Here is a 106,382-nt window from a genome sequence, read left to right as displayed (position 1 = left end):
TTTTGCTGCTCGCAATAAATAGGGGGGGAGATTCATTGTCCCACTGGAGTGTCCTTCACCACAGAAAGGACAGGGTTGGGTTGTGAAACAGGTTTTCTGAAAACGAGGGGGGAATATATGTCTTTTTCTGATTTCATGCAGTTCGTGAATTTACGGAATGAGGACTTTGCCAGGCAGCTACATACCCTACCAGGGCGCGAAATCATTGAAGATTGATTTTTTTTTTCAGGGGTTGGGGCGCAAGAAGATTGTGGTCTACACAGACATACACAAACTATACATATATATTATGTATGTGCATGAAACTTTTCAAATTTTCTACCAAGCAACTGACAAGAAAGAGCCTATATGATTAATATTTATAATGTTATTAAATATAAAAGTAAATTACTAAACATGTAAAAATACATTAGTATTTAATACATATAAGGGAATTTATTTGATATTTTTTATGTATCAGATATTTATAACTGCCTTCTCGATTGCGCCGTGAATACGTTTTCGCCTTGCAATCAAGGAGTCCCGGGTTCGATACCTGGTGGAGGCACATAGTGGTTCGGATCCCACTTTAAACTATCGTTTGATTGACTTGTTATTGATTTTTAGTTTTGGTTATTATGTATAGGTTTTCTACCTACCTATGGGTGATCGCGGCGATAGGGTTGAAATAAAACATTATCTCTTATGCCTTTAGAATCGGTTTGGATGGAAGAGGGAAGGGTGCGTGGTATTCGCATTAACACAAGGTTAGTCGAGCAACTGTGCAGAATAAGGTTGACTAACAATGGCAGTGACCCTAAAGTATCCAAAGTAAACATATATTGCTTAAATATGTCTGCATTATACAGTGACTCAACTACAGGGGGGACAGGGGCTAATGCGAGCAATTACCCCTTCGATTTCAAATGTTATGCAAATAAAAATTCATTTTGTAAAATTTTCTTGCTTGTTTCGCTCGCATTATCTGCTATTCTTGTTTTCATCAAGTTCAGAAGGGCGGCGGGAGCCAGCCATTGGGCACGAATGATCTAAAAAAAGTTGTGAAAGAGAGAATGCCATGGCGTCCAGGGAAATTAATTGCGCACTAATAAATCAATATTGTTTTCAATTGCACAAATTGGATCTAAAAATTTTTGAGGTATCTATCTGCATTTTTCCGGACCTTCTCATCGGACTAAAATGTATGATATAAAGTAATCCCCTCACATTAGCCTTCTAATACTAATAGTAACTAATGTATTCAACAATGTGCTCATTTCTGTTTTGGGGGTTGAACTGGACCTCTGGATTTCCAGTGTTAACCCAGCATCACAAGTTCAATTGAAATCTAGTAGAAGGAAATATGGCGGAACTCCAGCCTTGAAAGACGAGTAATAGGGCGGTGATGGGACTTCATTCACTGAAAATTCGTCACTCAATGAAAGTCGATCGGAAAGACTGAATTCCGAAAAGGATTTCAATTTTAATAATAGTGGACATTATTAATAATAATTTCAACAATAGCATTTCTTTTCGATATATTTCATGAAACAAGACCTTTTTATATTAATAATAGATCATCAGTGCGGGAGTTGTAGGTGTGGAGAAGGAGTGCAGAGGGGTGCTTTTCCCCCAGTTATGTACATTTCCATTAACCATCCCCTCCTGCTAGGATAATTTGCATAAGCATCCCCCACTTCTTCATTGTCTCCATGCTGATCTACACAAAGACCCTCCTCGACAAAGAGGCATCCTGGATGGCGCAGTGGTAGCGTCGTCGCCTTGTAATCAAGGGATCCCAGGTTCGATACCCGGTGGAGGCACAAGTGGTTCGGATCCCACTTTAAACTGTAGGTCCACTCCCGATTAGCCTTACTGTGCATAAAGTGGACTTAAAACACCAAATCAATCCAATACTCCTCGACCAAGCATACCAGCTATAGGAGTATCCACTTCGAGCACTGTAGATCATAAAATAAAAACACACTGGAAAGAAGGAAATGTCCACAGAATTTCAATATGGAAGAAAAATGAACTTCACAAAATGCCCCCAAATAATGGTAACATTTAACCCATACGCTGTGAACCCTTAGGGCAAAGGGATAATTCGACTCCACATCAAACTGAGTTTTGGGACCACTTTGAAGTAACATGGAACAGGTGTAAACTATTTTAGAGTTTTTTTCAGCTCTTATTTGAATATAAAAAGGCTTAGAGCCATCTTGAAAATATTTTATGTGAAGTTACATTCAAATACCACACGTAAAATTAAAATTAGTGATAAAAGTTCATGATTTATCAAATTTAATTCTTTATATTGTGCAGCAACAAAGCAACGACTGGTTGAGTAACTGGATCTTTCTATACTGGATTCATGCAAGAAATAATAAGTTATGTCAGCGTTTCGTTAAAAAACGCAAGAAAAGTTTTTTAGTGCCTAAAAACCTATTTTGCTTGTTAGAACCTATTTTAGGTTCCACTGTTACCTGTGAAATACAAAGTGGTCTGATCTGTGTGGTCTTGCTCACTTTGGTGTCACTTCCATGCTTTGTGGCATTCACGCCTTGCAAACTAACATTTCAGCATTGAAGTTTGCACCACTCACTATATTTTTGTTGTAAGATTTTCAGAATATAAGATGATCCTCACAGACAAAATTGCGGAGTTTTACTGTGGATAACATGAAAACAGATTAGTGCCTAACTATACGGCGATGAGTGGATTTTAATAGCAAATTTCCAATGTTGAGTTCATAACCGTAGGGTTAGGCAACACACATAACGTTATGCAAGATAGTGCATATTTCAGGATATATGTGTCCCATTTTCATTGCCGGTGACTATACCTAATCAGCAGTATTCAGAAATGTTGAACTATTTTAAGTTTTTTTTAACCTACTTCAGGATTTTTCGAGTCTAACTTAAGATTTTTAGGACCTATTTCAGGATTTTTAGAACCTATTTTAGGGTTTTTCGAACCTATTTTAGGATTTTTTGAGCCTAACTTAAGATTTTTAGGACCTATTTCAGGATTTTTAGGATCTAAAAATCCGAGGTCTAGTTATGAGATATGGGATTTTTCCTATAGATGTCCAGCTGCGAGCAAGGAAGTTAATTCTGCATTTCGGAGGGGACACATATGTTAAGTTAGCCGGGCCCCTCTGGCCGAACCAGAACGCCCCTGCTTATTATCGAAGATGTCGTATCATATGTTACTGGAAACCAGATTTCTGTCTTGTAAATTAAATTATTTCATAAGCGACACTTCCTGTTGAATTTCTAGCTATATAAAATTTCAGAAGCAGAGAGAGAGAAAGAATATTGCGGGGCTGGTTCTACACCTCGCCACACCCTGCATTGCCAGGCGGCCACTACGCCACTATCTCTAATTATCATGATCAATTGAGCTTTCGTGGCTCCCTTCAGTAGCTGTTATGTCAATCTTCGCAGGTTTCAGATTCAAATCTTCTGTGGAAAAATAGCGACGCATTGGCTTCGAGGAGGAGGGGGGGGGGTAACCTTGAGTTAGGACTCACTCACTGTCGTAATGTTCCCAAGTTTACGACCGCAACCATTACCCCGATGCCCAAACTGCTCGCGGATCTGATTCAGGTTTGGCCCGCTTTTGAAGGCCCTACAGGCATTTTCTTCCCCCAACTCTCGTGTTTACAATCCCGCCAGAGCCAGTTTCTCTGTGACGCAGGCCCGTAGCCAGGAATTTTTAGTAGGGGCCCGAAGTCAATCCTAGAGGGGGCAAATTTTTAATATATTGTGTTGCATTGGAAGATGCCTCCCTCCCCCTGCTCCAAAAGTGATAAGTAACAGGAAAGGGATGATATCTTGAAACTCCAACGAACAAAAAAAGTTCGAGCAACATCAAATAACAGTATTTCGATAATGACCTTTCCGGACTACCAAAGAATACAAAGATAAAGTTTAACATAAATAGGCTAATCGGGACTGTATCTACGTTATATTTACAGGTCAATAATGTTAATAGACGATTAATATGTACCAACAGCTTTGGGCTTCTCTGCAGAACTGATTAAGGAAGACGTTTATAAATCGTGCTTCATAATGTTTTCCTCTAGTTTCCAGTATACAAGATTTTTATGCACAAAGGAATCTAACGAGAATCCAAGAACATCATTGTGTTGTGTTAGGCAAGAAAAATAAAATTAATTATATAATAATGGTTACATATTATCTACACTTTGATGAATTGTGTAAACACTTAAAATTTTTTATGCCTACTTGCTAAAACATTAAAATGGGTCCCTTACTCCACCATGGATTCTATTTGCTTCAAATGAAAGACTCTTGCATCACTTCAGACAATCTTTGCCTACGTTAACCATTTTGCAAAATATTGTGTTGACACCTGACAAACAAATAGGAATCCCTTGATTGATCAGCGACTTCTTGGATTACACTGTCATCATTAATATTTCATGTTTTATCAAGTTTTATCGAGGTAAATGCTGTATCCTCTTTACATTTTGAAAAATACCTTCCTTAATGACTATGATACGAAACCGAAAGATATAAGGGGCCTCCTTCGCTTTACCCCATTTCCGCGGCACGAAGTCTCTGAGCAGCTTATCGTCACCACTTTTTCAGCAGAAGAGTACAAACCCCAAATATCAGGGATTTTTATTCTGATACTAATTTTTACCAGTCACACAATGGCTTAAGATATATGAATAAAATTACGAGAATATAGCAGAATAGTTGACATAATTATTTGTCAAAAAATTAGGTTGTGCCTGAGGTAGGTTTAACAGACAACTTCTGCTACAGACACAATTTATTATTATAAATATAAGAAAATAAATAGAATGTAATTTGAGAGATTTTCAATTGTATTTATTTCACTGCAGCTTTTTTCTACTTGTCATTTTCTTGAACTTATATTCATAAGGTGCCGCCTGATAACATTGACAACTTTCACAGTGTGTGCAGGACATCAAGGCAAGCAACTTTTCTCAGTCACTATTTGCGCCTCTAATTCATCTTTCGATGTTACAAGCAATCAAAATAGGCATCTTCTGTCCTTAATGGATGCAATCCCATTGTAAGCTTCGTAGTTGCAAATGTCATTTATTTTTACTGCCGTTTAAAATTCTGAGAGCAATATATAACATGCTATTGAAACAATATCATGCAAACAGTCAGGATTAAAACTTAACTTTTCCTTTATAAAATGGATATCATAACACACACCTATGTTGCTTACCATATTTGATGCGTTTGCATAGAGAAATGATTCATAAGATTTTAAATTGATATTTACACTCCATAAGATGCTTAGTGTAACCCTATCGAACTACAAATTTTATCGCTATCTAACCGAAATAATAATTGTGAAACACTATCACATTTTCATCGTGTTTGATAATAATTTGAGCCAGTAAGCTGTCCTACATTCACTAGCCGACCTACATGGTGGGATGGTTACATAACACACTGCGAAGCCAGGGGTTCCAGGTTCGAGCCTGGGCATGAGTCTTCTTTGTGAGCAGAGGCGAAACCACAATTTTTTATTTGGAGAGGGGGGTCAAGTACCAGGACAAACGTGCCAATAATAATAATAGTAGTATAGTGGTGGTAATGTAGTAATAATAGTAGCATTACAAGACGTTATTATCGTCGTAAATCATGCAAAAGGGGATAGAAGTCGGTGCTAAAGCATTTGTGTTTGAACAAATTATTTGAAATATTTTTCCAACACGTTCAATTTCATATTAGCTAATAATGGAAAACAAGCACACAAACCGTATTTTTCAAGGACAGAATAATGACGAACATTATTATTTTGTACATATGACAAGTATAACTCTCATGTATACAATATATATTTTAAACATATGTAACATAGAGCGACATAAAATAAGAAAACACATATGCAACATGTTAACGCTAAATTGTGTACGTATTCAAAGTTTCTTTAATATATATATATATATAATTTAAATACATTACATGGTCAATTCATCCGGCAAATTGTCTCTCAAATGTGAACGCTCCATTTCCTCAAAAGAATTGTTCATGCATTTAAGCAGCAACAGTCTGAAGTATATATCTGGCCTTACCTCTCTCTCGGGTAATTTAGAATGCGTTACAGAAAATAATCATATTGGGATCGAAGCGAGCAGGAAAATCTTTAGTATCAAATATTTGCAAACTGAAAACAATATTTATTTAATAGGGCGCAACAAATTTCACGGGGAACATGGCATTCTCCTTAACCTTTTTTTTTTTATTTAGATCGTTTTGGCTCCCAGGGCTGACTTGTGCCGCCCCCTAGCTATAGCTCTGAACGTGGGACTATAAGAATAGCAGATATTGATCTTGCGAGCGAAGCGAGCAAGAAAATTTTACGAAATGTACTTTTATTTGTAAAAAAAATTGAAATCGAGGGAGCAATTGCCCCTCTTTGTCCCCTGCAAGTGCCCTTAGCCGTCTGGAGGAAAATAGCAAGAAACACTTGAAAACTAATTCCAACTTGAGTATCCATTTTGTTCTACTATTCTTAGATTCTGCTAGTCATGTTTCTTTACTTCAATGTTTGCCCCCTCCCAGATTGGACTTTCGTTCAAGATTGGGGGGGGGGACAATGCCCCTACCCCCTGTGGTTGCAGCACTGTTTGTGAGTGTCTCTTCATCAATTTCACGTCACTCCCTCTCTCTATCACATGAATCGCTATTACCAAAAGGTAGACTTGGGAAACAAAAAAATATGCTGTTCTAACTTCTTAGCAACATATCCAAGAAAAACATCGAAATACATTAGGCACTTTTAATACAAGACTACTCAAAATATCGCAACTGTTCTACATACTGAAAATTGATCAATCATTTCCCGAAGTTTGAATCTGGAAGAGATTTTATTCCCCAAATCCTGATCCGACATTATACGGAATCCCACACACCTTCATAAATCACAAAACCAATAAATGTCTTTGTTATGTTGCTAGAGTAATACAGGATCAAATTGTAAAGATAAGTGAGAATTCCAGGTAGATATGTATTCTGTATTTTTTACAGGGAGGCCAGTTGCCCCTCCAATCCCTATAGCTACAGGCCTGCTGTGACGTCACCTACGTAGGTGAAACTTCTTCCGAGGGTCGCCATTTCAGCAACGAAAACATGTTGATTTGAAGAAGGGGGGCGTATGTCAGGCTCACACAAAGCATTTGTGGGTGGGGGGGGGGGCAGATTCGAAAGTGTTGAATGCTCAATTGATCGAATTAGGTTATTTACGTCGTTTTCTGCCACTTTGGCTAATCACGGCGATGAGGATGAGTGATGATATGATGAAATTCATATGAGAACATTCACAATGAGCATCCATGGCCAGGCCGGGCATCGAAATACACGTAGAACGAAACAATTTAATAATGATTGACTACTATAAATGTGGAGCTGAAAAAAAGGAAGGGGTGGGCTGACATCTGATTGGTGTCGTTCTGTCCGAGTCACTAAATAGCTATCCAGGTTCTTTACTCTGGTAGTGAGAAATTGGAATTTCAATAATATTACATCCTTTGTAATGTTATAACTAGGGCTAGGATTTTGATGCAAATGCATATTTTTTTTGGTAAGGCAGAAACATTGCATAAGTAGATAGGAACGTATTTTACACGTAAGTGAATAAATGGGAACGCCATTGTTTGGGCATTTTTTTGCAATTCTTTGAACCTTTTTGAAGTAAATGTAATTTTTTAGACTTTTTAAACCGTTTGTCATTTTTCGGCCTTTTTTAAAGTCATTTTATGAATTTTCTACATTTTGGTGAAAGAAGGGACATTTTACATGCAAATGTAACCCTTTGAAGGAGAGAGATTCCCGACTCGCGTCTCATTGTCTTCAGCGCAGTTCTGAATGACTATGTTTGAAGAAACAAAGAAATTCTGTGCAGGATTGTTGAAACAAGGTGTTGTATAACAATTCAGCTCAAACAATGTGATTTCCCCTATATCAGTAAATATATTGTCGCCAGACGGATTATTGTAAATAAACAAAGGGTACAAAGTTTTGTGCTCTGTATCGGATATTTTGTCAGGGAGCAATTTGCACTCTATGGAATTGAAAGTGACTTAACAGGAAGTGATATTGTTCATTTCAAGTAAGCTACTCTTGTGTAGGTGGAAGTCGAGAAAAAAATTTCCGTGTACAATGCTCTCTTGTCCAAAAACCGACAATCATGCGTTGTGTACTGCAACTCAGTACTTAAAGTGTAAAAGATGACAAAAAGTGAACTTTCTTACTTGTACTACCACCATACGCAATGAGCATGTAATAGATACTGTAACGTTGATTTGTAATTTGAATTTCTCTTGGTAGTTTATAAATTTGTTTTAAAAATCTTTCAGAATTTTTAGGTCATTTTTCTAAGTTTATAGGGCATTTTCTTGCATGTATTAGGTCATAAATGCATTTACAATGTACTTAAACCTGAGTTGAAGAAATAAAGATGAATAAGAAATAATAGAAAAATTGGTATTTTAGGCAATATTATATAATATGGGCAGGCCCGTACCCAGGGGAGGGGCCACGGTGGGCATGCCCCTCCTCGAACTATGAAATATTTAAATGTGAACTTACAATAAGCTAGGAAATAACATCGACGATTTTTCAAATTTGTAAAATTCCAATTTTCTTCTTGCAAAAATGAATGTGTTTGTTGTGTAGAGAGGCAGACATCAGAAGTTTGCAGTCTGTAATATTGTGTATTTTTAGTTCTATTTTACAATCATTGATGCAAGGGGGGATTCTCTTCGAGATTCAGACTTCGGGAAATGATTTCGCAATTTTCAATATCTGGAACAGTTGTGGCATTTTGAGTAGTGTTGTATTAAAGTTCCCTAATGTGTTTTTCTTTGATGTGTTGGTATGAACTTCGAACTGCTTAAATTTTTGATTCCCAAGTCTACCTTTTGGTAATATTGATTCATATCATATGAATCATATGGTAGAGAGAGGGAGTGGATATTTAATTTTTGTTACTTAGCTTTGCTTTTGTGCAACTTCTAGCTAATCGCAAAAATGAGTGATGACGTGAAATTGATAAGGAGACACTCACAAACAGTGCCACAACTACAGGGGTGAAGGGGGCATTGTCAAATCCTCCCTCCCGACCTTGGATTGAGTTCATTCTAGGCGAAGCAAACATTGAGGAAGAAAGAAAAACAAGGACAAATGGATACTCAAGATGGAATTAGTTTTCACTTGTTCCATGCATTTATCTTTCAGACGGCCGAGGGCACTTGCAGGAGGGCACAGAGTGGAAATTGCCCCCTGGATTTCAAATATTATACAAATAAGAATACATTTCGTAAAATTTTCTTGATCGCTTCGCTCGCAATATCTTCGCACTTATAGTACAAATTCAGAGCCATACCATGGGGCGGCGGGAGTTGGCCTTGGGAGCCAAATGATCTATGTGGGGGAAAAAAATGTTAAAGAGAATGCCATGGAGCCCCGTAAAATTATTTGCACCCTTTTAATTAAATTTCTCTCTATGAAACTTCATATGAAATATTAATGATGCCACTGTAATCCAAGAAGTAACTGATCAATCAAGGGATTCCAATTTGTTTGTTGGGTGTCAAGCACATGTATTTCAACAATAAAATAACAAAATTCACACAACATTTTGCAAAATGATTAACGTAACCAGGAGGCAAACATTGTCTGTTGTGATGCAAGAGTCTGCCCTTTGAAGGAAATAGAAACCGTGGTGGTCTAAGGGACCCATGTTTTAGCAAGTAGAAAAAAAAATTACAAAGTTTTACATAATTTATCATCAAAGCGTAGATAATATGTAACCATTATTATTTAATTAATTCGATTTTTCTTGCAAAACACAACACAATGGTGTTGTTGGTTTCTCGTTAGATTCCTTTGTGAGTAAAAATCTTGCATAATGGAAACTAGTGGGAAACATTATGAAGCACGATTTATAAAGGACTCCGTTAATCAGCTCTGCAGAGAGGCCCATAGCTGGTGTTTTTCTGGCTTTGATTCTCGGGATGGGTTATCTAAGGTTGGTACTTTTCCGGCCTTGTGCCTCCAAGGTTCACCCACGCTTATATCAATGGGTACCCGAGAGTAAATCAACGTGGTAAAGGCTGCCCGAGCGTAGTGATCACATCACCTCCAAAATGGTCGAGATCGAGAATGTGTGGGCCCCACCCTTGCATATGCCATCATGGCACGGTCATAGGAGCCGACTCCATGCGGCTTGGAGGGGCTCGAGCCCCCCCAATGTTAATGTACTCTGAATTGTGCAACATGAACTTAACTTAAAATACACATTTGAAATGTTTTAGACCGTCAAATTTGGGGGCTGAGACCGCTAAACCATCAACTTTGGCGGGGGGGGGGGGGGGGGGCTATGAACGGAGACAGCAAAACACATGACTTATTACTATATACTAAGTATATAATTATGAGTATTGATAATATTTTTACTAAAAAGAGTTTCAAAATAACGAGGTGATATGACAATTATACTAGTAGGTTTCTTGTTTAGTAAATTCCAAACAATTTGAGGTCGTAAACACGACTTTCAGGCAATATTGATATGTACGATATTTAGTTATCCTCGAAATCTAGTCCAAAGAATAAGGGGAAAATAATTCTAAAGTCCTTGAGTTTATTTAACACTCGCTTGCAGTAAAGTACGCAAGAAAAGCTTATGAAAAGTCTGTATTGCGAAAGCGGGAACGGCTATGATCAAAGGCATTATTGCTAAAGCACGGCGTGCTGTGTGTTTATTTATTATTGCAAAATTAAATTTAAAAAGTAAAATATTGTAGCAAGAACAAAAAAGTAAAACTATTTGCCTGCGATTTGTGTTAGCATTTATGTAAATAGTTAAATAAAACTGTTAAATATTGTAAATATTCGCTATTTTTATGGGTACGTCAACACTAAGGTTCTTTGCACCCGTCACATGTCCTTTCTTTACAAGTCTGTTGCGGACATTAAAACACACCCATGCCCTCGCCGGGACTCGAATCCGACACCTCCGGATCAAAGCGAGTTGAGCCGACCACCCAACACGCTCGGCTACCGAGGCCGGCATAAAACTGTTATGTTGGCCTCTTAATGTAAATACATAGCCTACTTTTAAATAAAAATGTTAATTGTTATCTAAACAAGAAATGAGCAGACACACGTTTTTCATGTTACATGTCATTTGCATGAGGAATAACTGCTTAGCTGCTTAAATCTGCTACACGAAGACGTAATTTTTATTTTTAAAAAAGGGAGGGAGTAAGTCATTCATTCATTTATTTCAGTGATCAGAGCCACCCCAATAATTTTGACAAGTCGGCGCCCCTGGGCACGGTGTTATATGCACGGGAAAATTTACATTACCTTTACCTATGGAACCGCGGTGGCTCAGTCGGTAACGCGTCTGACTACCATGCTCAAGGTCCCGGGTTCGATCCCCGGCCAATCCGGGAACTTTTCTAAGGATGGAAGCGGCCCCGGCGCCCACCCAGCGTCGAATAACATGGGTACCTGGGGGAAACCCTGGGGGGTAAAGGCGGTCAGGGGCGTGATGCTGATCACATCACCCCACTCACGACCGAATCAAGAAAGTGTGGGGCGTTACCCCCACACCCCCTATACGCCTTTATGGCGTGGTGCTATGCACAGGGGAACACTTTACCTTTTTACCTATGGAACTCACCAGAATACATGTTTCTAAATTCCACTGAGTATTTTTGCGTTCAAAAGTAAATTTTTAAAAATTGCAACGCATTAATCACTTCTAGGCTATTCAGAAAGCACTTCATCAACATTATTTACTGATGTAGATGTAGATGTAGATTCAGTACCACTTGAGAGTTCACAAGGGGATACGAAATCAATACCGGGAAGAACGTTCGCAATAACGACGACTCAATGCGACGAGGCAAGGAATTTTCACAATTCTGGCAAGAGTCACCGCGTGACTTTTTTTGGGGGGCGGGGAGCGGGAATGCAATGACGTCACAGAATTTTCAGACCGCGAGGGTTGACAAAATCCCATTCATTCTCTTTGCAAAAGGGGATGAGGCCTTGCTCGAAAAAGGTTTTATATCCCTGCAAAAGGGGACCTTCAGGCAGTGGGCAGAGAACACAACGTAACTTGACTGCGGGACAGAAGGGATGCCTTCTTGCGAGGCATAGAGGACCAGTCGTCCTTGAGCGAGGGAAGGTTCGGGGAGAGACGGATCCATTGACCATAGTTTGATGTCGTGCGTCAACGATTTCTTTAAAAACAACCCGCAAACTCCGTGCTGTGACATCCTGCGTGATGTAGGCTTTGTCTTGGTTGGGACCAGAGGCGCAAACACGAATTTTTGTCTGGGGGGGAGGCAAGTACCAGGATAATCGTACCAATAATAATAATAATGTTAATAATAATGTTATTGTAACATTATTATTATTATTATTGTTATTATTGATTTACTTTATTTTACTTCTCTTCTTGTGCCGATCACCACTACTAGTTAGCAGTCTTAAAAATATTCCCGAATCAAACGATAGTATTATATATATTGTAATATTGGGCAATGTTTGTTAGAAGTTTTAATTTAAATTTTAGATTAACTGAATACTTAAGAAGAAATGATGCCTCTCGCTCGAGCGCGTTCGTCTTCCGAATTTTTCCCGTTTACTTCTGAACAGGGACGGCGACAGGGGTGGGCACGGGTGGGCAAGCGTCCACCCAAAAATTCCTGTGCCCACCCGATTGCCCACCCAATCAAATTCAATAAGTACCTACATATACTTGATATGAATGATTCGTTAAATAAGTGTATTCTGGTGTTCATAACATGTATATTTTACTTGTGAATATTATCTATGCTAGAAATGTTAACATATTATCAACCCATAAAAAGCCAATTTTGTCATTAGAAAGTGAAAGCAATTACTAGAGATATTGAAACAAAAACTGTGATCAAATGAATACTTCCATGTTTAAAAGCAGTTAGTAGGCTTAGGAGGCTCAAAATTATTATGCTGGGTATGATCAAGATTAGATCAGAATTTAGGGTGAACTTAAGGGCTGCAGCTCCGGGCCTCCACATACGTATATAAATCCCGGCCTGGGTATGGTTAAAATAATCTCCAAATAAACAAATAAAAACATCATCTTAGCGTTACTTCCTCCGGTAACACAATACATTATTTCAACTTTTTAATTATTATTATTATTATTATTATTAGAATAATTTAATCAAGAAGACTTAATTGGCCATGTGACACGAATGGTAGAGGAAAGAAGAGTTTATAGGATTCTTGTTGGGAAACCTGATGGTAAGAGACCATTAGGAAGGCCAAGACGAAGATGGAGGAATAACGTTGAGATGGACTTAAAAGAAATCGGCAAGGATGGGAAAGATTGGATTGATCTTGCTCCGAATAGGGGCAGATGGAAGGCTTGTGTTGCTGCAGCCACAAACCTTCGGGTTTAAGTATGCTAGAGAGTATAATATAGTTTTAATTAGCTCTGCATTGAAATTTCAGAAGTGTCCTTTTTATTTCATTACAATTTTTATATATCTGTTGTCTTCCAATATCAATATGGTATGCGAAATATCAACTTTATATATATTTATTCTACTAATAAGAAGGAATCACAATAATCACTACAATACTGAAGTGAATAAATTTTAATAAACAAGTTATGTATGGAAAAAGCTACAGAATTATTCAATTACTAATGAGTGGCTTATCCTATTTAGAAATCCTCGTCCCACACATAAATTTTGCCACATTAAACAGAATCTGTAGATACAGTTGAAGTAAAGAAAGAAAGTTATGTCACGAAGTATCCAGAAGACGATTTTGTTAGTTTTCGTTTTAAGCCTACTTTTATGCTCAGATAGGCTAATCGGGACTAAACCTACAGTTTAACGTGTAGTCTGAACCTGTGTGTATTGTGCTTCCAGCAGAGGAGGGGGAAGTCGAACACAGGACCTCTTCATTATAATGCGACAGCGTTATGCCATTGGGGAAGAATATACAGAAAGAACTCGCACCAAACGTGGCATTTTATCACCACAGAAGATGCGTCCATTTTAAGAGGGTGATTGCCTGAGACAAATATTTGAGACTTTCGGAAAACAACGTCATTGTTCACGGAATTAGCTGCCTTGATCCACTAATGAAACGCTGTGCAATTGAAACTACCACCTCAACTTTCTAAGAGCTATGGACTAATGAAATTCCATTTTTTGAAGAGTAAGTTCTGGTTGATTTGTTTTATTTAAAGCCATTTTTCTGTTAATTTTGATAATGGCGACGATAAGGTTCAATTGTAATTAGATGAAAGTAACGAAGGGGCGAAAACAAACACATACTGATACTCAAAATACAAATCCTCATAAATTATTACTTTGACAGTGGTTCCAAGCGCCAGGGACTCGTTGCCCTGAAAGAATAAAGTTTCCAGGGTATGCTGCCCAGGCTAGAGGTTGAAATTCTAGTGTGTTCGAAATGGTCACACCATACAACCCAAGCCATCTATGAAAAATAGATGAATTATTTCTGGCACGGTGATCAACTTCGATGAATTCCCTGTGTCCTAAATCATTTTGTTACCTCAAAAAATATGTTCATGTGACCATACGTGTATTGCTTCTCCCGCATTAGTAACATGACAGTTCAGAAAACGAATAGCAACTTAGGTAATAATCTATTCAATTCTGAACAGATTTTTCAATCTTACTTGTTTATTACTTATGAGTGATATTTTGTCAAAATAACCTTTCATTAGCCTAGGAATACTTCCATGGACAATGAACAAAGAATTTGTTCTCCGTGTGTGTTTTAAATCATTCCTAATAAGACGTTAATTTAATCCAAACATTCAGTGGCGGCGATTAGGAGGACCGGGAAGTGGGGGATGCAGTTCCCCCGCCACATTTTGCCACTTTTTGCCCCCGCACTATGGTCTCTTTATGCTAAGCCTTTTCTACCAAGAATAAGTATATTGTCCTTGCCCGTCAAATGTTGGCACCCAATCGCCGCTACTACAAACATTCAGATAGATTTCTCAGTTGTACAAACCTTGTAAGCTAAGAAAAGTGACCCCCAAGGAGTAAGAAACTCGTTCAGTCAAAAACTCATACGATGAAAATATTATGCTCAGGAACATGCATTTACATTACGAGAAACTTCACGACGGTCTACCATCGCACTTTCTGTCATAGTCGCCGAATACATAAAATTAAGTATGTGCCTTGTATTTGCAACACAAGCTTAAACCTAATTCACATTTATTTCACTGTATTAACATGCATGAAAGAATGTGATTAGAATGTTTGGTTGGGGTATGGCTGCGCATGTGTAAACACTTCCTTGAAATAATTGTGTCCATCCGAGACAAAACGAAAGGAAATGGAACAAGATGCGAGAATAGATTAGAAAAGATAAAGAGGAAAACAATAAAAGGAAAGGGAAAAGAAGTAAGAGGGAATTCGCGAGTTGTAGAGAGAGGGAGATACATACGTCTTACATACACATATATACTATATATGGTTTTACATTTATACTGCCCACCCTAATTTATCAATAAGGAGCTTCTGCCCACCCGGTCGAAAATTTCTGGCGCCGCCCCTGATATACACTAATGAAATCTGTCCGAAAATCTTACTAATTCAAACATTAATAGAATTTTAAAGAAAACGTGTACATTACCCAGGGCGAAGTTCGAACCTGGAATCTTCGGCTGTGAGATTTTAAGTCGATAACTCAAATCATTTGGCCACAGAGGCTGTCCATTAAGTGTAGAAAATATAGGTACGTGTATCAGTTTATAGTTAATCACTCCGGATAAATTCAAAGATGGTACCATAATGGAGGCTCTTCCTCCCAGTTTCATATTTTTATTCCTCCATCTCGTCTTTCTTAATCTAATGATATAAAGAGCAATATATTTAAGTTTATTACACTTATATTCACCTCACCGTTTGATCAACTTTGATGGGAAAAAGTTTCAAGATAAAGTAAATTGAAAGAAAGCATACGAGGTCTTTATGGAAAACACAGTCCTATAATTCACATAAACTGACTGTATTTATTATTTTCGTTGCTTTTATAACTCTTAGTTTAATCGCGACGATGAGGATGATGAAGCGTATACAATACGATTTCTCTCTCCGTGTAAACAATAATTATAATTATAACCCATGGTGCAAAGGTCCAAGCAGGTCAAGATACTGCCGGCATCACTCCCACATGCCTCAGCAGAGGGAGATCATGCAATAGTGGCGCAACTACAGGGGGGCATTGCCCCCCACCCCAACCTTGGACGGAAATGAGTTCTGGGGGGGAAACATTGACGGCCAAGTGCATCTGCAAGGGGCAATTACCGCCCACAACTTCAAATTTTATGTAAATAAAAATGCTTTTCGTAAAATTTTCTTCCTCGCTTCGCTTGCAGTACCTGCTTTTCTTACTATTATCAAGTCCCGAAACATAGCTGGGGATGGCGAAAGTCGGCCTTGGGCACCGAACGATCTAAATGAAAAGAGATGAATTGTGGTTTTAAGTCCACTTTATGCACAGAAAGGCTAATAGGGACTGGACATACAGTTTAAAGTGGGATCCGAAGCACTGTCATGTGCCTCCGCCGGGTATCGAGCCCGGGACTCCATCAAAAGGTGACGACGTTACCACTACGCCATCGGGGAGGCTAAAAAGTTGTAAAAGAGAGAATTAGTTGGCGCCCCGCGAAATTATTTGCGCCCTATTAAATTAAAAAAAAAATGGATCTAAAAATATTCTTGCTCGCAGGTTGTTTTCTGTAATGCATTGTAAATTACCAGAGAGAGAGTAACACTTTTATTAATTGATTTTGTTTTAAATGTATGAGCAATTGTTGAGGAAAAGGAGCGTGCACAATTTATGTAATTTTTGCTGTTGGTTTATTGTGAGATGGATGAATTTATTGTGTAATGTATTTAAATAATATATTATATTGTATATAATATGCATTAAAGAAACTTTGAATACGTACACAATTTAGTGTCCACGTCGCTCCATGTTGCATATGTGCGAAACATATATCGTGCATGAGTTATACATGTTAATGTAAAAGGGAATTATATTTGGAATGCATTTATCAAGCATTACTATCTTTCACAAATAGTTTGAGTACTTGTTTTCCATTATTAATGTGAAATTGAACGTGTTGAAAAATAATTTTAAATATTAAAACAAATACTTTAGCACCAACTTCTACCCCTTTTTGCATAATTTACGACGGTAATAACGTCTTTGATACTACTACTACTACCGCTACTACTACTACTACCAATAATAATAATAATAATAATGTTGGTCCCGGGTTCGAATCCCGGCTTGAGTGTCAATTCATCAATTTCATCATATCATTCATCCCCATCTTCGCAAATAAGTCAAAAGTGGCACAAGAAGCAAAGTAAAATAAAGAAAATCAATAATAATAACATTATTATTATTGGTACGTTTATTATGGTACTTGCCCCACCCCCCCCCCCAGACAAAAATTTAAAAAAATCGTGGTTCCGCCTCTGTCATGCTACCAGTTACGGGATGACGTGTGATTAGCACGACGAACTCTCAGTTGTTGTTATTGGTTTCCACGACCTGATTACGCTAATCGTTCGTAGCTCCCCAATTTGCTCACGATGGTGAGTGGCCTCCGGCCTCATACCCTGGCCAAAATTTTCGGGAGAAAAGTTGTTACTAAGTAGAAATATTTTCCAAGTATAATAAGTAAGAATTTGATATGGTTCTACTAGAAAGTTTGTATTACTAGGAAGCTAGCAAAAAGTCTATCACTGTTTTGCAATTGCAAGCCGAACGATACTGATTTTATATGACCAGGGGTCAACCTAGAATTTTACAGAAGTGTAAGGGTAAATTTAGAGCCGAAATAATCATAAATTTGACTTCAGTGAAAAATTTTAGGTGAGAGTTGAGAAATTTTGTAGTCGTTAGGGGTGCGTGGATAAATTTCTGTATAGGACGTCATTACTTTCACAGGTAAGGTAAAGCAAAGTTCCCCGTGCATATAGCACCGTGCCATAACACACATTTAGGGGATGTGAGGTAGGGCCCCACACATTCTCGGTCTCGGTCATGTGATCAACACCACGATCCGGCCGCCTTTATCCCAAGGGTTGCCTCCAGATACACATTGATTAGAGGCTAGGTGAGCCTCAGAGCCGCTTTATGAGGGGACAAGGCCCACCTCCAGAATCGAAACTGTGTCTCCCACGTGGCAGTCAGACGCCCTACCGAGTAGACTACCGAAGCCGTATTCTTTATTTTTATTTCATTTTGTCTTTATTTATTTTATTTTTGGTGATCTGGTGTCCCTTGCTATCACTTCGCTTAAGAATGATTTAATACACAAGGATTCTCTGTTTATTTTTAATACACCAAATCGCCGACCTACATGACGCTGTGGTTAGCACTGTGCGCAACAATGCCAGGGATGCAAGGTTCGAAGCCAGGGCTTTGCATGGTTGTTCTTTGTGAGTGTCGGTTCATCAGAACATCAATCATCCTCATCTTCACGATTAGCTAAAAGTGGCAGAAAAGCAAATAAAATAAACCAATTCAATCAAACCACAAAATCGAAATTAAATATTTGTTTTTACCCGGACATGCAAACAATTTTCATTGTGAACTCAGCCGGCTCCCGTGGCGGAGTGGTTAGCACATTGCGCTCCAACGCCAGGGGTCTCGGGTTCCCGGCCTGAGCATGGATGTTTGAGAGTGTCCATTCATCAATTTCATCATATAATCACTCATCCCCGTCTTCGCAAATTAGCCAAAAAGTGAACAAAAGTTGAAGTAAAAATAAAGCTAATAAAAAATATTGTGAAATTTTACGTAAATAAAAATACTTTTCGTAAAATTTTCTTCCTCGCTTCGCTAGCAGTACCTGATTTTCTTAGTATTATCAAGTTCCGAACCGTAGCTGGGGGTGGCGAGAGTCGGCCTTGGGCGACGAACGATCTAAATGAAAAGAGATGAATTGTGGTTTTTCCATTAATTCCGAAGAAGAGCACCCTGCCGAGATTTCTTCTTTGGAACCTTTGCATATGGTATTCTGCGCCTTTTCTCTCTTCGATCTTCCATTTCTTGAAGGTTTACTCTTCCAACGAAGGTTTGGCACTTGTTACAAATAACACAAACTCCCGTTGCTTGGTAAAACACATTGAAAGGAGGTTCATGCATTCCGTGGTCAAAAGCAGGCGGGCCATTAGCAGCACCCCTCCCTTCCTTCGAGGTCCTGCCGAAATGAGGGGGAAAAACTCCAACCGCCGGGAAAGACCCCGTTCCGTGTAAAGGGTCGATTTTGACTTCGCCTGTTTATGGCATTTGGAATGAACATTGACAAATTTAATGTAAATAAAACCAAATATCAAACCATTTGTGATAATGAAAATTTGAATGAATAGATTATGAAATAAACCTTTGAAAAGTGTCCCATAAAAATTTGAAGGTCGTAAGTCCAATAGTTACGGAGAAGTGGAATTGATTACTTCTTTCAGAAGCAGGGGCGGCGCCAGAAATTTTCGACCGGGTGGGCAGAAGCTCCTTATTGATAAATTAGGGTGGGCAGTATAAATGTAAAACCATATATAGTATATATGTGTATGTAAGACGTATGTATCTCCCTCTCTCTACAACTCGCGAATTCCCTCTTACTTCTTTTCCCTTTCCTTTTATTGTTTTCCTCTTTATCTTTTCTAATCTATTCTCGCATCTTGTTCCATTTCCTTTCGTTTTGTCTCGGATGGACACAATTATTTCAAGGAAGTGTTTACACATGCGCAGCCATACCCCAACCAAACATTCTAATCACATTCTTTCATGCATGTTAATACAGTGAAATAAATGTGAATTAGGTTTAAGCTTGTGTTGCAAATACAAGGCACATACTTAATTTTATGTATTCGGCGACTATGACAGAAAGTGCGATGGTAGACCGTCGTGAAGTTTCTCGTAATGTAAATGCATGTTCCTGAGCATAATATTTTCATCGTATGAGTTTTTGACTGAACGAGTTTCTTACTCCTTGGGGGTCACTTTTCTTAGCTTACAAGGTTTGTACAACTGAGAAATCTATCTGAATGTTTGTAGTAGCGGCGATTGGGTGCCAACATTTGACGGGCAAGGACAATATACTTATTCTTGGTAGAAAAGGCTTAGCATAAAGAGACCATAGTGCGGGGGCAAAAAGTGGCAAAATGTGGCGGGGGAACTGCATCCCCCACTTCCCGGTCCTCCTAATCGCCGCCACTGAATGTTTGGATTAAATTAACGTCTTATTAGGAATGATTTAAAACACACACGGAGAACAAATTCTTTGTTCATTGTCCATGGAAGTATTCCTAGGCTAATGAAAGGTTATTTTGACAAAATATCACTCATAAGTAATAAACAAGTAAGATTGAAAAATCTGTTCAGAATTGAATAGATTATTACCTAAGTTGCTATTCGTTTTCTGAACTGTCATGTTACTAATGCGGGAGAAGCAATACACGTATGGTCACATGAACATATTTTTTGAGGTAACAAAATGATTTAGGACACAGGGAATTCATCGAAGTTGATCACCGTGCCAGAAATAATTCATCTATTTTTCATAGATGGCTTGGGTTGTATGGTGTGACCATTTCGAACACACTAGAATTTCAACCTCTAGCCTGGGCAGCATACCCTGGAAACTTTATTCTTTCAGGGCAACGAGTCCCTGGCGCTTGGAACCACTGTCAAAGTAATAATTTATGAGGATTTGTATTTTGAGTATCAGTATGTGTTTGTTTTCGCCCCTTCGTTACTTTCATCTAATTACAATTGAACCTTATCGTCGCCATTATCAAAATTAACAGAAAAATGGCTTTAAATAAAACAAATCAACCAGAACTTACTCTTCAAAAAATGGAATTTCATTAGTCCATAGCTCTTAGAAAGTTGAGGTGGTAGTTTCAATTGCACAGCGTTTCATTAGTGGATCAAGGCAGCTAATTCCGTGAACAATGACGTTGTTTTCCGAAAGTCTCAAATATTTGTCTCAGGCAATCACCCTCTTAAAATGGACGCATCTTCTGTGGTGATAAAATGCCACGTTTGGTGCGAGTTCTTTCTGTATATTCTTCCCCAATGGCATAACGCTGTCGCATTATAATGAAGAGGTCCTGTGTTCGACTTCCCCCTCCTCTGCTGGAAGCACAATACACACAGGTTCAGACTACACGTTAAACTGTAGGTTTAGTCCCGATTAGCCTATCTGAGCATAAAAGTAGGCTTAAAACGAAAACTAACAAAATCGTCTTCTGGATACTTCGTGACATAACTTTCTTTCTTTACTTCAACTGTATCTACAGATTCTGTTTAATGTGGCAAAATTTATGTGTGGGACGAGGATTTCTAAATAGGATAAGCCACTCATTAGTAATTGAATAATTCTGTAGCTTTTTCCATACATAACTTGTTTATTAAAATTTATTCACTTCAGTATTGTAGTGATTATTGTGATTCCTTCTTATTAGTAGAATAAATATATATAAAGTTGATATTTCGCATACCATATTGATATTGGAAGACAACAGATATATAAAAATTGTAATGAAATAAAAAGGACACTTCTGAAATTTCAATGCAGAGCTAATTAAAACTATATTATACTCTCTAGCATACTTAAACCCGAAGGTTTGTGGCTGCAGCAACACAAGCCTTCCATCTGCCCCTATTCGGAGCAAGATCAATCCAATCTTTCCCATCCTTGCCGATTTCTTTTAAGTCCATCTCAACGTTATTCCTCCATCTTCGTCTTGGCCTTCCTAATGGTCTCTTACCATCAGGTTTCCCAACAAGAATCCTATAAACTCTTCTTTCCTCTACCATTCGTGTCACATGGCCAATTAAGTCTTCTTGATTAAATTATTCTAATAATAATAATAATAATAATAATTAAAAAGTTGAAATAATGTATTGTGTTACCGGAGGAAGTAACGCTAAGATGATGTTTTTATTTGTTTATTTGGAGATTATTTTAACCATACCCAGGCCGGGATTTATATACGTATGTGGAGGCCCGGAGCTGCAGCCCTTAAGTTCACCCTAAATTCTGATCTAATCTTGATCATACCCAGCATAATAATTTTGAGCCTCCTAAGCCTACTAACTGCTTTTAAACATGGAAGTATTCATTTGATCACAGTTTTTGTTTCAATATCTCTAGTAATTGCTTTCACTTTCTAATGACAAAATTGGCTTTTTATGGGTTGATAATATGTTAACATTTCTAGCATAGATAATATTCACAAGTAAAATATACATGTTATGAACACCAGAATACACTTATTTAACGAATCATTCATATCAAGTATATGTAGGTACTTATTGAATTTGATTGGGTGGGCAATCGGGTGGGCACAGGAATTTTTGGGTGGGCGCTTGCCCACCCGTGCCCACCCCTGTCGCCGTCCCTGGTGTATATCCCACGACTTATATTGATCGCTGATCATATAAATTAGAAACTATCTGTTGAAAATATAAATTACAAATTTGCGCTGTCTGGGTGTCGTTCAATTTGTCTTTCAAACGTGGATTCGTATAAATTGTACGCAATTGAGGCTTTTCAAATCTCATTTCACAGTGGATGTTTTTTTTTATGTGGAAGCAATTCTGTGAAGACGGGACTAAATATAATCTAAAAACTAATTTCTGACATAAGCACAGAAATAAGCATAATATTTCTAATGACGCCTTCTTTGACGAGATCCCAAGAGAAGAAATGGAGGACCTCTTCAACCTGGACATTAACGATAGGTTAATTATCATCTCTTAAACATGTAATTCAATTTCTGTAACAGTGCATTAATTATTATAATAGGCCCGAACCCGAAGTGACATTGGAACATGCTCTTCACAGGAATATTAGAAAATGGAATCCAAGAAGTTAAATGAAGATAGAAGTGTTTTAGTGTTCCAATGTAAAAACCTGCAATTTTGTGACTGTCTTCGTTTGGATATCACTTTAATTCATTCCTGAATTAACAAACTTACGGACAGAAAACGGCAGCAAAAGTTTCACTAGAATAACTTACAAAAAAGAAGCTCAGTTGTAATAAAATAAGCCAACTATTTTTTTCAGCGAGTTTGCAGATTCAAAATAAAATACCAGGCTGTCCCAGAAGACCTGCACCATACTAGAACGAAAACGAAAAACAGAATATCAGAAACAAAGACAGACTTTATTCAGCAAAGTACAGGCCTCCATGTTCAATTACCTTCACCCACCTCTTCAACAACAGTTCAATCTGATGGCGATACCAGGTGGCAGGTTTAGAATTGAAAAACTCACGACAGGCAGAATTTACCTCATCATATGAACTGAAGCGCCGACCACACAGGAAATGAGAGAGAGCGAAACAAACCGTAATCCGATGGTGCAACTTCCAGACTATAGGCGGGATGAGGTAACAACTCAAATCCGTCAAGCTCAGCTAGTGTGTTGGTCACTCTTCGAGACCGGTGACTGGGAGCAATGTCATTTTGCAGCAGTAACCTCTTCCTCCTCGTTAATGCCGGGTATTTCCCGTCCAGAATGGCATACACTCGGCGTAATTGTTCAGAATACATTTCACCTGTTACAGCATGATCTTCTGGAACAAACTCATAATGGACAATCCCTTCAATATTCCACCACACACTCAGCATGAGCTTTTTCCCAAATCTGTCCGGTTTCACATGGGCGATGGCCTCCTGTCTTCTTTTCACCCACTGTTTACGTGTATCGGGGTTTTCAGAAAAACCCACTTCTCGTCTCCTGTCACAATTCTCCTCCAAAAACGAAGATCATGCGGGTTTTGTAGTAATGTCTGGCAAATTGCAACTCTGCGCTGGGCCTGCACCTCTGTCAGCTCGTGTGGACTTTGTCGAGACTGTTTATTGGTGTAATCCATGTCATGCAAGCGAAGTTTTACTGTCGATTTGGATGCCCCAACCACTCTGGCTAACACGTGTGCTGGATTGTGGTGTAGCATGCACAGCATCCTGCAGAGACTCGTTAATGTCCATCGGAGGTCACCCCGTGCGGGCCTTGTCCGCGAGACGTAGATCACCCGAAGCGATTTTTTTAAACCAACGGGAAGCTGTCCATCGATTCACCACTTCTTCGTTCTCCACACGACAAATTTCCTCCGCTGCCGCTTTTGCTGTTAAACATTTTTTCCATAAAATAACTAGCACTGCACGAAGTGCAATTTGGTCCTCACTCATCGTGCGCACTTTAATTTCAAAGGAACACTCGCTACACATGCTGCGCGTGCCTTCACTTGATCCCGCGAACCTGTCCCCTATGCCTGCCAACAGCCTTTCACCGGTGGCGCCACCTACCCTCGCAAACTTCATCTCTTGGGGCTCAGTGTGCTGATGGTGCAGGACTTCTGGGACAGCCTGGTATTAGTGTTGAACTAGTGTTTATTGACTAAATTATATATTTTACGCATGTACATATTTGTTGTGTGTATATGATAGGACAGGGTTTCGCCGATAAGCTGTCATTCTTCTGCTGGCTTCCTGCTTAATTGACTTCTATTGTGAGTACAGTTTTAATTAAAATTATTGATTTGATTTGCTTTCTTTTACTTCGCTTTTTGTGCCATTTTTGTCTAATTTGCGAGGATGGTGATGAGGAATGATATGATGAAATTGATAAATGGACACTCACAAACATCCATGCCCAGGCCGAAATTCGAGCCCAGGACCCCTGTCGTCGTAGCGCGATGTGCTAAGCACTCCGCCGTTTTAATTACACAATTAAAATCAATCAATTTAATAATACAATAATCAATTTTATACGGAATAATATTATATATTTTTTATCAGAAAGGGGTTTGTCAATAATAATGAACAGAAATTAATTTAATGATGATGGCTTGAGGAATTTATATGCTATAATATTGCATTGGTCGGTAACTAATTTAAATTTATATTTGTCAGTCTTTATGATTATACCACACTTTCCAATTGTTAGTATAAACTATAAAATAAATTGAAAAGTATTTACGAATAAGTTTGTTGGGATTGGGCATCGTCCTATAAAATAAAAAAATACTAGGCCGAGGTCTCGAAAAGGTTGAGAACCTACCATCTGCTCTGTGTTCCTATGGATACAAGCAAGTGGAGAATAGAAGCTGCTTCGAATTTTGTCAGGCTGCCCCTGCCCATGGCTATGGTAAAAGGCCGAGGCTATTTATTCTGGATGAGGCAGTTCACTCCCCCCTCCCCTCTCTCCCAATCCCTCCCATCGGGCGAAACACTAGAAACCTGCCCGCTCAGTCCCGTCGATTCCCGAAACCTGTTTTGTTTACCCTCGCTGAAAATGAGGAAGAAAACGAAATCGGAAAGTGAGAAGCCGACCATTTAGTGAGGCAATTGTACGCTGTTACCAAACTCAATATAATTAAAATCAAGTATGAAATCATTATTGCTACAGAGAATTTGAGTGAATAGATTATGAAATAAACCTTTAAAAAGTGTCCCATAAAATTATGAAGGTCGTAAGTCCAATAGTTACGGAGGAGTGGAATTGATTACTTCTTTTACAAATAAACGGGGAAAACTCGTCTTTCTAGGAAAGGGAGGGGGAGACGGTCGCGCTCGGGCGAGGGGCATAATTTCCTCTTAAAATACTATTTTTATATTTATAAAGTTACTGGACAAATGACAGTTATACAAAATTTTATTGCTTGAGACCTCAATTCGAGATGTTGGAATGAGCTCTAATTTATATGACTGAAAATGTAAGAACATAACCATCAACAAAATTTTCAATATGCAGTTATTCTCACAAAATACTTTAAAAATGAGTATTTCACAAAATAATCGTTTATTTTTTAAAAATAGATTTATTGATTTAGTGTGAAAGTTTATACTATTTGGAGCACTTCTGAGAAAACCAGACATTCATAGGCGTCACCGTTCCCGAGAAATATCAAACCAAAATAAATCTAATACGGTGGACTCTTTTGAACATGGGAGGCATCGGCACGCACATAGCGATTGGCTCCTCGACTGAAAATTCCTTAAATGGCATAACAATTATACTACCAAGTCTCTTGCTTTTATCAAAAAGTGTAACAATTCGTCAATCATTAGGGACTTAGCCGCTGGACAGTGATCAAGATGGTGGGTACGAGTCCTCTATTTGGAGACACATCTTATGGCGATTCTTTGATTAAATACATTAAAACTTATATCAGTTTAACACTTATAAATTGGGCTATAATTTTTATTCCAAATAATTTTCTGTCGCATAATTTATTTGATAGTTACAATCGAGAAAATTCTAAAAGTACAGGAAGACTTGTCTCTATTTTACAGGGGAAGATAAGACTTGTCTTTATTTTAAAAGATGATTTCTTACATAACGTGAAAACCACTTACATTCGTATCATTGCCTATCCTTCCAATTTTCATTTATTTCGAATTGAAATAAATGAATATCCCGCATCTATCACCACGTGGGATCGTACTACGGGTAATGTAGCTCATTCATCATTCATCACCCCAACTATTGGCATACTCGCTGTTCATGGCAAACCTGATGGTAAGGTGCAAGTGGTACTGACTAACCACATACGTGTGGCTAGGGTTAGCAGATCGCTGTAAGGGAAATGTAGGACATGCTGTCCCAAAATGTAGGTAGGACACAAAACATTCTCAATAAATAATAGATATTTCTATAGAACACTTTAGAAAGTAGTTGAAAAGTAACACTTTTCAGTTTAAAAAAATGAATTCTTAATTAATTTTTAAATGCAAAATTTCAAAACTTGCAATCATACTAATCAATGCACCTCTCACTACATGATTTAAGCGGTACTTCTCAGAGGAGACAATCTTTATCAAAATTTCAGGTTTAGCCAAACTATATTTATGTTAGAGTGGACAGTCAAACTCTTTGAAATTATAGGGACCAGTACCAAACAAACATTTTACAGACTTCATGAAAAAATAATTTCTCTCGTGAGTCTGTTGTGCTGATGGTAATGAAAGTACTCTCTCAACATTTGAATTATGACCTGTAATGGCAAACAAATATTCAGCAGTTACCGTAATTGAAAATGGTTCGAGAAGTTTCATCTTGAGTAGTGTCCAGGGTGTCTACCAAAATAACACATTCAGAATTCTTGACTTTTTGTGGACTTTTCTATACCTTTTTCCGTTTTTATTATTGTTTATTTATTCGACCCCTACTTAGGTAAAGTTGAAAATTAGTAATTAAGAAAATAAATATTTATTTAATTGAAAACCCTACTAAAGAGCCTGAACTGTGTTTGGCAGATAAGCGAGGCTTTGGCGTCTACTCACAGCCAGTATAAACTTATGTGGGGCTTGTGTCGGTTGTCCCTATATGTTTGTGACTGTCCCTTCATCCATCTTATCTTACCACCATTCATCCTCATCTTCGCGATTAGCCAAAGGGACAGAAAAAAGTGAAATAAAATAAAATAAATCAACCAATCAGTCATTATGATAGCAAAAATTCTTGACCACAAGAATAATTTATTGCCTTTTTATTGACTTCTTGACCTACTTGTTAATATATTTACTTTTTCTTGACTACCATGACTTTCTTGACTGGCAGACACCATGAATAATTTTGTTATCTATACCCCTGCTTTACAATCAAATTGTATTGAATATTGAATCAGAATGGGCAAGACCTTGTTCCATCAGTATAAACCCTAAGGCAAGAAATTCTGCTCAGGCATTGAACAGTGACGTTATCAGAAAGTGGTCCCAAAACTTTGTTCATTAAGTGCTTCCGTTTTCCTGTTTGTTTAATAGCAGGACAAACTTTTTTTTGGGGGGGGGGGGAAAGGGCAATGACTCATGGCCGCGTTCACCAACGCCGATTATTTCGAAGTTCAGATGAACGAGATCAATTTAAATCCACTATAAATGAACTTGGTTTAAGGATTTGCATTGCACCAACGAAAAACGACGTTCAGGAGATTCCGTTCAACTGATCCGAGATTAATTTGTAAGGCTATACCTGATTGGTTGGCTAACACAAATTACAACCAAGAACCCCATAGAATAATGTGATGTGGTAAAGTATCAACATGTAGGAGAAGTAGATAATTCGGGCTGCAAACTTCTCTGAATTTGAGAGATGTACTAATCAACCTTGTCAATATGTACAAGGATGTAGTGGAGTGTAAAGAAATAATGATATTAAAAAAGAACTGATGGCACAACACAAAAGGAGGAGAAAGCATGGAACCTTCTTCTACGGGACTTTAATGCCTTACGAAATACATTCGATTTTGAGAGAACAGTGTACGCTGAACCTCGACCGCAATAAAGATATATTATTATTATTATTTCTATTATTACTGTACTGTGGTAACTATTTGAATTTTTCATTTCTTAATTCTTATATATTTATATTGTCGTGTCGTGTAAATAGCCAGTAACATGTATTTTCGTAAATTTATACAATCATATTTCCAACACCATGTAGCAATATCGTAAACATTGCTGTGTTCTAATATACCTTGTACGTAATATATGACATTTATATATGTTTTGTGTTCTGGGATAGAAAGTACAGTATTTATAAACATTACAACTTTGCACCACAGAACCACAAATTATTATTATTATTTTGGCAGTTTTTAGTTTACATAGTTCTCGAATTATCAGCATTGTACGTACATCCAACATCTGTAGCGTTTGCACGCCCTCGATGTCCTTTCCGCTCTTTTTATATTAAAAAACAACTGCCTGCAGTCGAAGCGTCAGTATCGTGAACCAGGATCACACACCAAAACGGTCGCGAATGGCCGATCAGAAGATAAACAAGTGTTGAATCGTCTTCGTGCAATGGAATTTTCCAGTGATCCTTTCCCGATCCGAGTTTAAAATTTGATCTTCGTTCGTGCACACGGACATCAATGACTGAAGCAAAATAAATTTCACTATTGAGTTTGGAAGCGTAGTCCATAGACTTGTAACTTGCATGATTTCTTTCTGTTACCTATTTTCCTAATTAATATTTTGTGACGCTCAAAATGTAGGACTTTTATGATATTTTTCAAATTCCTCCCGGACGCCGGACATAAGGCTAAAATGTAGGACATGTCCGGGAAAAACCGGACGTCTGGTAACCCTACGTGTGGCAAGACACACCACTTGAGTTTTAAACCCCCAAAGACTGGATGAACATGGCTTATTGGAAAGGGTATACTTGTCTCTGTACTACAGCTGAAAATATGCGATGAGAGGTTACGCTCGAGACTATACAAAGAGTCTGACTTGCGACTCGTCTCGACACGGTCTTCCCAAGGCGTCCTCTTATCTCTCTTCGTAATCCTCGTACTCGCTCCTCGATTGACTGACTTAGAACTGACCACTGACCTCTCTCCTTCCAGACATTTATTCCAATCGAATTTACTCAGTAATGCCGACTCAGTTATCTGTAGACTCTTCCTTGATTGCGATCGTTTACACCTGTTTGCAACGATGGCGATCAAGGAAGCTCGGCAATGTCTGACAAGACATTCATTCCTTAGATGGTTCTAGCAATTTCCTGATTGGAAAGGTGATGGCTAAATGTCTGGGATTTTAGAGTTTGTTGTACGTTACATTTAAAAGATTCTACAGATCGTTACGATGCCCCTCTCCGGAAAATAATTCCTTTGAATTCGTCTTTATATGTGATCCAATCTTATAGGGGTATCGTTCATTACCAAAACATAAAATCCTACAGATCGTTACGCATTATTGAACAACGAAACATTACCTTTTCTTCAGTCTATCTAATGAGGATCAAAAGTTTAATAGAAAAATAACTGCTTAGATATAAGCCAGTAACTAAGAGTCTGTGAATCTGATGCTTGAGGGGAAGCACAGGGGAGAAGGACGTGAACTTTTGAGATTTTTTTCTTCTAGTAGAGGTCTAGCAACTGACCAAAATACATCTTTTACGGAATCATTCCCAACATTCGTCGTGTTCAACTTTTTTTTTTTTTTTGGGGGGGGCTAACACAGAAGTTTTCACAACACTCCCACATCTCGTCCCCATGAACGCGGCTAAAATATGAAAACAGTAACGTATATATTAGCAATAACAGCACAAAATAAAGGCAATTATCAAGAGGAATATCATCTGTCCCTGAACAGTACGTATGTATATCCTCTAGCGCGACACAAATGAAAAGTCTCATTATAGCTCAGTTCATTGCTGACGCAGGACAAATTTCAAATTCATTTTTCTCTCTTATATAAAAAAAACCTCGATGAAACTTTATTAGTATGAAGAGGAAGGATGGTAGTTAAAAATATTCAAAAATGAGGTAAATCGATACGGGGATGTTTTGAGCTGTTCAAACTTGAAATTTGAACATTTGAACAGTGTGTTCAAATTTTACAAAGTTTCAACATTTTATCATCTCATAATATGCAACCGTTTTTCCCCTTTACAACGAGCTCAAGAACGCTTTTGTATCTTCGTTCGTTCCCGAGATATACTTAATTGAAAAGAGCATGTTGCTCAAAAATGACATTTTGAACAACCCTCATATTATTCGTAATAATCATATTTCAGCAAAATCCTTTCACAGGTTTTGGAGCAAAGCAAAGCTGTGTCCGAAATATCATCAACATCGTGACTATGAGGGTCAACTCCTGCCTGATTTGACATGGAATGAATGACCCGACTCATATTTATATATTATATATATATATATATATATATATATATATATATATATATATATATATATATATATATATATATATAATGTCATTAAATGTCTCAAATTATTTTATAAAATATACAATACATTATATCGACTGTCTTTCATTCAAAATGTATAATTGCAAATAGATGAACAATGATGTGCATAAGGGAGGATCGATAAAAAATAAGATATATTAAGATGATAATAGTTTCATGTATAAAATTCACATATAAATGCTATTACGTGTTTTATTAATATATCTATGTACTTCGTGGTTGCTAACGAAAGACGATGAGAAATGGAGAGAAACATGCCTCGTTTGGTGCACCACTGGAAAAAAGTGCCTCGTTTGTGTCACCCCCGGAATTCGTTAAAGCTAACGTATCGTAAAATACGAGGCGGTTAAAAAACCATGACAACCAATAAGTTTTTACAAAATTGAATTTTAATGAACATCACTTGTTAGAATACACCTTGGCAAACATTTTGGTTACAAAGCACTGTTTTAAAAACAGAGATGAGGATTTCTGTGTTCTGGGGATTGCTGGGTTTAGTGTCCTTAGAGGTGAGGCTCTTTGTTGTCCGTTCTTTTTGTATGTTCTCGATATTATTCCAGTCATGTATATTCGAATCTCAAACTAATTGTTTATATTTGTTGTTAAAAAAAAAACTCTTCCCCCGTTGGAAGAATTTTGTGGGGGGGGGGGGGAATTTCAAGACAAGATCGTTGGTGGGAGGAATTCCCCCCGGGATTCCGCACCCTGGTTTGGAACATTTATATTACATATTATGCTGTTCATTAAATCACATTTTTGTAATCTGTAATTTTAAGGCAGTATATTGTTTGAAATAAAATATTACAAACCATTTCAAAGGTAGAATTACAAGTATTGTCAACTGACCCCGAACATATCGTCAATTCACTCCACATACAGGTTGAATTGACAATTGTCACTCTTCAAAAAAAAAAAAAAAAAAAAAAAAAACATAAAATAAAAAAGCAATAATTTTACAATTTTTTTGTAGCATGGTGAATTAAAAATTTGTAGTGGTTGAGGAAAATACAAATATTGCTCGTAGGATTTCATCAATAGTATATCTTAATTTTTAAAAGCTGCAAAAATGTAAACATAAAAACATGGTCAAGTACGATTTGATGTTGCTCTTAAAGTAGGGTGATCATAATATTTTGACACAAAGGTCACATTACTCCCTCCTGAAAAATTGGTTAGGCCTAATTAGCTATAAAATTATTGTCATTAACGTATTCTTATTATTATTTATAGTAACCGCTGTAGCTCAGTCGGTGGTCGGCCTCCGTGGAGGAGTGGTTAGCATAGTGGTCCCGGGTTCGAATCCCGGCTAGGACTTGGATGTTTGTGTTGTCCGTAAATTTAGAAAACCGAGAATATAGAGAAAAACTGATATGTACGAATGTTGAGAAAATGTGTGTGAATGACGGGGGATACCACCGAATAGGGGTATTTCTTTATTTTATATATAAAAAAGTCGGTATGGCGTCTGACTACCATGCGAGAGGCCCGGGTTCGATCCCGGCTGAGAGAACCGGGACTTTTTCCACCTGTTTATGCGGCTCCGGCGATCGCCCAGTGTTGTATAAAGTGGATACCTGGAGGAAAGTCTGGGAGGAAAATGCGGCCAGGGGCGTGGTGCTGATCACATCACTCCAAGCTTCGGCCGAGATACGCCTTCATGGCGTGGTGGAAAGCACAGGGGAGCACTTTACCTTTTTTATTATTTATTATAGTATGGATCACATAAATGATACATCATGAACAATATCTATGTAAAATATGATCTCTCGTTGTCAAGAGCTATTAATTTTTATAATCTCGGTATGACTACTATGCCAGAAGTATTTTGCAGAAGGACCAATCTTCTTGAGAACAACTTTATTCTTTACTAACCGTTAATAAAGCTCCCCGAAAAAGTTGCATCACATATTAATATCTAACACAAAACGAGGGATTTGACATTTGAATTTCCGCCAAGACACAGAAAGTCATTCTTTTTAAGAAACTCTCAAATTTAGACTTGGTTTTCAAGCTAATTCCTAGACTTTTAAAAAACGGGACAAATAGTGTTTCTTGTATAATATCGACGGGACAACTGGGACACGCCTATGAAACGGGACTCTCCCGGTCAAAACGAGACGAATGGTCACCCTATCTTAAAGAAACGATTTTATTTCGAGCAAAGTGAAACAGAAATTATTTGAATTTCACGTTATTCAGTTCTTTTTCATTTCTTGTGCGGCGAGGTCGAGTAAAGATTGTTGCAGTCAAGAAATGATTGTTGCGCCGGTGCATGGAATTCGCCGCCCCCAGTTTGTACTTCAGTTATGAGTTATTATTTTTTTCTTTTTGCTCAGGCCAATCGGGACTAGACCTACAGTTTAAAGTGGGATCCGAACCACTTGTAGCTCCACCGGGTATCGAATCCGGAATCCCTTGATTACAAGGCGACGACGCTACCACTGCGCCATCGGGGAGGCCCACACACTGTACTCGTTATTTCAAAAGTGGTAATGGAAATTTCCACAAGCGAAGTTGAAATATTTTTTAAAAAAAAGTTTTTTGAGAACTGAATTTGAAAATTCAGGCGCCAGTTGAAAATGCCTACATTTTACATTCCCAATTTCGCCTTCAAATAAACACTCAAAGAATCTGTTAATTGCATAGGAAAGGCAACCTTACTTTCGAGTAAAAGAATCCGAAAAACTTTGCGGTGGCGTAAACGCATCACCCATCCCTTCTCTTCACCCCACCCCTAACAGCGGTGCTTGGAAGGGAACCAGCGAAAAAGAAAGCCCTTGCCATTGGTAACAGCCTTGCTGGGATACAAGAGATCTGACCAATAAGGACGTTTGAAACCCACGTGACTGTCACCGAAAGAGCTCTCCCCCCAATTTGTGCTGGAAACAGCAAAAGAAGACGGCCGCGCCATCTACTGGCCACCGATGGAAATGCAATTTCAAAGCGCAGCGAGGTTTAAATGTAGCTTCCACTTCTATTCCCTAACTTTTCTATGGCGTAAATTAAATATTAAACATTAATAAAAACTTTTCATTAGCTTTATTTAAGCAAAGCAAGATTCAAGAACTGAAACAGAATGTCTGTGAAGCGGTGCTTGGACATTGACAAATCACAACCTCTGGAGTGGAATGCATAAATAAACAAACACAAATGGACCACTATTATTTTCAACCATTTTTCTCTTACAAGGAATACAAAATCAAAATACACATACACTATAATGGAAAGCTTCGTCGACGCTATGTTTCTTCTTATTTTGGTAATATTTATGCATCCCACTCTACCTTTCAGCTTTCTTAACTGCCTGATTGATAGGGATTCCCGAATACCAACTGGGATAATATTCGGCACTGCATAATATCATAGAAAATTTCTATGATAATATGCACTTCCATGAACTTCATAAGAAGGGGCAAAGAAACTTTCGATACACACACCCAAAAAGTCAACTTTCCGTCGATTTCTAAAGTTTGGCAACACTGGAATCTGTCTTAAGATGACAGATAGCAGATTGTCCCGCAGTGTGTGTTGTCTTCGGAAGTTTGTCAAAAAGTAAAAGAGTATTTTGTGAGCTTTTTATTAATTGTAGGTAAGTTCTGGTGATAAAAGCTTTTCTATGCATCATGTTGGTTATTAGAGAGTATTTTACATGCCATACATTAGAAGCAATCAAAAATGAGAGCAAAATGCTCTTAATATCGACCAAATAATAACTTATTTTCGTATTCTGACGCATGACCAAATGAAAGAGATATTATGTACCTTAGATGGATGTGTATTCTCGTTGACATTAATATTTTATTGACTTAATTAGTCGGCAGAAGACATTTGCAGGAAAATGTCTGATCAATCACAGTGAGTAACCTTAAAATTAGGAATTGTGCCAAATTGAGTCACGAGAACATTAGGTTAAGTACATCCAATTTAATTAAGCTGAATAATATGAAATGCTGTCGAAATTAAACAACCGGAAATACGACGAAAGACTAGTTGAGAAAATAATTTGATTGAAGATCAATATGTGTAACTATGCATGTTTTATTATGAAATTATGTGACCATTACCCCTTTCTTACCTCCATGGCCATCACGTACGTCACTCGCAGAACAGTACAAGAGAAAGCTAATTAAAATTTTACGATGGATTTGTTTTTGTTGTTACGGTTGTTTTTATTTTTAAACTGATTCTCGCTAACTTTCCAGTTACTTATGTAGGTGACAAATTCTGTCCGAGATCATTGAAAATATAAGTGTATTCAGAGTGTATTATGTTCTGAAAGCGACTGAAGTGCATCATATCACTTGAGAAGTTTAATGACATGGATTAAGTATCAGTGCCAGTCTGCACTTGTCAGCTACAGAAACAGGCTGTGCATTTGATGAGAATGGATGACATGTTTGCTGCAATATTGGGTAAACTTTCCATAGTGGGGCTACGTAGGTATTTTTGGGTAGAGTGGGGTGGAAACACTGTATGCCGACTACGGTAGTGAAACTGTGACCGCCATTTAGCGTGTTACCGAAGGGAAAAAGAAACTAACAAAACTTACTTCATACGTCGAAAATATAGATTATTTCTGTGAAAAAAGTGAAATGCCACCTTCAGCAATGTTTCTCAATGCAGAATACGTATGGTAAGTAGGAATATGGAAAGTGACATAAATAGAGAGTTTCAGGCATTTTCCGGATGTGGAAAGTTTACCCAATATTGTTGTATGCACATTCAGAAATGAGAAACAATAGCTGTTTCTCTTCTTAAATGCACAACCCTGAGGTTGGTTTGTTCCAAGTTTTATGCTGTCTGTCTCAAAATATATTTCACACTACTCCCAGTTATATCCTCTGTTCACAACTTATTTTCCTTCTAGAATCCTTTTTCCGTTTCCCATTGGTTCATTTGATCAACATTTTATGATAGTGCCACATTTTGAAGACTTTCAGCCCTTCATTTTCAGCTTCAGCTCGTTATTGCATCTTTTTCCATTCATTTTTGACCCTCGAAGATAGCAGAATTCTTCCACTGTTTCAATCTTATTATGCCCTATTATTATGTTTCTCCTGTAAAATTCTTCACAATTGTCCACTTGAACACATTCATCACCCACCGGCCCCCATGGCAGTGTGGTTAGCACATCATGCTATGATGCCAGGGGTTCCGGGTTCGAATCCCGGCCCAGGCATGGATGTTTGTGAGAGTTCATGTCATCACTCATCCCCATCTTCGCAAATTTGCCAGAAGTGGCACAAAAGCAAAGTAAAATAAAGCGAATCAATCAAACATCCATCACCCAATCCTGATAAAAGTTTTTACAAACCTTGCTGTGGTATTGTTAAAGTTAGTGTCCACATTTCCATCCATAAACGATGTTCTTCGTCAGGAGAGCATGAAAGCAAGACTTTGTTTGTTATCACATTGGTATAAATAGGATAAATTTCGGTGTACACATAAACCTTTTTTCTCCTATTAAGATTCAGCAGCCAAATGCTTCCATATGTAACCTGGAGAGAGAAGATACTTTCTCTTTCTTTACTAAATGTAACCCAGTTTTATTTGATTTGGTAGGTGTGCAAAATAGTGTCTATTTGCACTTAACAATTGAATTATTTTGATGTATTACTGTAGAAAAACAGGTATTTTTTCTCAATACAGGGTCATATATTTTCAATTTCTTGCATCCTACATGAAAGAATTTTTCTCAAGTGATCTCATAGTTTAAACCTTTTTTTTTTCTCTTTCTTTCCAGAAGTGTACCTCTTCCAAGTATAATGGTGAAGTGGAGCCAGTGAAGTTCAGACCATGCCTTTATTTGCATTTATGGAAACTTCTGGCAGTCATCTTTGGTAGTGTCCGAGTTGTGATTTAACAGAATGTCTGAGTCATATGGTAAGGCTTCATTTGCTTTAATTTTCAGACTAGCCTCAATCTTTCTTCCAGGCTTGAAAGGTTATAGAAATTATTAATAAATCATTTTCTGAAGGTGGTATTCTTTGCTCTTAAGAACAATTTGGTATTGAGAAGTATGGGGTGTAATTTAATCTGGCCAATACATTTCTGGAATTCCAGTGTGTGAGCAAATCTGCAAAAATTCCAATATATTAAATATCCTGCAAATTAGCCAAAATGCATAAATTTTATTATTTTTGCAACAGTATTGAGCGGGGAAATATATTTTGTAATTAAATGATTATCTCGCCTAAAATTATGATCATTTTAAAGCAAAACTCTGGTAGACGGCTATGATGTATTTCTTCTAACCTGTGGCATAACAGCCTGCGAAAGCCAGGAACCAATTTTATCTTACATAAAACATCTAAATCTGTCGATTAGTAAAAAAAAGAATTGACTTAATTCTGAATGGGCCCATATGAAAGCAGCTACCAGTTTTGTGAGGTGGCGACTGCATGACAACTGTACTAATCCATCTGAGCTGCCAGCTGACTAATAAGGACCATGAATATTAGTGAATAATTGCAATTTTTTTTAAAAAAACTTTAGGTTGGACATTGCTTAAAAATTTACATTATTGAATGATGATAATCTAATCTTGATTGTATAACATTCACAACCTTTATTAAATCCACTAAATTAATTTGACTAGTAATATTGTAAAATAACATTGTAAGTATTTCTGATTTATTGTTAATAAGTAATGTATAATATGTTGTTCCCTTGCAGATTTTCTTTTCAAATTCCTTGTGATCGGAAGTGCGGGTACTGGAAAATCTTGTCTATTACATCAGTTCATTGAGAACAAATGTAAGTTGTCAACAATGTATTTAATTTTTTAAGTTATATCGGATTGGTTAGTAAAATGTTCAAAATTTTAATTGAGTCCATTGCTCAATTGAATTACTTTGTAAAGGATTAGCCTCTGTACTGAACACATTCCTACAATACTTAATGATTTTTATTTTTGGCATTTGGTGTAGACATGAAACAAGCGTTGCCAAGCTTTGAATCTTGTGAAAATGTTTCCTCGCCAGCAAATCAATCGGAGACTCCAAAATTACAGGGGACATGTGTTGTAGAAACACTGTTACTAAGCTGGTTAAATTGCTATAATCGGTAAAGTTATTGTTTCAAGATCAAGTAGAATGTAATATTTACAAAATATTTTTTGTTACAGTCAAAGAAGAAAGCAGTCATACAATCGGCGTTGAATTTGGTTCAAAGATTGTGAATGTTGGAGGGAAATGTGTGAAACTACAAATATGGGACACAGCAGGACAGGAAAGGTTCAGGTAAGTTCCTAAATCCTTTCATAAGGCTTCGAATCCAAGCTGTAAATGCTTGTCAATGAAGATATACAAATGAACATAGCTAGGCCTTGCTTTTGTTCATATTTCTGATTTCCATGTGGTACCATAGTTACTGGTGATAAACTAGTGGTTCATTCAAGGCCCATTTAGTCCTGTAGCCCTGCTACGCTCTACCAGGGAGACCCAACTTGTTGTTTCAGTAGCACAGACAATTGGTACTATGTGTTCATATCAGTACATTTTTTGGTGTTGCGTCATGAAAATTATTGATAAAAAAACAATTTCAAAGAATTTTTCCTGTTTAGAAAAATAATTTCATAAAATGTAATGTCCTGTAATACCTGGAAGAAAAAAATATAGATTGCCACTGCATATTAGTCAGTCTTGTTTGCGTCAAAACAACTGCCTTGTGTCAGGAACAATCAGTTGCTAATCATGTTCTCGGGAGACAATGAGTTCCTGACTTAATGATCTGTAGCACCTAAGCTGCCCCTCCTTTCAGTCTTTTATATTTTCAGAGCAAAAATAATAAAATCTTATGGGCCAAAATATATAATTTTAGCAAAAACTTTCTCATAAGGGGCATAGCCAGATTTTCATTGCTCTTTTCTTTCCTTCAAAATAAAGGACTGTATTCTCAAAAATTTACTGTACAAAAGTAGGACATGTGAATTTTCCCCATGTCTATGTTTTGGACACAAACTTTTTCTTCTCCTTCCGTTCCGTCTACATTTTCCACACTAGTTGGATAATAACAGTCTCTAAAGTCTTACCAAACAGAAGAAATGATGCAAAGGGTTCTTTTGGAATTTAGAGTATGTAGAACAGAAATGTGCTGAAGTCTCAACTTTTCATATAGCATGGGAATCTGGTTACCACAGGAAATTTTCACGATAAAATTCTACATTCTGGACATAAAAATACAAATAAGACACTACTACTATTAGGCGCATCCAGAAAGTAAGTTTCCCACTTGCCCACAGGTGGCAGGCCATGCATATTGAAACCGGTTTTGTGCATGCGTGAGAGGCACATGCCCTGGCTAATGAATGTTCTAGAAGATGCCTCCCGAAAGTCCTCAGTCGCGTCGCGGCAGCGATGAAACATGGCAGCTCTCATTCCATCTCCCGCCGTGTGTGAGGTTCGTTCGGTGATCAAGTTCTTGAACGCACAAAACATAGAGCCGAACGTCATGAGCAAGCAGATGGTGTGTCGTTGGTGCAGGACATTTACTGAAGGCCGGCAAAATGTGCATGACGACGAGCGCAGTGAGCAGCCATCAGCCATTATGGACAAGCTTGTGGAGCAGGTGCAGCAGGCCATATTGGAGTATCATCGCAGCACAATCACGGAACTCAGCAGCCATTTCCCGCAGATTTCTCGGTCATTGTTGCACGACATTGTTACCAAATGCCTCTTGTTCCGGAAATTGTGTGACAGGTGTGTGCCGAAACAACTGAAGCCCGAACTCAAAGGAAAACGCATGGTCACAGCGTTGACATTTCTGCAGTGTTACCATGATGATGACTGTTTTCTCAACTGGATCATCATGGGGGATGAAACGTGGGTTGCATACAGCACCCCACAAAGAAACCAGCAGTCCATGCATTGAAGATTTTCAGACGGCTGTCACACAGTGGTTCGGCACCCAGGCGGCAGACTTCTATGATTCAGGTATATAGAAGTTGGTCCCACGTTATGACAAGTGCTTGAATTCTGGCGGGAATTATGTTGACAAGTAACTGGACAAGTGCTGTATCTGTGGCAATAAATAATTGAATGGGGGTGTAAGGGGTGCTCCTTCCATGTAGTGCACCCAATAGTCAACCTCACTTCCACATAGTACACCCTGGACTGCAGACTAACGAGTCTCTGGCGACTGGCCCCATGGCCAATATAATTTTGTTTGTGTTGTCCTGTGTTTTGTCCTTATTTGTGCTGAGTGCTCTTTTACAGCCTCAGCTTTTAATGAAAGTCAGAAGGTTTTAATATTTTATGATTTTAGATATGCAACGTTAGTTATGTGTAACGATAAGGGGCTGGACCCCGTATAATGTGACATGTGATGGGTGCAAAATAGCCTTAGTGCTGACGCACCCAAAATTTTAATATCAAATCAAATAATTGAATGAAATAATGTTTCCTCTTTGTGCACGACTCCAGGGAAACTTATTTTCTGGATGCGCCTAATATATTAGTCGAAGAGCCATGTGACAACTCCCGAGATAGTCAGTTTGAAAACATAACAGCACAGAAAGTTACATGAGAAGTGGCTGCATAGGTGAAAATGACTCAACAAGAAAGAAAAGTAACATGAAATTCTTGCATCAGTGGTGTCAGGAATAGAATGTTTGTCGGAACGAGGTGCTAAGGGTGACGTTGAAAGGTACTGAGGAGGTGTGGACTGTAGTATACCCTCACAATGATGGATTCCCCTTGGAAGGGAGGGGGGGTTGAGTCTACCTGTCTCTTGAGGGTTAAAACGTTAAGATCATTTTACCGATATGCTTGTATTGGCTGATACCAGCTAGTAATAAGCAAAACATGCTGCAAAGGAGACAATTAAAAAAATGCATCTTTTATTTCCTTTCAGGTCCGTAACAAGAAGCTACTATCGAGGTGCAGCTGGTGCTCTCCTTGTTTATGACATCACAAGTCGTGAAACCTTCAATGCCCTGACAAACTGGTTGACCGATGCACGAACCTTGGCCAGTCCCAACATAGTCATTCTTCTTGTGGGCAACAAGAGGGACATGGACGCAGAACGTGAAGTCACCTTCCTCGAAGCAAGTCGGTTTGCTCAGGAAAATGGTGAGTGTTTCAGGAAATTCACATTCATCATAATTACGGCTGAGTCAATTTGGTTTCAGCCATTTCCTGTGGTATCAATATCAGACAGAATCAGTTGGAATTAAATCACCAATATTTTTCTGGAGTCAAAGTGCCTCACACACGTTTGCAGTCTTAAAGAACAAAGCCTTGAAATTTTTTAAAATGCATAATTTTTGCAGCCTCCGTGGCAGATTGGTTTGCAATGATGCCAAGGTTCCAGGTTCGAATCCTGGCCTGGCCATTGGTTGTGAGTGTACCTTCATGAATTATATCACTCATTATCTTCGCTATTAACAAAAGTGGCAGAAATGCAAAGTAAATCACAACAACATTGTTGGGAGAAGTGATTTTGTTATTAAATGATTATTATCTCATTGGGTAAATTGTTGTGATAAGGTTCAAATGGCAAATTTCAGTATAAGTGGGAATCTAACAATATGGATTCAAACTTGTGTTGGCTTGGCCCTAATCGTCATAATACCTAATAGAAGTCACTGTTACCAACTTTGCTCTTTTGGAGCTAGATTGTCCTAAAATCATGATGCAAGGAGCATCTAACTCTAAGAATGAATTATTTTCATGTAATTTACGGTTATTAGAAGCATAAGAAAACAGTTTTTCGTTGTGATGTTTCAGGAGAACACACGCTCCCTTCATCCCATCTGTTATATAATGAATGTTGTCCATTATATAATGGATTCTTTTTGTTTAAAAAATTGCTAACCATTGTTAGAGCTGTATCTTTAGTCAAAATGAAAATAAATGTCTGATGAAGGGAGCGTGTGTTCTCCTGAAACATCACAACGAAAAACTGTTTTCTTATGCTTCTAATAACCGTAAACTACATGAAAATAATTCTACAATGCAAGCAATGCGTACATACAAGAGAAACTATCTTAAGAATGAAGAGTGGATAGTTTCTGTCTGTTAAGAAGAATCACAACACATTTGGAGCTTGTTTTACATTGATAGAATGAATCATTTTGCTACTTCCTCACTTGTCGAATGGCTTATAGTAGGGTCTTTCTCATAATTAAGCCCTGCATTTTTATATGTAGCCAAAACATGCCAAATATGAAAAGTAAATCGGTGAAATATTCAAAAAATAGATTAAAATATAAAAATATTTTTCGTAGTCTGAAATTGTTTCCTTCTTTCTTGCTATAATATTATATATAATATAATGTTAGAAACTTTTGTATATCTGGTACCAATTTATCTCCTTTCTTTCAGAGTTGATGTTCTTGGAAACAAGTGCAAAAACAGGGGAGAATGTGGAAGAGGCTTTCCTGAAATGTTCAAAGACAATTTTAGCCAAAATTGAAACAGGTAGGAAGCGTCAGTTTTATTTACATAATAACTTGCATTAAAATCACAAAATGGGAACAAAATACAAGACAAAATGAAAAAAAGGCCGCATGGGGCTGTAGATGTTTTGGGAATATCTTGTATTTTGAGTTTTCTCTCTCCCTTTTATCCTGATGACAACAGTGTGATATTTGTAATGCAAGGAAGATAGGCCTCCCCGATGGCGCAGTGGTAGCGTCGTCGCCTTGTAATCAAGGGGTCCCAGGTTCGATTCCCGGTGGAGGCACATAGTGGTTCGGATCCCACTTTAAACTGTAGGCCCAGTCCCGATTAGCCTTACTGTGCATAAAGTGGACTTAAAACAACAAATCAATCCAATGCAAGGAAGATAGATGATGGCACTAGGCATGCACTCTTATTTGAAAAATCGGTTAATTAAATTTGCATTCAGTAGTTAGTGTCATTTCATGTTATTTTGCGGGGCCACAAAAGTGTCTGAAAATAAATGTGTCACTATTAGTAACAAACATTCAGCGAAATGAAGTGGTATACACAGTGGAACCTCGGTTTTAAGTTTTTCAGGGGACCTAGCTGATAAAACTTAAAATGAGGGAAAATATAAAATCTAGAAAAATTTTATAACGTTTTGCTACATTGGGACCATTAAGAATGAACATATAATGCGGGAAAATGTAAAAGTGAGGAACTTAAAATCGGGGTACCACTGTATGAAGTTTGTGAGGTTAATAGTATTAATATTCATAGCATAAACTCTGTTAAAATTTACTTTTGATATAAATAATTCTGTGTTGCAAGATACACACACACATATGTATATATACACAGTAGAAACTACACTTTACGTTCCCGGATTGTACATTTTTTCTCATTTTAAGTTTTTTCCAGCTTGGTCCTCTGAAAAACGTAAAATCGAGGTTCCACTGTACATGCACGTTTCTCACAAAAACTTCAGTACGGAATCATTTCCTAGTGATACATGTTCTATGTCTGAAAGCTGCCTAACTGAACAGCCTTGGTTGGTGTCTGCCAAAGTTAACTCTGGGTAATCAAGGAGAAAACAATTAGTCACAAGAGCTTCTTCTCTTTTTGCAGGGGAACTCGATCCAGAAAGAATTGGATCGGGAATCCAGTACGGAGATTCCACGTTACGCAGACTCCATCGACAGCAACAGCGAAGACAGCCTGACTGTTTGTGTAGGATGTGAGTTCCCCTTGTGATTTGGCGAACAAAGCTGATAGAAACTGATTGTACAGAATGTTGTATCATAGCTGTTATACAAATACTCTAGTGCTTAATAATAGCAACTATTCACTTATGAACGAGAGCAAGAATGAACGAATGGGAAAATGACGTGAATGCTGGAAAAAAGTATCATTTCACATTTTGTACATTACTTATTTTTTATTGATGTTTGAATTTTACTTTTTTGTTGCTTCTTGTGTTCTCTGTCAGAGTTTTATGCTTCTGTACTTCAGTCTTATGTAGCAAGTATTGTGTAGAGAGTATTATCTGAAGTACAAGATAATGGTTGTGGAGAAAACTATTTTGTTAATTAATTTATAATTGCACATCTCTTGTCAGTAATAAGATTAGCTTTAAACATGGATAGGCAAGATGCAAGAAACTATAAAATTCAGTCCATGTGTGGGACCAGCTTTAGGATGAGTCATGCTTCTAAGTGTGAGACAATAAAGTAGAGAAATCAAAATAACTCGGATATTTCTATGTATGAATATCTTTCTTGTTGAAACTTTCTTCTAAAATTGACTTGTGCTGCTTGATGGATGAAGTTCGTTAAAATGGTCAGAATTGTAACAATTTTTGTCTGCTCCTTTTTTTTAATCGCATATGGTTTCTTTCATCTTTCCTACCATCTTCTTAGGTTAGTAATTTTAAACAGAAAGTTCCAAATTTATCTTCAGTATTTTTTTTTATAGAAAATATCTTCGACTAGTTTGAAGGTCCCATACCATGCAGGTTGAAAACTTTTTTTTCTTTATGGAGACACTTTAATGTTTCTACCTGTCTTTACAGCAGTGATTAGTATACGTTAAGTAAATTATTGACCTACACTGTTCAGACGTTAGATTGTAATGGTGCAATACTCTTTGCTGTGAACTTCTACGAAAAGATAAGGAACACAACATAATTTCTAATTCATAAACTATATATGTTAAAATCTGAAGCTTACAAATAAGAACAAAATACCTGTTATATATGATACCTTATCAGAATGTTTCTAGCCATTCTTTTCTCAAGAACAAAGAATAAAAAAATAGAACTGCAAAAGAAGTCTCTTGTGTATTCAATTACGGAGAAGTGAATTTATCCTTATTTAGTTCATTAATAATTATTATGCCAATTACAATGAATTTGAAAAAGAGAACTAATGAGAATTAAAAATACATTTTCCTGTCCCAAAAATCCATGTTCTTTATGTACTGTATGCTGAGGTTCTTGACGTATGGTTTGCTTTGAATGCTAGATGAATATTCTAGAAAGAAAGGCTGGGGCGGATCTTAGCTTGGAACAAATGATAAAATGGTTACAGTGTAAAATCTTATGCATGACTTCTAGAGTCCTTATTCGAACTCTGAATTAAAGGTTCTTGGGGTTAAATTTGTAACAAAATGTCACGTCACACGTTAGGAATGGGGCAGGTTAATCAACACTATTCATACTGGTTGATATAAACATCCGGTGATTTTACCAACCTGATCTGTAACAATTCAACTTTAGCTTGTTAATTGTCTTTAAAATCTCAATTTTCTTATGTAATTTACAACTAAACCAGTCTTCTGACCTCCACCACCTCCAAACATTACATTAAAAAAAAACTTGGCTTTAACAGTTTTCCACTAGATGGCAGATTAATCGATGCTCCACCTATCAAAAAAGGGAGAACAATTCAAAAACTTTCTTTTTTTAAAGTTATACAATATATATTTGTACAAATAGCTTCTGCCATTTTGTTATTTTAACAAATGTAAACTTAATAGGGTGGATCAAATGAAAACTGAACAGGGGCCACAGAATAAAATCAACAAGGTTTATTTCAAATGTATTCTCCAAAGTTACTGAAGCACTTGTCCACTGTTTCACCAAGCGGTGAACAGTTGCAAACATAGTCAGAGTGAAAGTGCTGACCCTTCAATGCCTTTTTCAACGGACCAAAGATATGGAAGTCACATGGTGATAGATCAGAGCTATATGGTGGGTGTTCAAACACTGTCCACCCAAACTTCGCCCGTGCATTGTCTTGCAGCAAAACCATTCCAGAGGACAACAGGCTGGGCTGTTTAGCCTTGATTGCTGCGCGCAAACGGTGGAGGTTACGGCAGTAACAAGCAGCGTTGATCCTTTGACCATTGTCCAGGAACTCAAGGAGAAGGGGTCCTTCATGATCGAAAAACATGTCACTATCACTTAGCCACTACTCTGCACCATCAAGGACTTCTTCGGCGATGGCGAGCTCTGTTCCCTTTTCATTTGATGCACCCTCATATAATTCATATGCCCCAGTTTTGTAATGTACACAGTTTATTTTTCAAAGGCAAGATTCATTGCGATTCCCTGATTATATACATTAAGGAGGTTAATGAACCATTGTGTTCATCCATATGCAATTTTATGTCAGGGTAAGCAAGAATTTCATATTTGTCAATCTCTAACATATATATTAGTGTGTCTCATATATTCCACATAGTACACACAATGGCGAAAGAAACCGTAGGCGAATTGTCCACCCCCATTTTCATTCGGTCTGAATTACACAATGTGATGACAATGAATTGAAATAGAGATGTCAATAAGCAGAGAACAATGCCTCTTATTTCGAACCAACATAGTTTCATTCCTTAAAACAACACAGGATGTAGAATAAAAAAGTAGTGAAAATAGCAGTGGACAATTTGCTTACCATTATCTTTACCTGGTACTGAACATGCAATGATGAAAGATGATAGGATATGTGATATGTTTGTTTTGAAAGAGATTGAAATAGTGTTATGTTAAAGGTACCGTATGCACTGTTAATAACAACTAGGGCTCAGCCGATGTATCAATATTGGCCGATATTGGTAAGTATCAGCTGAAATTTATTTACCGATTCAAGCTGATACTTTTCTGGCATTTTGGTCTTTCACAGGTATGCAAAAATTCCATGTGGCACTTTTGTAGTCTTGATTATCCTGGACATTATTCAACATTCAAAGTTTCTTATTATTATAAAACCAGTTCCAAGTGAAAAACTGCATTTCGTAATTACATAATATGTATTTTAATACTCTGATGTCATTCTTGTATGTTTTAATGAAAACACTTAAGGCTCGGGCTGGATCTTTGGTTTTGATTACATAAGTCTATTAAACTATTGATAATATCTAGATAACAGTGAAAGCAAGCCACACGAAAATTTACGTGAACGTTCTAGAAATAATTCTAAGCTGATGTAATTTTTCAGATTTTGGAATATCATATCGGCTTTTCAAAAGAGGAAAATTTGAAAATGGCTGCCCAAGGTCCAGCCGAGCCTTCATAAATTGAAGTGGAATACTTGCAAACTAATATTAATTAATATTTTGAATGTTTAACTATTAAATTTTCAAGCGCCAGTATCTGGAGGAATTGGGTATAATTTCAAAATTGTATCGGCTCAGCTCAAAAAACACCCAATGTTTTAATATATGAAAACAAGTATTGTATTTTCACGTGCGTGAGTGGAATGGTGAAAATAGACGTCAACATGAAATATCTTTATAGTCACAATCTTGTAGTAATAATTACTGAACATTAAACCCAAGACCTTGGAATATGTCACACTATAAAACATTTTTGAGGAAATTACTTTCAATTATTTCTCGCACAAGTACTAATGTTACGGTTCCTGTGGGTACACACTCAATCTCCTCCAAAACCATACCACTTCGCTCGGTAATGCAACACGTTTCTCTCGTCCGTTTGTAGCTGCCCCCTACAAACTTAGCACTCATTTCACTATAGAAAGTCCTGTTTTTACAGCTTTCATGTAATGGTAGGTTCTTACCTGATTTCCTACCAGAACCCTAAGTCTGTTCGGTGATGCAAAACCTTCCAATAGAAGGTGAAAAATCGTGGGTAACGTCCATTCACATGGTTTCACGTAGCTATCGGAATTATTCAATGTATAGCCTGCACCATTGTGTTTTTGAAGGATAAAATTTAGGAAAACATGCACGTTATACACACATAAGTGGTACATTTTGTTTTCTTAAGCCTAAAATACACGAACATTGACAGGAATGTCATGAAATGGAATACCACGGAGCGGTGTGGCTGGATGCTTTGTCCATGTGGATCCGCACCTGGTTCTTGTTGGCTCCGTACAAACGACGTATGTCTGTCCGATAGATTGGTGCCATAATGGATTTCTGGAAGTAGGCAGCATTCACCTTTAAGTTTTTCTCCACCTTACATATCTCCAACTTCCCCTTGTAACCGTATCCAGCGACAATCATGATTCCCTGCAGGAAACTCTCTCGGCACTGGTGGTAAGACTCGGTACGTCCCTTGCCAGAAGTTTCATGGTACGTAAGTGCCTAAATTTATCATTGAACGCAAAATAAATGTAGGCCTTATCCAATGTGACGTGACAACCGTCTTCCATTTTGACCCTGCCAAGTGTATTTCGAACAATTTGCGGCAGTTGGTCTTGCGTTCTGCAATGTGGCATGGAAGGAGGTTGTGAACCTGGCCCTTACGTATGCACCGCAGACCAAGATGGCGACGAATGATGTTGCTGACAGTGGACTGCACCACATTGAACCTTGGGGCCATGTCACGTTGGGGTGGTGGATTCTCCTGGACAGCAATTCGCCGAATTCCACGAAGCACCTCAGGTCACACTTTTGCTGGCACCCTCAACTGGGCCTCTTTTGTTGGCGAATGTTTCTGCCTCAGCACCATTTGTGTTTGCCTGGCCACGATATCTTTAGCTGTAATCACTCCGAAGGTTAAACCATTTTCCAACAATGTTTCACTATTCGGTTGTATGAAATATGTGCGTGGAAAAGAACCATGATGTACCCTTCCCAATAAAGGTTAATTTTCGGCAGCATTTTACTAGCATGAACACGATGCTCCGGCAACTCCAAGCTCGGACACAACACTGGTTTCAAGGTTCTGGTGAAACTACACACGTGGCAGCAGCATTGCCAAATCTTGTCGAATATAGCCCGATCAGCCTACTGTAGTAGTTTGGTGAATGTTTCTACCTATTTTGCATTTGGATTTGTCCATTAGAACATGTTTTTTTTTTCTGGGGCGAGACTATATTGCCGCTGATTTCTAAAAAAATCATTGTAATTCATAAAACATCACACATGCATTACTATTATTGATCTTAATAATGTTAAAATTAAACAATACAATATTTATTTTTAAACAGTATGAATGAAAATAATGACTTCATTTGCGAGTTCAGAGTTTGCCAACACAAGGGAGGGCAAGGAAAGTTTACTTAGCATTACCCCTTTGGGGATGGGCCTGAAAATACCCTTCTTTTCCTCGGAGGCTGTTTTTCAGAAATATTGTTGCCAAGTTTGTTATTATTTACCAAAATCTTTCTGACATCCTCTTTCCACAGATATATAATATGTTACAATTTATATACATTTACTCACATTTCTGAACGTTTTTCTGTAACAGTTTTTTTTTTTTTTTTAAAGAAAAGATTATAACGTAATAAAAGTTACCAAAATCTTATTTTGAATAGGTAAAACAGTATAGAAATAATTAATGAAAATAACCCAAGAACTTTTATTCGGACCAAAATCACCACTATCTGCGCGATCCAAAGCAGAATTTCTGCAATATTCATGTAAATTGTTCGATGTTATTTTCAAGAGTATAAACAAAGTGCAACATAATTTGACACAAAAAGGTAAAGTGCTCCCCTGTGCTTAGCACCATGCCATGAAGGCATATAGGGAGTGCGGGGGTAACGTGCCACACTTTCTCGATCCAAGTACAAGCAAATTCAGCAATGGAGAATGCGATTCTAGTAATTAGAATTCGAAAGAAGTATTGAAAACACACGTGCAGAAAATATGTGGTGCAATTATAGCGCATCATTCATTTGCAATATGATTGCACAGTGAAAGGTGGGATATGCTTGTCTTGTTGGACAGTAATTGTACGATTGGCTATGCCCATCCCATATTCAGAATGGATTATTAGGCCAAAGTGCTGGGCCAGCTGCTCCACCTAATTGGCCCAATGATCGTCAGGGTAAAATTCAGAGGCAATTCATTTTCCCGAACATTTGCAATTTATATGGTTCAAAAAGCATAGGAGTCGTTAACAGTTTTTATTGCAATTGACGCAGCCTTTATAGAGGCACAAACTATTCTTACACTTAATTTCTAATTGCAAACTGCATTTAACACGAAAACTTCTGAAGTACTCATGAACAGACTCTTTAAATGTAGAGCTTTTTCATCATCAGTGTCAATAAAATTCAATACATCTCTGATGTCTGGGTGTATAGGATTTTATTTTTTTACCTCTCTTCACAGTGTTTCGAGTCTGTTTTTGATATGTAGGTTTAACTTCAGGAACACGTTGCAATAACAAATGTATCTCTAAAGAGTGGGGTGAATATGATGCTGATTTTAAGTCCTGCATAATGTTTCTCATGTACGTAAATACAGACAGACTCGTTTTGACATCTTCCTACTTTCTAAAATGAAATACTAAATAACATGTATGCACCCATGTATTATATTTGAACTGAACAGTTGGCAGACAACAAAGGACAGGCATTTCAAATTGTAACCTTTGCTTTTCTTCTTTCTGTAAGTGGTGATAATATGGAAGGCTTTGAATCATGGAATATTTTCTGAAGAAAGAGTTGAAGAGTGAATCTTTTTGATGAACTGAATCAAGTGTCTTGCTAAAGGAGCAGATTACAAACTGTCTAATAAAATTATGAATCTTAAAATGTATGTAATCTTCTTGGATTTGAGAAGTGAGGTCAGAAGTTGTCTGACTTTGCTATTCTTAATATTCCATGTATAATATTATTGTAAATAAAAATTGTCACATTAATTTGTGTGAAATCAATTTGAATTTAAATAGTGTGACGTACCAAAAATCCAATTATGCTTTTCCTCGTGCACGAGCCAAAAATTTTGATCTCAAGATGGTGGTGTTTTGGGGGGGGGGGGGGTGAAAGTAAGGAGAGCTAAATAACAAACAAAAAGGAAATAGGAAACACCAGAAACTGGGTTTGTTTTTTTAAATGGCTTTGATTCCTCAACACAAAAATACTTTTGAGAATGTATTTCCTGAATACGACCAAGTCTCAACACACAGTGAAGTTTTATGTGTCCACCAATAAAGATGCAAGTATTGCATGGCTACAAAACATTTCCATGAATAACTTGCCATCTTCATAGGTAGCAGCTTTAATTCAAAAATTAAATAAAGTATTGCTAAATTTACTGCCTTTTACTTTCATGGAGCTACTTTACTTCTCCCCTGTTATCTGATAGGTCGACACACCACTCCCATCAGAGTCTAGGTTAAAAAAGAAAGGTGAACTAGAGTGCTGCACGGAAAGAGGATTTTGCTCGAGTGCCAAATAGTTTGCACGGACAAAGAAAGATAGCGTACGGAATCGAGTTTCTTCGTTCGCACAGCCAAAACAAGCAATATACACTCGAAGCCCAGTACACATATAACCGTAATTTGTGGTAGTGGGTCCTCAAATGTGGATCGTGAAGTGAAAGACGCAGTGAAATCGAAACTCTGCTCAAACTACCAAGGATGAGATTTTGCCATGTAAGATAACTGTCACATTAAAATGATATTCCATTCCATTGTATATGCTTGAGGCTGGGAGAACGTGTATGAGCAAGCAAAAGTGGTTGCATGCAGTACCAGGATGGCCACTCTAGGACAAACTCCCAGTTTTCAAGGCAAACTTTCCAAGTTTAGGACAAACTCGAAGATGTTTTATCTTATTTCAGCCTTAAGTATTACCGTTTCTCACCATCCCCACACATACACATGTATTAACAATTAAACGGTACGTAATATACGAGTATACATGTAAAATTTAAATTTAAGGTGCGGGGTTTACATTTGCCATTTCACATAATCAGACTCAAAATACATCTACAAACACAAGTCACAAATGTTACGGGATATATTAATCTGCGAAAAATTGTTAATTGTATAAGAATTTCAAACTCAAATTTACCTAATCAATTCAAGATATCTTGCAATAATCTTCCGCCCGTCAGATAGATTGTTCTGCAAAGAACACTTAACAAAGCAAACGGATTTAGATTGATTTGATGTTTTAAGTCCACTTTATGCAGAGTAAGGCTAATCGGGACTGAACCTACAGTTTAAAGTGGAATCCAAACCACTATGTGCCTCCACCGGGTATCGAACCTGGGACCCCTTGATTACAAGGCGAGGACGCAACCACTTTGCCATCGGGGAGGTCACAAACTGATTTAGAGAATTCTGTGTAATTTTCTACACAGCTTCCTTATTTTTCTTCCTCGATAAAAATAAAAGCTAAACTGTGAAAAACTTGCCTCAGGGCATTAATAAATATTCGATAGGATTTGGATTATTAAAAGTTGCAATTTTTCACATCTTGGAAGAAAAATTCACGTAGAATTCCCAGTGAGTAGCCACCCTGAGTACTCTAGTCTAAATGGAAAGTAATTTTCCATATTTACATCACAAATATTATTTTGTTTGTTTTTAAGTTCATTTCCAATCCTCGAGATTGGACCTACAGTTTAACAGGAAACCATTGTGCAATGTGCCTCCACCTGGTATTCAACACGAGTGTCCTTGAAAGAAGGTATGACAATTACACACAATACACGGAAAAGTACAATAAGTAAGAATCCTATTGGTAAAATTTGTGGAGATTTGAGCTTTTCATGCAAAACATATAGGAATAAAATACATAGTAATTACTAAAAAAAATTGGATCCTATGATCATTAATAACTTCAAAGATTTATTACCAATTACATTTATTTTCTTCTTTAAAAAACCTAATTTGTATTACATTCACAAAATTAAAAAAAAAGAACATGCATAGATAATGTTTATATCTGTGAAAAAATTCATAAAGTGCTCCATCTCTGATATCTTAAAACCTACTTATAATCTGTATTCGTGCTTCTGGCAGTAAGAGTGGAATGAGATCAGAGGGAATTGCCTACATTTCATTTTTTTTTTTTTTTGACTACACATACAGTCATCATAAATACATAATCTATAGATCTTTATTCAAGGTATTTGACACAAATATACTCAAGATAAAAAAATTTAACCTAAAATCCTATGTAAAATAAACCTACACACCATTTTACAAATGTACTACATGCAAATTCTTTACAAAGAGATTCAGTGTCATGAACAATTGTTTTCATAGATCATCAGGGAGAGAAAAACTATACAACACTTTAATGAAGTTCATTTGAGCGTGGTACACATACAAGTAGTTTCATTTGTTCACTAATCTAGCTGTCTTTCTACTTCACCTATATTACGTCCAAAGAGGTCCTCGCTAAATCATAATTTCATATAAAACACAAAGGACTCCACACATCATTCAGCAGTAGTATTCTTTGTTGGGTATGAATCAGAAATATTGCAGTTCATAAAAAATCATTTTGTTACCTTTTCACGTTCCAATATGCAGTAGTTCCCTTGATGCTACAATCAACCCATCCAATCGATTTTCCAGCACACTCGGAACCAATTATGTGAATGACAAGTTCATCTAGAAAGCAGTTCATTCTCTCACCCAACAGACTGTCATTCTTACACATAATGCATTTTGATCAAAATTTGGCAAGATTTTAGTAGACACGTGGCACAACGCGATCCTTCACTCTGCTGCAGTATCTGTCCCATGCTGCTTCATAGTGCTTACTGCATCGAATGTCGTCTCTTCTGGCACGGTGCAGCAACAGGAGTGTCGTTACAATCGGAACAATGTATGGCATGAAGTGAGAGAAACCTTTTGAATGGGAAAAAAAAATAATTAATTGCAAACATAATCATGATTGCTACTTCAAGACCTAGAAAAAAAAGATATTTTAAGTTTACTGGAGGAAAAATAAATTCACCGCAATGAATTACTTAATCCACTGGCAAATATTTCAGTTACAAAAAGAATCATCTGATTTCGAAATCATTGAACTCAGTAACCGTTTCCTAAAGCACATCGAACAACGTACTCTTAGGAAGAGGATACTCGTAAGTTTCACATGATTATTGCCAGCAAGTAGCAGTAGCATGCTCACCCCCCGCCCCCCCCCCCCCCCCCCTTATCAGATTCAAGCAAGATGGTGACGTCGCAACAAAAAGTTTTCTGTGTACTGCACTTTGAAGTGCGTGAATCTGTTACAACAGTGCAGCGTGAATTTTAGCGACAGTATGGTGTTGAACCTCCTACCGCACAGACTATTCGATGTTGGCACTGTTTATGTGCATCCACTTCAGACTACTGTGGATGAACTGCAAAATCGGATCACAGCAGCAGTGGCAGCAGTAACTCCAGACATATTCCCAATTCCCATCTGTATGGGACGAATTTTCCTACCGTATGGACATATGCCGAGCATCCAAAGAGGGTCACACTAAGTTATGAACATCTTTTATGTAAAAATGTATGTATAGTTGTGTATTTTAAAGCAATTCAAAGTTCCTGGTTTGATAAATAAAAAATATATAGTCTTTTGAAATCGAGTGAATCTTTTTGAAAAACCCTGTACTTTTGGATTGATCATATTTTTGATTAATGGTGCACTTGGTAAAAAAGATGATGCCATGAAACAACAGGGAGAGAGAGGGAGAGAGAAGCAAAAAACAACTAAAAAATGGCCAAAAATACTGGAAAATTACCTAAAAGCAATGTTTTCTGGTTTTAATTGAAGGGATACTAACTACTATCAGGTTTAGCATTGTCTACAAGGCCCAGAAAAAAAAATCATCAACACTGGAGCCCTACTTATCAGTTTGTCAACAGTGTGCTGCTGCTTCAATCACAAGCACTAGCCTTGAGTGCCTCTACTTAAAGGAGAACCCTGCCATCTCCCTTTCTCCCTCCCTCCTCTCACATGAACCGCCTTCATGCTGAAATGCTGAAAGTTCAATGTCACTTGGTGAATGAAACTGCCACAACAGCACGGATGCAGAGCAGTTACGTGGCCCACAGAAAATCCTTCTTTATAACATCAGCACAGCTTGGTAAAATATATAAAACAGAAATAGGGGTTATGGTAAATGCAAGATCATAGTAAACATTCTATTATTTAACGTGGCTTTTTACTGGAACTTGAACATATTAAGTAGGAAAATACAAGAAAGAGAAACGGTTCCATTGTATTCTTTCCTATCTATTTCACATTTTCCTACTTTTTTCCCAGATTATACATTTTCCCAAGTAACCGGTACATGTCCTTTTACCACAATCCCCTGAAAAATGAATAAATTGAGGTTTCACTGTAAATACATTTAACATTTATTATTCATTAGTATAACCAGCACAATGAAAACCATATCACAAATCTCGACCTTCCAAAAACTTCTTTTTTGTATACCCACTGGATATTAGGACGGAACTAGTAAGTGAACGCATAACTTATATTTCAATATCTGTACCTTTCTAAATTCTGAAAACTAACAAACTAAGAATGTGTTATTTTTACTCAAATGTAATTAAATTACTTACCAGAAGCCAGAGCCCAGGACCAGTGCACAATGATATCTCCAAGGTAATTAGGGTGACGCACCCATCCCCACCATCCAGATACAAGCAGCTTCTTTCCACGTGAGGTGGGAATGGTCTCTAAATCTGTAAGAATACGATTGTATGGCCAACATTACACGGAATATAATTGCTGCACTACAAAGAATCACCATTTTAAAAATGCTAACATTTGGCAAACCATAGGGGTACAAACCACTTTGCTTGACTTTACTTATTACATGCAGCAAACCTAATCTGACACCTGAGTCAACACAAGAGAGCTTATAAGGTTATAAGTTCGAGTTCTGCCCTAGACATTCCTCTGAGTTTCCAATCATATATATATATATATATATATATATATATATCAAATAAGGTAAAAGGAAACACTCACCGGACAGTAGGAAAATTCAAAATTTTCGCTAATTTATAGCATCATCGGTGTGAGAAGAAACAGAAGACGGAACCGGAAGTTGGGGTCCTGCAGAGTTGCCAGGTCCCCATTGAAGAAGAAGCGGTGCGTAGAACGAAAAAAACACTGTTTCGTCACCAGGCTCGTCGTAAACTGTGAGTGTGTAGGATGAGTTGGGAGGGAGGGCGGGAGGGTGGGTGAGGGTTGGGCATTACTGGGTGGCCTTGTTCAGGCCAGGTGGAGTGGTTGCACTCATGGCCAATATATAGGCCCTCTCCCATCTTTTGCGAACAGAGGTGTTGGCTGGTTGGGGTAGGAGGTGGATGATCGCTACCTGGAAGCAGTCGTTGAAACTGATGTTGTGGTGGTTGGTGTGGACGGCGACAGTGAAGTCCAGGTTGTGGGTGGAGGAGCGGTGGTTATTGATGCGGAGGTTGAGGGCCGTTGATGTTTCCCCCAGGTAAAAATCACCACAGATTGTGCAGGTGAGGATGTAGATAAGGTTTGAGGCATGGCAGGTCCCTTTGGGATGGAGGGTAAATTTGCCAGTGGCCGTGTGCACCTGGAGGGTGTGAGAAGTGATGAGGATGGGACAGGTCTTGCACCTGGGTCGGTTGCATTTATGGGCAGGGGGGTGTTGGATGTGTGGTGAAGGAGTGTTGTGGACCAGGATGTTTTGGAGGTTAGGGGGGCGTTTGAAAACCACCCTGGGTTTGTCGGGAAATATGTTTTTGGTTTGGGGATCACTGTGGAGGATTGGGAGAAGAGAGTGCAGTGTGTGCCTGATTTTGTTGAGGTGGGGATGATATTGGGTGATGAGTGCAGGTGGGTTGGTGGCAGCAGGTTTCTTGGTGGTAGTGGTATGTGAGGCAGCTCGTGATATTTGCTTGGTGACCAGGATGGAGGGATATCCACGGTTAACCAGGGCCTGGTGTAGGCGGAGGTTATAATTCTGGCGGGAGGTGGGTGAAGTGTTCAGGCGCTGTCCCCTGAGGGCCAGAGAGAATGGAATTGCTTTTTTGGTGTGGAACGGGTGGGAGCTGGAGAAGTGTAGGTATTGCATGTGGTTGGTGGGTTTTATGTGGATGAAGGTAGTCAGGTGTCCTCCCTCGATGTGTACGTCCACATCCAGGAAGGTGATCTGGTTGGGGGAGTGTGTCCAGGTGAATTTTAGGGAACGGAAGTGGTTAAGTTGGTCCAGGAAGGCTGACAAGGATGGTTCTCCATGTGTCCAGAGCATGAAGATGTCGTCGATGAAGCGGAGCCAGAGGAGGGGTTGGAGGGGTTGGGTAGCCAAAAACTCTTGCTCAAGTTGGCCCATGAAGAGGTTTGCATAGGATGGGGCCATTCTGGTACCCATGGCTGTACCTCGGATCTGTAGGAAATTTTGGTTTTCGAAGGTGAAGTTGTTACAAGTGAGGACAAGGTGGGCTAGGTGGGTCAGGAAGTTGGTGCTGGGGTTGTGAGGTTTGGGTCTGCTATTGAGATAGAATTCTATGGAGCGGAGGCCATGGGAGTGAGGAGTGAGGAACCATCCTTGTCAGCCTTCCTGGACCAACTTAACCACTTCCGTTCCCTAAAATTCACCTGGACACACTCCCCCAACCAGATCACCTTCCTGGATGTGGACGTGCACATCGAGGGAGGGCACCTGACTACCTCCATCCACATAAAACCCACCAACCACATGCAATACCTACACTTCTCCAGCTCCCCACCCGTTCCACACCAAAAAAGCAATTCCATTCTCTCTGGCCCTCAGGGGACAGCGCCTGAACACTTCACCCACCTCCCGCCAGAATTATAACCTCCGCCTACACCAGGCCCTGGTTAACTGTGGATATCCCTCCATCCTGGTCACCAAGCAAATATCACGAGCTGCCTCACATACCACTACCACCAAGAAACCTGCTGCCACCAACCCACCTGCACTCATCACCCAATATCATCCCCACCTCAACAAAATCAGGCACACACTGCACTCTCTTCTCCCAATCCTCCACAGTGATCCCGAAACCAAAAACATATTTCCCGACAAACCCAGGGTGGTTTTCAAATGCCCCCCTAACCTCCAAAACATCCTGGTCCACAACACTCCTTCACCACACATCCAACACCCCCCCTGCCCATAAATGCAACCGACCCAGGTGCAAGACCTGCCCCATCATCACTTCTCACACCCCTCCAGGTGCACACGGCCACTGGCAAATTTACCCTCCATCCCAAAGGGACCTGCCATGCCTCAAACCTTATCTACATCCTCACCTGCAACATCTGTGGTGATTTTTACCTGGGGGAAACATCAACGGCCCTCAACCTCCGCATCAATAACCACCGCTCCTCCACCCACAACCTGGACTTCACTGTCGCCGTCCACACCAACCCACCACAACATCAGTTTCAACGACTGCTTCCAGGTAGCGATCATCCACCTCCTACCCCAACCAGCCAACACCTCTGTTCGCAAAAGATGGGAGAGGGCCTATATATCGGCCATGAGTGCAACCACTCCACCTGGCCTGAACAAGGCCACCCAGTAATGCCCAACCCTCACCCACCCTCCCGCCCTCCCTCCCAACTCATCCTACACACTCACAGTTTACGACGAGCCTGGTGACGAAACAGTGTTTTTTTCGTTCTACGCACCGCTTCTTCTTCAATGGGGACCTGGCAACTCTGCAGGACCCCAAACTTCCGGTTCCCGTCTTCTGTTTCTTCTCACACCGATGATGCTATAAATTAGCGAAAATTTTGAATTTTCCTACTGTCCGGTGAGTGTTTCCTTTTATATATATATATATTATATTATATTATATATATAATGGATAAAAGCAAGGAGGGCCAAAAGGGCTAAGTAAAAATCAAATAAGGTAAAAGGAAACACTCACCGGACAGTAGGAAAATTCAAAATTTTCGCTAATTTATAGCATCATCGGTGTGAGAAGAAACAGAAGACGGAACCGGAAGTTGGGGTCCTGCAGAGTTGCCAGGTCCCCATTGAAGAAGAAGCGGTGCGTAGAACGAAAAAGACACTGTTTCGTCACCAGGCTCGTCGTAAACTGAGAGTGGGGAGGATGAGCTGGGAGGGAGGGCGGGAGGGTGGGTGAGGGTTGGGCATTACTGGGTGGCCTTGTTCAGGCCAGGTGGAGTGGTTGCACTCATGGCCGATATATAGGCCCTCTCCCATCTTTTGCGAACAGAGGTGTTGGCTGGTTGGGGTAGGAGGTGGATGATCGCTACCCGGAAGCAGTCGTTGAAACTGATGTTGTGGTGGTTGGTGTGGACGGCGACAGTGAAGTCCAGGTTGTGGGTGGAGGAGTGGTGGTTATTGATGTGGAGGTTGAGGGCCGTTGATGTTTTGCCCCAGGTAAAAATCACCACAGATGTTGCAGATGAGGATGTAGATAAGGTTTGAGGCATGGCAGGTCCCTTTGGGATGGAGGGTAAATTTGCCAGTGGCCGTGTGCACCTGGAGGGTGTGAGAAGTGATGAGGATGGGACAGGTCTTGCACCTGGGTCGGTTGCATTTATGGGCAGGGGGGTGTTGGATGTGTGGTGAAGGAGTGTTGTGGACCAGGATGTTTTGGAGGTTAGGGGGACGTTTGAAAACCACCCTGGGTTTGTCGGGAAATATGTTTTTGGTTTCGGGATCACTGTGGAGGATTGGGAGAAGAGAGTGCAGTGTGTGCCTGATTTTGTTGAGGTGGGGATGATATTGGGTGATTAGTGCAGGTGGGTTGGTGGCAGCAGGTTTCTTGGTGGTAGTGGTATGTGAGGCAGCTCGTGATATTTGCTTGGTGACCAGGATGGAGGGATATCCACGGTTAACCAGGGCCTGGTGTAGGCGGAGGTTATAATTCTGGCGGGAGGTGGGTGAAGTGTTCAGGCGCTGTCCCCTGAGGGCCAGAGAGAATGGAATTGCTTTTTTGGTGTGGAACGGGTGGGAGCTGGAGAAGTGTAGGTATTGCATGTGGTTGGTGGGTTTTATGTGGATGGAGGTAGTCAGGTGCCCTCCCTCGATGTGCACGTCCACATCCAGGAAGGTGATCTGGTTGGGGGAGTGTGTCCAGGTGAATTTTAGGGAACGGAAGTGGTTAAGTTGGTCCAGGAAGGCTGACAAGGATGGTTCTCCATGTGTCCAGAGCATGAAGATGTCGTCGATGAAGCGGAGCCAGAGGAGGGGTTGGAGGGGTTGGGTAGCCAAAAACTCTTGCTCAAGTTGGCCCATGAAGAGGTTTGCATAGGATGGGGCCATTCTGGTACCCATGGCTGTACCTCGGATCTGTAGGAAATTTTGGTTTTCAAAGGTGAAGTTGTTACAAGTGAGGACAAGGTGGGCTAGGTGGGTCAGGAAGTTGGTGCTGGGGTTGTGAGGTTTGGGTCTGCTATTGAGATAGAATTCTATGGAGCGGAGGCCATGGGAGTGAGGTATGTTGGTGTAGAGGGAAGTGACATCAATGGTGGCAAGGATGGTATTTGGGGGCATGGTGGGAGGGTGCTGATTTTCTGGAGGAAGTGGTTGGTGTCACGGAGGTAGGAGGGCAGAGCTTTCACAAGAGGCTGTGAATATAAAACCACTAATCACATCCTATATACTATATACTTATATATATACCTATATACTTACTATAAACTTTTTAGCTCTGATATAAATGTTCAGCTTCATGTAGCATTTCTAGTTCCATATTCAGATACTAGATCAGATGTATTTACACCCTGCCACCAGGGATAAAATTAGGCCATGTTAATTTCATAGGAATGTGTAATCATGTGATTTCCTAGGTATCTCATTGAGTAATACACATAGGTATTCCAATTTAGGTGTGAACCCAAATATACAAGAAATTAGGGTCTGTTATAAAATATCAAAATCTTCCAAGCAATAAAATAATGTATGCAAACAAACACTGTATTTCTTGAACTGGGAACACTAGTCACAAGGTATTTTCATCAAATTATGTAACTAATATTTGCTACAATGTTGCCAACTTAAGAAATACCATACCTGTCTATGTAACCTATGTGATTTTCTTCTTTTGATTGATTGATTGACTTGCTTTATTCTACTTCGCTTTTTGTGCCACTTTTGGCTAATTTGCAAAGATGGGGATGAGTGATGACAGGATGAAATTGATGAATGGACACTCACAAACATCCATGTCCAGGTCGGGATTTGGACCCGGGACCCCTGGCATCGTAGCATGATGTGCTAACCACTCCGCCACGGGGGCTGGCTTTCTTCTTTTGAAGTATATGTGCAACAAGTAATATTCACCATTATGTAGAATTATAAAATTTTCCTAGATTTTCCATTTTCCTGTAATTTAAGTTTTTTTCAGCTTGGTCCCCTGAAAAACATAAAATCGAGGTTCCACTTCGTTATTCTGTAATATAGTAGTGGAATATAGCCAAACCCTCTGGTACACAGCAAGATACTGGATTCTATTACTTTATCCTTCAATGTGTTCGATTAAATATTTGATTTTTTTTTTATTTACACATTCTTCTCTGTGTATGTGCCCAGTGGACATTGTACATAATATACTTACGTGCCAGTGCAGGATTAAGAGGGTTCTTACGGAATTCACTCTTCTGAGCATTGCTAGCTCTGAAAATCACGTAGCCAAATGTATTGAGGAGTGCCACTGGAGCCAGAAAGTAGACTGGTTGATCAATCCTTGAAAACAAATAAAGCATTACTTTATTTTTGAGATAATAAACAAAGGAGTTGGAAATATTTGTACAAAACTACCTCCTATAGTTAAGAAAAAATGCATCATGATCATGTGGGATAATTAGAGGCATGCATAGTTCGTTTTTGACGAAAACACGAAATGTGAAATAACACACTCTAATGTTAATTTTTAATGTTTCTGAAATGTGTGAGGTGTATATTCCTACCTTATTTTGTCACGAAATAATGAGAAATGAACTGCAAAATGCGAAATAAGACTCTTAAACACGAAATTTACCGTTTAAATACAGACGCGACACTTTCTGAAGTCTGAAGTATCCTGCGAGTTATGCAATTCACGGAAAATTTTGCTGCAAACATTTGAGAAGCAAAAATGGATTCCCTTTATACAGGAATAAACTTAATATTCTGGTAATGATTTAATGTGCTATTAGAAGGGATATGTTTATTTTGTGTAATTGTGCAATTTTTAAATCAAATTTGGGATTATATTCACATTTTTTAAAACCAAAATGTCATTTTATATGCCACTTTTTCACCGCTATAACAGCCAAATTTAATTTTATTTACCGCTATTGAACCCAAAATTGCCTCTGTTTTGTACCGAAATTTTACATTTTTATTTACCAAAAATATGTGCCTCAAGTGATAATGAGTTGGTACCTAATAGGGATGGCCACAAAATACACATAGCAGATATTCGGATTTCAAATTATCCATTATCCATTTTGGATGCAATGGATAATCCGAATAGTTTGCATATCTGGATAGAACAGGTTTGATGAAGGATTTGTAGAAAATCCATAGTGAAATACGAAAATGATGAATAAAAGAACATGTGGATAGCCTGTAAACGAATAAAAAATAAAACTGGACTTGTTCAGTGCCAAAATAGGGGTGATAGCAGCAATCACATTCCTCTGATTACAGACTGGAAACGATGCACTTTGTTTGAAGCCACTCATAGTCCTGCGCACAGGGTAGAAATATGGCAAAGATGCACATAAGAGCTTGTTAAGTTTTCATTTTTATGAACAAATTATTTGTACTCACTTGTGAAGCATAATATGTAGAGTTATGTACTTCTTAGTAAACTTAAACATTGCAATTGTTTGTAGTGCAATGACTCACAATCTTCAAAATAGTTGTTACAAGTAGAAATGTGAAGGTATGCTGGAAATTTTTGCCTTCAAGTTGTCCCATGTTAAAATGCTCACGTTTCCGGTCTGGTGTCAGGAGATCCGTGGCAGAAATGGCATTTTGGGGAAGTAGGGGTTCCGTGAAAATAGTTTGCTGTGGAAACAGCAATATTGCCGGCCAAGTAAGTAGAGAGATGTTTACAAATTATGGAAGGTTCAGAATTCTAAAAAAAGCCATGCATATAGTAGTAGTGGGGTAGTTTGGTGGGTGCATTTACCTGCTTCCCCTCTCACGTTTGGAATAGACCTTTCCAGCTAGTTTTGGTTTGAATTTCACCACTGCCACTGACAATGGCTGTTAATCTTTCTTTTAACACATCCAGAAAAAAAATAAGTCAAATCATGCAGGAGCATTTATAAGAAATGCAATCATGCTCCATGAGGAGAAATTAAGCAAAAATTGATTCACAAGTAACTTTATATTTTGTAATGGAATACTCACCTATGGTAAACGAGGTATCTTGTTATCATGGTTGGGACGAATGGGTAAAGGCAATATCCAATTGACAACATGGATCCAACACCTTCATACAGCACTTCAAAGGATGTCAAGAAGCTTTCTTCAAACCAAAGAAAATCAAGCCCGTAGAAAATTTGCAAGGCTGCCGATAACAGTAAAGCTGGAGAATAATTCCCTGGGTTATCATCAATGTGTTTTAAAATAAGGGCAACATTGATTACAATCTGAAATGAAAAATTAAAGAATATGTTGTTAATAACTCTAGCTCAGACCTGGAAAACTTGATGAACTTGTGAAAAAGCACTCACATGCACTGAAGAGGGAGCAACGGTACTTGTACCATCCCAAGAGGGGTGGAATGAGGCAGGAGGCTTCATCAGTCATGTTCATGCAGTGGGAAACCTCTCATCATCTGATTTGTGAGTAACAGTGCAGTGTGGCATCATAGTAGAAGAACCAAGAGGTGATTTCTTGTGGTATTCTTTACCTCTCAATGTAAGAAGCTCTCCCACTCCTGCCTACTGGCCTCCACAACACTTGAGTTGCTCAAGACTGCTCTAGCTAGCAACCTCTGATTTTACAGGGTGATTCAAAAGTCCCTTAACACACCATATAAAATGTAAAGGAGTTACAGTGAGGAACATCTGGTGCGGAGACCGCCTTTATGGCAGTGACCCTCTGTTGCCGCGTCTACCTACGAAGGAACTTGCAGTCAAACAAGCAATTACACCTACTGCTTCCCCCCTCTTTAAGCAACAATCAGCAACATTTAAAACTCTCATCCCCGAAACAGCCAACAGGGAAAGAGGATTTTGTCAAAATAACCGTTCTGTGCTGTGATTGATTCTACTGTAGGCTGAGTTCAATTGGTTGATTGATTGAGTTGGTGTTTTAAATACATTTTATGCACAGTAAGGCTAAGCACGACTGAACCTACAGTTTAAAGTGGGATCCGAACCACTATGTGTCTCCACCAGCTATCGAACCCAGGACCCCTAGATTACAAGACAACAACACGCCCTCAGGGAGGCCCTCAATTGGTGATGATAGAAACTGGTTACGCCTAGGTGGAACCATATTGGTGTGCTCCAAGTGGACGTCCGGTATATTGAATTGAACTCAAAATTTTAATTGGGAAGGGAAAGATGTCAAGATGAAATCAGGATAGAATTTCATCGAGAAATGCAATGGTGACGGTTTTTTCGGCGTATCTTTTACCAGTACAAAGTTATTTCTGCATGATTGTAACAAATGTCTCATTTTCCAGGTGAGTTGAAATCAATATGGCAGATGTCTGCTTGGAACACACCAATGTGGTTCCCAATTGTACCCAACTTAACTCCTTTACGTTACGGGACTTTTGAATCACTTTGTAGTATAAATGTGTAAGAGATTAAATATTTAGTGATATAGAGCAATAATGCCACATACATTTGTAAATATTCCATGGAAAACATGAACGATTCATTCATCACTTTAGCCATTATACCAATGGATTTTGTCTTAATAAAAGAAACTATATTTCCGATGGATCAATATGCAAATTTAATCAATACTGACAAAGTGCATGTATAGAATGTACTGGTAGAGTGGGATGCATACATATTACCAAGCACAGTGTCCATCACCATGTTTACTCTTGTTTTATGCAAAAAAACTTCAAACAAAACACCAAACGATCTGCTGACAAATTCTGCTCCAGCATATGCAAAAATTAATTCCTTAAAAACACTTAGGATGCAAGAGAAAAATTAATGGACAATTTGCCAAGCAATACTTGAGCATCCCACTATACTAGTAAATGATATTCTATAAATCTATTATAGAATTTAAAAACTTTCCTGAAGAATATGAATTAAGATCATTGATCTAATTTTTTAACCAGGTGACTGCAAGAGGTTTTGCTTATGAACAAGAAACTATGTATTTAAATATGGAAAAAATAGTATTTATCTACTACCACGTCTCTCTTCTTCCAATTACTAATATGTATTTAAACATTTACAAAATCAGAGGACATGAATTATGCTTAAAAACACAAAAAATGCCAATAATTTTGCACTACAAAAAAAGCTATTTACAGGTGTACTGGATGGGTAAAATTAGGTATAATTGTACAATAAAGTAATGTTTTATATTGATGATGCCAATAGAATACTGATTATACAAAGATGCACATGCCAAAATTTCCCACACCATGCACTGCATACTGTCAGTGGACACCCTGGAGAATAGGACTTAATTTGAAAAACTCACACCCTCGATTGATATGGCATTATCAGTGATTAATTTAAACTATTCACGATTAAAATTATCTGATATGCCATCTGGTGAGATTTTCAGGAACCACTCCATGTAGGACAATTTGCTGTGCTTCACTGTGTCGAAGCCGTTCAAAGCATCGGGAACATGCGAAACAGTAACGTCTACTGTTCAGTTTTTTGCTCTAAATCGTTTTGTGGGTCAGGACAAGTGAAAAGCTTACATGTGTTTTCCAGCCTGTGGAATCAACAAAATGAAATTCGTAATTAAATCAGCGAAAACAGAACTGATTGACACGATTGGCATAACTGAAATGCAGCAAGGAAATTACGAAGAATGCACGAGTCTGTTCACTTTATTTTCCGAAAGATTATTACCACGAAAGTAAGTTTTAAATTGTTCTTTATGAATATAACATTTTTTTTTAGAAAACAATGTATTATGTATGTAATTTGGAACAGGTGCAAGTCGATTAAGTGTGAAGATGAAAATAGTTTGAGAATTAATTAATGTCTGTAATCATAAAGATTAAGTCAGAAAAAGGAAATTGACATGCTTATGTTGCTGTTTCATTCAGTAAGTCGATTTCCAGTGAAGACTGAAGATAGCCTCAATGAAATTGTTGTTATTATTATTATCCTGTGTTATTAAACCAGCCTGCCTCTTTGGGGGAGGAACTGCAACATTTTTCCCCTGCCCAAGCTTTCCAACACAGGTGAAATGCTTTATTTTCAAATCATTTCTGAGAGCACCAGTTACAACCAAGGTGCAGATGAAACAGCACTGCTTTCAAGAACCAGTGTGTATACATTAGTTTCGTCTGAGTTTTCAGTGTTATTTTTGCCTATGATAATTAAATTCTTAGTTCTCAGCACAGTTTCACATTCGTTATAGTTCCTGGAATTCACATCGCATTCGCAATATTTAAAAATATCGCGTAATTTAAACGTTTCTTCCATAGCAGCAATGACAACACACTTATATTACGTACTACTACTGAATGTAAACAAAAATTTATCCTATATAGAGTGGCCATATTGGAAACGACACTAGCGCTCAGGTGGTAATTTTAATTGCGAATAACATATCAAATCAATTACTTACGTGAAATTTAAAAGATTTCGTAATTCCGCGTTGGTTAATTTTAAACCGCGTTTACCGCAACCACCATGAATATCAAATCAAATACAAACTTACATCAAAGGAGAAGTGCTTAATAAACTTACCATTCCAATAATACCAATCCTGCTTAAAACAATCTTCACATCAAGAAGTCCAAACTTGGGATTCACTTCCTTTCCCATGAAAGAGTCGTATACAATATTCCCGGTGTTTCCGCTTGGATTCAAAGAAGCAATAGATGCTCGCCGTCCTCGCAAATAAAGGACAACCGACAGTAGAAGTCCAAATATGGTTCCTGTCACCATGAGCTGAATGTATCTCTCCTTTACGTAGTGGACTGGCAGATTATAGTACTTGGCACCAGCTATTCCAGCAAGTATCACCAGCAAACTCAGGAAACCTGTAATGACATGTATAAAATTTATATTAGGAGTGACCCTTCCTCAATACACCATAATGCCAGTCTCTTCCAATGGACTCATTTTGCACACTATTGAGGCTATGGCATCTGGACTGAGCCAATATAATCCTAATTCTCTGTGGAATGTGTTGTTTTTTTTTCTGGTCCACGTATATTTGAGATTCTCCTTTCATCAATTTCATCCTATCGCTAGATGCATGTATGCATATTTTGTTTTTGCCAAAAACATACAATGTGAAACACACTGCAATGTTCAGTTTTCAGGTTTCTGAAAGGTGTGTTCCTAAAATGTCTTGTCGCAAAATGAACTGAAAAATGTTAACTAAACTCTTAAACATGAAATTTCAGTTTATTTACTGACAACACTGTCTGAATTATCCTGTGAGCTATGCAAATCATGAAAATTTGATTAACTCTGCTATAAATATTTGAGAAGCAAAAACTGACGCCTTTACACAGGGATAAAACTTAAAACTCTGAAAACTACATACATGTGCTATTAAGTTTGTGTTTTAAGTCCACTTTATGCACAGTAAGGCTAATCGGGACTGGATCTACGGTTTGAAAGTGGGATCCGAACCACTGTGGCATGTGCATCCACCGGGTATCGAACCCGGGACCCCTCGATTACAAAGTGACGATGCTACCACTGCACCATCGGGGAGGCCCATAAATGTGCTATTAGAAGGGAAATGTTTATTTTGTGTAATAAGTGCAGTTTTAAAATCAAATTTAGGGTTTTATTCACAATTTTAACACCGAAATGTCATTTTATATACGGCTTTTGATCCAGAAATGTGTCTAGTTTTTGTACCAATATTGATCTTTTAATTACCATAAAAAAGTAGGAAACCAAATAATCCTGAAAAACAATGCCACCTTCTTCATAAACACCTACCAACAAGTGCTGTCACCTTCAGCCAACTAACAGAATGGCAACAATATTAACTGAGGACTAGCTGCTGGCCAAACTGGTAGAAGAAACCAACCTGATGGTACAACTTCTTAAATTTTAACACAGTCTCTTTACCAATTTATTCCTGTTTCATATCTCGTAACTGTAAAATGTGTTCACACATTTTATTCTTGTTTAATTATTCCTGAGAAGCTAAATGTTCTGACAAAAGGTTTGAGGTTAATAATATGCAGGTAAGTGCTTAAGTACGTGTCAGGTACATTCTTATTAATAATGTTGGCACGTGGCATAAGCTTTGCATTATCTAAATATTGTATTGCTATTATTATTAAAAATTCTGGATGATCTTTCACACATTAAGAGTAAAACAAAGAGAAAAATAAATTAATAAGAATGATACTCAACATATTTTCACAAAATAAAAATGTAGTGGAACGCAGACTTTACTTTTTCCAGTGGACCAAGGCAAAAAAAACAACTTAAAATATGGGAAAAATGTAAAATTTGGGAATATTATATAACATTTGATCTATTGGGTACATAAAGATTAAAAGTATAATGAGGGAAAATGTAAAATTAGGACAAATATAAATCATATAGCTTACCATTGCATCTGTAACGAGAACGTCCCAACTTTGTCAATTGTCCCTCTGCCTGCCTTCCTACAGGCAGCACTGATAAGACCGAGAGCAGAGTGACAAACCCCAGGTACATTCCTGCAGCTGTTAGATCAAAGTAGGTTTTCCAGTTACGTGATACTTTGGGCAGTTTTGATAATGAACAAACATCCTATAATATAACAAAGAATTAACTTACATAAAAAAAACATGAAAAATACATAAAAACCATCAAAAATATAATAAACAAAATTTCAAATATATGGTACTTTATTGCCTTCTTTATCAAAGTACAGGAGGAGAAGTATTAAAGTACAGAAAATGGTACAGGTTCAATTTCATTACAGTACATTATAAATTTTAAGAGAAATCATGCAACTGGAATCTACTCTACAATTTTGAATGTTTCTACACATTGTGAGATTTAATTTCTTACCTGAATGTAAAAATAATTTATCCTTATTTACATGCATGATCACACTATTTACTTTGGTTGTCTCAAAAAATTACAGAGATATAAAAACAGTTTAGGGTATTAATGTGCAAAAATGAAAAAAAAAATGCCTTTATAAACTGCACATATCTGCCAGGATGAACTACTGATATCTGAGAAACAATCAGAGCTACAGAGATAACATTTATTAAATATAAAAATAACTCAATGCTACGTACATTAATTGTCTGGCTGTGAGGCAGGAGAGGAACCTCAAGTTAACTATCTATACCTGAGTAACTAATCAAGGCAGATCTAAAATATAATGGACTTAATTTTACATTCAATTACAGGCTATGTATAGCCTTACTATGTAAAATTACTGGTAAAAAGGTGGTCAATGCATCATGGCATGAAGACACAGGAGATGTGATCATCACCATTCTCCAGCCTCCTTAACCCCCAGTGTTGGCCCTAAATGTCCATTAACTAGAGGCTGAGTGTACACCGAAGCTGCTCTATGCCTGAAGATTGTCTGAACAAAACAAATCTGACTCGTCCCCATGAGTCAAATGCACAACTAGCTGGACTACCACAAATCATTTAAAATTACTAGCAAAAAAGAATAAACTGATATGTCTATTTTGCTCTATCTCTATCATTAACAATTGAATGAACTAAGAGTTGGAGTTCACAATTTTGTGTGAAGCATTATATTTGAAGAATCTGCACAAACGACCACTTGCACTAAATGCACTTATTGCCACACTCCAACACCAACCGCCCTTATCAAGTGAAATAAGTTAATAGATAACTTGTGTTACTCAATCACAAACAAGATTGACACAATGTGTAAGCTATTCTTTGATTCTCTTTTTTAAATTATTTATAATTTTAACATGGGATTCCATACATAGAGCATTAGCCATTTTACACTGTAATGTACAAACAAGAGAAAATAACATCATTAAGTAAAATTACACACGGTTCAGTGACTATAGTGGAACTCCAATTTTACGTTTATGGATTTTGCATTTTCCCATTTATACATTCAATCCTGATGGTCCAAACATAGCAAAATGCAATAACATTTTCTTAGATTTGCATTTTTAGCTTCGTCAACCAGTGTCTAACCTGCAAATCTGCTATGTCACCACATGTGACAGCCAATGACCACACGAACAGACAGAACACTGCAGGATGACTGGCAGTGTTCCACAATTGATTGATTTGATGTTTTAAGTCCGCTTTATATGCACAGTAAGGCTAATCGGGACTGGACCTACAGTTTAAAGTAGAATCCGAACCACTCTGTGCCTCCACTGCGCCATCGGGGAGGCCCAGTGTTCCACAATTCCTGATGATGTCTTTGATGGAAGGAATTTCCAATACCAATGATGTGCATTTGCTGTTGCAGTCACATGTGGAAAGCTGTATATAGTACCTTGGCTGTCGTATATGGCAAGCTGTATATAGTACCTCATCTACAAAGTTACACATGACAACAGAAATGAAATCCCTCTTACCTTGATGCAGAACAAATGGAGCGAGAGTAAAACCAAAGGAGTTGTTATTATAATAAGCAAGCTTCCTGGCCAGCCACCAAACTCCCTGTGTGACTTCTTCTCATAGCCTCCATAGCTAATATCCTCCTTGTCCTTGGACTTGGATTTCAAATCATCATGGAATATTTTATCCTGCAGCAGAATAATATTCAATCATGAAAAATAAGTTACCAAAGGAAATAACATGCAATGGGCACTTGAACACCTACCAACATCTAATTGTTATCAGTAATTTATTTATTTGGATTATACAGCTGAAAAACAGCAAGCAGTTTAATACTAAAATTTTAAAATTGCACTATAAAATTACTACATGCTAAAATATACAAAGAATACAAATTAACTTCGAATAATAAAACAGTCAATTAAATAAATCCATTAAAAATTACAATACAATCAGTTATATTAAGACACATGTTACATTAATAATGAAATGCCATTACCCTCCAATGTATTGGTATCGGAAAGTATCAGTTAAGAGTTAGGTTACCGATACCAGCTGATATATTTTCCAGTCTTGGTCTTACATGAGGTTCGCAAAAGTTCCACATGACTCTCTCACAGAGTCTAATTATTCTAGAACTTACACAAATTTTGTTCGTATTTTGCACCACTTTTGTGTGAAAAACTGTATTTTGTGTTTACATAACACATATTTTACTATTCTGATATATTTCTTGAATATTGATGCACATGTTAGGAGAACAATACTTACACACTATTAATCAATTTGAACAACTTTTGTTACAATTTTCAACAACAAAGTACGTACTTAAAATTAAGGAAGTGAATCTTACCATGGTCTGAGTATGCTGTTCTGAATACTTCTGTGCAATTCTTTCAGAGCTCCTGATAGCACCTATAGAGGTGCTTCTTCTCTCTCGCATTTCAGTTCTTCTAGCTTGGAAAACTAATAAAGAATAAAAAGATTAGCAAAATTGCAGGGCCATGTTTTAATACATGTGATTTATTGATTGAATTTTGTTTTAAGTCCACTTTATGCACAGAAAGGCTAATCAGGACTGGACCTACAGTATTAAAGTAGGATCCGAACCACTGTGCCATTTGCTTCTACCAGGTATCGAAACCGGGACCCCTTGATTACAAGGTGACAATGTTATTTTAATACATGTGAAATGAACTGATGAACAGGCACTTTGTAACCTCATATACACTGCTGAACAAAATAAACCAGACACTTGCATTTTTCTGATAACACATGAATTTAGTACTGCTGTGTAATTTATATAATAATTTGTTTTCTGTTGAATATATTCAGGTTTTCTTATTTCCAATAATTTCTGCAACATTTAGTTAGCCTTCGAAGCAGAATTTTTAATAAGTTAAATTAGAATAAAATAACAAGTAATTGCAATTCAGATGTCAAATATTAAGGTGTCCGTTCTTTCTGTTCAGCAGTATATATTTTCAGTCATTTGAAATTGCATACTGAAAGAGCCATCTGAGGTAGAAAAATATGCTAAGTTACAGATCAATTCTTTTTGTATTTCCCAAATTACAGAGGTGTAAAGGATTGTGATTTTGAGGTGATTTTGACATATATTTTCTCAATATTGTTAATTTTCAATTGCAATATTTTAGCAATCAGGGAACATATAGAAGTGATGTTGGAAAGGGCTTGAAAAACTCCTTCACAAAAAATATTACATGTCTATGTCGGGGGAATTTTGAAGGCAGTGTACTCAAAATTTGGGCAACCATTTTCTCAAGAATGGGTATTTTAACTTTGTTAAAAAAAAGTTATGTGCCATACATATACTATTACTCTATAACTGTAAATAAATTAGAATCACGGGCCAAACCAAAGATGGGGGTGTGATCAGCACCACACCCCTGGCAGATGGATGGGAACAGAGGAATGAGGAGGGAAGGAGGCTACTGGACTTTTGTAAGATAAACGGACTGTTAGTAGGTAATAGCTGGTTTAAGAAGAAATATGACAGCCATAAGATTACAAGATACAGTTGGAATAATGAACAAAAGTCTCTAATAGATTATATATGGGTAAACAGAAGATAATGAACAACATTAAAGTAATACCCAGTGAGAACTTAAGACAGTGACCACAGGCTACTAGTAGGAGATGTGAGGAGACAGAAAATAAAAGATAGAAGGGAGGAAGAAGAGAGAAGGATAAGAGTGTGGAACTAGTAGCAGCAGCAGCAGCATGAATAACAATGCAATACATTCTAATATGTGGCTGAGTCTACCATATTGCTGCTGATTTTAAAATTCAGCTGGCAACAGTGAAAAAATTATAATGATGATTTAATAATACACATAATACAGAAAGCACACACAACGATTCAAAAACACATACTGTATTCGTTATTAAAAAAAAAAGAAAGAAAAAAAAGAGAGAGAAAGGTATTGGAAATTTCCATATGTGAACTTGAAATATCAATATTTCTTTTAGAACTGAATTTCAAAATTCAGGCACCATGGCAATCGAGCACCCTATATTTGTCCACCCCTGTTGTGGTTCATCTATAAAACACACCTGCTTCTTTCAATTCGTTGACTTCATCCATTGCCAACTTCTGGAGATTACGATCTGGCGACACTTTCCTCGTTTCAATCTCGGGCTTTGGTTTTGTTGGAGACCGAGGCCTTCCAGGTGAGCGCTTCCTGGACGGAGAGCCCCTCCTGGCAGGTGACCTCCTCGAAGGTGATCTCCTCCCGGGGGACTTGCGAGCTGGGGATCTACCAGGAGATCTCGAGAAACTACCTTCACTCTACGTAAGAAATGGAGAATAAAGCATCAGCAAAATGTATTGAAAGACTTCCCTTCTAATGTAAAACAAACTAATGGCATGAGCTTTATGTTGAGTTTTGGGTTCTTTCAGTTCTTCCGTAATCCAGAAAATGGAGTTAAGAATAAAACAGTATTTGTAACACAAACAAAAGTGTATAATTCCGGAACACAGTAACAGAACAAGTACAACAACTTACATATTGGTATAAATTAAAGAAGTCTCGTCACGAAGAACGGCTATGATATTGAGACATACATGAGAGAAGCAATACACAGACTGATAACAAACAACATTTAATAACCAGGTCTGGCGTTCAAGTTCAATCGGCATACGACACTTTACATCTTCTCTTACAGACTTTCCTTACCACATTCGTTGAGGTTCTTTAAAAAAAATTGAAGAAAAAAACACTAACGGTAATAGTAACAATTATAGCAGTAAAATTTGCATGAGGAAAAGTTGGTTCTAAAAGAACACGGAATTATTTGCACAATGGGTATATTAAACATATCAAAGCATTATTTATACCTATGCAGTTCATTTAACTTTAGGATATACATGTGAGTGATTTAATTATTCAAAATGGCACCATAATAAAATGACACACTGTTGTTTCAGTAGTACGAGAAAAAAAAATCGAAAAATTGGCAGCATAAAAGAAAGGTTAAACTTTGATAACTGGACCATTTCGTAACACCACAAAAATAGCACTGCTTACAATTATACTGCATTCTAGATTGATCATTGCAGGCAATCAGGAATTGAAAATGGGCTTTGATGTTTAGCTGACTAATGCATAATATTTAGGTACCAAATATGATTGATTGATTTGGTGTTTTAAATCCACTTTATGCACAGTAAGGCTAATCGAGACTGGACCTACAGTTTAAAGTGGGATTCAAACTACTATGTACCTCCACCGGGTATCGAACCCGGGACCCCTTGATTACAAGGCAACGACCCTACCACTGCACCATCGGGGATGTCCTAGGTACCAAATATGAGAATTTAGTCATCCAACTGGCTCGATAATAAAAATCCCACTGTGTACAAAATGTAATAAAAAGAAATTGTGTGTGCATGGGCCACATGTCAATGAGGAAATAAACATAAGAAAGTCTGAATTTCTAACAATGTTGATTCACATTCATATTGACAAGTTTCTTGAAATATAAATTTTTTATGCTTTAAAATTTACTCATACATTGCACACCGATGCAATGTGAAGCCAAAAATCCCCAAGTTTGAATTCAGGATAAGTAATTTGATGTTTTCTCTTTTCCAAGTCACTATTTATCATCATCACTATGAACAATCACTATAGAAAGGCTACAAAAACATTACTGAAATACCATACACTGCACACAAAACTGTTTTGGTCACAGAATTATAAATGAAAATTACGAAAGTCCAATTCTCTAAAAACAACAAAAGTACTCATGTGCAGGGCTCGAAAAATCCCGGTCGCCAGGGCGACTAAAAATTTCAGCATGGTGACTGATCTCTTGCTGTAATATTGCATGTACGAAATTTTGAAAATTCTATGTTCAAATTGCAGTACAGCGTAAGTTAGCAAATGATTATTTTATGAACGTTGTCAACATTCCATAGAATCAGTAACAATTTCTTACTCTTTGTTTCCCAATCAAACCACCTCCCCTTATGATTTAGTGATGTTTTGAATATGGTGATGCTCAGCTTCTTATAGATTGATTTGCTTTAATTTACTTCGCTTTTTTTTGTGTTGCCACTTTTGGCTAATTTGTGAAGATGGGGATGAGTGATGATTTGATGAAATTGATGAATGAATACTCACAAACATCCATGCCCAGGCCGGAATTCGAACCCGGGACCCCTGGCGTCATACCACGATATGCTAACCACTCCACCATGGGGGCCGGCTCAGCTTCTTATAGTATGCACAATTGCTAGTAGGTGGTTTCTTGGCACCTGATTTTCAGAGCTGGCCCCTAGCTCCGAAGAAGGTTTTTCGAGCACTGCTCGAGTGTGTTTATAAGCATAAGAATGGATTTGTACTTTAAATCGAGTTTCAGGTGGAACTTTTTTTCACAATGCATTTTGAATAACACAGCACAAAAAAGTATGTTATAATTGGGAGTCAAATTAAGGACCTTGGCTTACAAAGAATCAAGATTATTCCAATAAATGCTAGTTTACTTTTCCTGGCGGTGAACGATGAAGAGGTTTTCTTGGGATATCAACCAGGTGATTTCTGGATAGACACTTCTGAGCTTTCGAGAGCCAACGCTGCTCTCATCTTCAAGATTCAATTTGGAAAACACCTCGTTGATATCCCGAGGAAACTTCTTAATATACGAGTTACGTTGTCGAACCTTCAAATTTACATTCGCAATCATCTCCAGTATTCTTCAAGAATTCCTAATTCTCCTATAACACTTGAGAAAATCATTACACATTTGGAACCATTACCGAACTTAACAAACCTAGTGTACTCTAAAATGTATAAATAGTAACAATGAGAGTATAATTGGTAGAGTGTAATCTTGTAAGCATATATGAGCAGGGTCAATGTCCCAGGCAACTATAAAAAATGACTACTCCTGAGAAATGCATGAGCAATTGGTTTTGTTCAAAAGATGCAGCATTCCTCTCAAGAACATATATACAGAATTCATGTCAAAATTCATGCATATAACTATACAGGGTGTTTCTAAAGGTCGTTTACAACGCTTGGGAGGCGATTCCTCACACGAAAACAAGCAAAAAGTGTGACTGCAGGGAGAGCACTTCACTGGAGCGCCAAATAGTTCGCATGGACGATTCTAGATAGTGTATGGAATTGAGAAGTTCTTTGCTTACGGGAATAACACTCATATGGCAAAACGAATGGTTACGCTCGAAGCCCAGTAGAACACTTGAGACCATAATTTGTCTGGTAGTGAGCCTTCAAATGTGGATTGTGAGGGGAAAGATGCAGGGCAATTGAAACTTAAGTGAACATAGTCATTATCTCCATGTTAACATGTAGTTTTGTCTATCTTACCAATACAGTTATATTTGAAAATGAAACAGATGATTGTGGGGTGAAATTGCCAGGATGGATATTTTTCATATATATGTCTACGATGATTGTCATGTTAAAATGATATTACATTGTAAACGCTCGAGCGAGCGAAAGGGGTTCCATGCAGTACCCTAGTTTAAGCTGTATAAAAGCAATTAGTACTGGGTACCATTTGTGATTCAAATTCCTGTTATACAGGGTGTTTCTAAAGGTCGTTTACAATGCTTGGGAGGTGATTCCTCACACGAAAACAAGCAAAAAGTGTGAGTTCCATTTTTACGACTGAGGCTTCGTTTCCGAGATAGGAGCCTTGCAAAAGGTGACAAAGTGAACGTCACACCTAACTGGGACGAATACTATCACAGATAGAGAGGCGGTTCCCAGGGAATCATCAAGGAATCGTATGTGCTCAGTCCGGAAGTCACTATGAAAAGTTCACTGCACGAATGCGCAATGGAGTCCTCACAGGAATTAGGGATTTCCAGCAAGAACAATGCATGGAAAGGGTATGTAACGCAGCAAGAAGGACTGTGACAAATGCGTTAAAGACAACACATCCCGACCTCAAACATCAAAACATGAGCACGGAACACAAAATCCGAAAAGTTGAGCACGGTTGCATACCCCAGTTACATGCGAGGAATGAACGAACCATGTCATGTGGCATACGAGACACATTACTCCACCAGGAGGAGGGGAAGAAAAACACAATATCAGATGATTGTGACAACGTGTATTTTTACATGCGACGACAACGTAATATCCCCCCCCACACACACACAACAAACAACAAATGCTACAATGTTGCATGCCATATGAGTGTTATTTCCATAAGCAAAGAACCTCTCGATTCCAGTGAACTATTTGGCGCTCCAGTGAAATGCTCTCCCTGCAGGACTCTCGTTTAAATATCTCAACGAAGTGACCTACATTTTCAACAAGCAGATAAGAAAACATAGAAAATATGTCTGTAACAGACTTGTAACAAATTAAACTTACCTTAACATGTCTCTTCTGAATTGAATATTCTGTTCCTTCTTCAAAAAGAATTGAATACTCATTGCTAGAAACATCTTGCACCTTCCCCTTGTAATATAAGGAGGAGCCAGGCCACTTTGCCAGCACAGTGTCACCTTTCCTAAAGGTTCTAGACATCCTGGAAAATGTAAGGAGCAATGAATAAGCTTTCATAAGATTTGAGCTGGATATGATTTTTCTAGTCTCACATTGTAAATGAGGTACCAGTTAGATATAGTGAAAACACATTTAACTCTTTTATTTCCGAATTATTTACATTTGTACTTATCTTATATGCATAGCGGAACATTTTTCAACTTGGGATTATGTTTTTTTCACTGAAAAAAGCGTAATTTTACACATTACAAGTATTTATTGGTCATTGCTATATGGCGGGCAAATCTTGACTCACGTTGTCTATTGTCAGCTGATATGCAGTGTTTCCAAACTTATGAACCGAAAAATGCTGCACAAACTATTCACAAAAGGTTTTTAAGCGAAAATTGATCCACAAACAATTCACAGAAGGTTAGGCAAACATAGAAAATTAGGTATGACTTGAGATGACCGGACCCCTCTCAGATTTTCTTTATATTTGACATACTCACTAATTGAGGCCTCCTAATCATGAATCTGAAGTTAAAATTTGTCGGGACACGTCTAGAAATTGCGAACCATTGGTGCTAGCCCCACAAACCATTGGCACGTGGTTAGGTTAGGCAAACATAGTTAAAATTTGGTGTCGTGGTAGTATCAGGATCTAGAAATTGGAAATAATTGCGAACCATTGATGCTAGCCCCACAAACCATTGGAGCATGGTTAGGTTAGTTTGGTTAGGTTAGGCAAACATAGTTAAAATTTGGTGTTGTGGTAGTATCAGGAATATATTTGGTTGTGAAACAAAAAATTTCGCGAAAATCGACAGATTACATTCCAAAAACAAATGCCTTATTTTAGCTTATTTTGCAATTTCTAGATGTTTCTGACAAAGTTTAACTTCAGATTCGTGATTAGGAGGGCTCAATTACTGAGTATGCCAAATATGAAGAAAATTGGAGAGGGTTCTGGTCATCTCAAGCCGTTCCAAATATTAAATTGGGGAAAAAACCCACTCACACATCATCTTGTAAAACTACCGTGTGGTTGCTACACTAACACATATTAACCGAAAATGTTGGTTTTTAGGCTAACATTGATCCACAAACCATTCACGAAAGGTTAGGTTCAGTTAGGTTAGGCAAACATAGAAAATTTAATTGGAAAAAAAATGCTCACACGTCATCTGGTAAAATACCGTGTGGTTGCTACACTGACAGGGGGATACATATTCGAACGCACGAAACATTTGATTCACGTAGTCGACGGTAATGGTTGCACAAGCTATCATACAACGGAAATAAATTAATGTCGAAAATGTCATTGTTTACCGGCCGAATAAGTTGCACAAATGGAAAAAAACACTATTTCCAGCTTCCAAAAGTCTACAGGAACTCAATTTCATAAGTACTTTCCCATCATTTCTCTTGTAAATTTGAAGAAATGTGTTTTCACTATATCTAACTGTTACCGTAAATGAAACTTGAAATCACTTGATACTATGAAATTCAAGCATCAAAGAAGATTCTTTTTGGTAACACTTTACTATACCTGAGACAGATTTCTTCAAATTTACAGGAGAAAGTACTTACGCAAACCATTTTCTGTAGCGTTGTTGATGTTCGGGAATGTAATTTTGATTCATTTTAATGCGAATGTGGTTTTGTACGAAAATCTATTTCCGACGCGCTATTGCTGCTGCCGCCATTTGCTTCCTGCATGAGAGCACAATACGCTCTCGTATTGTCCGTATATGCTAAATTGAACGAAAGGAGTGCTAATGGAACCAAACCTAACAGGCCTAACCTAACCTAGTAGGCATACCTCGTCCCCGTGATGGTTTGTGGGGCTATCGTGAATTTTTGGGCTAACGTCAATGGTTTTTCTGGCTCAAGGAACGATCAACGGTAAGCTATCGCCATGTTGTGTGTGGAAATAAACAAGAACAGTAAGTACTCGTAAATGTAAGAAATATACATTACTTTCCTAACAAATTCAATTATTACACCTAAATAAGTGTTCCGGAATGCAGAATAGTACGTTAGCAATGTAAAAAAGTGCGAAAGAAATGATTCCCAGGTGTCTCAGGTATAGTAAATTAGTACCTTTTTTTTATAACCCAACTTTCTCACACCAACACAAAATTCTTAAGATTTGTATTTTTCATCTTTAACGCGGATGAGTGATGATTGGGTGCTGGAGACCCTTCGTACACACATGAGAAATTGGTAAATTGTGCATTGTTTATGAAGATTCTGTGAACATTGTCTATTGTCTTGGAGCGATTTTACAATACCGGGAATTTCTCCATTTTGTTTGAAATTTGGCATACTCATTAAATTAGGGCTCCTAATCACGAATCTGAAGTTAAAATTTGGCGCTCACGTGTCAAACTTGCAAAATAAGAGGGTCAGTTTTCGCAACCGACAATGCACAATTGATCATTATTTATTGCAAGATTTTCAGTTTCGAATACTTAAAGAACGAAATATATATATTCCTGATATTACTACGACCCTAAAATTTAACTATGTTTCCTAACCTAACCACATGCCAATGGTTCGTGGGGCTAGCACCAATGATCTGTGGGGCTAGCCATAATTCAGGAATTTCTGTACGTGAGCGCCAAATTTTAAGTGCAGATTCGTGATTAGGAGACCCAAATTAGTAAGTATCCGAAATTTCAAACAAATTGGAGAAATTCCCTGTATTGTTAAATTATACCAAACTGTGAAACTGCTGCGGGATATTCGGAATTGGATGAACACTGGTCACACTTTGGGGCTAAATATTTCAGTAATTTGTGGTTTCTTCTTCTTGAAATAAACTGTATGTTACATTAAACACTGAAATCTGTCGATTAAATAAAAGAAAGTTGAAATTTTCGGGAGTGTACGGCTGTTCACTGGTCATGATGATTAGATGACATAACATTTACAAGTAACAAACAGTCCAGGTTGGGACTCCAACCTGTGAACTTCAGTGGTAAGATCCAAAGTTGATCATTTGAGGTGTTGTCATAGAGCTAGCTCACAAAATTCTTACAATTCTTTTTGGAGGGAAGCTGAGAAATACAAAATTTACTGATAATTAATATTAAACTGATCTATTGCTTTTGTAAGGTTCGGAATGGCTGGTGAAGTAAAAATTAAAATTGTGTTGCAAGAAATTATATAAGGACACAATCCGAATCCATATATTGATTTTAAAATTATTTTGTTTCTAAAACCGGGGGGAGGGGATTCTTCTGGGGGCGTGCCCCATCGGCACTGACGCTATTAAAGAGATAGTACATGCATATGTTTCGCAACAGTTAAATTCAAAATAGGTACAGAATAAGTAATGCACAAGCGGTTAGCACTAATTATGTCCAATAGACGCTCATCGAGTTTAGCATGATTTTAATTGTCGAAGACCTATTTATGTAAGATAACTTTACACTGACACTAAGAAAAGCTCCACTACAATTTAACAAAGTTTAACCGAAAATAATAATATTAATAAATAAACCTCTAATTTTCTAATTTCAAATCTGATAGTTAAAATTTCATTCATGTATTTGTTTTACAATCCCACATAATTTTCACTGCTTACTTACTAGTTTCAACTGTAATAAGGTTTATTATATCATACTTTCAGTAAAAATATTAACCATAACATGCAACATACATTATAAACAAAAATATTACCTGCTGTGTATATTTATATTTTGCCGACTCTACAACCGTAACCGACGCCAACTAGTGCGGCTTCCCACATGAAAACTGACGTAGCCGTTGATTGGTTGTTGCAACGGGAAGCTTCCGTTCGCGTTCGAATGAAATTCGTTCTTAAATATTACCGCCATTAGCTTTTTTCTGCATTTATGCTTTTTACAGACCGCAGTTATCAGATTTATAAATAAAATATGTATTTTCAAAACTTTACTATCTATGTGTAATTTTATACACCTTTATGATTCGTATAAAGATAGTTTACTGACTAGGGACCAGGTGTAACATGAACATCCATGAACATCATGGCGTGCCCTTCATGGCAACACAGATCATTCACATATCCCCATGACAATTCGTGTTTTTATGATTTATTCATGAATTGGTATGTTGTAATCAGAATCAGTAAAAGGGTACAATATATATTTTTTAAAAATCGGTAACTATTTCATGTAATGTAATTCATCTATCTATTGCCTTCAAAAATTTCGCGAAACTGATTAATTACCATGTTCTTGCATGTACCAGAGACGCTCTTCAGGTAGCAGCTGTTATTTGTTATAATATGACGTAACAACTGGTGATTAACTAAATTTCCCTTTATAATTCCATTTTTCCCTACTTCTGAAAATCAAAATCCGTCATCGCAAAGATGTTCGCTATGGTACGATAAATCCATAGGTAAATAAGGCAATCAGATGAAGAAAACGCTTTTCGGACTGGCGCCGCCATCGGAAAAGTGGCAGTGAAGAGCCCCATTGCTTGATTCTTTATCAGAAAAAGTTCTTTAAACATTTCAGCGGAGATGTATGGGAGAGGGATTGAAGTTTCTCTATGAAGCCACTTTATACACAGTTTGACGGGTAAAAGTCCCTCGGTGGGGTTCGAACCCGTGACCTCTGTCAGACGACCACGTAAGCATCACGCAAGCGGAGAAACCCAAAGTATATTAATCTAATCTTTGCCGTGGCACTGCAAACAGGAGTCGATCATCTTCCCATTGACTCCAGTTTTGAAGAATCGAATCGTAAAAAGCGAGTCAGGTTCATATCATATTTCTGTTGCGTCATCTATCATGTAGACTTTTTTTTTGTGTCTGTATAACCTATAACGTAATAAAAGTTTCATCCACCTAAAAGTTATCGAGAAGTTTTTATTGATTAGTTTTGAGTACAAGTATACGGTATAGCAATGTAAGATTACGAAGTAAAGAAGTATATTGTAGCTGTTACAATTTTTTTTTTTTACATGTAGGAGTGATAAGGGTATTATGACCGATAAAATTGAACCATCAGTTTCGTTTATCTTTACCATCTATGTTTGATGTTAGGGGCAGTCGAGCAAGAGCAATAGAAGCAAGGTTTTTACAATAATTATAAGTTATTCCATGCCGAAAGCCGTCAAGGTTATGTATCGGCAAAAAAAAATCATTATTCAGCAGATGATTATGTAATGCAAGGAATATAATTCATAAGGAAAATAGTGCCATAATGTATAAGTTCGGTTGTGACAGATTTCTAAAAGAGTTTGGAAGATTTAACTACGTTTATTTCGGCAAATCGTTTTCATCACTACGACTTCCGGAGTCTCAGGTATTTAATGTTATAAGTCTTACTAAAATACAAACTTTATTTCGAACGCAATTATGCAGTTCTACAAAGACAACCATTTGTTTAATTATGCAATCAAACACTGGTGAACATTGGAAAAGTGCAAGGAAAATATACTTGTTCAATGACAACACATTCATGGTTTTAGATAATGGGGCGAAGGTTGTATTGCAAATTAAACCCGAGAAGCAAGTGCGAGACATTTATAATTACTGTAAAATAATAGCCTACTTTTAACGTGCAAATTTATTTAAATGTTTTTGATTGAGGTAATTTTTTTTTTTAATTATGGAATAGCCAACCAATGCATAGATATGACCAGCATAAACATTTGGTGGTGCCACCCCTTTGAATGTCTATAACAAAACACCAATTATTTTATTTATTCTCAGAAATGTCAGAAAAATTCAAATACCTCAGTCATCTGAGAAAGTTTTTATTTTCAAAAATTATCAAAAACACTATGTTTTACTGTGAAAAATATATGTTAAAGTTCACTTTTTCGAATGAGTTTGTATAATGTGCAGAAAATGCTAATGGGATGAAAAGTAAAGTTCATACTTTGAAAAATATATTCATTACTATTATTCATAACTATTATTACTTACATATCATACATACATATTGAAGAAAATTGCATACATCAATGATCAGACGTCCGGTTTTACCCGGACATGTCCTGCATTTTAACCTTATGTCCGGCGTCCAGGAGGAATTTGAAAAATGTCATAAATGTCCTACATTTTGAGCTTCACAAAATATTAATTAGGAAAATACGTGTTTCAGTTTAGCAAGGAGAAATCATGCAAGTTACAAGTCTATGGACTGCACTCCCAAACTCAATAGTGACATTTATTTTCATTCAGTCATTGCCGAAAAATAAAATAAAATATTGTCCTGCTAGAACGGAAGCAATTAATGAACAAAACTTTTGGGGCCACATTCTGATGATGTGACCGTTCAATGCCCCCCGAGAGTAATTTCTTGCCTTGGGGTTTACAGGTATACTGACGAAATAAGGTGTTTCCCATTCTTATTCATTATTTTGATTGTAAAGCAGGGGTTTAGAGAATGAAGTTATTTAGGGTGTCTACCAGTCAAGAAACTCGTGAAAGTCAAGAAAGTAGGTCAAGAAGTCAATAAAAAAGTCAAGATATTTTACTTGTGGTCAAGAATTATTTCTATCCCAATGACTGATTAGTTGATCTAGTTTATTTTACTTAACTTTTCTGCCCCTTTGGCTAATCGCGAAGATGAGGATGAATGGTGGTAAGATGATTAATGAAGAGACAATCACAAACACGAGTCCCACATAAGATTATACTGGCTGTGAGTCCTCGCTAGTCTGCCAAATGCATCCAGCATGCATTAATAGATAAAATAGGTCTAAATCTTTTGTTATATACGGCTGTAGTTTTCATTTTAAACGGCCCTTTGGTAGGATTTTCTTAGTAAATATTTTCTTCTTAATTGCTAATTTCCAACTTAACCTTTATCTATTCGACTCCTACTTAGGTAAAGTAAAACGAAAAATATGTAAAGAAAAAGTCCTGAAAAACTCAAGAATTTTGGATTAGTTATTTTGGTAGACACCCTGTTATTCAACTAAAAACTACCCAAGATGAAACTTCTGGAACCATTTCAATTACGGTAATTGCTGAATATTTGTTTGCCATTACAGGTCATAATGCAAAGGTTGAGAGATTACTTTCATTACCATCAGCACAACGGACGCACGAGATTTTTTTTTCATAAAGTCTAAGAAGTTGGGTACTGGTCCAGTTTGACTGTCCAGTCTCATAAATATATTTTGACTAAACCTGAAATTTTGGGAAAAAATTGTCTCCTCTGAGAAGTACAATTAAAACAGGTGCACTGTTTAGTATGATTACAAGTTTGGAAATTTTGAATTAAAGAATTCATTAAGAAATCTTTTTTTTTTTTTTTTTAACTGAAAAGTGTCAATTTTAAATTACTCTGTAACGTGTTCTATAGAAATATGTATTATTTATTGCGAATGTTTTGTGTCCTACATTTTGACTCAATGTCCTACATTTTGAGCGATCCGGTAACCCTAAACACGCTGGTCTGACAGACCATTGACATTTTATATTCTACAAAAATTATATTCTTCCTTTTTAATTTATTTATTGAATTTAACTCATTTATACATAAGTTTTGAACCAAATTTAAAGAAAAATTTGGTAAAAACTGAAAAAACTACAAAAATATATAATAAGTTCAAATACTTTTTTTTTCAATACTTTTTCACTGACAACACATTCATGGTTGTAGATAATAGGGCGAAGGTTGTATTGCAAATTAAACCCGAGAAGCAAGTGCGAAACATTTATAATTACTGTAAAATAATAGCCTACTTTTAAAGTGCAAATTTATTTAAATGTTTTTGATTGAGGTAATTTTTTTTTTTAATTATGGAATAGCCAACCAATCTATAGATATGACCAGCATAAACATGTGGTGGTGCCACCCATTTTGAACGTCTATAACAAAATACCAATTATTTTATTTATTCTCAGAAATGTCAGCAAATTCAAATACCTCAGTCATCTAAGAAAGATTTTATTTTCAAAAATTATCAAAAACACTATGTTTTACTGTGGAAAAATATATGTTAAAGTTCACCTTTTCATGAGTTTGTATAATGTGCAGAAAATCCTAATGGGATGAGAAGTAAAGTTCATACTTTGGAAAATATATTCATTACTATTATTACTTACATATCATAACAAATTGAAGAAAATTGCATACATCAATGACCAGTCCTCTGGTTGTGCTAGTCTATATTTTTGTATCACACTGGTCTGACAGACTCTTGACATTTTATATTCTACAAAAATTATATTCTTCCTTTCTAATTTATTTATTTATTGAATTTAACTCATTTATACATAAGGTTTGAACCAAATTTGAAGAAAAAATTGGTAAAACGGAAAAACTATAAAAATATATAATAAGTTCAAAAACAACTGCATGAAATTTTCACTTCCTTTCTCCCCTCTCCCCCCCCCCCCCCCCAACAAAAAAATAATGAGAATCTCTGGTAGTAGTGAGACCAGCAGTCCGTCTGTAGGCACTGGCCTTCATGAGCTACTCCACCACGGGCTGTTATATACATATTATTATAGAGGAGATGTAGAGCCACAATTCTTATTCATTGATTTATTTATTTTATGTTGCTTCTCTGCCAGTTTTGGCTAATCGTGACAAGATTAGATGGATGAAGGGAAAATCACAAAACTATTTGGATGACACAACATCGAGCCCCAGAGTCTGGCTGTGTTCAGATGCAGAGCGTTGTTAGTCTGCAACAGTGCAGTTCAGGGTGTCTTCGGAAAGGTCACCCCTTAATGCTTATTGTGTGTAAATAGTACACTTGGTACTATTATCGTATGAGGGGAAACACCTACGAATCATATATTTCGGACTTCTTTACATTGCTAACGTGTTATTTTCGAATGTGGAACATTTCTTAAGGTGAAATAATGCATTTCTAACTAAGATAATGTCTATTTCTTCTATTTACGAGTACTTACTGTTACTTGTTGTTTCGAATCTGTAACACATTATGGCCGTGATAGCGTACTGGTTTAGGGGGCGTTCTGAGAGTGTTTTGTCGATTTATGCAGTGTTGCAACCTCGTTCACCGGAAAATATCTACTTTCGTGCCCGGATTTGAAATTATGCTAATACATCGCAAACCATTGATGTTAGCCCCAAAAACCATTCAGGTTAGCCCCAAAAACCATTTACCGTAAGGTTAGGTTAGTTGCCCACACATGCCCAACTCGACACGTCATGTTCTAGTGAAAACACGGCGAGGCTGAAACACTGGCTACGGGGTTGAATCATCTTAACACACGGAACATTGCACTCTCGTGCAGAAAGCAAATGTCAGGAGCAGAAACAGCATGTCGGACAGAGATTTTCGCAGAAAACAACATGCATTCACATTAAAATGGATCAAATCTACATTCAGGAACTTCCACAACAGTAAAGAAAATTATTTCCGTAAGTACTTTCTCCTGTAAATTTGAAGGAATCCGTTTCCCTCATACGATAATGTTACCGTACACTTACTAGAAGATTAAAATAATTGCATATCAAGGAAGGGAAAAATAACGATAGATGAAGATGGTTGATGACGGTTAGGGGCTGAAGGAGAAGCAGAGGCTAATTATGGAAGATATGCTCCAGTAAGGTAGCATCTGATGTAGTGAGCATCCAAGAAAAGGAAAGGGAGATCATCCAGCAGGCTTATAAGTTTAGGCACAGGTAGGAGATGCATTATGTAGAAATTGAAGCCAAAAATTCAGGATTGGCTGCGACTCAAATTCAAGTCTCTGGCATATCGTGCAATTGCTCTACCAACTGAGCAACTTAGATGCTTGGCACTGCTGCAGGGTGACCACTCTAGGACCATGATAAAATTCAAGTATACTTCCCAGTTTACAAGGAGAACATTCTAAAAATTCAAGGGTACAAACCCACGCATTTAACATACTCAGATTCAAAATACATCTAAAAACACGTCACAAATCTTACAGAATACACTAATTTACAAAAAATAATGTTTATTGCATAAGAATTTCAAACTCAAATTTACCTAATTAACTTCAAGATATCTTAGTTTGCAATAATTTTAAGTCGGTTAGATAGATTGTTCTGCAAAGGACACTAACAAAGTAAATGGATTGAGAGAATTCTGTTTTTATTTTCCACACAGCTTTCTTTACTTTTCCTCCCTCCATAAAAATAAAAACTTGCTTTAGGGCATTAATTAATATGCATAAATTCAGTGGGACTTGGAATAATAAAAGTTGCAATTTTTTCACGCCTATGGAGAAAAATTCACGCAGAATTCCCAGAGCCAATAATTCATGTATAATTCCCAGTGAGTAGCCACCCTGCTGCTGATATGAACATGAGGAGAGTTTCAAAGGCAGCATAGCCCATTGCTGTATCACTGACCAAGACAATTTCCACACAGGTAAAATGGGAACAGTGGTGTATTCTGAATATTTGACCTGGTTTACCACAACAACTTTCATTCATTGTATTTATTATACACCCCATCTACAGAGCATTCCCTGACATTCGCTACGAGAATCTGTGGCAAGCGGTCCGGCGTCAGCACTTGTCTTTCCCGGTGAACGGGGCCCGCGACAGTCGCACGCTACAGTCTTTTTTTTTTTTAACTCCGTATTTTCGCTCTTTCCCTTTCTGTTGATGTTGCAGACTGACGCCAGTATAATCCTCCCTTGGAAGTTGTGTTGTGTCATGTGTTGAAGATTGTTTCTTAATATGGCACCACAAAAGTTTACATTACAACAAAGGATTTATCTTGTCGAGGGTTACTTCGGAAAGTGGAATTGTGAAGAAGTGCGACGATGTTTTGCAACGAAATTTCCTGGTGTTTCCTTTCCACATATGACCACTATATTAAACCTCGTAAAAAAGTTTAGAGTAACAGGATCAGTTCTGAATAAAAGTGGAAAGAAAAATGTGGAAATCTAATAAATAAAGTATACAAAGACACCATCCGTGAGTTAAAAGAGAGTATTGTACGAGAAATCGGGAGAATTACATTAGATGAACTTGCACGTGTAAATGCCAATTTCCTTCGGAGATGCCAGGAATGTGTTGCAGCAGAGGAACATCATTTTCAACACCTTCTGTAGTCAAGGTTAGTACACAATATGAAAACTGTAATTTTAATAGCCGACTCTAGCGGCTGTCGCGGACCCGTTCACCGGGAAAGACAAGCGCTCATGCCGGGCCGCTTGCCGTCGAGTCTCGTGGCAAATGTCAGGGAATGCTCTTTAGATAAATTAAATGTAATAGAAATAAAACACCAATTCAGGCATGCAAGTAAAACAAAAACAGAAGTCCAACAACTTCAAATTTTCCACCAATTTCAAAATTTTTCATAAAATTACCTTTTTACCTAAAATTGGACCGAAACTTCCCTTCATGTAGCAGCACGGCCTCTGCCAAACATGGCACAGAAATCAGAAAGGAACAAGCAGTATTCTCCTGCCAATGCTGTTTGGTATCGCCCAACCTTTTATGGTTGATGCAACAAAATTAAAGAGCGGTGGAACTGATGTCACAGACTGCATGTTTTAAAATAGCCATTTGCTTCAGCTCACTTGCCCTCCCCGCAGACCATCTGGTAGGAAACCCAGTCGTCAGAAGGGTACAATGGTGTACATAAACCAAAAGATTATTTTCACGATAGTTTACATAATATATAATGAACAATTACGCATATATTAAAGCTAAAGAAGTAAGTTATAGTGGTTTACCAGCGGCAAATGTGGTAACGTGGAGAATATGCCACTGCAGGGGAAGCAACAAATCAAACCAAAATCAGGATTGACTTGGTGGGACCCAAGTTGGATGTTGATTGATTCGGTGTATTTTCTTTTCTGACACTTTTGACTAATCGCAAAGATGAGGTTGAGTGATGATATGATGAAATTGATGAAGGGGCACTCACAAAGAACACCCATGCCAGGTTGGGATTTGATCCTGAGACGGATGGCATTGAAATGCCATGCTAACCACTACACAGAATGAGTGGGTATATGAAATTGATGGGACACTCATAAAGAACACCCCTACTCATGTCAAGACACACACCTGTGAACTTCAGCTGTGAAATCAATAGTCACCTACCAAGCCAGCACAATAAACCCATGCAAAAAAAAAAACTATGTAAATTGTTTTTAGGATGGGTTACAAAATCATAACACAAAGAACATCTTTCAGAATAAACCTAGTTTGTATTATTGTTTTCAGGTTGTAAGAGGCAGAATAGAAGATGCACAACCTCATGGAACCCAATCGGATATACTTACAGATTCATTTGGAAGATACCACACATATCTTCGGATATCACTTACAGAACGGTGTAACTTAAGGTGTAAGTTTCTGTGAGCTGTTTCCTTTTATTTGTTTATCAACCTTTACACTTGTTTTGTGTAATTAAAAATAAGTTTGTTTTTGGCAATGGCTTCTTAAATAATATTAGCATTGTTTAAATGTTTACATTACTCAACAGTCATGGATGTGGTGGATCAAATTCTTGCAATAGGTACAGATAGCTCATTTGTTTACCAGTTGTATGTTAATGAGCTGAGACGAACAAAAAAACAAGGTTTCGAAGAACATACGTCATCTTTGTCAAGTTGGTTCCATCTCACTTCACGGAGAGACTCCACAGGAACCAATAAACAGAATCTTTGTCACCAACACATAAAAGATCGCTGTTTAAAATCATCTTAAAAGAATAGAGGAACCACACACACATTAAGAACCAGAAGGCACACAAGGCACAAGATTAAAAATGAGAAACAAGCACTGAAAAATACCACTAAAATCAAATATTCATAATGTTACAAGTCCAGACACATACTTTCTTAACAGTGCAAGATTTGGTACACCACAGATGTCTTGAAAAGAATACAGCACTATTTACTATCACTTCGTTAATACCTTTCAAATTAGCTGGTAAAGAGACAAAAGAATGATTCCATTTTTTCATTTCATTAACCTTTTAGTCAGATAACTGCTTTTGAATGTAGCCATTTTTTAATTAAATGAAATTTATATTGTCATCATTCCTGATAACAAAATTATTTGTTCCTAATGAAGTTACATTTGATCTGATTAAATATATTTTTAATAAATATTGCTTCATTAAATATTAATAGTCTTTTTCTCTGCTCAGTAGTTTCTTATAGTTACAAACATATAAATTGTGTTCCTAAAATTATGCATACCCCAGGACAGTCCAAAAAATATTTCTGAGATATTTGGAAATTAAGCACAGAAAAATAAAATGGGAATTTTGACAAAACTAACACTGAAAAGTGAAAAACCTAAAAAAATCTGGGTCCCTATCAGTAAGCAACAGTGTCATGCCAAACTTATATTTGATTTCTATTTAGGTCAGTATTGTATGCCTGCAGAAGGGGTACAGCTACAACCTTCTACAAAACTCCTTACGAAAGAAGAAATAATACATTTAGCGAAGTTATTTGTTCAAGAAGGAGTTACAAAGATTCGTTTGACAGGAGGGGAACCCACAGTGCGGAAGGACTTGATTCCAATTATTGGTAAGCCCCCTCCTCCCCTCTTCCAGTTAATTAAGTTATCACACTTGTATTTCCAGTGCAAATACTAAAACTATACTTGACTAAAATGATTGAAAAACAACTTATTAATGCCCGTTTTGAATGAGCGAACTTTACATTCTCATACTGTATCCATCCTTATTAGTGTACAGCAAATATTTTTTTTGGTGAATACACACAAATAGAAGTGTATATACAGGGTGTTCATAAAGTCCTGGTACCATTACAATGTACATTACATTTGTAATGGTACTGGGACTTTATGAACACCCTGTATAACTTTTCCAAATCCTTACTATAAGTAGGTATAAGCATTATATACATTGGCGACATATCAATGTTATAGATTAGCAGTTGGAAGTAGCAAAATACAACTGTTTTAATAATTTTGAATTTTATAGATATGATTGAGTAATTTACAAATATTGTAACTTCTAAATTCAGGAGGATAGACTATTTCATATTTTCATGTGGTTAAAATATGTATCTTCCTTCAAGGGTAAAAACCTTCCTTTCCTACAACACACAGAATAGTATTTCATCGCACAATTGTATGTACATTTCTTTGGACAATTAGCTTCATACTTTTCTAATGAGAGGGGGGGAGAATATTGTACTGGAGAATAACAAGGAATACCCTAGTGTGGATTCGTATTCAAGACCTTTAACTTTGTAGAAGTAATTTATTTGGGTCCTGACACTCACATTGAAGTGTTACATACCATTAAGTTGTATAGTATTATACCGACCAGAGGGTTTCATCTTTTTATGAGAAACATTTCAGTGCAGACATAAAGCAGTATTTTAAATATGACTGAACTGGGTAATAAGGGGTCCCAGGTTCAATACCTGGTGGAGGCACACAGGGGTATGGATCCCACTTTAAACTGTAGGTCCAGTCCAGGTGAGCCTTTCTGAACGTACAGGAACTTAATATACAGCAACCCTAGGGTGCTGGCGTGGCCTGAGCATAGTGTTGATATCACCTCCACAAATGCCCAATGTTGTGAATGTGTGGGACACAACCCAAAGTCACATGGAATTCTTATATATTTGTATCAGAAGTGATTTTCAACTGTGTTTGTATTGAAAGTTTCCTTCATTGATGTTTAAAAGGAACTTTTGCCTTTAGAATCTTTGAGTGACTTGGATGGCGTGGAGACCATCGCCATGACAACAAATGGATTGACACTGGTTCGTCAGGCTGAGAAGTTGAAACTTGCAGGACTGGACGTGCTGAACATCAGCCTGGACACGCTGAAGCCTGATAAGTACGAGGTCATCACGAGGAGAAAAGGCTGGGAGAGGGTTATGGCAGGAATTGATCGTGCTCTGGAACTGAGATACAGTCCCATCAAGGTAACATGTGCACAATCTTTCATTCAATGTAGGGTTGACATGTTATTCAAAATGAAACAGATTATTTGTTATTTTGTCAGTAGCTGCTGATAAATGTATTGTTGGTGGTCTTGTAGTTTTACAAATTAAGCAACAGTTTGGGAAAGTTTATTTCTAGTTCATTTTATTCTCAAGATAAGCCAATTGCTACTGGACTGATAACCGTTATCCATGCTCTTACCGAGTCCCACCAATACTGATGCTTCAAAATTGCAACAGTTAAAAGTTGTTCAAAATATTTAATATTAGTGGGTGAGTATATTCCACTCCAATAATAAGTATCAATTTAATATATTTAAAAATTACATCACAATAAAAAAATACCTGTTATGTAATCACAAAATACAGTTTTTCCACATAATATTGGTAAAAAAATTAATGGAAACTTTGAATTTTTAATAACTTCTGAGATAATTACACTCAGTGAAAGTGTTTTGCACCATACGTGCATAATTTTCAGATCATATGACATTGAAATCTTCTGTATTTTGTTTCGATGATGGACTCACCTTACACAAACACAAGCACATGCAGAGACTTATCTACTTTGATATCATAATGAATTAAAAATTATACTTTCTCTAGAAGCTTCAATCTGATTGAGGGTCATTCACTTGTTTTCACCAGCTGTCTACTCCTCTGAGGTATTTTAATTATGCAAAGTCGTGTGTGTACGGACTTCCTGAAACATTGGAGTGACAAGAAGCAAACAGGTAAACTGCTTACAGAACAGGAAGAATAAATCTTGACGAATTGGCGTGGTGGAAGTCCCACTGGGAGAGCATGAGAGGAGAAGGCAGGCTTGGTAGGGACACACTTTTGGAATTGACTTGAGACAGTCAGGAGTACTTTTGGGAGTCTTGGAAGGAGAGTAGTCAGCCTGACTTAGGTTGAGAAGGAAGGAAAAGCCTAGAGTCAGTATTATTTTACACTTTGATCTTTTGATTTGGTCATCAATCTTCTAAGTCTAGACAGGTATTTATCCTAACCTCATCATTATGATTCAGGTTCAAAAGTTCTAAAAACCAAAAAGTGACTATTTGCCATTTCAGTTTGTTTAGTTATTGCTAGAGCCCGGATTTATAAGCACAATCAAAGAGTAAAATAAGCACAAAAAAATGAAAAAAATAAGCATAAACAAATACAGGAAAGTCTGAAAAAAAATATTTGTTTATTAGATCTCTTACCTTATTCAAAGCTGTTACAGTATTAAGGAAGGTCATCCTGAGATTTTCTTGTGTTAAGCTCCTGCATCTGTCAGTGAAGAATGATTTGTACAGTGAAAATGTTCTTTCCACGTAGCATGACATCACAGGTGCATGTGAAAAACACCAGTTCTCCTTCTGTGAATTCTTCTTCAATGTCTGTTTCTTCACCAGAAATCTTTTTATAAATTTGACACAGTGTTTTGTAACGGGATTTTTCAGTAATTCCTGACTGAGCTTGTCGGACACAATTTTACCAACACCGTGAGTTTCTGAAGACAAAGTTACTGAAATTTCATCAATAAGAGAAAGTGAATGTTGCAATGTATTATTTCGAGCTTTCAACGGTGTTATAATATCAGGTAATTTGGAAAAATTATTATAGATGTACTGTATCATTTCTTGGATGCCGTTTCTCTCATGTGGCTATTTCGAAGCATTGATCTCGTCATCTCGATGCCGAAGTGTGATTGAAATATGACAGATTTGGGTAAAATATGCTATTTTAAACCAAAATCATAAAATAAGCAAGAATAACCGTTTCCTGCAGAAATAAGCATTTATAAGCACTTTCAACCTTAGTTAAATAGCTCATCAAGGTATGTAATACGAAGTATAACCTTTCTTCTTACCATTTGAAGTCTGGAAAAGAATATGCATTTCGCTTATAAATCCGAGCTCTAGTTATTGCATTTTGTTTCAGGATTACCTCTTGCAGCTTAGCATCAGACTTGTCCTCATGACAAGTGCTTCCACCATCTGAGGATGAATGATAATTACACTACATCACTCATAAATCGATTGGGAGAGGCAGGTTCGATCCTGTCATTCATAAGAATGATACGTGGTGGAGATATCAGTAATTAAGAATTCAAAATATGGCTTGACATCATGTAGGAGTATGAATACATTCAAAAAGAGAGTTTTGAATGTCTTTTCATATGTGATGATATGAAATGGCATATTTCTCCATTCTCATCCAACACCCTATTAAGTGAACAAATTATACTAAGAGTTGGCAGAACATTCTCAAAATTTTCATTGCTTCCTTTACGACACAGATAACTTTATTTAAAATAACCATAATTGTTCCAGCTGAACTGTGTTGTGATGAAGGGCTTCAATGATGATGAGGTCCTTGATTTTGTTCAAATGACTGAGAAGAAAGACCTGGATGTGCGCTTTATTGAATACATGCCTTTTGCGGGTAACAAGTGGAGCGATGTGAAGATGGTTCCATACAATGAGATGGTACAAATGATTACCACAAGATGGCCTGAGTTTACTAGACTTCAAGATAAGGAAAACGATACTTCAAAGGTAAGTTACCATTATACAAGTTTCTCTAGGAAAGTTTTGAGACATTTATCATTCATTAGGAGATGTTTATATTCCATAAACCAATCCTGGAAGCATTGCTGCCACACAATATCATCCACTGTGCACAAATAGCCTTAATAGGCTGTACATCTTCAGAAATGAGAAATTGTTCCCTTTGTAGTCGTTCCTTCACCATCAGAAAGAGAGAAAAAAAAGGAGCCATATGGTGCCAGGTCTAGACTGTAGGGTGGATGAGTAACCAATCCAACTAGAGCGCTTGCAGGAAATTGATTGCCATGTTGGCAGAATGTACCAAAGTGTTGTCATGGTGCAACAGTATTCCTTCAAGACTGTGTATGGCTGCTTTTTCTGCAATATTTATGGCAGGCAAACTGTGATGCATAAATTAACAGAACAAACTTAAAACTTTATTTTTTCAGATAATACACAATCTGAAAGGATTCCTCCTGTCAGTGTCTGTGCTTAATTTTGACCAACACTTTCTGATTGTGATTGTTACAAGTATTCGGGGACATGATTTCCTGTAATGTACAGAACATAAAAATATTTTACAGTTTAATTCTTGTATTAAATTAATTGTACCTGTATATAATATTAAATTATATGTGGTTGAAGTATACTGTTAAGCATTGATTGCTTTTCTTTGTGAATATTCCAATAGGCATACAAAGTTCCTGGTTTCAAAGGGCAAGTGGGCTTCATCACTTCAATGAGCCATAATTTCTGTGGCACCTGCAACCGACTGAGGATTACAGCTGATGGAAACATAAAAGTGTGCCTTTTTGGAAATACTGAAGTTTCGTTGAGGTAAGAATCCACATTTTCTCAGATGCAGGTCACAGTGCTGTAATTTTTTTTCATCCCAATTTTATTATTACTTGTCATGGATGTGCCTGAAAAGTTCCACAAGAGGAATTTTTTTTTTACTCTAAATGTTTTTGTAATATGTTAATCTTCATAGTTTAACATTAGTTTTGTATTCAATAAAATAATGTGTGATCTGGAGGGCAGATATATTTTTCAATGAAATCCCAATTCTTTTCAAATGTTAATTTATTGATAGGCTGTAATTCAATTGGTCAGTTTTTTGGTATTGTAGCCAGTTAAATTAGTAATTTTGACTCTTTGGGTAGTTATCACCCCTTAAAGATGATGTGTATTTATGTGCCTGACCTTCAGTCATCAATTTGAAAATAATTATTAGAAATATCTGTTAATGCATTGACCTGTTTTCAGGGATGCTTTGCGGAATGGGGCAAGCGACGAAGACATTCTGCTTACAATAAGAGCAGCTGTGAAGCAGAAGAAAAAGCAACATGCTGGTAAGTCTGAAGTAAACAAGTTTTTTACTTTGTGAACAAAATGGGAAAATAGTGTTTTACCTGGAGTCAAAATTGCCATGTGCAAACTACAGATTAAAGTATTCCTGCAATGTACTTAAACGTGATAATTCACACCAATTGGCCGCTAGGTAGTTTCAAAAAGTTCCTGGAATTGTGCCACTGGAGTTGAAAATGATAAGATGTGTTAATCTTGCTCTGGTGTGAACTAATGGGTGACTGTACTATCTGGATATTCAGATTATCCGATTTGTGCAGATATTTGGATTATCCATTGCATCCAAAACAGATATTGGATAATTTGAAATCTGGATTTTGTTGCCATCCCTAAAGCTGATGACGTCACCCAATGAAAATGCAGCTTGCTAGGTCTTTTCCCCCAGAGAGATATTGTACCATGTAGTTTAGTTTTAGTACCATTATTACCATGCTTGTATAAATGATTAAAACAACCAGGTACGAGTGTGCAAATGCACTCCCATGGTCATACTCTCATGTGGCAGATCTTTTGGAGTTTAGGGGATTACAAGTGGTTCCCTTAACCAGTCTCAAGTTACAGGGTTAAAAGTAGGGATGAGCCGATGTCATGTATCGGTATCAGAAAGTATCTGTTGGGATTCATCTACTGATACCAGCCGATACTTTTGTGGCATATCAGTCTTTCACGGAGTCTGCAAGAAGGCCACGTGACACTTTCGTGGAGTCTTAATTATCCTGGATATTGTGCAAAATTCAAACTTTATTTTTATTTTCCATCAATTTTGCATGAAAAACCATATTTTGTGATTACATAATTATCTATTTTAATATTCTGATGTAATTCTAAAGCCAATTTCTTGGTAAATTGATACATAAAATTGGAGAAGTTTATTTACACACTAACATTGATCAATATTTTGAACAAATTCTAATTATTGCAATTTTCAGTATCAGTATCGATGGGAATTGGCAAGAGTATCGGTACCGGTTCAAAGTAGCATCAGCTCAGCCCTAGTTAAAAGTTTTCCAGCCATTTTCTGCAGTGGTTTAGAACAACGAGGTGCAAATATGTAGCAATGTTGGAAACAGTTGAGGGTTTCTGATCCCTTCCACAAAAAGTCTCTTTATCAATGTCCTTGACTTTAAATGCGTGTTTCCACCAATTCTGATGTCCATAGACATCTATTCACATTGTACAAGATTTGAATGAATGAAAACAATTGTTATGGCATGGTCCTTTTTCTAAAAGAGAGAGGATATCGAAGTATATCCAAATTTATATACAAATACGCCAGTGGATGGATGGCATTCCACTACCCTCAAAGCAAGACGTTTAATTCACACACTGCACAGTTGCTGTACCACTCTGGAAAAACATTTCCTCGCTTGCTTCCCCCTGGAAAAAATCTTGCGGGCGCACATGCATATTGATAGGGTTTTCGATTTTGCAGATCGAGAAGATCGAACACTCATGGACATCAGAAGGTGTACAAAAGTACACACACACACACAACGTCTATATACTAGGGCTGAGCCGATACAGATGGCGATCAAGGACGTATTTAGAGGGTTTGGACACCCCCTGCCCCCCCGAAAGGATTACCAAGTACTAAAATTAAATAATGAAAATATGCTTGTTTAGCATTTGTTGTAAATCGATGTTATTATTTTCCTCTGAGCTTATTGGAAAGCAAGGATTATATTGGGCTCATACAGCTTTGAATGACAAAGATTTATTTGTGCATAAAAAATTAATCAGAAACTTTACTTTTCTCCAACTGCATCTAACATTGTTTTTGTTATTCAATAAATATTCAATTCCTCATGTATTTGGAGCCAACCCCCGTGGCAAAGTAGTTAGCACATTGCGCTACGATGCTAGGGGTCCCAGTTCGAATCCCAGCCTAGGTGTCGATGTTCACTTTAACAGGCTTTCTCATCCTTTTTCAACTACCATGGCATGATTCTGTGAACTTTCTGATTCAACCTTTCTACTTAATAATAGTGAGCATTTTACTGGCAGAAAAAATTAACAAAATAAAAGCGGAAGTGTTAATGATTGCACAGGACGTCATAAAACAGGTGGTTTTCATAATCTTGAAATATTTCATCCAAGCTATTAAAGTGATTTACGGGTGACCATGCCTGAAGCTCCGTCCAGTGAGCACTTCCTCATAGCATGTAATTTGTTGCAGGAATGCAGAACCTTGTTCACATGAAGAACCGACCTATGATACTCATTGGTGGATAACTGTGATGTACGTATTATGTTTTCAAAGTAGTAGAAACCTCAAATTAGAACTAAGTATTTGTAAGCATTCAATGTTAATTAGACTTTATGTATTACCTAGTGCTAATTTTACACTATACCCATCTCTCATCTTCTGGTGAACAAATTTATTTTCTGTTGGTGGTGTAGATCGAATCTACATTGCACCTGTGATTTACTGCAAATTCAGTGCACCTACTAATTACTTCACAACATACCCTGCAATTCTATATTACACCACATTTAAGTAACTACATATTTATACAGGGTGATTCAGAATTCCTATTACACACTTCTAGGGGTTGTAGAGGGGACGTAGTAGATCAAGTTTTGATAAGGAACCCATGTCCGGAAACGTACCGTTTTGGTACTACACAGATGACAAGATCACATAATTTCACATCTCCCGCTTCACGGTAGGCAACCCACATTGACAGAGGGTGACGTCTTCAGTCACCTGTTGTCATGTGTGCTGCTTCCAACGTCCTCTGTTTACAATCCGGTGTGCTTCGACCTTCAAGTCAGTTGCTATTCAGTCGTTGCGGAAAGACAGTACAGTATGGTTGAATACACCTTTGCTGAGAACACCGACATAATGTTAATTTACAGCGAAGCTGGATGTAATGGTAGAGCTGCACAACATCTGTATGCAGAGCGTTTTCCGCATCGTGTCACTCCATCACATACCATTTTTTCCCGATTAGATGATGATGGAGATATGAAATTATGTGATCTTGTCATCTGTGTAGTACCAAAACGGTGCGTTTCCGGACATGGGTTCCTTATCAAAACTTGATCTACTAAGTCACCTCTACAACTCCTAGAAGTGTGTAATAGGAATTCTGAATCACCCTGTATATTATGTCATTGTATGAGAACCAGAGAAACTTTACTCCAAAAATACGGTTTACAATGTTGTTTACATAATCTCCTTTGAAGATCTCTATTTGGAGTCAGGTCAACATATCTTCACTTTTAATCCTTAGCAGTAAGGTACAGTCAATTATCTCCAATTTCTTGACTCTTTTTTACGAGCCAGACATATTGCTAAGAATACATTATTTCCTCCATCTCTTGTAACTTTGATAAATTGGAGTTATGTCCCTCTGGTTCTCGCATGACGATTTATTTGTCATATTATGCAATATGCTACAAAGTCCATTGAAAAAAGAAAAGACCGTTGCAAATACAGTAAAACCTCGTTAATCCAGACTAGTGGGGGGGATAAGTTTGCCAGTTTAACGAAAGTCCGGATTAACTGAAATAACCTAAAAGAACAGTAGAAAAAGCATTAAAATTCCGTTTATAGCAACAAAACATGTTTATTATGGTGTATTTAAAGGGCATAGGCCTAAATACACTATACAGTACAGTAAAATGTAAAGCAATACTGTGCATACAATGCAGTATGTACGACGAATGCGATTGTTGACTTCTAGCCACATTTAAAACCTTGCATTCTCCTTTTTCTTTTTTGTTGCTGCCTGTCCGGATTAAGGGAAGTCTGGCTTATCAGGTTCTGGATTAACGAGGTTTTACTGTATATCTAATCTAAAATAGGTTCTTCACTAAGATTAAGATAATACAGATATTCTTCATAATTATTAAAGATAAGCTAGTTGAATCACATTAAGCTAAATAAAATACGGATTATATTTGTAATCTACGTGTTAACATGACTATTGTTGCAAGTAATGTGATTCGCATACAGTTACTAGGTCATATCTCCCAAACTGTAGGACACAATCATTCACAGTAAATAATAAATACTAGCAAGTAATATTAAATTGATATTTTTGGTTAAAAAATAATGCATTTTTAAAATTAATTTTTGAGTGCAAAATTCCCGAACTACATTACTACATTGATTCCAAGAATACTTCTCTGAGCCATTGTTATTATTATTATGGTGAAAATATAATTTTAACACTTTGAGCAGTTCAAATCCTTGAAACTATACTGAACCAATACCAAACCTTTTACAGAATTGAGGGGAAAATTTTAGCAGAATTTATGTTGTAGATATTATACTTTACTAGGGATGGGTTGATATGAAATTTTGGCCGATACCGATAAAGTACCGATATAAAATTTACCGATACCGATAACCGATATTCTACCGATCCGATATAAAATTAGAAATTGTCCTTGAAGAACCTGAAAATTTCATTGACCTCCTTAATAAATGTGTTTCAAGGTGACTGCAGTGAAAAATAAATTGCATATTTAGACATTTACTTTTTTGGAAAGTAGAGCATGGAGATTATCCATAAAAAATACAACAAAATGGCAGAATTTTGCACTAATTTATCAGATTATTTATTGATATATTGGATCGGTAAAATAATCGGTAATTTTACCAATAAACCGATACACCAATATGCCTATATCGGCCGATACCGATAGAGTACCGATTAATCGGTCCCATCCCTATACTTTACTAAATCTACATTTGAGTAAATCAAGTCCAGAGTCTTTCGCCCCCCTCTCCCCCTAAATCTAGGTCTGTACAATTGTGCAAGTGCAAATCTGTGTAAGCATAAATTTATATGTAACTAATTTAGACAGTTTTCATTCATAGGTAACTCAGCCACTAAACAGAAGCAACTGTACTGTTCCAGTTGGAAGAACAGGATCTCGTGTAAACTATCCTTGCCAGCAATTCAAAGTATTATGTTAAGAAATTATCCTAAAACATTGATGCATAAAGCAAATTTCCATTTCAATTATCTAAGCAAGTTTAACCAGAGTGATTTATATTCATATAATTTTAATCAAGTTCGTCTTAGTTCGACCCTGACCCACGTTGACAATTCCGGAAAGGCTGTAATGGTGAACGTGGGATCGAAACCCGTAACAGTGCGCACGGCGTCGGCGGAAGCTACAGTATTAGTAGGCGAACAAGTGTTTCGATTAATCCAAGAGAACAAAATGAAGAAAGGAGACGTTTTGACGATTGCTCAATTAGCAGGAATTATGGGTGCTAAACAGACTTCAAACCTCATACCTCTTTGTCACAATATCATGCTTTCAAAGGTAGACGTCGCCGCATCATTGGATGAGGAGCAGTTTGCTGTGATCGTAAGATCGGCAGTTGAATGCGAAGGAAAGACTGGGGTCGAAATGGAGGCACTCACTGCTGTAACCCTCGCTGCCCTGACTGTGTATGACATGTGTAAGGCTGTGACGCATGATATGGTTATCACAAATATTCAATTGATCAGCAAGTCTGGAGGAACGAGAGCGGATTTTGAAAGAAAATGACATCTGTGATATTTATATTGTTACGCACACATTCTAATGGAAATTTAAGCAATAATACACCAGAAACACTTATCAGATACACATTTTCGACACTGCAGTTCAGTGGCAGAATCTGTGAAATGTGTACATATAAATGTTCTTTGTGTTTAGTGAGTGTTTCATGTTAATTATTTAATTTCATTCTCAATGTTTCACAAGAAACAGCGAGAAGGTTTAATAATGGATAAAAATGGAAAAGAGGAAGGAAATACAGTATTTGTTAATTTTGAAACGTTTGTACACTGACAAAACAAAACAAAAGACTAGTGAATGGCCAGTGTTCAGTACGTTGGATCCTAATTATCATTAATATGGCATTTAATAAATTTCTAGTGTGGGGAAATTCTAGAAGCAGCCTTTGGTAAAGATTCCATATATATATATATATATATATGCATGCTACGAAGTTAGCGAAAATTTTGAATTTTTCTACTGTCTGGTGAGTGTTTCCTTTTACCTTCTTTGATTTTTACTTAGCCCTTTTGGCCCTCCTTGCTTTTATCCATTATATATTAATATATATATATATTAGAGAGAGGGGGAGGGGCAGGCTCTTATGCCTTTTACGTTTTTTTTTTATTTATGGGTCTCTGAAAGACATAAAATTGGGCTTCCACTGTATATGAAACAATCACATGTAATATTCCCTGACTTTCGAGTCACAACTTGTCTTCCCCGAATATTTCATATTTTCCAGGCCAGTGGCAACCCTGTTTTATAATGCTAATGCAGTTAGCATTTATTTAGCTAGTGTGACTTTTGTTGCATATTAGCTTGAAAAGGAGATCGCAAAGTTCAAAATATGTATACTGCATTTCAAAATTTGACGTTTCCTTCCTTTATCCCTTATATATATATATATGATTTATACATATGTATGTACAATCTATGATGCAAAATTATTTTTGAAAATTTGTTATATTGTATGGGGTGGTCCAAATGTCTTGTCACCCCTACATAACTACGTAATAACACAATAATCCAATGCAGGGTAAGGTATTCCAATAAACAGACATATTTGATGGATTGACTGTCACCAGGACGGATGTTTACGCATCCACAATATCCGTATAAGCACCATCATTTTCATGTAATTGAGGGTGAAATGTAAATACACAACTTCACTGAAACTTAAGGGGGTGACAAGACGTTTAGACCACTCTGAACAATGCATTTTATCATGTGTTAATTTGTTATAAATATCAAATATATATTTTTTGATAATTATATGTTTGAAGTATTGTTATGCCTAATAATATGTATTGAAAAATTGTACTTTAAAACTATGTAATATTATTCTGAAAACAAGGATATTTTTAAAATGTAAATAATTGTTTGTATTAAAATTACATTTCATCGTTGGTAGTAATATTGAGATTGACACCAAGGTAAGTTAATAAAATCTTAAAAATTCTGACAAAAAATACAGGACACAATACATAACTTAACATTTATGTGAGATATCAGCTGTTATACTTGAATTCCCTCGTAGCAATGTGGTTAGTGCAAGTGCCTTTGTATTTGATTCCTGGTGGGGGCTCCAAATGTTTGGTACTGACCCAGTACCATGAGGACAATAGGGCAGCTACTTGTAAGCAATAGAAAGTCAAAAAAAAGCAGTGATAAGATACACTGATGACATGTCATCCAATGAAAAAGCCACTTGGCAGGCTTTGTGCCACGGAGTCAATTTTATTAATCCGTTGTTATTTACAAATCATCCTCCACATTGCAAAGCTAATCAATTGATTGATTGATTTAATTTACTTCACTTTTCTGCCACTTTTGGCTAATCTCAAAGATTAGGCTTAGTGATATGAAATTGAGGCTTATTGATAATATGATGAAAGGACACTCATAATAAAGAACATCTGTGCTCAGGTTGGGATTTGAACCTGCACACTGTGCTAACCACTCTGCCACGCAGGTCGGTGCAAAGCTAATAAAGATTGCAGCTCCACTATATACATGCACCAATGAAGGGTATTACTGCTTTTGCTCTGAAGCTTAATATCTATAGAAATTCTTTGGCAAATGAATATTCAATATAATTTTGCATGCCTACTACTCCAGCAAGTTTACTGATAGAGGAGAGTGAGTGTTTGACAATGGTAATGGGGGAGTAAGGGGTGACCTTCGTTGAAGGCACCCAAAGGTCAACCTTGCTTCCATGTAACACATCCTGGTAACCAATCAGGGTTTCGGAGTGGAGCGGATCAACGCTCCGGCTGTTGCCCACACTCTGAAGCGAGATTCTAAGAAATGGTTCGCTCTGCTCCGGAGCGGAGCGATGTCTTAGCCAGGAATCGGAAAATTTCTCGCTCCGGAGCGAGATTTCGGAAAAAGGTTCACTCCGCTCTGGAGCGGAGCGCTACCTTGACACGCTCTGCTCCAGATCGGAGCAGAGGAAGTTGGAAAATTTCTTGCTCCGCTCAGGAGCGAGGAGCGATATTCTAAGAACTTGCCCACTCCGCTCCGGAGCGCTACGAGGTTGGATAATACGACTGTATACAGAAAACTAACGATCAAAGGTTCCGAGTACATTAGTAATTTTGTTTGTGGAATTTGTACGGCATTTGAAAATCGCCTGTTATTGTGAAAAGTTGGAAGCGGCTCCGGTGCCCACCCAGCGTCGAATGACATGTGTACCTGGGGGAAACCCTGGGGGGGGGGGGGGGTAAAGGTGGTCAGGTGCATGATGCTGATCACATCACCCCCACTCACAACCGGATCAAGAAAGTGTGGGGCGTTACCCCCATACGCCTTCATGGCATGGTGCTAAGCACAGGGGAGCACTTTACCTTTTCTTTTACCTGTTATTGTTGTTATAAAACTGATTATTACTAAAGCTAACGCCACGGAAACAGTCCAGACAAGATTACGTCACTCACCTACAGTGTTGCCAATAAGCAAGGAATAATCCTTACACAAGTTGCCAGGGAAGGCACAATCAACTACATACGTACAACACGAAATGTGTCAACTGTGAAGCGTAGAAGAGGTGTGGCAAACCTGGAGGGCCAGGGGTGTGGAGGAGGCAAGGGGAAGCTTCGATCTTCACTGGACTGTTTTCGTGAAGAGAGCGATATTATTATTATTATTACATTTTCATTATCACTTTTACTACTCGACTACTACTTCTGGGGACAATATATTTCAATAGCAGGTGTGGCACCTGTGGTTTTATAAGTTGAGAGAATGGAACCACTCTCTCATTTCCTGCCACCAGGGATCGCGACTGAAACTCATTTCGGTTCAACTTCTGGTTCGGGCTAAGCACTTCGGCATAATGGCCCGACGTTTACAGTCCACGCCGTGGGAGAAGTGAGTTATTCCGGAATATTGGTTCGAGTAAGATTGGCGAAACTACTGCAGAGAATCCATTCGACCTTCTAAAAGCCAAAAGCGCACAGAGGAAAGGCGAAGCAACTTGTACGGAGGAAGATAAAAGGCAGACAGGTATTCATGCAAAACACTCGCTGGTGCATGATTGCCATATCTAACTTTCTTTTTCGCTGGTTATGTATGATACTTTGAATGTAGCGAAAGGGAAAAGTTTAAAGTAATTTGAAATTCAGGTTGCTTATTAATGTTACCGTAAACACGGCCAATAAGGAAACATTTTAATTTGAAATGCAGAGTTTTCATATCTAACTTTTTAAAAATCCTGACACTAGAAAGTTGAAAACCGGCTTAACCAAAAATGTAAGTTGCCACATTTGGTTTAATTTTATGAAGGTATAAAGTCGAAAATCGGAATGCTGTTTGTATACAGCCGAACAGGGGAATTTCAATAGTATGAAATACAGGGTTGTCATATCGATTCTTTTTCCCAATTTTAAAGGCAGGAAGTTGAAATAGGTATTTCATGGTTACATACGTATACTACTGCAAAAATTACAAAATATCTGGTTGCCATATCTAACATTTCAAGTTTGTAAGCAGTAACCTGGAAATAGGCATGGTGGTTGTAAGAAAATTGCAAAAAATTTGAAAAAACGACGAATGGAATGTTGCTATATTTAACTTTCCGAGTCTAGAAAGCCAGAAAACGTATACATATAAAATTAATATTTTTTTGTATTAAGTACGTTGTACACATCAAACTGAAAGCAAGTTTTCAGTAATGAACAATGTGTAGTCAGCAGATAAGTCGAAACAAGATGTACAGTAAAAACTGCATATCCCGGAACCTCTATAAGAAGGAAACCTGTAAATACGGAAAAAAAAAGTCCCCAGAACGGACCGATTTTATACCTGAAAATGACCTGCTTAAGGCAGAAACCTCCTTAACGTGGAAACGGAACACCATTTAAAGACCAACGAGATGTTCTTATTCCCAGTAGGACGGAAATTTCTTCCTTTATTTTTTTCGCTTGCAAGAAAACAATGCAATACTGTAAGTGGAACACGCCTCTTTTGCCACTCGCTTATCGGTAACATTGTCGATATGAAAGAATGCCCTACAATACTCGTAGCTGTTACGATTCCTTTTCTTTCTTTCATCTCTTACCCTCTTTCTCCACTTTTCTTTGTCTATTTCTCCTCTGTCCTTTCGTCATCTTTCTATTTTTCTTGTTATCTCTCTGTTTCTTTCTTTTTCTTCACTTTTATCTCAATTGTTCTTCACCTCTCTTATTCCATCTTTCAATCTTTCTCTTTTCCTCTATGCACATCGTGCTATGATGCCAGGGGTCCTGAGTTCGAATCCTGGCATGGGCATGGATGTTTGTGACTGTCCATTTTACTTCGCTTTTTGTGCCACTTTTGGCTAATTTGCAAAGATTGGGATGAGTGATGATGATATGATGAAATTGGAGAATGTATCACATTTTTATTCATGTACGTACATGCATTAGTACTCTACATTATAAGTAATGCGAAATGAAATCTGTCTTTCCATTATTTCCTGCAGCGCTCTATACTGTATTTAAAGTCAACCCTGTATAAGAAGGAAAACTGTTAAGACGGAAAATTTTGCTTGGAACCATCATGTTCCGGGATAGACAGGTTTTACTGTATAAACC

The 106,382-nt window shown here is 37.5% G+C and overlaps 3 protein-coding genes across 6 annotated transcripts; 2 read left to right on the top strand and 1 right to left on the bottom strand.

Moving 5' to 3' along the window:
- Positions 1-34,298: 34,298 nt before the first annotated feature.
- Positions 34,299-50,302, top strand: Rab4 (RAS oncogene family member Rab4). Of its 2 annotated transcripts, none has more exons than XM_083124947.1 (7): positions 34,299-34,396; positions 36,551-36,690; positions 37,483-37,563; positions 37,934-38,048; positions 40,660-40,877; positions 42,132-42,227; positions 43,320-50,302. In XM_083124947.1, the coding sequence occupies exons 2-7, from the start codon at positions 36,675-36,677 to the stop codon at positions 43,430-43,432; spliced, it is 639 nt and encodes a 212-aa protein (XP_082981073.1). In that variant the 5' UTR covers positions 34,299-34,396; positions 36,551-36,674; the 3' UTR covers positions 43,433-50,302. The 2 variants fall into 2 exon arrangements, with proteins under 2 accessions (XP_082981073.1, XP_082981074.1); XM_083124948.1 differs by lacking the exon at positions 34,299-34,396 and adding an exon at positions 34,590-34,662.
- A 1,948-nt stretch (positions 50,303-52,250) lies between these two features.
- LOC145989706 (delta(14)-sterol reductase TM7SF2-like) lies at positions 52,251-80,926 on the bottom strand. Its single transcript, XM_083124946.1, has 11 exons — positions 80,725-80,926; positions 76,921-77,077; positions 72,620-72,854; positions 70,896-71,008; positions 70,060-70,230; positions 68,089-68,272; positions 66,251-66,546; positions 62,745-62,986; positions 60,958-61,085; positions 54,979-55,101; positions 52,251-53,262 (listed from the first exon to the last, which is right to left on the bottom strand). Exons 2-11 carry the CDS (start codon positions 77,074-77,076, stop codon positions 53,102-53,104), a joined length of 1,809 nt encoding a protein of 602 aa, XP_082981072.1. The 5' UTR covers position 77,077; positions 80,725-80,926; the 3' UTR covers positions 52,251-53,101.
- Positions 80,927-81,563: 637 nt separating this feature from the next.
- Positions 81,564-101,587, top strand: LOC145989705 (molybdenum cofactor biosynthesis protein 1-like). 3 transcript variants are annotated; one of them, XM_083124945.1, is made up of 9 exons: positions 82,073-82,340; positions 89,184-89,307; positions 90,335-90,502; positions 91,653-91,879; positions 94,219-94,443; positions 95,126-95,271; positions 95,701-95,786; positions 97,979-98,041; positions 100,634-100,767. In XM_083124945.1, the coding sequence occupies exons 1-8, from the start codon at positions 82,239-82,241 to the stop codon at positions 98,032-98,034; spliced, it is 1,134 nt and encodes a 377-aa protein (XP_082981071.1). In that variant the 5' UTR covers positions 82,073-82,238; the 3' UTR covers positions 98,035-98,041; positions 100,634-100,767. The 3 variants fall into 3 exon arrangements, with proteins under 3 accessions (XP_082981070.1, XP_082981071.1, XP_082981069.1); XM_083124944.1 differs by lacking the exons at positions 82,073-82,340; positions 97,979-98,041 and adding an exon at positions 81,564-81,662 and having other exon boundaries at positions 100,634-101,587; XM_083124943.1 differs by lacking the exon at positions 97,979-98,041 and having other exon boundaries at positions 100,634-101,587.
- Positions 101,588-106,382: the final 4,795 nt, after the last annotated feature.

This window comes from Lepisma saccharinum, chromosome 7 (genome assembly GCF_977018435.1).
Source record: "Lepisma saccharinum chromosome 7, izLepSacc3.1, whole genome shotgun sequence".
Classification (NCBI taxonomy): domain Eukaryota; kingdom Metazoa; phylum Arthropoda; class Insecta; order Zygentoma; family Lepismatidae; genus Lepisma; species Lepisma saccharinum.
Note: the sequence above shows the minus strand (reverse complement) of the source record. Positions and strands in the feature narration are given on the sequence as shown.

Bases quoted from the DNA above. Each gene is read 5' to 3' on its own strand.
- LOC145989706 (XM_083124946.1), bottom strand. From the start codon at position 77,076: ATGTCTAGAACCTTTAGGAAAGGTGACACTGTGCTGGCAAAGTGGCCT. The intron at 68,273-70,059 runs GTAAGAGGGATT...GTTATATTATAG, and splicing joins TCCATTTGTTCTGCATCAAG to GATGTTTGTTCATTATCAAA. The intron at 62,987-66,250 runs GTAAGTTTATTA...TTTTCATTTCAG, and splicing joins GGATTGGTATTATTGGAATG to ATTGTAATCAATGTTGCCCT.
- LOC145989705 (XM_083124943.1), top strand. From the start codon at position 82,239: ATGTATAAGTTCGGTTGTGACAGATTTCTAAAAGAGTTTGGAAGATTT. The intron at 90,503-91,652 runs GTAAGCCCCCTC...TTTTGCCTTTAG, and splicing joins GGACTTGATTCCAATTATTG to AATCTTTGAGTGACTTGGAT. The intron at 95,272-95,700 runs GTAAGAATCCAC...ACCTGTTTTCAG, and splicing joins AATACTGAAGTTTCGTTGAG to GGATGCTTTGCGGAATGGGG.
- Rab4 (XM_083124947.1), top strand. The intron at 37,564-37,933 runs GTAAGTTGTCAA...TTTTTGTTACAG, and splicing joins TCAGTTCATTGAGAACAAAT to TCAAAGAAGAAAGCAGTCAT. The intron at 42,228-43,319 runs GTAGGAAGCGTC...CTCTTTTTGCAG, and splicing joins TTTAGCCAAAATTGAAACAG to GGGAACTCGATCCAGAAAGA.